Source organism: Beta vulgaris, chromosome 3 (genome assembly GCF_026745355.1).
Source record: "Beta vulgaris subsp. vulgaris cultivar EL10 chromosome 3, EL10.2, whole genome shotgun sequence".
NCBI classification, from domain to species: Eukaryota; Viridiplantae; Streptophyta; class Magnoliopsida; order Caryophyllales; family Amaranthaceae; genus Beta; species Beta vulgaris.
The window spans coordinates 11,585,742-11,729,920 of record NC_079204.1 but is presented as its reverse complement, the minus strand read 5'-3'; the positions used below and the strand labels follow the sequence as shown (position 1 = coordinate 11,729,920).

Sequence of the window (144,179 nt, the reverse complement as noted above, 5' to 3'; positions counted from 1 at the left end):
CCCACCTTTGTTTTTTATTTGTTTTTAGGTTTCCAATAATGATTTCTCCCTCGAAAGAAAGGGTTTTCAATCTCCTTCGTAAGAAAAGGTTTTTCGATCTCCTTCGAAAGACAAGGTTTTTCGACATCCTTCGAAAGACAGGGTTTTTCTCCTCTTTTAGAGGGGGAATTTCTACAGGTTACAATCCGGGATACTAGATCTAATGGATTGCCGTGAAATTATTTTGTTGGTGAAGAATTATGCGGGATCACAAAGGTTATCAATTTTTCGAATACGGTCAGATAAATCCGACGGAAATCATCCTCACGACTACAAGGGATCGTTAGATTGTCTCTCCAACAAGGCTGTATTTTCCAGCGATATAAGCGGGAGATGTTCCACATTGCAAGATTTGTTTGACGATCGTAGTTTTTATGAAGGAAATTTTTGTTTGATTCAACTTATGTATTTGTTTGATTCGATTGCTTATGTAGATGTCGTATGACTTTTTATTAATGAATTAATTTTACAATTCAAAAAAAAAAAACTTTAATATAACAAATCAAGTATAAATAATAATAAGAGTTTAACATTAAGTTTTACCCTTTTATATATATTTTAAAATAACTTTTTTTAAAAAATGGGTAAACAAATCTGGGTCTGAGTAACAATTTAAGACCCAGACCGGATCCGTTTTAAAAACTAGGTTTTGATCCAAATCATAATTTGAGGATCCAAATCCTACCATGATCCATCGAGTCCAAATTTTGTGAATTCAAATCCACAAAAAACATATCTGGATCCACAAATTATGGTGGAGTCCATTACCCGCTGACATTCCTAGGTGGAGGTGGTGGGGAACTCACCTTGTGACTTTGAAATTACAAGTTCGAACTCCATTACCTACCTATAATAGTAGGGATTTCTTTATATTTTCCTACTCTCAAGCATTGACTTGTATAATTGAGTTGACTGACTTTTGAGAGATGTTGGTCTAATGGAATTCTCTTTTTACTAAGGAATTTCCAATGTCACCAAAAAGAGATTAAGATCGTATTTCTATAGTATAGGGATTTGGATCAGAATTTTATTAGTAAATCAAGTTGGGCTTGAATTGAATTTGGATCTATTTAGCTTTTGATGCCTAAGTATAATGATTCATATGAGACACAAACGTAATACAAAATACAAAGAATAAATTAGAAGATTCAAACCTGTGAGCTGTGACCTATCATTCATAATATTTCAATCTCACAATCCTTCTGGGGTTCATAGTACTACACTAGTATATTGTCTCGCTGATTAGTCACGTGGTTTTCTGATAGCTGCAATTTTTATGGATGCTTCCAACGCTAAGTTGAAAAGGCATTTTGACTCATTTGAGACATGCCAGTCTTTAAGGCAGGACATTAGTGGAGCCATTTGCTGCTTAACTTCTGGGGTTCATCAGTTCTCTTTTTTCAGGGGAGGTGTTTACTGTTTACTGTTATTTGAATGTTAGCTTCTTTATTTATTTAATTGATGAATTAAATTAATAATAATAATAAGGATACTGGTAAATTAAGATATATTTAAGAGTACAATCGAAAGAGGGATCAGATTTTATAGTCAGAACTCAGAAGAATCTCTAGAGGAATAAAAAGGAGTTTTAAAATGAATTAAATACGTTGTCCTACTACTCCCTCTGTCTTTTTTTATTTGCTACAAGCACTTTTTCACAAAGACCAAGGAGGGAGTGGGGACCATTGACATAAATGGAATTAACAAAAAAGTAAATAGGTAAATTGTGGGACCTATGTATTATATATGGAAACATTTACAAAATCAAGAAGGAAGTGATGGCAAATTTGTAAATAAAGTGTGGGACCTATGTACTATATATGGAAATATTTGCAAATGTAGCAAATAAATTGAGACACCCCTAAATGGTAAAATGTAGCAAATAAAAAAAGACGGAGGGAGTACTTTATAATAATCAGATATATACCCCTCCCCACACATATTAAACTAGTCTTCTATTCATGCGATACGTACGTCGATTGTTTGAGTCTATTCTTAATAAATTTCATTAATATATAATTATAGAAGTGTGATTTATAATTATTGTTATACAAACTAATCTATAAAGTGTTTAGAAATTGAGATAAATATTTAGATGTAAAATTTTGTAGTCAAATTAAATTTGTAATTTCTTTTATTGAGTAATCATTTTTCTTATTATGTCAAGTTACTTTGTTAATGCTTATTTAGTTTATTATTGAAAATTTGACCCATTTTTAAATTAGGAAATGATATAATTGTACAAAATCTGAATATCCAATTAAGTATATAATTAGATAAGGACAAAAAAGATATTTCATGGGAGGACACCATAGCTCCCCGCTTGGCTTATATAATAGAGATAACTATATATGTGTTTTAAGATTTGAAAACATAACCTCTTATTTGAAATACAAATGTATTAATCAACTCATCTACAATATGATGTTAATCTTTGAGGGTAAAAAGTTGTCTAAAAATAATATATTATTTCTATTTTTGAAATAATAATACAAATATGTATATTGATACTAGGGGTGAAAGTTCGGTGTGCGGTTTGGATTAGGGCCTAATCCAATCCGATCCGAATAAAATTTGAATTTCAATTTTTCAATCCGAATCCAAATCAATTAGGGTTTGAATCCAATCCAATCCAATCCGAAATTTCATACTTTAAATTGGATCCGATCCGAAAATCCGATTTTTTTTTTAAACTCTAGTTTTTCGATGAAATAAATTAAGCACAACAGCAGCATAGTAAATTTAGGAAATTAGGAATTAAGTGCAGTTAGTGTTTTAGGGGAAAGATTGAAGTGCTATGTGTATTGGGCTATGGAGTAGGTTTTTTTATAATAAAAAATCAGTTAAGCACTTAAACCCAATCCAGATACATAATACAAGGCATATTACTATTCAGTTATATTGGATTTTTGGATCCAATTACCCTCAATCCAATCCGATCCGAAAATCCAATTTTTAAAAAATCTAAATCCGAATCCAATCCGAATACAGTTCGAATCCGATCCGAATTACTAATTCGGATTGGATTGGATTGGATTGGATTGAATTTTGGATTTTATCCGAATAACTTTCACCCCTAATTGATACTCATTAAGCTAATACTAATAATAGTGTGTTCTAAGTACCCTACAATACTCTTTATATAAAAAAAAAAACTCTTGAAATTTTCACAATCTTCGTAATTAACACCACAACACCGTAAAATCGTGTTGGTTATATTACACATCAACCTAAATTTCAAAAACAAGATTTATATCATATATTATTTATAAGTAATTATATATTTATATATACGTACTCTCTTAAAGCCGAAATTATTATTATTATATTATTATTATTATTATTATTATTATTATTATTATTATTCAATGAATAATTTATTTTATAATTTACTATGTAGAAAATTTAAAATAAATTGGAAAATCATTCCCAAAGAACAAAATTCTTTTTTTTCCTCTCAAGTGTTTGATTTAAGACTTGATATTTATGTTGGTGATTCGTGACATCGCTCGGGGAAACAACTAGTTAGACATTAAATGATTAAATCACCTTTTAAAAAATAGTATTTTGTGACTTTGTGTTCATTTCACAAATAATTTGTCTTAGAATTTGTGAGGAAGGGTTGCATTGTTATTTTTTTTTATCAAAGAAGTATTTTTAGAATGGATAATCTAAACAAATACTTCCTCTAAAATTCCTATACCACCCATTGTTGGTCTCCAGGGACGGAGGAGGCTAGATTAATCGAAATATAGGTTTACGGACGCAAGATTGTCTTGAAAGAGGTGGGACTTACTAATTGAAGGGCCTGTTCTCTTCGGCATAAAACAGCTGAATTGAACTGAATTTATTGGAGCTGAACTGAACTGAACTGAACTGAACTGAATTGCATTTAATTGAATTGAATTAAATTAAATTAAATTGAAATAAACTGAATGTAATAAATATATAAATAATATTTTAAACAAGAATAATATGAATAGTAAATAATAATTATAATGATAAGTAATAATAATGAATAATAATAGTATTTTGGATATTTTTAAATGATAGTTATAAATAAATAATATTAATAATCATAAATTAATAATAATAATAACTAATGATAATAATGATAATTAATAATAATTATTTTATATTATTTGTATTAATATATTAATACTTGATGATGATATATAATAACAATAGAAGTAAATTAATATTACTATTTTAATAATTAGTTTTAGTAATATAAAAATATTTAGTAATAAAAATAATGATTGGTTTGGACCGCAAAAATTACATCATAAATCGTATTGACGCGATTTGATTGGTTTATGGGCTAAAAAAAGTGGGTTTATTTGTGCTTTGACCTAAATCATGTTCCTCCTAATAATAATAGTAATAATAATGAGTAAAGCTATAATAAACAAAATAATATATAGAAACAACAACAACAATAATAATAATAATAATAATAATAATACATAATAGTAATGATATATATTTAAATAATAATAATAATCACAATAATAATAATAATGATAAGAGTAATTAGTAAAATAAATTATACCAACATAATAATAATATTTAACAAAATGGTTATAAAAGAATGGAGCTGAACTGAACTTAACTGAACTGAACTGAAATGATTGGAGCTGAACTGAACTGAACTGACTGATTGGAGCTGAATTGAAATGAAAATAAGATAGGGAGAACAGGCCCGAAATGTGTTTATTGGGCAAGATAATTTCATACATGACATTGTTTCTTCAATATTTAAAAATTTTTAAAATTGAAGAAGAAAATAAGAGAGGATAAGGTATATATCAAGGAGATGAATTTAAAAAGAGAGAAAGAGGAGGCGATAAAAATTGGAAAAATAAAAGTGCATAGATAAATGAAGACAAATTAGGGAAAATTAGGAAAATTATAGAAAGTATAAAGTAGTAAAAATAGATGGCTATATTTACAACGTTACACATTAAGGGTGCGTTTGGTTCATATGATTCTGGTATGAGGTATGAGTTTAGAATAAGCAAAACCCGTACCTAGTGTTTGTTTACAAAATTAATAGATTTAAAACCAATATCTCAAACCCATAAGGTATGACTCGTATGAGGTTTATAAATCCAAGGGGTAGGTAGGTATGGCTCATACCTATACCTCAAGGTATCAAATAGAAGAAAAAAATCCATTCCCAAATGAAACCAAACACATGGTATTAGGTATCAAGTTCAAATTTATACCACCTTGATTTCATTGATTCCAAACCCATACCACTATATGAATCAAACGCCCCTAACAGAAATTAGATACTAAAAAACAGTGAGGAAGGGCCTGTTCTCTTCGGCATAAAACAACTGAACTGAACTGAACTGAACTGATCTGAACTGATCTGAACTGAATTGAACTGAACTAAACTGAACTGAAATGAATAGTGATATGTGAGAGTAAAAGTATTGTCAAGAGCTGAACTGAACTGGTCTGAACTGAACTGAACTGAATTGAACTGAACTGAAAATAAGTTGGGGAGAACAGGCCCGAAGGGAGTATAAATTTTTGAGATTTCGTCAAAACAAATTAAAAAAAAATAACGATATGGAAAATGAGAAGTGGGAACATATCTTTATTTGATATCACTAACCCTTTTTAATTTTGTATCTCGTGGTTAAGTTAAATTAGAAAAAGTGTAAAATAGATCTTATATTTACATAGACTGGACAAGTTAATCATGACAACACTAAATTGAAAGAAATATATTTTCTAGCTTCCAGAATCTTTAATTACCCTCCTTAAAAATATCCTCATTTTGATTTCTTACCATTTAGTGTGTATTTCTAACAAAAAATATCATGATTTTGGATCTCACAGCCATAACCCAAATACTTTGGCTGCTTGGTCAAACTCGAAAATCGACAGATTTATAGGTAAGAGCAAAACCTTTTGTTGCCCATAAAATTTTACTCCACCATTGTGTACTTTCCCATTTCTTAAAACATTCCTCAAAAGTAAACATTACAAGAAAAAATAATAGAAAATCTAAAATAATAGACTGATTTAAAGAGGCATACTCATCTCAGTTTTAATGTATTCTTTCATTTGAACTAAATCATCTAAATTAAAAATTTGTCTGGTAGGAGACTTTCTACTTTTATATTAAAATTAGATAATGGTAAGTCTAATATTAAAAAGAGAATTATCCCAATAGTGACTAAGTTAATTTCTTTCGGTGACTAATTTAATCCATTTAGTGACTAGGTCTACTGTTATATTAAAATTAGAACGTTAATAATTTTAAACTATATTTAGACTTAGTTACACCTACAACTTATTTCATAAAATAAAAAACACACCTTTAAATATATGCGACGAATGACAAAATGATAAATTACCCTGAATAATTCATATTTTCTATTATTTCAGGATAATTCCAACTTTTGAAGAAACATTCTCAAAATCATCAAAATTATTAATTTTCTTGCCTATTTTTAATCCATTTTAGCTCTATAATATAGAGGTATTCATAAAAAATCAAAATCGAAAAATCGTACGGTAATACAGGAAATTCGATCTTAATGGGTGGTAATCGTACAAATGAAAAAAAGTTTTAATGGTACGTTTACCGAACCGACAAAAGTAACGGCTAAACGCCACAATTATGATTATGCTTAATGAGTAAACAGTTAATGGTTAACCAGAAACCGTATCGAAATAACGGTTAATCGCTAATGCGATAACCGATTTAAATGGGTACAACTCGCAAAAAGAGTGAACCAAAACTTTCGATTACTGAATCGAATTATTGCTTCGGGACAGTTAACTACCCATGAACATTGAACACCCCTACTATAATATATAGAAAATTTAATACTCCCTTCGTCCCATTTTGCAGTTCTCGTATTCTATTTTGGGTGTTCCAAAATATTGTTACTATTTCTCTTGTTTTCATTTTCAAACATCACTTTTTACTCTCTATCTCTCCACCTTTTCACATGGGTTTTTGACACCCTCATTTAATCTTTAATCAATTTCATTGGTTAAATATCAAAAAGATTATTTTTTTTACTCTTTTCACATGTTACCTATTTAATAATGTTTCTATTTTTTTAACAACAATAATTCCAAATAAACAACAACTTCTTATACTAGTACATCATAATCATATGCTTTCTCAATTCGCGTGCCAAATGAAACGAGAACTATAAAATAGGACGGAGGTAGTAGTTTACATTATTTTGAGATGAAATCCTATAAACTACTCTATAAAGCTGGTTTGTTTTAAAATAATATAAAATTAAGATTATTTTGAAAATGTAACAAAAGAAATTTTTTTCTTTAAAAAGATAGGTAAAAATTGAGATTTTTTATATCAATTTTTGTAAAAAGATAGGTAAAAGTTGAGATTTACAATGACGATTTATCGATGACAAAATCACACGTCAATCAGTATTATCAATCTTGATTCTCCTATAAATTAACCCTGAATTTATGGGTGGGGTGACTCGGAAAAATCAAATCCAAAATACACGCAATTCGTTTGTTTTGCATTCCTGCACTTCCTCTCTCTTCTTACTACAAACAAACAAAAAGGAGAGAGAAATAGACGTTGCATTGGAAACTTTTACACAGAAAAAACGAAGCCGTTTTCTTTCACCTTCCATTTTCCCTCGACTCCCCCCAAAAAAAACCAGCTACCTTTCTCTCTCTTAAACATGGTGGTATAAGTTTGTAGAGAGAAGAAGCTTAAAAACCCTTTTAGAGAGTGTGATAAGTAGTAAAAAGAACTCATTAATGGCGGCTTTTTTGAAGCTATTTTTGCTGTATTTTGTGTCAATTTGTTTCATCATTAGTCGATGTTTTGGTGGTGATCCTTATGTTAACTTTCAATTTGTTTACTCTTATAAAACCCTTTCTCCTTTGGGTGTTCCTCAACAGGTTTTTCTCTCTCTTCTCATGTTTATTTGCCTCTGTTTTTTCTGGGTTTTTTAGGTTTTTTGAAATGAATGTGGGTTATCTGGGTTTTATGTTTTTTTTTTTTTTTTCTTATTTCATGTTTTTATGCCCACGATATAATAGTTCGAAATGTATGTGTGAATGTATCGATTTATGTGATTCTCCTGGGATTTTGTTCTGTTTTTTGGGGTTTATATGCGCTTTATAGTTGATTATATTATGTTTTAGGATGAGGGTTTGATTTTACTGGGATTAATTACTCTGGAAATGTTTTCTGTTCTTTTTCTTCTTCATGAAGCACTTGGTTGGGTGGTCATGGAAATTGTTGAGCTTTAATCAATCAGTATTTCATTTGGTACTTTTTTTTTTAAAAAAATATGAAACTCTGAATGTGATGATAAACTCCGGGTTATGCTGATTAAATGTTTACTTGTTATGATCATATAATTTCAAGTGGTTCCGCTTTATGAATGGTCGACCATCGGAGATAAAATCTTGACTCATGTAGCCGATCTCATAATCCTATTGGGATTAAAGCTTTGGCATTGCTGCCGTTGTTGTACTTGAATTTGTGTGGACGACTATCGGAGATGAAATCTGTGTTCTTTTCTGTAAAGTTATTTTGTGTATTCTGTTGGTAAAACTTGAGTTGTGAATGCAGTTGATGACTGAGGGTATACCTATTTGTAATTGCAGGTTATAGTGGTCAATGATCAGTTTCCGGGACCTTTAGTTGAAGTTGTAACCAATTACAATGTTGTTGTTGATGTGAAAAACAAATTGGATGAAAATCTTCTGGTTAATTGGTATGTCTTGCCTAATGAGTTTTCAGTTCTGTTCATTTTTGTTGGCTGGTAATTATATATTCAGTCTAGAACATCGGATAGGAAGTGAAATTGTGAAATTATATAGAAGCTTGCTGGAAAGAATTACAATGCATTCACAAAGAAAGTAGTTTGAATTACCTCTTTGATAAATTAGTCTAGAAGGAAAGCTAGTAGTTCATGATATTAATGCTTACCAAAGGAATGACACTCAAGTGGAGGACAACCCTTAGCAACTTGCTGTCAGTGGAAGCCAAATTTTCATTCCTCCTAATGCAACTTTTACCTAACAGTTCCAATCATGGAACGAGATAAAATTTCACTCTTTCCGTTGCATCAACTATTATCTTGGAAAAAAAATACTCCCTCTGTCCTAAATTATAGGCCATGTTTTTGTATTGGGATAGTCTAACATAACAGGTGACTTTTTATATTTAGTTAGTCAAGCTTCCAAGTGTTCCTGTGACCTTGAATGATATTCATAACTAGGAACTCATGAAAGATTTTTTGGCATATACATCACTTATGTAGAGAAGGATACTTCTGCGCTTTCATTCAACTCTTTCTGAATGATCCCTTGATCAGAGTAGCCTGTCAAAAAGGGACAAAGTGAGTGTAATTTAATGTATTAGGAAAGAAGTTTGAGTTGCCCCTTGGATGAATTAGTTTACAAGTGAAAGCTAACAATTTTTGAGATTAATGCTTGCTCTAGGAATGGGATTCAAATGAGAGATGATCCTTGGCAAGATGGTGTACATGGTACAAATTGTGCCATTCCTCCCAAAGCGAATTTCACATATCGGTTCCAGGTCAAGGACCAGATTGGAAGCTTCTTTTACCACCCGTCGATCAACTTTCAAAGGGCTTCTGGTGGGTTTGGCCCCTTTATTATTGGCAACAGGAGCATAATTCCTCTACCTTTCCCTAAACCAGATGCAGATATTGTTCTCATGATTGGTGATTGGTATACCAGAGATCATAAGGTAATTAGAGCCTTGATCTGGCCTCTAAAAGTAGTATATACATATCCTGATGTATAGTGTCTCATTTGCATTAGGCGCTGAGGGCAGACTTGAGTGCTGGCAAGGATCTGGGGATGCCGGATGGGGTTCTTATTAATGGAAAGGGGCCTTACCAGTATAATACTACCCTTGTTCCTGATGGGATTGAGTATGAGAGCATTCAAGTTGAGCCAGGTATGGCTTAGTATCCCAAATTCTGTGTTGTTTCATATTTTGATATAGTTGTTGCCTTTTCTTCTTTCAGCATGTGACATGGTTGCATCTTTGGGGCTAAAAAATTTCATAAGTTATGCTGGCCTTTAACGTGGCTCTTGTAAACTTCTGTTGGGAATGAGCTTTTTGTGTGAGAAATGAGAACCACACACATTGCAGTGTATTTGGTTCTCTATTGATCTATTTCTCACCATTTTCAACATTAATAGTCAAACAACTATAAATCTAACCTCCAAAGCAGCCATGCATAATTGTACAACTCTATATTACATGAAATCTGCTGCTCTTGGAAAAATTTAAGATATGACTTAATTTGGCAATTGTAATTTGTCATTTCGAGTTACAGTGCTGATGGCGTTTTAATACTGACTATAATGCAGGCAAAACCTACCGATTTCGAGTACACCATATTGGAATCTCAACTAGTTTAAATTTCAGAATTCAAGATCACAATCTGAATCTGGTTGAAACTGAAGGATATTATACATCGCAGACAAATTACAGCAATTTCGATATTCATGTCGGGCAGTCGTATTCGTTTCTTGTGACAATGGATCAGAATGCTAGTAGTGACTATTACATTGTAGCAAGTGCTAGATTTCAGAATGAATCTCAATGGGAGCAAGTCACTGGTGTAGCAATCTTGCATTATTCCAATTCTCAGGGAAAGGCGGCTGGCCCTCTTCCTGATCCCCCTAATGATTTCTATGACAAGACTTGGTCTATGAATCAGGCTAGATCTGTCAGGTTAGTCCCATTTTTTGTGGTTGGCTTAAGTTAATGAAACCAAGACTTGATTGTTGTCGTAAGGGTATCTAAGCTCTCATCTAATTATAATTGTCCAAAAAGGACTTTTCTAGTTTCTAAATACTCCATCCGTCCCAAATTCTTCTTCACACTTGGGATTGGCACGGAGTTTATGATTAGTAGTTTATTGTAGAATACAGATTTGACAGTGAAAACATGTTGAGAAAAAAGAAAACATGTTGAGAAAGAGAAAATGATTGCTGTTATGGAGAGAGAAATGGTAAAATGATTGAAGATCTTGGATATCCCGCAATAGGAAGTATGAAGTGTAATTTGGGACAGTTGGGGTTACATACTTATTTTATATGGCCTGTAATTCTTTAGTTGTATATCTATCGTGATGATATGATTGTCAGGTGATCTGACCGCATAGGCTGGCTTGTAATTCATCTGCTTGGCTTGTAATTCATATGTGGTTTTTTCCTTAAATATATTTGCGGACTTACTTTCTTTGTAATTTAAATCTTTATTTGAACAGGCAAAATGGATCTGCAAGTGGAGCTCGTCCTAATCCACAAGGCTCCTTTCACTATGGGAACATCAATGTGACACAGACTTACATTTTCCAGACCTTGCCGCCTACGACAATCAGAGGGAAGCGTGGTGCAACTCTGAATGGCATCTCATTTGTGAACCCTGCTACTCCAATCCTGCTTGCTGACTGGAAGAATGTGAAGGGAGACTACAAGCTTGATTTTCCCAGCAAGCCACTGACAGGACATCCTCGGCTGGACTCCTCAATTATCGACGGTACATTTAAAGGATTTGCCGAAATCGTGTTTCAGAACAATGATACAGTGATGCAGACTTTTCACTTGGATGGATTTTCATTCTATGTTGTTGGGTATTGATTTATCCATTGCTTATCCCTTTTACAAGAATGGTGCAGCAAACTTCCATGGAAGACTGACTAATTGATTTATCCTTCAATGCAGGATGGATTATGGTGTATGGACAGAGGACAGGCGTGGTAGTTATAACAAATGGGATGCTATCTACCGCTGCACTGTACAGGTTTGCAGAGATCATTCATAAAATATCATATACTTCGACATTGTTTATTGTTTATCCAGTATCTGGCAAGCAAGTTTGATTGAGTTTAAATCTTGCTCTCACCCCCGTCCATCGTAAAACATACCACAGATAAGATAATTACTTGAATGCAAATATTTGAAATACACCATATGTACTCTTGTTCAATTGTGCCAGTGTATATCTGAACATATGAACTTGTATATATTTTAAATTTCCAAATGTAAGTCATTAGGGCTGTCTTTCGCTCAAAGGAAAAGATGTTGAACGCAATTGCTTTAAGTTGATATTGGGTTTCAAACTTCAATTTTAATTTCTGATAGAAAAGCTGGAAAGAAATGGAAATAGGGGAGAGAGGGGGCTGGAAGAAAGTATAGTAGGAGGCAGGTGAAGGATAGGGATGATTTGGATGAACATTTGGCATTCCTTCCTCACAAAAGGAAATCATTTGTACCCTTCGCATAATGCAACCTACTACTATGACACAACAAAGTAAAATCTTGTAAATCCTTTTCTTCCCCAGCTTATATACAAAGTGAAGAAGTTGGCAGGTTGTGATGTGCAGACCTTGTCTCTCCTTTCTGTAGAACCATCTTCAAATTTATTCACGTAGATACTTATTTTATTTTGGGTACAGGTCTTTCCTGGAGCTTGGACAGCCGTGCTTGTGTACCTCGACAACCCAGGGACATGGAATATCAGAACAGAAAACCTTGATAGGTGGTATCTGGGCCAAGAAACATACATAAAGCTTGTCAATCATGAAGATAAGGGCACCCAATATGCAGCCCCTGATAATGTTAGATTTTGTGGTGCTCTTGCCAACTTGCAGAAGTACATTCCCAACTTTTCGACATTTCCTCTTCATAAAGGCTAAATAGAGAACAAGTTTACTAGTGAACAAGAGAGAGGAATTGGTGTGGACCAAGTGAAGAGTGGATTTACCAAGTTACTCCCCTCTTGTTTTCCAGTGAACTGTTCTCCATCTAACCTCACTGCTACCTTAGCTTTTTTTTACATCTTTGCATAGTATATACTTCTATACTGATATATACGTATTAATGTCTTATTTTCAGAGAAAACAGTGCATCATCGATTAACAGGAACATGAAGCTGCTTGTGATACTGCTTAGTGTCGTCTTTATTGCTCTCGTTGATCTGCGTTGAAAGACCGTTAAATCTTTTTCTTATTTGTTATTTTTCGTCATCATACAACTTCTGGCTTCAGCATAAATAGTAGGGGCACATGAAGTCTGTTGAGCACAAATTTTTGATTGATGTGTTTAGTCTTGTTGATATTCAGAGGCGGAAAGCGAAATTTGTGTAGCTTCTTCAACTGTAAAAAAAAGTCGGGCATTTGCTAGGGGCTTAATCCCCTTAATTGTTGATTGATGTAGTTTGATAAAGACGAGCTAAGTTATTTTTAATTACATGATGGCTTTAATACAAAGTAGTTTTGTGTTGGAAAGAAATCTTTCTTCATCCTCCTTTCTTGAATGATTTTTTCTGGTATACATGCCTACATGGGGTGTGGCCGTGTGGTGATGATGAAAAACGCAATCTTATAGGCCATTGTTTGCTCATATACTCTTTCCATTGTTTTAAAATATTGTTTGGTGTAATAAATATCCACTTTCTTTACAAGAACTAAACAAATTTATAGAAGTAATTAATTATCTGCATTTTTGCTTCAATGATTAGATATATGGTTCACCTTTACAAATTATTGCAACATTATCTAAAAATATATTTTCTGGGATGAATCTATTATATTATCCCCTTTTCTGCTAATTATTAGTGGTACATATTCAATTTTAATGCCATACAATATATTAAAGCTTGCACACAATATCATAATATCATGCATTTGCTATCAACTATTGTGGCTTGGTGTTAGCTTGTAATCATCACTGTTCAGTATTCACTACAATTCTGCTGTCCTAAGTGTAGGCTCTCCGGTTACGTTAGGTGCATGAATTAATATTTTTTTGGTTCGTAATAATTATTTCTTGAGTTATTGTGTATTGTTATACAAGTAGTGCTTTATTGATTGTTATTTTACGGTTGTGGACCTGTGGTCCAAATTGAATTTTGGAACACATTATACAAACATTTTGGGCGGACTGAGTTCACATTATATTAGTTATATGATACAAAAACTAACTATATCAGAAGATTGACTATACAAAAGGTGATTATATTATACAAAAGAACCGACTATATCTAAAGAAAACCGATTATATCAAATGGAGACTGACTATAATATATGATTTTCGGTACATAATAAATTATTGTAAACCCAATACATTCAATTTTGTTTTTCACGCTAAAACCATGAGTCAGATGGAGATATACATCCAATTTAGAGGACAATAGATGTGGTAATTTAAAAATAGTCTAATGATGAAGGTAAGGGTTAAGATTATGGCACCTAAGGCCTAAGCACTAAGTTGGTCCATATGTTTATAACACAGAAGAGTCTCGATCCAAACCAGGCCTAGTTTGAATCCATGAGACTATTTTCGGAGTTTGTGGTTGAGACATTGATTTAATTAAGAGCTAACTTTGGTCCACATCTTATGTTAAAGTTGGTGCCTGGTGGTCAATCCATAAAAGAGTTACCTTAGACTTGGGCTATGTTTACCTGAAATTTTCTGATCTGAACTTATCTGATCTGATCTGAACTTATTTTTTCTGATCTGATCTGATCTGAACTTATTTTTTGTGATTACAAGATCTTATCTTTTAGATTTTTCTCAATATATAAGAAAAAATATAGTCATGTGGGGTCTTGTTTGATTCGTCTCAATGAGTACTTTATTAATATTCAATTATTATAATTTTTACTAATATGTAATGAAAGATATAATGATTTTTAAATATAAGCATAATTTGAACTGATCTGATCTGAACTTATTTTTTCTGATCTGATCTGATCTGATATGATCTGATTAAATCTGAAATAAGCAAAAATAAGGTGAACTGAACATAGCCTTAGTCATTTGGCTAGATTGGAGGCAAATTCAACATCTCAATGACAGTTATGCATCCTTAATCTTCAAATTAATGATTTATAAAGTCATTTGTTAGCCGCTATAGATTTGGTTATCAACTCCAGCCTTTTCTTTTCAGAAAGTAATATAATAAAACTGTATTTTGAAATAAGAATATATGATTTTGTTTGTACTATGCCAAACTAACTTTAAACTGTATTTCTTTTTTTAAGCCATTTTCATCTAGACTCCATTTGGTTGAGCGTAAAACATTTTCAGTGTAAAACAATTTTCATGGAAAATAATTTGCAATGGAAAATACAATTCCAATATTAGTTTTCCTTTATTTGGTTCTATGTAAGAAAATGATGACATGAAAGTAAAATGAAAGGGAAAGTAATGAGGATCCAAGAGTGTACTAGAGAGATAAGAAAAAGGAAGGAAAACAGTTTTCCCTTAAGAAAAATGGTTTTCCATCTTGGGAGAGCAATTTTACTACAAGGGGAAATTGTTTTACACTCCTTTGCAAACCAAACAATGTAAAATTGAAAATAGAGGAAAGCAATTTTCAAGAGAAAATATTTTACGCCTTACCAAACGGACCCTTAATTGTCTTTCACATCATATTTACTCACTTTTCTACCTCATTTGGCCCACCATCCCTTTTATTAACCCGCCATCCCACCTATCCTTCAATTTATCTCTCCTCCAAAACTTAATTTTTTTTTTATCTCTCCTCCAAAACTTAATTTTTTTTTTTTTTTTAACATTTTCCAAAAACATGAACTTTTGGTGCACTTTTCATCATGCTTTTTTGTATCGTATCTGAAGTTATCTTCGTTATCCCCCAAATGAAGTATAAGAATTTAGAGTACTCCGTATTAATAAAAATTGATAATTGCAATATAAATATTATTTATATTATAAGAAGCTAAATGCAAATAGAGTACATGATCCAAGTTGAATGCTTTAACAATTAAATATGAATAAAATTGAACTAAATCTTAATAGGAAAAATTCTAATCATAAATTCCAAATTAATTAGATGATGTCTTTCATATTAATTTCAAATTTGATTTTATTATGAATCAAAGTTTTGTAATACCTGATCTATTACCTGATTTATAAATAAATAAACCAAATTGGAAACTAGTGATGAAAGTATATGGGATGAATTATTACTTCCTTCATTCTTTTAAATCTATCATTTTTCTTTAATATATATGTCAATTCACTACTTTGAATATCTATATTTTTAGTTATGAGATATGCATAAATAAAAAGTATAAATCGCAACGAATCTGACTAGATTTACGTTCATTACATATAACAAGAAGTAATATAAATAACAATCTACAAAAATACTACTCATTAATTAAACACTTCTTTTCACAAAAAGATGACACATATCTTATTTTCTACAATTTTATTATTATCCCCCTTCTCACATTACCTCCAAAAAGGCACTTTATGTCTTAGACTAGGAGCAACCTCCTGGATAACTTTGGAGCGATCATGCGACAAGTTAGTACTAAGCCGCCAGTATGTTTAAGATAACTTTGAAATGACGGATGCCCGTACTAAATCAATGAATCAATATTTGATGTAGATCTACATAACCATATAGAGAGATAATAGATAAAGAGAGAAACCCTAGTGAGAGAAACCTTGGGAACCCATGGATAACAGTTCGCTCGCAAGAAACACCGCTCAAACCACTCACCCCTAGCTTCCAAAACCTGCTTTGTCAACCACCTCCCCTTACCCACCACCTCTTCCAAAATAGCAAGTATTTTCAGAACCCATAGATCCATCAATAACATATACATCCCTACAATCCGCCAAAATAGTACTCACAAATTTGCCTTCGTCCAATTCCAATTCCCACAATCGCTTCCATCGGCCATTCGTGATGAGAGCGCAAGGAAAGTTGGCCCTAACAGAGTCACCATTTATCCGGCTAAGTATGACAAACCCATCCACTCAATCCCAAATTCTCTCACTCAATACTCACCTACCTTCACCCCCACAAAAAAACTTACGAATCGGGAAAATGGCCCATCTGCCTCGCTCCCTTATATGGGCACCCAAGGATGGTAGAAGCCACCTCTCTATCCAATTCCCTGAATCAACCATTCCCATTCAAATAACAAAAACCACACCAACCCTAGTGAATAATCTAGAATCACTTCTCTAAAACCAATCCCCATCCTTAACTGAAAAGCTCATCAAACAAAAACCAAACTTATCTCTCCCGTAACCCACCTCACACAGAATATTGAGTTCTAATGTTCTAGGTGAAGATACACAAATGTCAGAGACTCACTTGGTGTCATTGATATGGATGGTGATTATGCTGCCGCAAGCAAAGGGGAAAAATGTGAGGAGAAATCAGAAGAGCTCCTTCGAAGTTTGTTAACCTAGCCGCTTCTTCTCAATCATCATAAATCCTTCTTGATCTGTCTTTCAATCAAATCCATGGAGGGAGTGCTCCAGCTCATTACTTTTGACTCTTTGGAAAGTAAAACTTCAATGTTGGAGAGTAAATGGTTAGATAGGTGGTTCCTTTTTATTGTGAACGTTAATAACCAGAGTTCATCCCTCTAGCGTGAAACATGGCTCAAAATATATGGGGTTCCTGTTATTGCATGAAGATACAATTTTTTTTCCCGATATTGGCTGCATTTTTGGCAGAGTCGTCTCCGTAAACTACAAAAATCTAGATTACGCATTTGCCATGATCTACACAGATTGTCTATTTGATATAAGCTGCAAAATCGCCCTAGAAATTGATGATTCAGTCTCCCCAGTTTTTGTCTTAGAATATAGAAGTCCAATCTAGGTGGATAAATATCCAATCCATGTTGTGAAAAAGGATTCTAGTAAAAAAGTTACGTCAAGCTCTGACATGCCACAACCCCTGCAAAAAACAAAACCTGACTACAGATCTCCCTTCACTGACGAGAAAACCAGTAATAAAAAATCCCCTTCTCCCTCTTCCATAATTGGTGACTGTCTACATTCCAATGACGAGAATCTTGGCATGACAATAATTAATGCCCTTGAAAAAGCTGCCCATCCCACACCCCAATACACCTTTTCACGGTTCCCTAATAATATGACCTCTGCACATCTACCCTCATTAAATGTCCAAAAAAACCCTCCTTCACCTCCTCGGATCTTTGCCCGTGTTCTGGGATTATCTTTCGATGGGACTGAATTAGAATTGAGACAAAGAATCCAAGGTATTCTCCACTGTCAGTTGCAAGTTTAGGTCCAACACCATCAGTAAGTTCTTTCCAGTCTCATTACATAAAAAGCAAACTCGATGATTATAATTTCCTTGAACATTATAGGACTAAATGCCAGAATTAAAAGAAGTTCACTCAGGAAGCTCATCAATTCCCATGACCCCTATTTCATTTTTATTCAAGAAATGAAAATGGTGGTTTTCAACCCAAAAATCATAAAGTCACTTTGGGACAGTGATGACTGGTCATATAGCCTTTCCATGGGAAATTCAGGGGGTTTAATCTCTTTATGGAGAACGTATTTTTTCACTATCGAATCTTTCGGGGTCGAACAAAACTAGATTTCTTGAAAAAGGTCACTTCCCCTCCTTATCCTTTAGTGGATGTCTAGTGAATGTGTATAACCCAACCAATACTGCAGCCTGCTTAGATGTATGGAACTCTCTGGGTGAATTGTGGTCTTTCATTCAATCCCCCTTCCTTCTTTTGGATGATTTCAATGAAATTCTAGATCCCCTTGAGAGAGGTAGCCAATTTTTCTCACATTCGAGAGTATTTGAAAATTAAATTTTTTTATCCAAACAACCCAATTAACCGAGACGATCCCTGCATCTAATGGGTGGTTTACTTGGTTCAAAGGCCAAGCCAAGTGTAAACTCGATCTTATGTTAGTGAATCCTGAATGGATCACTTTACTTCCTTCCCTACATGTCTCTATGCTAAACAGAAGCATCTCGGACCATTGTCCTTTGTTGGTTGAATCAAATGACCATAATTGGGGGCCGGAGCCATTCAAATTCCTGAATTGTTGGATGTCACATCCTGTATGTATGAGAGTAATCCGCGAAGTATGGGATAGTAAGCCAAATGCAAACTTTAGCGAAAAACTCAAACTAGTTCGCAAGGGCTTAAATCTTGGAATATGGAAGAATTTGGCCAAATTGAGCATTCCATAGCAGCTTTGGAGGAGAAATTTATGAAATAGACCTTTTCTCCAATGAGAGAATACTTACGGAAGAGGAGATCTCGAACCGTCGAACTGCCAATCAAGACTTATGGAGGTGTTTAAAAAGAAAAGATTCATTCTCGGCCCAAAAGTCTAGGGCCAAATGGTTGAAAGAAGGATACAAAAACATAAAGTATTTCCATGTGTTAGCCTCAATCCGAAAAATAAAAAATTCACTAAGCGCTGTTTTTGCTAACGATTCTTTGATTGAAAATCCTACGGGTATTCACAAAGAGGCAGTTGCATATTTCAAGGGGATTTTCAAAAAAAAAAATATTCTTCTCGGGCCTGAATTTTCGAGAACTCTCCGTGGATAAAAAAAATCTTTCTTATCCTCCCCTTTTAGTCGGGAGGAAATAGATGCAACAGTCCACTCATGCAGTGCGCTAAAGGCGCCAGTGCCTGACGACTTCAATTTTCTCTTCATCAAGGAATTTTGGAATGTGATTCGTGATGATGTCTATAAGATCTTCAAGGAATTCTGGTCATCCTGTGCTCTCCCAAGAGACTCGAATGTAGCCTTTACTGTTGATTGCCAAAATTGAATCCCCGTTTGGGTTCAAATTAAAAATTTGCGATTAATCAGTATGGTCGGATGCATTTATAAAATGATTGCCAAGCTGCTTGCTAGAAGACTCTAGAGCGTTATGGACTCCCTCATAGGCCCCTTTCAATCTTCATTTATTTCCGGTCGTCAAATTTTGGACGGGGATCTAGTGGCGGGTAAGTTAATTGACACATATACGTAGGCCAAAAAAGTTGAAAGCCATGATCTTAAAGCTCGACTTCCACAACGTTTTTGACCGGCATGGGATTATTTGGAATGGACTATGCAACAAATGGGCTTTCCTTCCCGTTGGATATGGATATCTTCTTGTGTGAGAAGTGCCGATGCATCTATAGTAATAAATGGCTTCCTTACCATCCCTTTCAAGCTACATCGGGGACTCTGTTAAGGGGATCCTTTATCCCCCTTCTTCTTTGATCTCTAATAGTGGAGACCCTTAGCCTAGTGATCCAAAAGGCGGAGAGAGCTTAGACCTTTGAGATTGTGTGGAAATTTCAAGAGGACTTAAAATTCCGCATCTCCAATATGCCGACGACACGATAATTTTTTGCCCGCTAAAAATCGAATTTCTTCTAAACATAAAAACCCTCATCCTTTTCCAACTCGCATCGGGGCTCCAGGTAAATTTTCACAAGAGCTCCCTCATGGGAATCCACCTAGATGATTCATGGTTGAAATTTGCGGTCGACTCCCATCTTTGCAAGGTTGGTGAACTCCCTTTCACCTACCTTGGTCTTCCAATCGGTGGTAATGAGAAGCGTCTTGAAACTTGGGACCCTATCATCTACCGTATTGAAAAAAGGCTTGCCACTTGGAAAGGAAAATTCCTCTCAATTGCGGATCGTATCACACTCATAAAAGCTTCAATCTTAAGCTTACCTCTCTATTAAATGTCCTTATTCCTGGCTCCTAGAAGGGTAGTTGATAAAATTAACAAGCTCCAACGCCAAATCCTGTGGAGTGGTGGCTCTGGACAGCATGCTATGACCCTTGTAGCATGCATAGGAAATAATTGAACTACCAAAACTGTTAGGTGGGCAGAATTGTGGGAATATCTTGCATCGAAATCTTGCTTTACTTTTTAAATGGGTATGTCACTTTTATTTTGAATGAACCAAAAGCCTCATGAAGAAATGTGGTCCGGATCAAATATGAGTATCCTAGCTCCTTGCAAGCCCATGATCTCACCATCCTAGGTAAGGTGGGCCTTGGCGCCAGATTTGTGCTTGCATCCTAAAAAATCCACTCACTTATGGTATGTTAGGAGGAAAATTGGGAATGGCCTTGATGCCTTATTCTGGCATAATATATGGGATGGCCCAAGGCCTTTAAAACTGATTTACTCGAGGCTCTTGTCAATTACCAAAAGTCCAAACGCGCATATTGTTGAATTTGGTTACTGGGCCGACAGCATGTGGTGTTGGGCTTTCTTTTGGAGCAGATCTTTCAGGCCCAGAGATGAAGACGAATGGAAAAAACATCTATGCTCGCCTAAATGAGGTATACCTCTCCATTGAAAATGATGACTCATACGTTTGGTTCCATTGTAAATCTGGAGATTTATTTCTCTATGAAGTCCCTCACTTTGGAACTTGCAAAGCAAAGAACCCTATCTCGCCTTGTTTCACCCCACCCAAAGCGTGTCTGGGCTGATTCAATTTCTCCGTGTGTAGAGGTTTTCACCTGGCTAGCCATTTTTGGCAAGATTAATTCCAGGGAAAAGTGTTGAAATTAAATATCATCTCTGGCTAAGATGCTATTATATGCTCCTTTTGTCACGCCTTCACGGAAAGCTCATACCATTTGTTATTGCTCTGCCCATTCTCATGGGGTATATGGAATTGGTGGCCTAATTCTTGATTTGGAAAGAGCGTAACTCTAGGTTCTTCAACAATTCCTCATGCTCACAGGTGCAAATCCAAGATCTCATCCTTACTCGCCTGAGCTGGTGGCTAAAAGGTTGGGGTATGCCCTTCCCATATATTGCAGATGAGATAATAAGGAACCCCGCATTCCTTGATTGGTCTACTTCGTCAAGTGTGATGGGTGTTAAGGATGCCCCGAACGAAGTCTCTCTATGGTGCTCTCCCTCTCATGGGGTGTGAAAATGGAACGTAGACGCCTCTATAAATCCCCTCCAACTTGTTTAATTTCAGCCATAGGTGGAGTTCTCCGAAATGATTCTAGATCTTTCATGTGTGTTTTCTCAAGTCCAGTTCCCTCGATTGAAATCAACTTGGGAAGATCCTAACAATCTTTAGAGTAGTTCAGATTTCAATGAACTTTGAGAAGGTTCAAACATCTTTTTTGGTGGTTGAGTCAGACTCCGCCAACACGGTCAGATGGTGAAATAGTGATAATGGTGGCCCATCGAGCCTAAGCTTTCAGTTGAATTACATTAGAAACGTCGGGAGAAGGTGGCTAAATCTATCCATCATCCACAAAAGTAGAGAATCAAAAGTAGAGAATCAAACGTCGGGATGCCGAATTTTTAGCTTGGATGTAAATTTTGGTTTTCCTTTCTTTGACTTGGTTTGGGTTGTATCCCTCTTAGAAGTATAGTTGTTGCTTGCTTCCCTCAATATATGAAATCCGAAACAAATTATAAAAAAAAGAGAGAGTAACATAATGTATATTGATGAGTTAAATTCTATTAGGAGTATTTATTTATATATACTAATACATAATTACTTAGTGATAGACAAAATTTAAACTTTTTAAAACATGGTTTATGGAACTTATAATTATATGAAAAAAGTAGTAAGGATCCTTGAGAAAATTAAATCATATTGAGGTGGCGAAATACTACTAACCAGACACATTACAAGCTACTATAAATCTAACCAAACGTCACATACAAATTAAAAAAGTATTAATCATCAAATATAACCTTTAAGCATTATACTCTATTATCAAATATTCAAATAATGCATTTGGTTTATACATATTGAAACACAATATGTATTCTCATCACGAGTTCATATTTTAAAAGTACTTCCTCTTTTCTTTTCCTTTGCTAAATACTAACCAAATACATTATAAGCATTTGAATTTGTAAATATTCAAAATCTAATTAAGTATAACCGAGCTTGTAATATACTTAATTAATTCCTCTCCCTCAAAAATCTTACTATAGGTATGCATGTTGGTGTGTGGATTAATTATAAATATGTTGTGCATGCCTTTAAGTCTTTAATTAACCCTATGTCCTGCCGTTAATTATAAATATGCACATCACATGCACATTCTAGTTGGCTAATACAGTAATACTATCAGGATTAACCGTAATTAGGGGATCAAATTAACAACAGTAAAAAAAAATTGAAGAAAAAAAAAGTGAAGTTAACATGATAACATTCACATGGAATTGCCTGAGTTGATGAATGATGTTATCTTAATAAACAAAACATCAATTTTTTGTCTTTATTTTAAGAAGAATGCATGCCCTAATTCACTCAAATCACCCATGTGGCTGTCTCCTTCTTCATTGTCATGCGTATAAGGCACCCTTTGACTTAAATATAGCCAAAAAATAGTACTCCCCATATATAAAGTAATAATTAGAAGGCTCCATGAACTTTTTTAAGGAACAACTTTTAGGGCACAAACTTCTTGGATTCCACGTACTAATCATGCTCAAAACAACAGCATGCTGCATTACAATAGCATGCACAATAAGTATGTCACAACCCCAAATATTTTTGACCCAATTCTTGTTCTGATCTCTTCACTTCACTTCTGCAAAAATCTTTATGCTTTCTATATAAAGTTCTTTAGCTCCTTCATATCTACTTAAGTCTCTTTCCTTAGTCTCTTCTTCTTTCTTCATCTTCCCTCTATCTACCCGGCCTGTTTATTATATAGATGCTTGCATGCTCAACTATATGGTTATTCACCTTCTCGATCATGTGGGTCGTCGTATTTTTTTAAGGTAAGATGAAACCCTAATAGGTTGCATGGGCATCAGAAGAGAAACCAACTTGCCAAGAGTGAGGCTCGATCCGAGCATTGATAGGATTGGAGCTTGGTGATGCTCAGTAATGTCCACTCTACTAGAGCCATAATCTTTCTTGAGTTATTGATATATGAAGTCTTGTTAGAAACTTTGTTTTTTGTAGGGGTTGATGTTGGGAGTAAGTCTACGTTGGCGTCTAAGTACACCTAGATTTTCCGGAGATGTTCGTGTTGTTATTTAGTACTTCTTTCGTTCCAAATTTAGTTACCACAAGTACTTTAGGTACAAGTTTTAATGAGAATAGAGAAAGTATTAGGGGGTTGAAGTTCATTGTCTAACTTTAGAACCAAAAGAGATATGTTACGACTATATTAAGACATGCAAAAAGGAATTTATTTGTGGCAACTAATTTGGAATTTGGGGAGTAATACAATTCATCCTCTAGGAATTTGTGGTATTGTGTGCATGGAATGAATCTGCTTGTCTTGTTGGAAATGGTTTGACGATATGTTTGGTTTATTGCATATGTATGCACCTTGTCCCCTTTCATTGTTGTCTTAGATATTACTAACCTTATATGACGCGATGCATGCGTTAATTTAAAATAGTGTCTTATATCCACTTAAAATTGAAAAGGATTCTTAAATTGTTTTCTTTTGTAATTTTTTTATTCCATTAGTATCATGAAGGGTAATTTAGTATTTTTAAACGGGGACATCATCTTCATCCCCCTTTCCTTATATAATAGAGATTAATCAATCTCTAATTCTAATTTTTGTGACTAGATGATATTTTTGGATAAGATAAAGAAAATCCGATATTTATTTTCTTATAGTTACATTTTTTCAATCTAAAGGAGCACTTTGAGCTTCATTCATTTAGCCAGCTTCATTTATATGATTCCTGTGGATATATATTGGACACTATCTAATTATTTGGGCAGTGATGTTCACTATTTTCAGTAATTGCTAATTTAATCAACTTATGTATATGCTATCATTCACTTTCTTCCATTCTTGCTTAATATTGCTCCACTTTTCCAATTTCTCCATGTAGGACCATTAAAAAGTTGTTAGACTTTCTTATGATTGCACCTATGTCGTTATTGCTTGCCTTCAAAACTATGCGTTCTTTTAGATTATGGGAGACTTTACAAAATAAAATGGTTTTTTTGGCCTAGCAGTGCCGCTGATCATTATTGGCAGAAGTGTTTTATACATCATGATATAAAGTTTGGTTCTTCAAAATTCATTCTTATTTTATCCTACATGAATTTATTGAAAAAAAAAACACAAATATAAAAGGCCGTGATAGTATAAATATGACTAATATTAAGTCCATTTGATTCAACTTATCTCATCTTAATGCATCTTAACTAGTCTAAACTTATTGGAACTTATCTAGAAGATTGCTTTTCTAGAACACTAGCTCTTGTTTAAACTTATCTTTCCGAGTTGTCATCAATTGTATGCAAATTAAGAGTGAAGAGTGAAGACACATACAATCAGTTTTCTTCATTCCTTAAAAAGCACTTCTAAGTGCTTGTTTACGACATGCCTTCCCCAATCCTCTTCACAAATTACTTCATACATTCTCCAGCTCATGGCTTGTTTGCTACTGTTGTGAATTTTAACTTTTCAGTTTAAGTTAAAACAATAAACAAATTTCTGGATGTCGAATAAAGTCGTTTTATATGAAGCATTCATACATGGACTAACGAAGAAATAATCAACTTCATGATGTTATACAATATCATTAAAATTCATATTAATTAAGATCATTCACCTCAAGTATTTATATAATACATTTTGAGACCAATTTCAGCAAACATCGCTTAGTGGATGCATAATATCACTAAATATCATAGCTAATTAAGCTATACAATGGAGAACATGCTCATCTGTTACCTCCATGTATGAATGGGAACAACTATAGTAGACTCAGCCAAAAACTATCTTTCCATTAGTTTTTGTTATGTACAATACAAACTGAGCCCTAGTCTTCCTTTCCCTTTATACTTCAACTTCACTCTCTTATAATCTATATGCATGTTCTTTCATTTCCACACATCGATTGGGCTGGTTGAGGTGGGTGTAGAAGCTTTATCTGGTAATGGCTCGGCCTCCTTATTCGTGTGATCAGATCCCGGAGCAGAAGGGAATAATTCAGATGCAATACCACTTGATGAATTGTTGTTGTTGTTGTTGTTGTTGTTGTTGTTGTTGTTGTTGTGCTCATTGTTGTTGTTATTGTTTTCTTTGGCAACATCTTCATGGCTAAGTTGTGATGCAACAAACTTGTCAAGAACCCTCCAGTCAGTCAGTTGATCTAAAACATCTTGATCATTGTTGTTGCTGTTCATCATTACTGTTGCATTAGTGTGGTTAACATTGTCCATTTGTTGCATAGTAGCCGAGTTTGAGTGAAGACTCATATCTAATCCATAAGGGATTAGGTTAGCATTGTTGTAGTTCCCGGTCACTTGAGGTGGTGGGAGAAGCATCTTGGAGTTTTCAAAGAGAGGAAGGTGGATGAGATGTTCTTGAGGAATTTGGAAAGGTAGATGATTATGATGATTATGATTATGATTATGATGATTATGATGATGATGATGATTGAGTTCTTTTTTGCAAATGTATGAGGAATAGTTGATTGTGTTGTTTGATTGTGAGGGTTGTTGTGGAGAATCCAACTCCGACATCAATGAGATCTGATCATCGTACCAACATGGAGATTCATGCTCACTCATTCTCCTCATGGTTGTGGGAGATCTCTTTTTGAACACTCTACACACTGCCCACCCTTCTTCCTGTGAAAAATGACACGACATAATCTCTTCATTAGTTACCTAGTGTTGGGAGTCTTCTAAAACAAACCTAAAAAAAGGCTAAATCAATGTATACATGTTTCAAAATCATCTCTAGTACAAACACTAAAATTTTGCTAGGTGTCTCTTGTAGGTCTAGGTTATTTTTTATGAATATGGAAGAACTTAAAGGTAGTTGATATATATTTCTATGGTTGTGTGGTTGTAATTTGCTGTCGGGCTTACCAATCCAGAAAGACATGGAATTTTTAGGGAGTCTTATCGCTAAAAACGCTTAGTTTTATCCGACATAAGGGAGGACAGTTCTAATGGTGTAATAATAAAGGTACATACAAAACCCTACATGGTGTAGAAGAACAAGACCTCTGTGTAAGTGATTGAGCTATAAGGTTCAAGGCTTCTTATGGTTGTTAACCATTTAGTTACCTTCATGTTTAAAGATCAATCAGAACTCCAAAAAGTCATATGTTTCTGACACTGTCTTATCACATTGATAATTGCCCTAGAATACTACAGCACGCGGAACCATTTTTTAATAGAGTTGCTGCATCTTCTACTACATGAAAAACAATGTCATATTAATTTGTTCCTCCATTATCAAGAACAAAGCAAGACACTCCCTAGTTAAAAATAATAGTCAGATTTCAATTATAAAGTATCTCGGAAAAGTTGTCATATATCCTAAAACAATTATAGATATGTTCAGATCTCCAAAACATACCTCCACTTAATGTAAAAGTTATATTGTATTGAAAATATGGTGATTCCTACATTTCTAGGTGCCGTAACAATATAATTATTAATTCTAAACAGATAGGATATTACCTATTTTTCATGGATAGATGCAACACAGAAGAAATTATCATAAAATATATCTTATCTCTAGAACACCAAAAAAAACAAACCTGAGGAGCTCCATTTTCATCAGTTTCAAGTCTATACTCATGCATGATCCAATCTGATTTCTGTCCATTAGGGGCTCTCCCTTTATAAAACACCAAAGTTTTCCTCATTCCTATCAAATCATGCTTACAGTATATAGCCTTGTCTCTTCCTGTTGCCTTCCAAAATCCTGCTGCAGTTGCTCTATTTGTTCGAGTTCCGGTTGGATATTTCTTATCCTTGTGGCTGAAGAAATACCATTCATTTTGATCTTCATCTCCTGTTTTGCATAATTCTGCCCCCACCCAAAAAATAAATTAGAATCAAAAATAGAATTTCATGAACTATTAGTATGATAAATAATGCAGTAAGGAGATAATTAATCAAAAAATTTGAACCCCATCCATTTACTGATCTTTACCTTGTAGATCCCAAGGTTCAATTTTGTATAGATCAACTTCTTTGATGATATCTACATCAATTCTTCTTGAGTTAACCTTTCGCCTAAGGTAGTAGTCTACGAGTTCTTCTTCAGTTGGATGGAAGCGAAATCCTGGAGGAACTTGTGCAGATGTATTCATATTTTCCTCACCTTAAAAACCTATTAGCAAAAGATAATTTGATTCGTACAAGTTAGCTTCAACTAAAAGGACCTTAAATAAATTGAAGACTTCATCAAATGCAAATACTCAGAATTACCATGTTAGATTACACTATCAACATGATAGTTAAATTTCCAATGGAGGGAGTACTTGAATGCTATGCTAGGACAATCTCAGTTGTATGCATGAGCATGTCAGTAAAGTACTCTAAGAAAATATGGTAATTATGAATAGGCAAAATGATTTCTCATCAGAAAACTGCAAGGACCAATTGAGGTAATTCATAATTAAATTCAATAAGTTAAAAGCATAAAATTCATGTAACAATGGAGTTACTTCATGCAAGTCTTACTTTTTCAATGTGAAATGAACTCCATATTTGCTTATTTACTAGAATTAACTTTAATATTTGCTTATCACTAATTGATTAACTTTAATATTCTCTTCAACACTGATCCCAATATATAGTCTAGACTAGTTGGTTTGCATACTAAGCAAAGCTATTAAAATTCAAGCAAATAAAGAAAAGGTAATGACAAATTAAAGATCTATGGATGTAAACAGAACATGATTAATGAAGGTTCGTTTAAGTACATAAACAAATAGAAGCAGGGTGACGATCAATGACATGAAATGAAGATCGCGGTGGAAACTATGGGTATACATAAACCACTTATATTTAAATACACCAAAAACCATATGAGTTTGAGGAGAGGATCTATCCAATGTCTAAAGTACAACCAATACTTGATCTTTAGGGCTTTTGCCCTACTTTTACATATTAGATATCATACTAGCACCAAAAAACATGCTATGCAAGCATTACAAAAACTGACAGACAAGTAACATAAGGAATAAAAGGAACCATACATCTACCACTAGCCAAGTAGACATGTAGGTAAATGTAATTATAGTTCTCTTATACCAAGCAATGATGAACTAACATTGGTAATTTATTGGTATGAAACCACTCTTATTGGTAGAATTATATATGTCTCCTTTATTGATATATCAAGGTATGTTATGTGGTTTAAGGTAGTGACACCAGTCACACTACTACAAACATTGATAATTTTGCCAGCTTTTCTTTTTTAAAATTATTTCTACTACTCTTTTTTTCTTTGAAATCAAAACCCTACTTGAGAGAGAAACTTGATTTCATGATGGAAGTTTCTAGCTAGCAATCATGAACCTAGAATGTTTCAAAGTAGCAATTCTAAGGTTCAATCTTCACTTAAACAATATGACTCCATAATATTGTTCAAGAAAAAAGTTTGTCAATCAAACAAGAAAACAAACAATATATAGTAATATAGTCTATACTCTATAGTACTCTATATATCATCATATGTAAAGGTGTATTAGCTTTTATCAAATTAACAAGAAGACTAATCGTAAATCTCTAATTATCTTGCCATAGGTTAGGTACCTTGGTCCTTGGTTTAGGCTAAATCAAAAAGTTCCAAAGTACAACTTTGAAAACTTGGAAAACCAGAAAAAACAAGATCCCAAAATGACCTACATATAAATAAACAGTAAACCTAAGAAAATCATTGATGAAAAGACCACACAACTGTACTTGTTCAAAGCAAACCTAATTATTCAAAGTTACTCTAATGCTACCTAATTACCTTCATGTTAATTTTCATATTGATAGTCTTTTCTGCATGGTAAGCATAGAAAATTAAAGGACAACCTGAAATATCCTTTCGGATGAATAAGATCTAAAAATTTGAATTCTAGCTCGAAGATGATTTGGCGAATAAAGTTTTAAACTGTAATTGAACTAGTAACATACGGAGTAATATGACAACTAAATCAAGATAGAGTTGATACGAGCCACATATAGGGTTTTTCGATATTGGTATGAAAAACACTAAAAAAACTAATCTAAAAACATGCACCAAGAGAGAAAAATAGAGAACTTACCTAAGTAAGTAAGCTTAGGTTCTGACTTGAGAGACCTGAGATTGATCCACAGATCTGGAGCTGAAAGAAATGTTGCACTGCTTAGTTAAAAAGCTAAAAGTGAGATATTTTTTCAGGGATTGCTACAACTTAGAAAAGATGCACTTTACTAGTAGTGGGATTATTTCATTCAACAACAACAAAAAGAAGATGTTTTTCTCAAACCCCAAGCTTGCAGAAGAAGCCCCCAAAAAGTAGAGGCAAAAAAGAGACAAAGGAGAGAATAAGGAACATTCTCCTCCTTGGGAATTGTGCACAACAGATGTTTGTAAAAATGTCCCAGAGAAACAAAAAGAAAAAAAAAATCTTTTTTTTTTTGTTTTTTCTTTTTAACCCTTTTCTTCAAAGTACTCCACCTTGCTGCAGAGTACAAGAAGCCTGGATAAGAAGGTTGTTAGATGAATGTCGGCCCAGATCCCAATACACCCAAAAAAGAAGAAAAAAAAGACAAAAAACTAAAAAAGATCAAATTTTTCTCACAACCCTTTACTCGAATGCAAGAATGAAGAAAAACCCAGAAGTTAAATGAAGAAAAAAATGAAGAATAATCGTTGTCGAAGAAGCTAGATTGGTGGGAAAGGATGATGTTGAGTTTGAAGGTTTAGAGTGAGAAAAAAATGGCGGAAATCATGTAGGAGAGAGAGTGTGAGAAGGGTTTGTTCTTAATACTTAAAATTTTATTATTATTATTTGGTTAGCTGAATCTACCAGCCATTGATGTGGACTTGAAGAAAAAGGAATGTTTTTTTGCTCGTCACTGTCGAAGAGTAGAGAGAGAGAGAGGAGAGAGAAAGAGAAGGAAACGGGGATGAGTTGAGAGGTAACGGAACGGACCAATCACACTACTTTAAAGGGAGTTGAGACTTGAGAGTTCTACCTCTCTCATTCAAAATATGAAAAAGAGATAGAAATGAGCTATAGTTTTTTTTTGGTTCTTTCTTTGTTGGAAGTTTTATGATGTACTTTTAAGATGGCCTTTTGCTCTTCAATGGAGAGTAAAAAAGCATGGTTTCTTTGATTGAAAAAGAACACAAAAAAAAAAGAAAAAAGATGTAGGTTAAATTTTCTGGTACGATTGTTATGTTATGTGGAAAAGTAGGATTTTTTTAGGAAATTTATGAAAAAATTCAAAATATTTTAATTGGTTGAAAATAATTTGATTCTACCACATAACTAAGATTTACAACCATTGTGTAGATTTTATAGAATATTTAGGGGTTCATATGAAATCTAATGATTTTTACAACCTCGAAAGAAATGTATTTTTAGGATAAGAGTGTGTGCAACTATCGTGAGAACAATATCTTTAATTAATGTAGGTTTTAGTAGTTTAGAGGTTGTAATTAGTATTTTTGGCCCGGACGATATCCCAGCAGTTACAATTATCGAATATATTATTATTCATAAGTTTCATAATTGATTTTATTAACTTTTTTTAAATTTCTTTCTAGTGGAAAATTCAAAAATGAACATTATGGCATGATAAGCTAATAAGTTGTTTTAACCAAATTTCCAATGCAACGGGAATAAAAATAAGAATGTTAATGGAACTGGGATGAGAGAATGTTATTACCTTAATAAAAGTGGTAAAGATCAAAAAGCTCGTCTATATCTTTACAATTACATATAATTATAAGACTTTATTATATTTTACTTTGAAACATTGAACATTTAAATTATAGTGAATTGGTGGTTAAACTCTCACATTTCATTTCAAAGGTCATGTGTTTGATTCCTAGTAGCTACGCATTGCTAATATTTTTTAAATAAGATCATAAAACATGTGTATTAGAAGAGTTTAAAAAGAGTACCACGTGACCTTTTAATATATATGTACTAGCATTTTTTGCACGCTATGCGTGCGTATAATATTAACTTTTTTTTTCTCAATTAGTAATTCATCATTGTTACAAAAAATTTGATTCAAACATACATTTATATAATTATTTTTACTTTTTTGATATATTTTTCTTAAATCAATGTTTCGTTGATTTTTTAGTTAGTCACTAGTACAGAAAAGGCAATTTGCGTCGGATGTGAGGCGCCTATTTGCGTCGGACTTTGGTGCGACGCCAAAGCCCTCGACGCAAATGACTCAGAACGATCTGCGTCGTATGCGGAAACGACGCAGATAGTTCACCTATTTGCGTCGCACCTGTATACGGTGCGACGCAAATCACCTGTTGCCAGCCTAATTCACCAAGCTCAAAGGGTAATGTGCGTCGCACATCGCCTAGGGTGCGACGCAGATGAATGATTTGCGTCGCACCTTGGGCCACGTGCGATGCAAATTGCAATTTTTTTAAAAAAAAATTTTTTTTTTTTGTTAAAAAAAAACTAAAAAGCATAAAAAGTGGAGTTGGTAGTGGTAGAGAAACAGCAAAACCCAGAAGTTACATGGTGTGCCAGAAGATGAGTAGAAAACGCAAATTGCAATTTAAAAGGAAATGAAGAACATCACCATTACCAGAAATTACATGAGTAGAAAAACTAAAAAAAATACTAAAACTACAAAACTCAAATGCTAACCAGAAGATGAGTAGAAGTTACATGGTTTTATATAATTTTAATTGAAAAAAATACAAGAAAAAAATATCACCATTACCACTAACATCAGATCTAAAACTAAAACGAACAATCAAGTTACTAAATCAAAAACAAAAAAAAGAAATTCTAACCCTAACCAGAAGATGAAGGGGAGATAAAATTAAAAATAAAAATACAAAACTCAAACGCAATCTTCATAGCAATCCAGTCGAAATTTCAGATCTTCGAGAATTATGTAATTTCACAGCAATCCAAATCTTCACCTCAAACGCAACTACAAGACTTCGAGAAGAACCAGATCTGAAAACGAGAAAAGGTCAAAATAAACAAAAAAAATCAGACATAAAGAAAAAAAAAAAGAAAGAATACCTTCACAAAACGAATTCGTCGACTTGTATGCCGAAAAAGAAGAATACCTTCACAAAACGAAAACACGAAGAATAAGAATTCGTCGACCATCTGGATCTGAAATGAAATACCTTCACAAAATGAATTCGTCGACTTGTATGCCGAAAACACGAAAAGGTCTTTCAATCATCTGGATCTGAAATGAAAAGCCTCCCCGTCAAAAAAAAAAAAAAAAGAAAAGAAAAGCCTCGCCAACGAGAGAGATGCGAAGCCGCCGAATTCGCCAACGAGAGAGATGCGAAGCTGCCGAATTCGCCAACGAGAGAGATGCGTAAGAGAGATGACAGGTGAAGGTGAGAAAATGAGAGAGATAGCAGAAGGAGAGATAGCAGAAGGAGAGATAGCAGAAGGAGGTTTGAATGAGAGTGAGAGAGATGAAGGAGAGTGAGGGTTTGGAAAACGGCTGAAATGTATGGGTTGTAAGGTAAACCCTAAAATCCGCCTCTTTTAAATATGGGTAACCCATGATCTGCGTCGTGTGATATGGCCCATACGACGCAAATCATAGCCCAAATTTATTTAATTCCAATATGCGTCGCACACACACGATAATCCGACGCACATTGTACCCATGTTGTGCGTCGCACCCTACTCTCATGCGACGCAAATTAGCAATGTGCGTCGCATGCGAGGAGGGTGCGACGCACATAACGCGCACCTGTTTGAGATATTGTTGTGATTTGCGTCGCACAGCTTCCCAAATTCGATGCAAATCCAAACTGTGCGTCGTTTCCGTGTCTGTGCGACGCAAATGGGGGGACGCAAATCGTCCTTTTTCTACTAGTGAGTTATTTGTTCCTCTATTGAAAGATGGAAATATTGTCAGTATAATTATTAATATGAAATTCAAGTTTTATTTTTCCTTCTGATTGTGTCAAGGAAGTTATATTGTCAATTTAATTTTTTATCAGAGTTTTACAAACTTATCTAAGAAGAGGAAATCATTCTCTTTAATTTAATATTAAATTGAAATTTCAAATTTAATTTCATTATTAACTTGTTCAATATATATGGCAAGAAGAAAAAATAATTTAATATATATAGCAATTTAAATTCATTAAAGGTATTAGCAGACTTTTTATAAGGGGACACCATCTTCCTCCCCTCTTCACTTATATAGTAGAGATTATTATTATGTTAGTTGTTATACTAATTGTTAATTAGCTAATTGATTAATGATATATGTAAGAATTAGTTCTGGAATGAAAGAGTTGCTGAATTAAATAAAGGTAAATATTTCCGCCTCTAAATACAATCAATTTTATAATTATAGAGAACGTTACATTATCTTTAACACTGAATTTGGAAAATTTTGCAAATTTGTAATAATATGGACTTGCCTTATACGCACGCGATACATGCGAAAAGATGTAGAAATTTTTATTAATTGATAATTACATTTAATTATCAAGAATTTTAAATTTTTTAATCAATTTATCACACTAAATCGGGAATTTTTTAATTTTTAAAAAATTTAGTTAAGAGGTAAGTAAATGATTGTTTTGTAAATTTTCAGTGATTTTTTTTGTTGTGCCTTTTTATCTTTTTATTTTATTCATTAATTAGGAAGTTCTATCTTTTTTTCCTCTATCTGTCCTTTTTCTATTTTTTCTTGTCCTATCCTTGTTGTCATGTATAATAATTAACTAATTTTGCAGTCCTGGTCTATGCTTATAGTTTTCATTTTTTTACTTTAAAATGATATCACCATATGTAATTTGATTTAGGATTTTTGTATGTAAACTTGAAATCATGGGATCAAATCCTATACAATGCATTTACTGATTTTTTGTTGTATATGGATCACACGTAGTAATATACCCCAAGAGAGAGTGTCACGTGTCACTGTTCCTTGGTTAAGAACACCTTTTAATATATTACTATGGATAAGAGATGAAGTTGATCATATTTTCTATTGGATATAGGATATGCAAAGAAAATATTAATATATTACTCACTTTGCAGATTTTTATTAGAAATGCAATGCAAAGAAAGTTACAAAAAGATAGTGATATAGACATGATCCGATCTCCGATCCTAAGCATTAGTTTTAAATTTAAAACTTTACAATCTGATAAAAACCACAGGTTAATACTCTCTATGTTTCTTTGAAAAAGTTCTTAATAGATAATATATAGATCATGTTTGACAATTAACGAATAATTGTTAATTAGCTGATTGTATTAGCCTATTTAACTAAGTGATTTTGAAAACTAACTTCTTGCTCACAGAGTTTCAAATTAGAGAACGGTAGAGTTCCAAATGAATTAATTAATAAATGAAATATCATCTTAGGCTCCGTTTGGTAGGGCGTAAAATATTTTCAGTGTAAAATGATTTTCATGGAAAACAATTTACAATGGAAAACACAATTCCAAAATTAGTTTTCCGTTGTTTGGTTCGACTGTAAAAAAAAATGATGAAATGAAAGGAAAATGAAAGGGAAAGTAAGGAGGTAGTGAGAGGAGTGTACAAGAGAGAGAAGAAAAATAGTTTTCCTTCATTTTGAAAGGAAAATGGTTTTCCATCCTTGGGAGAGTAATTTTACCCTAAGGGAAAATGGTTTTACACTCTTTTGCCAACCAAACAATGTAAAACTGAAAATAGAGGAAAACAGTTTTCCGGAAAAACGTTTTACGCCCTACCAAACGGAGCCTTAAGTTTACTATGAGTATTTTTATCCAAGTGTACAAAAATAAATTGTTTTTGAAACAAAAAGGAGACGCATTTCTCTTAATTACGTTTGCCCTTCTCTTAAAATTGGATTTTGTGACGTAATATGATTTTTTCTTTCATGTGTTATATAGTAACTAAAATATAAATGACTGAACGTGTGAATGTGGCCCCTAAAAGTTGTAGCAATTGATCTTGTTGACCCTACTTATATCCCTTGCGCTCTCTAGTCTTAACTTCAATAATGTCAAGTGTCAACCTCTAATCACACTTATAATTTCACATCTAATGGTTAATGGGGCCATTCTCAATATTCAGTTTAGATCTTTCTTCATCACCAAATTCCTGTATATAACAAGACTGTCTTTAGTTAAAATCAATTTCACACTTTTTGCCTTCTTTAATCTTGTCTTTACCTTCATAATTGCGCATTTAATTCTACTCTTTTTATTTGTTTCTATTCAATTTACTCCAACAATCTAATTATACTGGCTTTTAGTACTTTGCTTTAATCAAATCCCACTACACCCATATGATTTTACGTGACTTAATATTGTTTACCTACCTTTAATTTTATAGTAAAATAAAAACAATGAGTGAATAGTAAAAGATGAATTATCCTATAGCCTGAAATCAATGGCACACAATTATCATACTTTAACCATCAGTTAAATTAATGAGAAAAGGAAGTGTAACTTTCTGTGAGTAATCACAAATCCACATGAAGTGAAAAATATGACAATTCTTATTATACATTTGGTTGCATGGTGTGTATGATAACAGTTAAAATATTTCTGAAACTTATCTGAAGAAAAGATAAAAAGTTTTAGGAAAAGCAAATAATTAAAAGAAAATACCTTTAGTAGATGTATTACCATGGATGCGTCATGAATGCATCGTAAAAAAGCAATAGGACAAGATCGACTTAACAAGTCATAAGTTTAACCGAGAATTTCCCCTCAAAAAAAAAAGTTTAATCGAGAATCTATTTTTATGCTATTGAGGCGGTCATGTTCTTTTAAACTTATTTTTAATAGCTTATTTACTCTTTACAATTCAGTTTCTCCCGATTTAGTTTAATTCAATTTAATTTCAGTTCAATTCAATTTAATTTAATTTGGTTCATTTCAGTTTCTCCTAGTCAAAAGAACGAAGCCTGAGTTGGCAAGAATTGTGGCACTAGATAGGCTACTATAACAACTTGTTCAATATGTTAAGATTTCTGAAATTCCAACCCAAATCATATTTTTTTTTTTAGAATGGAGCGACTCAAGCAATTCGAATATTACGTATCATAAACGTGAATTGACACAACAAATTTCACTTGATTGATCAAATTGATAAGTTTTGTTTATGCTGTAATTTAAAATTGAAAGTAAAAGTTATTATATGCTGCAAAATAACCGTAATTAAGTTTATATGCAGTGTTTCCAAATATCAATCGGAGAGAGAAAAAAAATTCTCCCTTTATTGCAACTAGAAATTTTTACAAAGTAATAATGCGTGTAATTAATCTCAAATGATGCTGTAAATTCTACATAAAAGTCAATGTATACGAACGCTCCGATCTTCTAATTTAAGGCCAATGTCTCATTGTGATTTCATGTCATAAATTATATAATTTATGTCAGTATTATTGAATTTTATGTCATTAATACATTATACATATTACACATGTTATTTAATTCCCAAGACACACTCTTTATACAATGTCTAATGTATAATTTTGATTATTAATATATGCAATCACGTATTATCCATCTATCTATACAAATATATTAAAAGGCGTTCCTATCAAAAGAACAGTGCCATGTGACACTCTTCTCAAACTTCTAATACACATATTTATAATCTCAATCAAAAATATTAACAATGTATATTTACTAGGATTCGAACACATGACCTTTGAAGTGAAATGTAAGAGTTTAACCACTCATCCATTACAATTTTAATGCTTAATGTTTTAAAGTAAAACATAATAAAGTCTTATAATTTTATGTAATTATAAAAACATGTAGACAAGATTTTTGATCCCTAACTCTTTTATTAAGTTATAACTTTCTCTTACTCAAATTCTATTGAAATTATTATTTTTATCCCCAATTCCTTAGAAGTTTTTTTAAAACAACTCAATTATCATGCCATAACGTCTATTTTTCCAATTTCGCATTGACAAAATATTACGAAAAGCTAATACAATCAATTATGAAACTTATGAATAATAATATATTTGATAATTGTAACTAACTCGCGGCATCGCCCGGGCCAAAATACTATTTATAAATTATTAAGAGTTATAATTTTAATAAGGCAAAAGCTAACAGACGCCCCAGGGGCGCTAGATAAGAAATATATTATTCTACTTAATTACTCATATTTATATAAAATAATATAATAATGTATAATTCCAATGCAATGTATTTAAATGCTTTGCATTGGAATTAAATGTTTTTTCCTTTCCTTTTGAAAAACATTAAATGTTTTGTATTAAAATTATATATTATTCTATTATTTTGTATAAATATGAGTGATTAAATACAACAATATATTTCTTATCTAGCGCCCCAGGACGTTCGTTAGCGGGATCCAATTAATAATACACATTTGTGATGAATCTAACAATAACTTACATATTTTTATTTGATATATGTATAAATTACAAATCATAGTTAAATTTTTATAACTTGACATATGAATAGTAACTGAGTAGCATATCTTTAAAAAAACAGAGGGAGTAAAATCTAAGGTAAAGTTTTAATGAGTTAAAATGAAGGTTAGTCAAATCCAATTCATAACTTTGATGAATATGGATAATTTAGCTCCAATAAGCTTTATAAGTGTATATCATGCATATTGCATGATTCAGTAATATGAATTGCCATATCAAATTGAAACCTCGCACATAGGGGTGAAAGTTATTCGGATAAAATCCAAAATCCAATCCAATCCAATCCAAATTAGTAATTCGGATCGGATTCGAACTGTGTTCGGATTGGATTCGGATTGATAATTTTTGAAAAATTGGATTTCCGGATCGGATTGGATTGAGGGTAATTAATTGGATCCAAAAATCCAATATAACCGAATAGTAATATGCCTTGTATTATGTATCTGGATCGGGCTTAAGTGCTTAACTGATTTTTTATTATAAAAAAACCTAGTCCATGGTCCAATACACATAACACTTCAATCCTTCTCCTAAAACACTAACTGCACTTAATTCCTCATTTTCTAAATCTACTAGGCTGCTGTTGTGCTTAATTTATTTCATCGAAAAATTAAAGTTTAAAAAAATCGGATTTTCGGATCGGATCCAATCTAGAGTATGAAATTTCGGATTGGATTGGATCGGATTCAAACCCTAATTGGTTTGGATTCGGATTGAAAAATTAAAATCCAATTTTATTCGGATCGGATTGGATTAGGCCCTAATCCAAACCGCACACCGAACTTTCACCCCTACTCGCACATGTCAACTCGACACAGGTTAACGGGTTAGACATTTTAGTGAAAATTGAACCCTCAGATCCTAACCTCGAGGATAGAAGATATAATGTCAATCATTAGACCAAATTTAACTTATCCTAACCAAATTGAACCCTCAGATCCTATCCTCAATTATCTGATCTGATCTGAACTTATTTTTTCTGATCTGATCTGATCTGAACTTATTTTTTCTGATCTGATCTGATCTGAACTTATTTTTTCTGATCTGATCTGAAATAAGCAAAAATAAGGTGAACTGAATATAGCCTTAGTTGTGTATGATTTTATTAATAATGTGAATTACACAAAATTTGGGACTTGGGAACTAGGTTTAGAGGTTTGGTACCAACCTTATAAAAGGTTGAAGATCTAGTATTTATAATTAAGTTTTGGAATGTGGAGGTAGCTAAGCAAAGCCCGTCACTTATACGCCACCCCCTTTGAGTCACTACCGACCGTAATCATTATATAGGAACAGGATTGCCATCCCACTACCATTACTATTTCTTTTAAATTTTAATTCAAAAAATAAAAAACGTTACTGTACTCTTTAACTTTGACGGTTACGGAAAGTCAAACCCCGTTCCCTAACATTGACAGTTGACCCCGTTGGTAAGACTGACGCCGTTCCGTCCCGTTTTGACGTCATTGCAGCTGGCAAAAGTTTATTGGACTTTGGCGTAGAAGGAAGGGGACCCGCCCACTTACCCCACAACTACTAAACCCCCCTTCCCCCTTCCATGGCGTGGGCTTTAAACTAGGTCCCTCTCCATCATTACTCTTTTTACAACTATCCCTTTATTTATCTCCCTAAATATTGAATGTTGTATTTGCATACACTTAAAAGTCCTAACCAAATATTAAAGCATACTCCTCACTTTCTTTTTAGTCTATCGGTTAGTTTTGTAAGAGACCATCTACATTTAATTTAAAAGTAGGTGTGGCCTAAGTCTAATATTAAGAAGAGAATGGACTATCTTTCTTAATATAATGACTACTTTAATTTATTTAGTGACCATTTTAATATATTTAGTGACCAGGTTAATATATTCAGTAATAAGATTCTTTAATTTAATTAGTGACTGATTTAATTCATTTAGTAACTAATTTAATCCATTTCGTAAAACTATCAGACTATTTTTAAAAATTGTTTATTGAAATTCGAGATTCAAAGGATAACAAAAGAAGGAGAAGCAAATGGACGATAAGGATTGTGCAAGATACCTAAAAATGGTGTTGGATTAGAGAAAAATGGAATGGGCTTGTGAAGAGAATGTAGGCTTTGGTTGTGTAATTTTATATTAAAACTGGATCGTATATTATAATAATTTGTGTTAGTCTATACATTTTTCTTTTTGGTTCGTTTCTTATTAATCTACACATTGTTGTTTTTTTCATTTATTGGCAACATGTCCTATCTACTTTCTCCTCTTTTTCCATCTATGTCAATCTCTTTTTAATATTTTAACCCATTTTATAGTTTATGTATCTATATTTTTCAATTTCTCTCTCATACTTTTGGGCTTTCTCCTTGATTCTCCAACAAAGTGAAGTGAATAAACTAAAAAAAAATAGAGAGAGTAGTACACAAGACAATTTAGCTAAGGTATTACTCCCTCCGTCCCAAAATATAGTTCCCATTTCCCTTTTTCCACGGTAATTTATGCAAGAAGAATATAAGAGAGATAGTAAAGATTTTTTGTTTATTTAAATAAATGTTGTATGGGAAAAGATGATTTTAGGAGAGAGAATGGAGAATAATTGGTGAAAGAACATTAATTCTAACATTTTGGTTGAATTAACAAAGGAAAAAATAAATTTCAAGAAGCAAATAAATGATGGGACACGGTTTTTCTAGACAAATTACGGGAAAATGTAAAACTAAATATGGAAATGGGAACTATATTTTGCGACACCCAAAATGGAAATGGGAACTATATTTTAGGACGGGGGAGTATAATTCTGAACTATTTTTAAAGGAATATGATAGCTTTGAACAACTCTTTTTTATTAGGTGTTTATGTTGAATGTTTGACTATTAGCAGTTATATAAATGTTTGGTAATACTAGTAATACTAGTGGTTGGTGTTGACTGTTTAATGCAAAAATGAATACAAAAGCCAAAGCCAAATAGAAGAATCTACTAAAACAAGGTTTGATTTAAGCAAAACCTCGCTTCTTAAATACCAAAAAAGGTGTATCAAGCACTTTCTATAACTATTTGGCCGCATAAAGTGAAAATCTAATGGAAAAAGTCATGTAATATACATTTACCAAAATCCGCCAATATTTATTGTCTTATATAACGTCAGTTGTCACAAAATATTATCTAAACAGATCGTGTCACTTAAAATGTCATCTTACATAAATGCGAGAGTTTGAAATTAGCAAAATACTCCTCAAAAGATAACTTCTTACTTATTAAATAATAATAAATAAAAGTATTAAGAAATACTAATATCATATATATACTTGGCAAGATTTAAACCCAAAATTTCTATGATTTAAGATAGGAGTGTTATCAAATAATCAAGAACTAGTATTAGGTTTTTGGAAAAGGTCATTTGTCAACCACGTGATTTCATTTTCCTCACTCTAACCTTGAGCGTATGTGTTGTCAACGGCATTGGGTATTATTATTGGGCCATTTTATTGCCGGGCACACGCAGGTACAATCCAGTTGAAAATGGAATTGGGCATTAGTGGCATCAATTATTATGTCTTCAGTTTTTCTATACTTTGTCATTTTTCTGAAGATGGAAATTCCAGATTCCTACCTACGGTTAAAATCATGACATTAGGTGATATAGTATATGATCAAGTGATGGTTTTGATGGTTTATATGCTATCATCTTAATAATGCCACTAATGATGACTATAATAATGCAAGCCCTCCATTACCCCACCCAAAATATATATAAGTAAGATTAATTTGATCCAACCAAAAATTATAAATAATATGATGGGTATTGGTTGAAATTATGAAAATTTATAATTAACTAATGGATAACATGTCTAAATATGATTCAAAATCCAATTGAATATTCCATCAATTAATATGACCTTTAAGTCAACTCAAATCAAGGTCAATTTGTATACCAACTAACTACATTAGATATATGTCAACTAATTAGAGCTGGTAAACGAATCGTGTCGTGTCAAGTTCGTGTCTGGTCATTGGTAAATGAGTTGAACACCCTCAATCCTAAGTTATTTCTACCCCGACCCATTAATTAAACGGGTCAACAACACTCAACTCTAATCCGAATCGTTTATCAAATGGGTTATCCAACTCATTTATCAAACGTGTGAATGTACATAAACTAAACAAATGTACATCATATATTTCTTAACCTACGTCATATGTACTAATATCTTATTTAAATAAACCAAATTGAACAACCAGAGAATAAATCTTATATATTTATGGAAAATATACAAATTATATCAAGCTCAACTAATAATATTAATAGTAGAACAATAGTAGTTAAATGGGTTGTTGTGTTAGATTCGGGTTAAAATGTTCAACCCCTAACCCAACCCGTTTAATAAATAGGTCATGTTGGGTCAACTCGCTTACTTAAATGAGTGAAAACCTTGATCTAAACCCGCTAATGTTGTGTCGGACTCTAGTCGAGTTAGCATGTCGTGTTAATTTTTACCACCTCTAGCTAGTTAAAGTCTTAGCAGGTGACAATCAAGATCTAGGATCAATCTCGTCTACATCAATTGTCCTTACTCTCTCTACGCAAAATAAAAACTATAGATATATTATCACATACGTTATTCTTCATTATTGGAGTATATGATCAATATATATATACACACACTTTTTTTCTTTGGAATTTACATTGGTAAAATAAACTATGTACCCAACACTATATACACCAAAAGAAATAACTTCAACATTAAAAGTAAGCTCATTAAGCTAGTCAAGACATAATTTTTACAATCAATTTCATGTATACCTAAAAATTTGGTTTGACTAGGTATTCTTTATATGAAAAATATCAAAAGTTAAGCAAATTACACAAAGGTCACTTTCTTTATTTATTATCTAACAACGTTTTACATGGTACTTAGCTTTTGATTTTTTCTCTTTTTATTGCTAGTTAAATGTCAAGCCATACATATGATACAAGAATATATATGCTAAATTAAACTTAAATTCCACTACTGAAAGGAACTCCAGCAGCTGGTAACCAAGATTGACCTCCAATAAAATTTGCCACTGAAAACTGAGAAACTTGAGCAACACTAGTAAAAATCTTGTATCCACCCCAATTCACTCTTTCACTTGTTGAAGATCCAGGCCCATAATTTTTATATTCACCATAAAATAATGTATTAGGTGCAAATTTACTACCATCCCATTTTAACCAACCAGATGGATTTATAAAGCTATCAAGAAAATTCTCCATAAATATGGTACGTGAATATTTCTTCCATGGTCGTCCTAAGTAGGTTGGGAATGATGATATAACAGGTTTAAGGTCCGATGATGGCGCGATGCGCGATTTTTGTATAATAATGCCTGTATTTTGATTAGGATCAGTTCTTCCTTGGGCTGTGACAACATTTTTTTGTGAAGAAAGAGGTTTCCTAACAAATATGTTGCAATTTTGAAATATTGATGCTGCATTACCAAAGATAAAATCAATAGTGCCATAAATGTTACATTCTCTGTAAAATTGTCTTTGTGAATGTGCATAAAGTGTGTCTTGGTATCCTTCAAAACCACATTTGTAGAAGACTGAGAGGTCAGAGCCTACACGAAGTGCAACTGCTTGGTTATTCTGTGGCCCGGCAGTGTTGCGAAAGGTTATATCACGAGCTATGAATCCATCACTCGTTACAGCTGAAAGTTAAAATCAAGTTTAGTTCGTTGATGAAATTAATTCACATGTGTTATTGCTTTTGTAAGTAAAAGAATAACTAACGTCTTTTAATAAAAGATAACAAAAACCAACTTAATTGATTATGAAACATGTTCAATGTGTTGATAATATCAAATATGTGTGTCATATGTAAAGCTATGTTTAGTTCATCTGAAATTTTCTCATCTGAACTTATCTGATCTGATCTGAACTTATTTTTTCTAATCTGATCTGATCTGATCTGAACTGATCTGATTACAAGATCTTATTTTTTAGATTTTTCTCAATATATAAGAAAAAATATAGTCATGTGGGGTCTTGTTTGATTCGTCTCAATGAGTACTTTATTAATATTCAATTATTATAATTTTTACTAATATGTTATGAAAGATATAATGATTTTTAAATATAAGCAAAATCTGAACTGATCTGATCTGAACTTATTTTTTCTGATCTGATCTGGTTAGATCTGAAATAAGCAAAAATAAGGTGAACTGAACATAGCCTAAGTCATGCCACCTAAAGTTAGACTGATCTGTACGTATTACACCTAGATTTTTAGATTATATGAAAATGGGCTCAGGTGACTCAATAAGGAGGAGGAGAATTTAGCCCACTTATAAGTTAGGAGGTTCATCCTAAAATCAATTGGTGATAAGAGGAGTAACTCCTAATCTTATAAAGTGGTTTATTCTCTCCCCTTTCTCTAATGTGGGACACTCACAAGTGGGCATTTAATGAGTTTCAACACACTCCCTCACTTGTGAGTGTCCTTAGAAATTCAGAGCTAACTAGAAAGGTCAGAGCAATAATCCTCTTAGGGGTTGGACATCCTATCGAGGTAAATCCTTATCTAGTAGCAATCAAATACCTAGTTTAGACGAGACCCGCAACCCGGGCTCTGATACCATGTTAATTTTTTAGATTATATGTAAATGTGCCTGGGTGACCCAATAAGGAGGAGGAGAGTTTAGCCCACTTACAAGCTAGGAGGTTCCATCCTAAAACCAATTGGTGATAGGAGGAGTAACTCCTAATCTTATAATTAAAGTGGTTTATTCTCTTCCCTTTCTCCAATATGACACACTTACAAGTGGGCATTTAATGGATTTCAACAGTATATGAAGAATTATATGGCAACACTCTTTTAGGGGAAGTTTTGTATAAAAAGAAACCTTTTAGGTAGATATATATAAGTCAGCCATTTTTATAGCTGTAATAGTTTTTTTTTTTTTTTTGGGGTGGGGTGGGGTGGGGGGTTTTGGTTAGAAAACTATGAATATGTGATAATATAATTAACAATATGTAATATTTTCTGGCTAACTATGACACTTATATTTTTTATAGGTAGGCCGTAGGTAAGATGAATAATAATCCTACTGCATGAACTAATATCTTGCTCTGGTTTAACTAATCAGGTTTGCAGGTCATATTTTTTGGGAGAGAGGGGATACGGTAAGGGAAACCTCACCCCCTAAAGAGCTTCTAGTGGGGTTTGATTACATGACCTTGAATAATGAGGCCAAACCTATACCACTAGGCCAAGCAGTGCTTATTAGCTATGATATGACACACATATATATATATGGGTAATTTTCTTACATAACTAGTATCTATCTATCTATACAAATATATTAAAACGCGTGCATACACTAAAGTGTTAACCACTAGACTAAGTTGTATTTGGTATAATTATCACAAAATATTATATTAATAAATAAATTTTTTCATTTCTTACCTGGGGCATAGCCCGAGCCTAATAACTAGTTGTACTTAATAAGGTGGACAAGTATAGAGAATCATGAATTTCTTACCAACAGTTGCGGAGGTAAAAATAGTGAAACCTCCTCCCTTGCTTCTATTGCCAGTAATAATTGTACTTTCCATACCATCACCTACTAGCATAATATTCTTCAAATCTGTACCAATACGAAGGTATTCTGCATACACACCACTCTTAATGTGGATTACAAATCTTCCACTACTTCTCGTCCTCTTTGCTGCGGCATCAAGGGCCTCGCGAATAGTCTTAAAATTTCCTGATCCATCTTTAGCCACCACTAGGTTCGCAGCTTTTGTAGAAGACGATTGTAATAGCTTCCTATCGCGTCTAGTGACCCATGTAGGAAACCCTAGTTTGTATGTTTGTGTTTGAGGGATAGCCAATTTGTTGTGCATGGCTAAGCCATTGCTAATCAACTCAGACACATTGTTGTAAATATGTGGTGGAATAAAATCAAGGACGTGACCTAGCTGATCAAATAACTCGGATTTACATGTTTCAAGGTTTGTTAAAGCAGTGCTTAGCCATGTTTGTTTATCAAACTCGGTACGATATTTTTTGGTAGGGTTTAAGGTTTTGTTTAGTTCAGAGATTGTGTTCTCATAAAGGGTTAAACAATCGGCCCATGCGACCTTGTCATGCTCATTATTTTTAAGCTTATGTATGAGCTCTTTTGTTTGGTTGTGTGAGAAACGAGTGCGGTCTAAAGCGATTTGGATCATCATTTTTTTGAAATCGGCTTTGTGTTTGGGTTTGAGGTCATGGCTCATAAAATATTTGCATGGGTTAGGATTTGGGGTTTGGTTGCACCACCAATTTATGCCATTATTGGCGAAGGTTGATGATGTTGCTAGAGATAATGAAGATATGAAAAGAAAATGCACCACAAAATTTGAGGCCATTTTTCTTTAGAACTTTGAGCTAAATAGTTTATAAGGTTTTGCTTAATATGCATACGAAAAGATGATTTTTGTGATATATGGGATGTGAATCTTATGTTGCTAGAGGACTGTTTTTATAACCTGGCCTCTACCTAGGAGGAATTGCTGATTGAGGTAGTAGTTTTCGACTTTCTAACATGCATATGGTCTTTTGGGAAAAAGTTACGTGAAGATATATATATTAGTGTTTAATTTTGATTCATGCACTTTTATCTTTCATGTAAGATTACGAAACTTGTAGAAACAAACGACCTATATGTCTTCTTAATTTCTATTTGGGATTACTACAGTTTTCATGTACTTGACCAAGAACAAGAAATTAATTAATATGATGATATGAAATAATATCTTACTAATATTTGTGAAGTGCTACGAGAAATACAAAATCTTAATTAGTCAGTGAATGTTATAATTGTCAAATGCACATCATTTGTTTAAGAGCATGGTATTAGTTTTGATTAAATTCTTATGTACAAATTCTTATATGCAATGTAGGACACAAAAGTTAATAGTACGTACGATGTGGTTCACTTGTTTAAGGTTGTAATTGAAAAAAACTATCAAGGTTACAATTAACGGTATTTTTCCTAGCTAATTCACACATGAAAGTAGTCATAACACCATCATAGATGTGTACCCGTGAAGCTAGCGCATCACGTAAATTACAGGTTGATTTCCATAACTATTATACATATACATATATTTATTCTATCACAGGCCCAGCCATAAGGGTGTGCAACCAGCCCGATGGCACAGGACCTTGAAATTTTGGGGGCCCAAAGTTTGGAGCTCAACTTTTTAAAAAAAAAATAATCAACTGAGTTTCTTTAGCAAAACTTTCTGTAAATGACAGGAAGCAAGGATTGCAAATCTTCATTACTTCCATCTTTAATTCTTTCTCAATCTATCATATATATCAACTAACATGATATGTCTTGAATGTACTGTTTAACAAGTTGTTGTTAGCATGCTCATCACTTAACTTGTTTCACCAACTGATGATATTGGCGTTTGTATTTGTTAGCTGTTTGTATTGATTGTTTGAGTTAGTTATAATAGTTTGTTTATCAATAGTTTATGCAAAAAAAAGTACAATTCTTAGGCCAATCAAAAGTCAAAGGAAAAAGCTACTTAAAGTAGGTAGTTTTTCTAGCTGGACAATGAACTATTAATCAAACACAATATTTGGATGTTTGGCTACATTAAAAGACAAAATTTTAATTAGATGAGTGTGTTTTGAGTGTAACATATCACACCATAACTTATTTTGTAACATGCATAATGACGTAGAATCAACCTAACAAAAACTTATTGAATCACTAGTTGATGATGTAGTATGTAATGGGGTTTTCTTATACAATTAAGAAAGTATTACCCCGCTAATAGGTATGCAAGCAAGATAACCTTAATGTAACGAACCAAAGTCATTTTCCAAAGTATGGTATACGGTTAGAATTCTAACTAATCATATCTTATCCAGACTACTAGAACTTTTTGATTTGAAGTTTATATGTTGGTAACTTCGTATGGCACGGTATGCTCTAACCAGCCATAAGGCGTCGCTGACTCTGATCCTCTCTTTATCACTTTGGCGAGTTACAACTTTCAAGTGAAAAAAACTGTTGACACCTCTCAATCAAATATAATTACTTCTTCTATCACATTATCCATATTTCTTGTTAATACAACGCAATCATATACACATACATTTTTTTTTTTTTTTTTTGTGTTCTCAAATGAGTTATATCTTTAATTGCATATTAGAAAAAATTACTAAAAGTTATTATCTTATACATGGTGAAATAATTCAAATAAAATTAAATATACGTTATAATAATTTCTCTGTGTAGGAATTTTTTTTGAAAAATTATGATTTGCCCACTGTGATAAACAACTTCATGAAATACTGAGAAATAACTGAACATTTATTGATTCTCTCTCTACCAATTTATTTAGGCAAAATTAGACTCAACACCACAAATTATGACGCGAGTGCACTAAACACCGACAACTTTGAGGCTCTGTTATGTTCAATTTATTTCAAATTATTTCAGAATAAATAATATAAGATAGAAAAAGATCAGATAAGATAAGATAAGATCAGATAAGACAAGTTCATATCAGATCAGATAAGATAAATGTTCATTTATCTTCACTCATTTTAGAAAAAATAAGATAAGATAAGATAAAATAAGTTCAGATAAGATAATATAAAATCAGACAAAATAAGTTGAATCAAACATACCTTGACTAGTAGCCAAAACACCACAACATATATTGGCTTTGGTGTAGTGAATGTCATAAATGATGCTGGAGCTAACATTTTTTGCAGGCGACCGGGAATCCATACTACATATTTTTTCATTTTCCCCTTTTTCTTTCTTCCATATATCTTATATTTTTATTAAATGAAAGCCTAAGTCATGTGAGCATGTATTGAGAAAACTTAGATCCGGCATCATTTATGACACTCGCTGCACCTAGGCCAATAGTTTATCGTGTTTTGGCTACTAGACAAAGGGCCTATTTGGCAACAACTTTTGCACTAGCTTTTAGCGTTTTGACTATATCAAAACACTAATTAAGTGTTTGGCATAGTAGAGGTTGGAGTAGCTGTTGGAATTTCGGGCCTGTTCTCTTCGGCATAAAACAACTGAACTGAACTGAACTGAACTGAACTGGATTGAACTGAACTGAATTGAACTGAACTGAAATAAATAGTGATATGTGAGAGTAAAAGTATTGTCAAGAGCTGAACTGAACTGGTCTGAACTGATCTGAACTGAACTGAACTGAACTGATCTGAACTGAACTGAACTGAACTGAAAATAAGCTAGGGAGAACAAGCCCTTCAAGTAGCTTTTGGATAGCTTTCCCCAAATGTTATATTTTATAGTATTTAGTTTCTGTAAGTAGCATTCTACTTTTTTTATATTTTTTTTAAAGAAAAAAATTCTCACTTTTTAAGGATAAAAATTTGGGATTAACATAATATCATATATTCAGGAGCTATTACTTCTCCTTTGCAGCTATATTTGATTTATTTGGAGAGCTATACAACATTATTGAATTATTGGAAATAATTTTAATTTTTCATATTTTATTCCTTACAGGATGGTTTTAGTTTTTATAAAGTGTATACATTTGAATATATATCATATTAAGAGTCGCAAAATCCAACTAAAATTTATCAGTTATGACAAGAAAATATTGCATTGTGTTCATAATATAAACATTTGATTTAACCATATAGTAAATAATCATATAATTATAATGAATATTATAATTAAAAAATATGTTATTTTTATCATATATAAGCATAACAACTACTTTTACCGAACACTTATATTGTAAACAGTTAATTTCACAGTTAAGAGCTAACAACTACTAGCCGACAGCTAACAGCTACCCAAAGAGCTGACAGCTATTCCAATAGCCAACAACTACTTTTGCCGAACATGCCCAAAGTTGGTGACGATGGGTGCACTCGTGCCATAATTTGTTGTGTTAAGACCAATTTTTTTTCATTTATTTAATGGGTTATTATAAGTGAGGAAGCCCTTTATAAATTTTTATTATGGTGCTATCTGACGGTTAGTGAGAAAAGTATTTACTGTAAACGTGATCAAATTTTGACTTTTTATAAGATATTATATATATATTTATATATATATATATATATTATATAATATATATATATATATATATATATATATATATATAATTATATATATATAGGGGCAAGATCACATGAGAATGCTCCTTACATGAGAAATGAGAATGAATCTCAACCACACGATTGGATTAGAGTTACAACACTTGTTCATTAGAGTTATATCCCTCTTAAAAAATTTGAATTCAAAAAAAAAATTGTTTTTTTTGATTTTTTTTTTTCAAATATTTTGTTTTTGGAGTTACATCATTTTTTCATTAGAATTACATCACTTATTCACAAGAGTTATAGCGTGTAAAATTCATTCTCATTTCTCATATAAGTATGCATTCTCATATGAACTCACTTCTATATATCTATATATATATATAATATTATAATATTATTATAATAATATATATATATATATATATATTTTAATATGTATTTTTTAAGTGTTAACATTGTATAACGTAAATTAATTCATGATTGAAGATATTAAGAGTAAAAATTGTGAATTAAAAATGATTGTGATAAAGAAATTGGGTAAAAATATTGTGAAATAAAAAGAATATGCAATATTTAACTATTTCTCTAAATTTATGGAATAGTTAGTGGCTCTGTTTAACATTACTAGCTGAAAATAAACTAAAACTGATAAGATAAAGCTGAAACTGATTAGTTAATTGTTTGGCAAAATTAGTTTATTAAGTTGATAAATTATTTTGCCAAAATCAGTTGTCAAAATTTTGGAAAGATTTTCCAAAATTTCAGTCACCTGATTTGAAAAGGTAAATTTTTTAACTTATCGTTTAAGTCATTTTAGCCACCTAAAATTTAATTTTAGATACTCCCCAAACAATACTAATCATTTTAGCGCCTAAAATATGTTAACACCTCATCATTTAAGATAGCTAAAATATTTTTCCAAACAGAGCCGTATATAAGTAGCACTTGTAAGTTATAACCCAATGAGCATGGGCTGATATGCTACAACAATTTCATCTAAACTAACGTGTTCTATTGCATAACGATATTATCATGCACATGATATAATGTACATAAAGTTTATGCATATCAAATACGATAATAAACTTAGATGGCCATGCAGGACATGACTCATGGATTCACGGTGCAACGTTCTAATAAGTCACGATTGTTTAAAAATTATACTCCCTCAAAAAAAAAAAATTGTACTCCCTCGTTATTAAGCCACAGTTTTGTTTTAAGATGATTTAAACTAATAACTACTTTTTGTTTTGAGGGGAAAATATAATAACAACTTTATACTACTAGATTTGGTTTTTTATGTGTTGAAGTTTCTCATATAACCTCTTATAAAAAGATAAGTTTTTCATATTACACATTTACCCTGAACAATAAATCATAACAGATCATTTAAAAGGTGATAGTGAACAGTGAACTACAGTTGTTAAATCCCATTTGTAATTTTGTTACACTTTTTGTCTGGTATTTATCAACCTACTGATTTTGTGTGTTTGAACTAATTATAAAGCACTGACTTTATAGGAAGAAATTAGGCAAAAACAAAAGGTAGTAAAACCGGGGAGGATATTAAGGGATTGCCCATAAATATTGTAACAGTCAAAACGATAGTTAAGTTTATTCCCCATGGCCCTGGCCCGGGCGGGCGACGCACGCGTGTGTGATAGCAAGCCCAAACCCATACATGATATCCAACCACAAAAACATCTCAAGTACCAACTCAATAAGAATAGGAAGAAGGGAATATATAAAGTAAGGGACTATTCCCTCCCACAAGCAATGTGAGACTTTTATTGAGAAGGAGGCAAGACCTTTTCCAGCGTTAAATCCAACAAAAGATATTATATAACAAGAGTCCAAAATGCAAAAAAAAATAGTTTTCCTTTCTCTTACTCTAATCTAATTAATCATTACTTTATATCATTTATCATCCAATCTTTATAGCAGTTGGATCAGCCCAAAACTCCAGGAGCTCACACGCTTTTATATTAGCTTTTAGTGTTTTGACACAGTCAAAACTGAGTCAAAAATAACTGAGTCAAACTAATTAAGAAAAATAATGGTGTTCAGCTAGGTAGTGTTTTGACAGTATAAGATTATTTCTCTCATCAAGGCTCCAACTTTCATCCATTCTTCAGGTGTTTATCTTACATTCTTTGTAAAAAACTATCACGACCCTCAAGCCTGGACAACAGTCCATAATATATACTACATGACACAAAAGCCTAAGAGGATTAATTACAACCAATCATTTACTAGCATCTAGCAGACAAAATACTTTTAGAATTTTACTAGCAGGCAAAACATATAGTTGCCGAGGATAAAATAGATGAGTTGGGCCTAAAAGAGCCTTAATAAGCCTGCTTCCTTCAATAATAATCCCCCTCAAGATGAGAGTGAGGAGAGTTTATGAACTCCCATCTTGTGTAACATTGTCTGGTGCTGATTGACAGGAAGTGGCTTGGTAAATACATCAGCAAGCTGTTGAGAGGTAGGAACATATGAGGGAGATATGATGCCTTTAATATCTTGTCTATGATGAAATGGAAATCAATATCGACATGTTTGATCTTCTCATGATGCATTGGGTTTGTAGCTATAATAACCAGAGATGTTGATCATCACAGTAGATAAAAATACTGGTAGTTTACTTGATCCCTAGATTTTTGATGAGTTGTCTGAGCCACATGACTTCACAAAATGGTCAGAGCCATTGACATGTACTCATCTTCTGACACTGCTTCCGACAATAACAAATTATCTTTTTTCTTTCCAAGATATAGGAAAACCTCCCAAAAGAATACAGAATCCTGATGTGGACCTTCTAGTGACTAGACATCCTACCTAGTCACAGTAAGCACTGAGATGAGTCTGAGATTGATTGGTGAGGAGAATTCCTTAACCAGAGGTGCCTGAAAGATACTTGAGCATTCTTATAACAGCTTGAAGAGGCACAAATTTAGGTTTGTGCATAAATTGACTCAAGACATGGACATTATATGCTTTGTCGGGTATTGTAATTGTCAAGTAGATGAGATTACCAATAAGTTGTTGGTACACCAATGGGTTGCTTAACACATCTCCACAGTCATTGGTGGAGTTTGATGTGAGAGTCCATGGGAAGCTTGAGAGCTCTAAAGTTGTGAAGTTTGTAGTCTTTGAGAAGATCTTCAATGTATTTTCTCTAGGAGAGAAACATGTCATTTTGAGTTCTATACACCTCTATACCAAGGAAATATCTCAATTTCCCATGTCTTTCATGGTAAAATGAGAGCAGAGAAAGTCTTTAGGTGTTGAATGTCTGTGAGATCAGTGTCTGGTCATCAACATACACTAAGATTGTTAGTCTTCCTTTAGTGACCTTTGTAAATTGGGAATAGTCACACTTATACTGAGTGAAGCCATGATGTGTGAGGGCTGAACATAGCTTGAAGAACCACTGCCTTGGTCCCTGTATGTTTTAAACCATACAGAGATTCGATCAATTTACACACTTTTTGAGTTCTCATTGGTATTTCAAAGTGATCCCCTTAGGCAGAACTTGAATTTTATCAACTTTGTAACTTTATCCACGTGGTAATTTCATATAAACATTTTCTTCTAAGTCGGCATGAAGAAAAGCACTCATGGCAGTCATTTATAGATGCTACAACAAGATTACAAGAGATCTTGTTGTGGTCATTTTTGCCACAAGGGAAAATGTCTCAGCATAATCCTCTCCAAATTCCTATTTATTTCCTAAGATAAATAGCCTTGACTTATGTTTTTCAATGCTGCCATCAAGACTATACTTGATTATGTACAACCATTTACAACCAATGAGTGTTTTTCCTTCGATAAGGTATGTGATTTCCCATGTATTGTTCAGTTCAAGTATACTCAATTCTTCATTCATTTGACTCTCTAATATCTTCTTTAAGTGATCTTGGTTCAGTGTATTTCTCAAGTTGTGACATAAAGCATGTGTAATGAGGTGTGACAGAGGTGTCAATGCTAGCCTTTTTCGACATGATCACGCAAAAAGTGATATCTTAATTCTATGTGTTTGGTGCGTGAATGTTGAACAGGATTTTTTGAGATGTTTATAGCACTTGTATTATCACACATAATTGGCACATTATCAATCATAACTCCGAAATCTCGAAATTGTTGTCTTACTGCGCACAACATGAGACAGTTGCAACTTTTGGGATGATCAAGGTAAATATCCAAGCACAACAACATCGTTACAAATCTAATACTGACCACAACAAGTCGGCAACTAATAATTATCACAATTTACTTATACACACACACCTAGCATAAAAAAAGAAGAAGAGCTCCCTCAATAACAATATGCTTGTGAAATATTGTGGAAATATAATATGCTCCAATTACCCTTGGTAGTTGGCAGTAAACATCATTTTTATTTTCAATAATAATATTTTTCACTATAAAAGTTAGATATAAATAGCAATAATTTAACTTCATAAACTACTTCGCACGCGTGCTAAGGCTAATTTAACTAATTAAAGGGTATCACTCAGAATTTGTAACTTTTGTTAATAAATCCAGCATATGACCTAAATTTTGAATAGTTAAAAGTAAGATATTCGCATATGACTCTCTAATTTGTGCTTACATTTACATGCCCTTTTTCTATTGATTAAGACTTCTAAAATGTTTATCATCTCAAATTCGTTTCACATTATAAAATTTAAGACTCCATTATTTATCGTTATGATATATGATACTTTTAATTTCACCAATATCTTTATATATTTAGGATCCATCTACTTGAGCCTCATACAAAAATATCTCAAATCTTTTATTATGTTTTAAATCGCCTATATTGCCGAACTCTCCTATAAATTGAATGAAGTTATGAACCATTTTCACGAATTTTCATCATCCCAACACTAAAACTTAAAAGTCACAAAGAAATTAAAATCATACATTATGATGAAAAGATTATATTCTCCAACACATTGTATTGCATTCTTCAGCATGCTTTGCATTACATCACAAATCAGCCCAATCTTAGCAACACAACGTCCAACAACAATCACTCCAACATACACAGATTTCTTAAAAACATCATGCAAGGCAACACTTTACCCTGAGCTATGCTATAATTCCCTTTCAACCTACACAAATGTCATTCAAACAAGCCCTGAAAAACTGGCTAATGCCGCCCTCTCGGTAACCTTAACCACCACGAGGACCACCACAGACATGATTTCTCGGATGTCGAATGGCCCCGGGATACGACCATCCGAAGCAGGTGCCTTAAGGGACTGTTTGGAAGAGCTAAATGATGCTATATATGAACTTCAAGAATCCATCATGGAGATGTTTCATATTAAAGGTAGCAAGAAACTTGGTCTCAAAATCAATAACATACAAACTTGGGTTAGTGCTGCATTGACTGATGAAGACACTTGTATGGATGGATCTAGTGGAGGAGAGGCCATGGATGGAAAGTTAAAGAGTGTTGTAAGAGGGAGAATTGTCAATATTTGTCATCTTACTAGCAACTCCTTGGCTTTGATCAATGATTATGCTTCATCCATGCTCAATTAGCTAGAATTAAATTGCACAACTAGTTTGGTGTGATTGTTGATGAACTTTTTCTAGTTAATTTTTTCAGCAGCATTTATTAGTTGAATATAGATTATCAAAAGTTTCAAATGTGAAAGTAACATCTTGTTTTTTTGTCAATAATTGAATATAGACTATCAAAAGTCTTTATGCAAATATGTGGTAGTTTGAAAATTGGTGATATTTAGTTGAGGAAAGATGTTATGGACTTATGGGAAGTATATTCTAATTTCACTAACTACTTTTAGCGATTGCTTGTAGGCAGAGTTGGCATGACTCAACTAATTCGCGTAATCGCGTCATATTATAATGTTGAGTTATAGAAACATGCCACATGTATTTTGGATTATAAGTGATGTAATAAAATATATATCTAATCAAGAGTGAGGGATAGCCTAGTGATTAGAGCTTTCTTTTCGGTTTCAGAAGGTCCTGAGCCCAAGCTTAATTTCTCTTCTATGTAAATGCGTACATTGTTAGAGGATTTTATCCATAATAACCTCTAATATAAATGGATGCACAAATTTTAGACTCTTCCCCAATAAAATGGGTATATAAGTTGCACCATATACTACAAATTTACAGAGTTATTTCCTTTGATAAGGAGTATCATTAAACTTGGTCTTGCACAAGTACGATGCAAACGCATATGCGATAAAAAGACCTTATTTGCTGTATCATAAACATAGATGATATTCATAATGCTAGGTTTCTATACTACTTTTGGTTAGGAAGCCATGGCAAAGCACCAGCCTGATCTTATCATAAGCCAGAAGCAATCAGGCATTGCCATTACTATTAGTCGGTTATGAGAGGTCTAAAGGAAAATATTTAATCTGTGATTCGTATATTCACCCATGCACGCTTGTTCGAGTTTACACAGAAAGCAACCATGGATCATTTCAAGGAAGATGCGTTATCTGTTGAGTTGTTGGCATCTCAGATGCCCATTATTGCAAGGAATGTACTCAACAGAAGGATAGAAACAGATGCCCCAGATTTATCGATCCAAGAAGTGCGAAAACAGAACTATTTTAAGAACGGAAGAAATATGATATCAATCAATTTAGAGGCGGATCTTTTCAGGGGCAGGACTGGGCCTGGCCCCTGAAAGATCTTGGGGAAAAAATTAAACAGTCTCATGCGTTCACATAATATTTAGCCCAATAAGCAAAAAGCCCAATGCACATAACTTGAGACAGTAGTGCGGAACTACCCAAAAGGTTCAGCCAGAACAAGAAACTCCACGTCATGCACGTTTCCCAAAGAATTACCTGTTTACTTCTGCTCATAGTCATTTTTAAACTCTCACATGTCTGCCGCATGACCACAATTACTTGGAGAAGTTTTGAAGTTTTTTTTGACAGCACATCAATGATTTATTAAAGGTATTGCTTTTGCTTTATTGAATTGATTATAGCATTATTTTAATTTTTTTCAATTGATAAACTATCAATTAAACTTAGATTTTGTTTATTTTATTTTCAATTACTAAGTTATTGCGGCCACTTCGATAAATAATGTAAACTTAATTTAATTGATCATGTGCTCCTTCTAAATATTTATTAAAACAATAAGTACTATATATGAATAGTTTATTCACTTTATAAAAAAAAGTAACATTAATATTGCAAAAATATCAGTTTGATTACTCAGACGATTTTTTGCGAAAAACTACCTTATAAGTTCAGTTTTTTGCGAAAAACTACCTAATAAAAAAAATGTTGTGAAAAACTACCTAATAAAAAATTTTTGTTGTAAAAGACTACCTTATACCGAAATTGGGGAGTTGACTCAAATTTCCGATGTTGACCAAGTCACATGAGTTGCACATGTACTTTTAAAGAACCCCTAATTTAACATTTTCCTCAAATTTCCCCAATTTTAATCCCCTCTCTCACCTACTTCTCAGCGGGTCTTCCATTATTTTGACATTACTTCCTTGAAAAATTTCTTTGATTCATAATTGAAATCTAAGGTCTGTAAACTTGTCTTTTCCTCTTTCTCTTTCATCTAAAATGGTATCAAATTTCATGTCTTTCTATTTCATCTTCGTTCTTTTTCTTAATTTTTGCTTCATCATTTTCGAATTGTTGTGCAGGCTCTTCATTCACTTTCCATTTTCCTTTCTCCATCATCTAGCTTCTCCATTGCTTCTAAAAAAAACTGGTTCAACGAAAAAATTGTTGGTCTTGTGATTTTTTTAGATCTTACAAAAAATTAGTTAAAGGCAAAGAAGAAGATGCGCCATCATCGTGAATCTGATTGTGGAGTATGTAAGTAGCAGTTTATTTCTTAGCCTTATTTCGTACGAAAATAAAATTTTAATTTCAGCTGATAATCAACCCATCTCATGCAGGGTGATCGCTGCAATTTGAACCCTGTACCTGGATGCACATATCCAAGTTCACCTATGTATGAGTGTATGACCCATTCGCCAATGTAGATGACGGGTCCCCCGTATTTAGCTAAGATTGCTCTTGTAATGGGAGATTTAATGTACTAGTCTAATCTTCATCTTTTATGAGAAATGTAAGTGTTAATTTTTTGTCAAATTGAGCTATGTATTGCATTACTTTCTTGTGTTTAATTAGTACTTCAATGCAATACTAAGGAAATTCAACATCATCAAAAACTAATTGTTTCAGAGATTACATCAACAAAAAAAACTTCCTTTTGAACCATACATGAGGATATTCGTACTTGTAATAACGTAAGAGTTAATAGAAAGCTAGGAAAAAACTAAGTTACTAACTGCCAGTAATACTTATTTGGAAAATGCATGAAGGATTAATAGAAGTGCTTGCTTGGCTTGAGATGTTGCTGTAGGTTGTTAGTTGTACTTGATTGGGTGTTTGTACTACTACTGGTTGTTATACAATAGAGGCAGTTGAAGTACTGCTTGTCAGAAGACTGCTTCACCTATGTATGTCTTTGTTTCTTTGGCCTCCCGCCCTTTATAGTTGGATCAGTTGATGGTGGCTTTGTTGGATTTTTGCATGTCCTCTTGTTGTGGCCTAATCCACCACAATTGGTACATTTATTTTGCTTCTTGATCCTGATCACCAATTGGCTCTCCTCTCCCTCACCTGGTTCTTTGATTCTTTTTTTTAGCTTAGGCCTACCTGGCATCTTTCTATAAGGTGGGGGTAAAGGTTTTGGGAGGTAGGTTTTAGGCCATTGATCCTGTCCTGGCATAGGGTGAAAAGAAGGACCATAAGTCTTAGAGTAAGTTGACACATGATATGCCTCATGCACAAAATCTTCTATATTAAGCCTCTGCCTCACTATGCATGCTAAAGCATGGTAGCAAGGGATGCCTTGCAAATCCCACTTGTAACAACCACACGTCTTCTTAATTAAATTCACCACATATGTCTCTCCAGTTGACAAATGATCCACCTCAAATTCAAGTACATCAGCTTGAGCAACATCACAATTTCTCACTTGCTCACTGGCCTTATCTATCATTTTCACAACGGAAGGCATAATTATACCCTCAAATTTCTTTAAACCATTTCTCTTTGCATTACACCTCTTCATAACATACCTTCTTATCCATTCCATCATGGATAAGATAGGTTTTGTTCTAGCCTCCCTCAGTACACCATTAAAACTCTCACATGCATTATTAAGCAACATACCAGACTTGGACTTAGTTGCAAAAGCATGCCTACTCCAATGACAAGCTGGAATATTAGTAAGATATTTGTATGCTTCAGGTGACAACATCTTGATAGACTCCATTTGAGAATCAAAATGCCACTGATATAAAATTAAACACATGTTTCAGTAACATATACAATACTCGCTACATTAACAATCAATACATCAAAAATCATATATGTACCTTAGTTGATGCTCTTGCTGCTTTCCAGAAAGATTGTCTATATAACTCTCCAGGGAAGGATCTTTTGAAGTTGGCCCATATGTGCCTACAACAAAATCTCACCTCTGCATTTGGGACAACTGCACTAAAGGCATCCAATAAACCCTGGAAAAAAACTACGGTAATTGAGTTATGTATAAAAATCAGGCAAAATTAAACAACATTAAACATTTGGTAGGAAGTTACAATTTACCTTTTGTCTGTCAGACATGTAAGTGATATCTGAGGGATTGCCTTCCCTAACCCAAGTCACGGAATCTGCTACACTTTGAATATCCTTCACGAGAAGATCCAAGAACCATGCCCAAGTTTCACCATTTTCTACTTCAACGATGGCCCAAGCAACTGGAAAAATGTTGTTATTTCCATCCTTAGCCACTGCAGTGAGGCATATTCCAGGATGTGGCCCTCTCAAATGGCAACCATCAACCCCAATTATGGGTCTACAACCTGCCAAGAAGCCTTCCTTACAAGGTTGCATGCATATGTACATTCTTTGGAAACAAGGAAATGGGGTTTCAGTGTCTACTATCTTCACCACAGCTGTAGAACCAGGGTTATACTTTCTTATTGCCTCAGCATAGTCCCATACCCTCTCATATTGTTCACTTGCATCTCCATGAATCATCTTCATTGCAATTTGCCTAGCATAATAGCACTTATAATATCCAATTTCAACACCAGTTACCCTCCTTGCTCTTTGCATAAAGTCAACTAGCTTCCAAGATGGTGTATCTCTCCATTCATCCAAAAATCTCTCAGCCAAATATTCTGAAGTAACTTTGTTGTTTTGGTGTTGCCTGCCACAATTGTGTTCTAACCTCAGACTTTTGATTTGGAACGTAGCCTCGCCTTTAACCTTTGTGCAATGAACCTTGAACCTACATTTTTTCTTTTCTTTACAAGTGCATTTAACCCTTTTATTTTTCTTCCACTCACAACCACACCTATTCACACAATAAACACTCACTCTCTTGCTACCATTGTGCAAAAAGTAGTAGTTGTATTGGTTGTCAATGGCATGGTACCTCAATGCCTTCTTGAATATTGCACTAGATGGAAATTTCAAACCTAAATACAACTTGATCTTACCTTTGAAGTCTACTGTAGGGTTAAAAACTAGATAATGTACCCCTTGCTCATCATCAGAATCAGGCAAGCTGCATACTTCATCATCAGATTCATTCAACTCCTCATCACTGGCCAACTCAATGTTTATTTCTTCTTCTTCAACATGATCAATTGTCTTTTGTTGACCACTATTTCCACCCAAGTTCCTAGTTACACTTTCATATATGTCCTCATCCACATTCTCAGCAAATATATCATCATCACTCTCATCCTCATAATCCCCATCACTTAATACTAAATCACTATCATCCTTATCAAAACCATCAACTGACCCAATATCACCATTTGTTGACCCACCCTTTGTTGATCCACCCTCACCTTCTACAAATGGATACTCATTAGCAAACTTCTTCCATTTAGCAGATCTAGGGGTTATATTTGACCTACTATAAGGTTGTTTTTTTGACAGTTTTGAGCTAGGAACATATGAAGGTGGAGGTTTATGTGAGTTTATGTGGTTGGTATTTTTAGAACTAGGGTTATGAGAGGGTATATGGCTGGAATCTACTTTATTAAGTGGACCTTTTGCTAACTGACCCTCAAAAATGTGCTCCATTAACCCACTTTCTGATCCCCCAACCTGACCATCACCATCCACACTTTCCCCATCTTCATAGTGAGTCACATATAAATGGTATCGTCCACTTTTTTCAGGAGCTTCTAGAAATTCAGGGATATCAGCATCACCCTTTATTTCCTTCCTACCATTAAATAGTGTGCATCCTTTCTTTTTAAACCAAATTTTTCCAACATTCTTGAATTTTAATCCATTTTTAATCCAATCTGCAAACTCAAAGTAACAAACTTCTTCAACATTAGGGTGCAAACTAATGCCATAGTAACTTCCAGACCCTGGTACATAAGAAGTTGTTTTTTTCTTTGAGTTTGTCACAAATTTTCCACCATAATACAGATTTATGTTAATAGGAGACATTAATCTATACCATGGATAATCTATGGTTGTTCCACCATTAAACCTGATGCAAAACAAACAAGAATTACACGCCTAAGAAACTGCAACTTACCTAGGTTTTTAAAATTGCAATAATAATTTAAAATTAATAAAGCAATAAAATAATCAAACACTTAATCTAATTTATTGCAATTACCAGGGCCTTGTGACTATTTGGAACTTGCTAACGCTTGGTTCCTTTCCAACTCTAAAGCCACCTTTACCCATTGAAAAAGACAAAAAAAATCACAAAAAACGAAAAGAAGAAGAAAACACAAACAAATTTGTTGGTAAAAGAGAAAAAGACAAACTTACAATCTTAATTAATAATCCCCATTCAATGATTCAAAGATTTCCTTCAAGCGAGTAATGACGAAGTAATGGAAGAGCAGCAAAGAAGTAGGTGAGAAAGGGATTAAAATTGGGAAAATTAAATTTGGGAAAAATATTAAATTAGGGTTTTTTAAAATACATGTGCAACTCATGTGACTTGGTCAACACCGGAAATTTGAGTCAACTCCCCAATTTCGGTGTAAGGTAGTCTTTTACAACAAAAAATTTTATTAGGTAGTTTTTCACAACATTTTTTTTATTAGGTAGTTTTTCGCAAAAAACTGAACTTATAAGGTAGTTTTTTACAAAAAATCCACGAAAAATTGACAATTGTAAGTGATTAGTATATTATTCAAGGAAAGCGTAAATATTATGAAATCACTTACAACTAACCTATTAGGTATGTATTTTTTCTTAAATCAGTTTATAATTTAGTTTGTAACATACTTCTTTGTATTCGTTGAGTTGGGCTACACTCATTGATTGAAGTGGATGAATTATCATTAACCAATCTAAATAAAAAGAATGTATATATTATCATTAACCAACCTAATTAACCAACATACTATATATTTACTATGATATTTGGTGTAATCTAAATTTAATTGTTTACATTGACTTTGGAAATAAAATTCGTATATTTTATATTTTTATATGTTCATATATGTTATTGTAGAAAATTTTTGGCCCCCGGTAGCTAATGTCCCAAGATCCGCCACTCATATCAAGACCAGATGATATAGTATCAGTTGCTTTTGTACTTAATAAGCTTGCTGTATAGGACAGTAGAAGTACATTATAAATCTATGAGGGAGAATTGTGAATAATGTGTTTCTTTTTAAACTTTGCCTTTAGTGATATTATGATTACTGTCACTTTCACAAATAACAAATCAAAACATTAATGGTACAAACATATCATTTCACTTCTGAGCAATGTAGTATACAAAATGACAAGGTTTTGGAGCTCTAGGTGAGATCCTTAAACCTAGTTGAAGGGAACTAAAAATTCTGAGAATCAGAAAGATTCTATAGAGAAAAATCCATTAGTAAAACATGGAGGCTCAAGATGATCTTTTGGGAGGAGACATGTTATGAATTAGAGATAATGTTGTAGTTGCAGCGAAAATCTTCACGAACATTTCTGTAACATTTAGGTCATAGACAAATCATCAATGATTAGACATACTTGTCAATGTAAAGTAGTGAAAGGCAAAAAAGTAAAGAGGAAGTTACCAAGGAAAACATGAAAAGCTTCAACGAGCAGACCCCTTTGTTTTTCCCAGCAATTAACAACCCGACATTGAATAACCTTAAGATCACACAAACATAAGAATTTTAACAGTCGGGGAGAGGAAAAGCAACAACTTTTACTAGTTCACCGAGAAAAATGAGCAGATTGGTAAGAAATGAAGACTTTATACAGAAGGTTTCATGTCATTTTATTTCGTTTCTCCTTGAATACCAGCACCGCATACTCCAAACTCTAGCATAGATGTGTTCAGGTTGTTAAACCATGATGATTCATCAATGCACACAATTTAAAGCATGGTGTACAAGAGAGACCTTTACCACTAGGGAAAAAACAGAAAATAAGGACAATGGTTTGCTTAAAGATTCTACCTCCTCCGTCCCAAAATAAACTTCATATTCTGTTTTTACCTTATTTTAACATAAACTTTGTCTCTTATTAGGGTAAAGTTTATTATTCACGTATTTCCTCTTTTTCCTCTCCATCCTATCAACCTCTTTCTCTATCCATCTGAATAACTGGTTCTCTAACTAACCACAAGCAATTGTTTCTTCTACTTTTAACAACTATCTTGATCTCCATTCCCAAATCGATAAAGTTTATGTTGGGTCGAAGACAGTATGCATTAGTTTTTTTAGAAAGAAAGTTTTCATCTGAAGTTCTTCTTTCATATATATGAATAAATGATCGCGCATTCAAAAAGATGGATTTGTGGGATCTTCCACCTCTCTGCATTGAAGTGGATAGGATACAATGGTTTTTACAACAACGAAGTGAAGTTTGGTAAAAATAAGCAAAGCTCCTTGATGGAGGCATGAGTAGTAAAGCAAGCCATAGAAGTTCAACTCTTTGAGCAAGGTCAATGACAAATAATCTTCCAAAACAGTCCAACAAAAGCTTCTTGCTGCTCTTCTAAGCATCTCCGACAAAGAACTCTATGAGGCCCTAATACTTACAACACTAACATGTATATCTATTGTGACAGCTCACACAAAGCATAGCGCAATATTATTTTCCAATCTATCATTCGGAAAGCTCAACGTTATGAGCCCTAGTATAATTCAGTTCTACATTTTACAGTGAATGCTACAGCAATAACCCGTCACTAAGGCTGCAGGAGGAGAAGGGGTAAAATTAAAGTCTTTCCACAAAGGATGTTTACCTAGTTGCCATAGTTTTGCCTAATCGTTCAGTCAAAAGCATTTTTATGCCATTCACACAGGTAAAGTTACTCAATAAAGACGTAATATATTGTTGATATAAACAGCAACTGCCCCAGTCGATAGCATTGTCCATATTGATTTTCTAGAAGATCAAAGACTAAAATGTCTTACTGCCACAATGTATATTATGGAATAAGGTGATAGTCAGTGTCCGCAAAGACCAAAATAAGACAACCCAAAACAGGATGTGAAAAAAAGAGAGAGATTTTTCCCAATCAGGTACACCTGGTCATTTTGCAGGATATATGAGCTGTTTGTCAACTCCCTTGATGGCAAAGATATCAAACTCTGCTAGCAATGCCAAAAATACCAACTATTCACCATTGCCATATCTTCCAATACTGGCTTAGAAGTTATGCCTACTGCTCCCAACAAATCCAATTTAGTAGAACAGAAAAGAGATACCATTTAGATACCATTAATAAGACATAAGGTTAAAAGAACAAATATTCTTGTTCCTGAAAACCAGATATAGGTGTCTAAACAAGTGTTTCAAGCTTGCTGCTTATAGGAAATACTATTCTGACAATGAAAAGTATAAATCGGCACTAGAAGCCCTTGGAACCCAGACAATCAGAGTTCACTGATCCTAATACTCTATATTACTTTACGTAAGTAAGCCCTATGAGTTGCGAAACTATCCATAATAAAAGTCACTAAAACTGAATCATCAAACTCCTTAATCTCTCTCCGACGCGTGTCTTACACCCTGTTCATTCTAGAGTAATGGAGTTAAACATAGCTACCCAACAGCTACTTCACTTAATTTTCCATCCGACACAAAATCAAACCAACAACATTTGTTGGCATGAAATTCGTTAGCTGACACCATATCCTCATTTACCAGCTGTATTTTATTGATATAGTCAATTGTTAAAAAAAAATATAGTCTTAACTCTATCTCTATCGTAGTTAAAAGTTAGGTACAAGAAAGGCGCACAGGAAACAAAATGAACAAAAATTGACACAAAGCTAAAAAGAATGTCTTCCTGAGGAGTTTATATTGATAGGTGCATCCTTAATAAAAGAGCCCGCTTCACTTCATCAACCCTTGAACTAGAGAATATTGACAATTAGCATTGATTCACACAAAAATTGCCTCCTCATTTACAGTTATTTCTTGGAACAAGAAAAAAAATAGCCTTCATAATCTATGTATTTCTTATTTGCTATTTTTTGCATGTTGACTGTTGAGATTCTATTAATGTTGCTACTAAAGGCATTCTACTAACAGTAATGTTGATGACTTGATGTACAAGCTGCTTTAAAAAATTACTGTGTAAAAAGAGATTGTTCAATTCTGGAATTCAGGATCTGCAAAATTATCTGATTTATGTTCTTTATAAACAAAGGGCCATTACCTCCAATAGGAGATTGCTCTTCATTGCACAAGCTACTGAGAGAAACATTGCAACAAATGACATGATCAAGTAAATCTTCAATAACGTTGATCGGCTTTGTCTACGGCCTTCAGAACATAAGTAATCGATAAGATTCAAATAAGTTCACGAACCAAAGTACGTATACACTTGATATGAAACACATCAATGCACAATAAGAAATAAATATACTGACCTAATTCACCAATGACAAGAGACAGAAAACTGAGAATAACTGATGAAAGGCCAAGCACATTGGGATCTTCTCCTTTTACCATCGGTAACAATATTAGAAAGACACCAGCTAATAAAACAAGTCCCTGCAAGACCAAATCAAAATTTGAGTCACAAAAAGGACCAAATTACCTACCTAACAGAGAAATCAAATAAAATTTGGCAATGACCGTAAGGGCATTAGACTACTCCTGGCAGATACGCAACTGAAACTTCACAAGCATATCACTCCATCAGTCCATCTTACTAGCTGATGTTGCAAATATAACTTTAACCCCCAAAAGCTTGGACAACTAAAGAAACCAATGGAAGTGCAAATCTTTCATACGGTTCACTGAAAGGGAAGATAAAGAGATCCCTGCAATTATCCTCCCTTTGCTCTCCCATTATATGTCCAACAAAAGGCAAACCTCCCCCCCCCCCCCCAACTACCCCATTCCTCCAAATCCTCCGATCTAAACGAAGTGTAAACGTTCGGACACTAACAAGCGATCGTAATTCCCCTACTCCACCAATATGCCTTCAGGAATCCGCATATTCCACCAGTATGTATATCTAAAAGCATCAATAGCTTAAATAATCCTACAAAAAAAAGAGCTAAAAGCTTTAAGTTTTAACCAGTATGTATATCTAAATGGGCAATAAGTAAAATTCACATATAACTCACACTAAATTTCACATGTTCCCAAACGTTCTCCAATTCAAATTCCTATGACATACTTAACTAAACACATAAGCAGGACATATCCAGATACAAATTCCACACCAACTCAATAACCCAACAAAATTATAGCATAACCATAATCAAAGTTCCCAATTATTTAAGTATATACCACTTCATCTTATTCTAAATTCTAACTACTGAATTCAAAACCAAGTTTTAACAACTGAAGAAAGATGATGAATGATACCTGAATTAGGAGGAAAATAGAGAGACGAGACTTCCCTTTAGCCACTTTTGTGTACCCTTTTGATCAAATTTCAACAATAACACAAAAAAAAAATCAGAGAAAAAAAGGTCAAATTTTGCATATATATGGAAGAAAATTGGAATGGTAAAGAAAAGTGCAATGAAAGAATGTAGGAGAGAGAGGAGGGGCATACTGGAATCAACGACCATGCGAAAGGAAAAGTCGGAGCCATCAGTTCCCGACGGCCTTCCGGCGGCAGATCTTCTCTGCTGCATCCCCTCTTTTTCTCTCTTTTTGGGTTTAGACTTTAGAGTTTAGATGTTTAACTCCAACAACAAACCATGTTCTCCCATGTTTACTCTTTAACTAGTTGTTGCCCAAGCCGAAGCCCAGGATCATTGCGTATAATTTGTTTGGTATTTTTTTTAATGAAATTAGTTGAATTATATCAGCATATATATTTAGACAGGCGATGAACGTTTGATGCTTCATAACTTTCAATTAGTATTGATTACCGGATTTTAATAAATTAATTTTGATATCATTCACTTTTTACAAAATGGGTCACTCTTTTAAGTCAAAATAAGTCATTTTTAAACAAAGAATAGTTGTTTATTGAGTCATTTGTATATGAGTAAAAATGACCCATTTAGAACAAAAGGTTTTCCTGGTCTAAAGAGTATTTTTTTCTATTAAAAAGATCACTCCTATTAGTCTTATATAAGTTTATAATTAAGTGTCTATATATTTACGACAAATAGTTACCCATGCAAAGTCATATCATATTGGATGGGCCCTTCAAATTAGTTGATTCGACACGATAAAGTTTGTAATATCATTTTTCAAGTCATAAAGACATGTTCCATTTATGTTCCTACCCATGATTAATTGAAATTAACTACAATATATTTTTCTCAAATTCTTTAATATAGGTAATATTGTGTTTTTTATTATGTAAAAGGCTAAGCATAACATAATGTTTAGTGGACCCGTTTAAAGATTTTTATAATGCAGCAAAGTTGATTTGATGTTTTACTGTCACTATTATGGTAAACGAAAACTTGATAGGTAATATAACTTGTAAAATGATGATATATTAATATATTACTCATTTACTCATTCACTTGATAAATCAATTAATGTAGGAGTCGAAATTCTGTGTCAACTTAAAAAGCATAATTACTTCTTCTTACAACAAAAAAAATCAATATGATCTTGTAGATTACTTGGTTAATTAGTGTATTTGTATCTCAAAGGAAAGGTTATGGGTTCGAGTCTTAACACACGCATTTTTATTGTTTAACTAGTTATTAGGCCCGGGTTATTCCCCGGGTAAGAAAAAATTTCATTTATTAATATAATATTTATAACACTAAATACAACTTAGCCTAGTGGTTAAAACTTTAATATATGTACTTGAGGTCTCGTGATCAAATCATATACTATGCAATTTCTTAATTTTTTTACTGTACATGAATTACATGAACTAAAAACTCAGTTATTAGGCTCGGGCTATGCCCCAGGTAAGGAAAAATCTCATTTATTAATATAATACTTTATGATAATAACACTAAATATAATTTAGCCTTGTGGTTAAAACTTTAGTATATGTATTTGAGGTCTTGGGATCAAACCCTATAGTATGCAATTTCTTAATTTTTTTATTCTACATGGATTACATGAACTAAAAAACCATAGGGAGAGCACCACATGACACATTTTCTTATTTTCGCAGGCCTTTTAATATATTTGTATAGATTATATAGATATTGATATAGATTTGTATTTTTTTCTCTTGAGCTTTTTTTAGTTTATCATGTATAAGGGAGACTTTCTTGTTTTGGTGGGAAAAAGATTGGTGCTTCTACTAATTCGCGGATAGAGAGTTTATTAAGATATAAGGAGTCACTTTCTTGTTGATGATATTAATTTTGAAAAATTCAGAAGAATGTAGTCTAGAGAAGACAATGGAAATATCTAGTAGGAGGAAATCTAGAAGCATGTACCTAGAACTATCTAGTTCATAGAAGTAGGAAGAGTATGTTGGTTTAGCATGCTAATATGCTATAAATACAAGTGATGTAATTAAGAAGTCGGTGGTAAAGTTCAAGCTCAACATCTCAATCTAGATCAACAAAGCACAAAACAACTGCCATCTTTCTGCCATTCCTTCCTAGATATTGTATAGCAAGAGAAAGCTCATTGGAAACAAACAACTGCCATCTTTCTGCCATTCCTTCCTAGATCTTCACTCTTTCTCTTTCTCTTTCTCTCTCCTCTATTTCCCCTAAATTTTTAGGGTTTGTTTCTTTATCACCGACTTCTTAATCTTGTTATTAGATAATATAACAACTGACCGCGATCTGCTAGATCGTATGTGAAAAAAGTTGAGGGGTTGGAAGGAAAAACTATTGTCGCGAGCAAGGAAGGAAGTGTTGATCAAAGCTGTTATTCAAGCCTTTCCTACATACCTTATGGGAGTATATAAATTCCCTGTTGCCATCATTCATGAGTTTAAATCTGCCATGGCCCGTTTCTGGTGGGGTGGTAGTGGAGATGAGAGGAAGATGCATTGGTTGAGTTGGGATAAATTGTGCAAACCCAAGTGCTTGGGTGGTATGGGCTTCAAGGATTTGGAGGTCTTTAATGATGCTCTCTTGGGGAGACAAGTGTGGAGGCTAGTTCAGCATAAAGCCTCCCTTCTTAGTTGGGTTTTTAGTGCGAAATATTACTCCCATGGGAATGTGTTGGAAGCACGCTTAGGGCACTCGAATAGCTTTTCCTGGAGAAGTATCTGGAGTGCGAAAAGTTTGGTGAAGGAAGGTCTAATGTGTAGAGTGGGAAATGGGCAGAATATTGACATATGGCAGGATCCTTGGGTGGGTGATGATAGGGGGAGGTTTATTGAAAGTGATAGGTGTGAGAATCTGAAGGTGGTAGGGGACCTCATTGATTATGAAAGGATGGAATGGCGCTGTGATGTGATCGAACAACATTTTACTGAGAGGGACCAAAATTGTATATTTTCGATTCCCCTTAGCAGTAGGTGTGGTAGTGATGGCTTTATGTGGGCGTATTCGAAGGACGGTCGATATACTGTTAAAACAGCCTACATGTTGGGTAAGGGTGGTAACTTAGATGATTTTCACTTGGCATGGGTGAATTTGTGGAAGCTTGAGATTTCTCCAAAGGCTAGACATTTCATGTGGCGATTGTGTACCAATTCCTTACCTGTACGTGCTGCTCTTAAAGCTCGCCATATCATTGAGGAGGCGCCTTGTCCTTGGTGCCGCAGTAGTGATGAAACTGTGTTTCATGCATTGATGGGCTGTGTGCGGTTTAGACAAATCTGGGTGGAGTGTGGATGTGCAGCGTTGTTGGGTGATGGAGAGGACACTGATTTCTATGAGCTTCTGGTTAGTTGGGGCGAGATGGACGCAAAAATGGTGCAGCGTGGTTGCTTCCTCGCGTGGAACTTATGGAGTGAAAGAAACAAGTTCGTTTTCGAGAATGTTCGCACACCTCTCGAAGTGATTGCTCAGCGAGTTGCTCGACAAGTTGAGGAATATGCCTCCTATGCAAACCGTATCTACGCAGGCTCTCGAAAGCAAGTCACGCCTAGTCCTAACAAATGGGGCGCTCCTCCAGGCGGGTTGGTGAAGGTAAATGCGGATATTCTTATACAATGTTGGTTTGGGGGCGGTGGCCCGTGATAATAAGGGGGACGTTATTTTTTCGGCTGTTCGCAGAACCAGGGCGTGGTGGCCACCCGATGTAGCTGAGGCCAAAGCAATATTCATGGCGGTTCTTTGGGCGAAGCATCATGGCTTGAAGGAGGTGATTATTGAATCAGATGCCCAGGTGCTTGTATCTCGCTTATCCTCGGCAGCTTTGTTTCACTCGGATTTGGATGCTATTCTTGGTGATATTGTTAGTCTTTGTTCGTGGTTTAATGTTATTAGTTTTTCGCATGTAAGGCGGGATGGGAATGCTGTAGCTCATCACCTTGCCAAAGGGCCTGCTCTCCCCAACTTATCTTCAGTTCAGTTCAGTTCAACTCTCTTCAGTTCAGTTCAGTTCAGTTCAGCTCTCTTCAGTTCAGTTCAGTTCAGCTTCATTCTTTTATAACCATTTTGTTAAATATTATTATTATTTTTATTATTATTATTATTATCATTATTATTATTTAAATATATATCATTACTGTTAAGTATTATTATTATTATTATTATTATTATTATTATTATTATTATTATTATTATTATTATTATTATTATTGTTGTTGTTGTTGTTGTTGTTGTTGTTGTTGTTGTTTCTATATATTATTTTGTTTATTATAGATTTACTCATTATTATTACTATTATTATTAGGAGGAACATGATTTAGGTCAAATCACAAATAAACCCACTTATTTTAGCCCATAAACCAATCAAATCGCGTCAAGACGGTTTATGATGTACTTTTTGCGGTCCAACCCAATCATTATTTTTATTACTAAATATTTTTATATTATTAAATCTAATTATTAAAATAGTAATATTAATTTACTTCTTAGATATTATTGTTATTATATATCATCATCAAGTATTAATATATTAATACAAATAATATAAAATAATAATTATTAATTATCATTATTATCATTAATTATTATGATTATTAATATTATTAAGTTTCTGCCATTCCTTCCTAGTTCCTAGATCTTCACTCACTCTCTTTCTTTTTCTCTCTATTTCCCCTAAATTTTTAGGGTTGGTTTGTTTATCGAATTCGAACAACGATGCCTCAAAGTGTTAAACTTATGCCAAATTTAGATCAACAAATCACAAAACATATCAATCTCACTGTTCTTCAACGATTTGATCCTTGCATTCAAGATATTGTTCTCACTGCTGCTCATGTCGCCTTGTACGAGTTTAGCATGGGTCAAAATCAATGGAGTCGCAAGGATGTTGAGGGATCACTCTTTGTTGTTAAGAGGAATAAAGATCCTTGGCATCAGTTCATTGTGATGAATCAAAGAAATACAGAAAATCTTGTGGAGAATCTCTGTGGGAATTTCGAATTTGACGTTCAAGTTCCTTATCTGTTATACAAAAATGTTGACCAAGAAGTTAATGGCATATGGTTTTATAATACACCTGAATGCGAGGTGGTTGCTGATCTCTTTAACAGGATAATTATACAAGAAGTTGTTCAGAGTCAGTAGTATCTAACAAAAGTGAGTTCAATACATGAATCGTCATAAGCTTCCGTTAATGGATCTGGTGTTACTGAGATCAGTTCTATCTCAAACTTTTTCAATATTTTTAATTCAGGACAGCCAGTGCAAGCATATCATCCTTTCGATCGGTGAGCTATTGGCACTGATAGGCAGTTCCAGTCTGATACCTGCTCCTTCTGTGGCCGCATCAGCTCCTCCTGTTCATTTAATTCATCATCATGAAGTTCCTGATTCAACTTACAGAAGCAATACCTGCTATCTTTCACAATCCCCATTCTTCTTCACCTGCAGTTTCACATCCACCTGTTTCGTCGTCCATGCCACCCAGTGCACTGCAGCCTTCATTGAATCTCCAACGCCCATACGGTGCCCCATTCCTCCAACCTTACCCTCCGCCTGCACTGTTATGTCCTAAAAATTCTACCTAAGCTGAATTGTGCAGGTTCGTTGGCTGGCGTGACTACCTGGAGTTCAGCGTGTTTGGATCCTCTAGAGTTGTAAAATAACTCTACAAAGTAGAGTTTGAGCAATATCAACCATCAGATAAAAAATCAATGGCTCATATATTCTCTTTTCAAAATTCCCCCTATTTTATCTCATCAAAATCCACCCCTAAATCTTTTTCTTCCACCAATATGAGCCCTTGATTTTAAAATGTATGGCTCAGATACAACTCCACCTTGTAGAGTTTTCCTAAAACTCTAGAGGATCCGGACTCGAGTTCAGCTATAAAGCATCAGTTAGCAGCTTCAGCAAACTTACCATAAATCCGAAGACAAATTCATCAAGGGATAATCAAGACCAAGTCAAATAAACGTTTTTGTGCCTAAGAAGTAGGGCGGAAGTGGTTGTTGAATAGAAGAGAAGATACTCGATGATATTAGGAGGTCGTGGCATTTTATTAGGAGTTAGTTGTGTAACGTTTACATAGAAGGCAACGTTCTAATAAATGTAGGGATATAAATAGAAGCAAAAGTATTGGGAAAGGGCAGTTCATTCATATCAATTACATTCAAACACTCTTTTTGCTTTACATATTCCCAAGTGTACTTAGCACAAGCTGTAAGCTGTAATCTTCATACATAGTGGATTGGTAGTCTCATTGCTACCCGCGGTTTTTACCCTTTTCTTGGGGTTTTCCGCGTCACCATTTCTTGGTGTCTTGTCTTTGTCTTGCAATTGTTTATTTTAGTAGCTAGCATTCATTATTGTTTCTTGCTACATCTTCATTAGCTGTAGATCCTCAGCTAAGTTCTGCCTGATCAGAATTTGGCATAAACAGTTTGGCGCCCACCGTGGGAAACTACAGCTAAACTCTCATTGAAATCTCAAAAGAAAACACCTTCATTTCATTCTAAAACATGGCTGACGATTCTGCCGAAGCGATGAAAGCTGCCTTGCTGAAGGCTCAGGAAGATCTTCGCCGCACCCAGTCTGAAACTCAGCAGACTATTGACAACCTCAGGAAGGAGCTAGAATCTGTCAAGAGCAGCAAGTCACCTAAGCTGACTATCACATAAATATGTTTCTGATTTACTTCGTAAATTCCATCTGCATACTGTTAAACCAGTTACCACTCTTGTTGTCTCTAGAGTAACATTGTCTCTGCTTGATGGAGAACTTCTTGCTGATCCCACAGATTATCGTAGTATGGTTGGTGCATTGCAGTACTTAACTATGACTCGTCCTGATATTGCTTATGCTGTTAATATGGTGTCCCAGTTTATGCATGCTCCTCGTACTACTCACCTTCATGCTGTGAAAAGAATTTTCAGATATCTGCAGGGCACTCTAGATTATGGACTTTATTTATATAGCAGCAGTTCTCCTACTGTTGTTATTGCCTATTCTGATGCAGATTGGGCCGGATGTCCTGACACACGACGTTCTACTACTGGTTATGCTGTTTTTCTTGGGAAGAATATTATTTCCTGGCGTTCTAAAAAGCAACCTACTGTCTCCAAATCCTCCACTGAAGCTGAATATAGGGCAGTTGCCTACACAGCTGCAGAAACTATTTGGCTCAAGCAACTTCTAGCTGACATTGGCCACTTTCTCCGTCGTCCTGTGATTGTCTATTGCGACAATGTCTCTGCTACTTATCTCACTGCTAATCCAGTTCATCATGATCGTAGCAAACATATCGATGTTGACTATCACTTTGTTCGAGAAATGGTTGCCAAGGGAGATCTTATTGTTCGACATGTTCCTACACAATCTCATGTTGCAGACATTTTTACTAAAGGTCTATCTACTGATTTGTTTACTAAACATCGTACCAATCTATCCGTTGTTTCACCTCGTAAAGATTGAGGGGTGTATTGGATAATATTATATGTAAAGGGGTAATATTATATTGTAAATGGTAGAATGATACTTTCATTGTTATAGGTCTGTATTGTAAACACTATATATATTGAATGTCAGGTTAACCTATAACAGGTTAACACACAATTATTCCGACACTTGTACACTTGTTGATGCTTAATGGTTACATGTGAAATCACATTATGTAGTAAATTCTACTACATTATAAAAACATGTGAGCTAAAAGGTTACAAATTTGAATTGAAAAAATAAAAAGTTAATCAAGGAATCAAATATATACAAATAATATGACTATACCAACATATCAAGAGGAATTAGTGTGTGTTATAAAAAGCCAAAAGCCCTACAAGAGGTGCATTGATGTATGTAGCTGGTTCTGAGTGAGGAAAATCAGCTCGACTATCAGAATATTTGTCATTAATGCCTGGTCCTCCAACAATAGCACCTACCAAAACATTAGGATTAGGGTTACTACTGAAGAAATAGGACGTTCCTCCTTGGCATTCAATGTTTTCAGGATGCACATCAATAGAAGGCAAAGATGAGGCTCTATGATGTATTCTTTGAGGGTATTTTCTGCCAAATCCCACCATGTATGACATATTTAGTGGATTGTCTCCAAGTATGTAGTCCACCTGCATTAGACTTTGTTCTATTAGGTAAATTCTGACTTTAAATTCAATTATTCGACTACAGGTTAGTTTGGCATGTGTCTTATAAAGATTGTTATTTCCAATGATTACTTGTTTGTTGTCTTCAGTATACTTCTTTCGTTTTAATTTAGTTGTGGTACTTTTAAAATCACGGATTTTTAGGCAATTTTTGGAGAGGAGAGAGATAGACAAAGAAAAGAAAGGAGTCTCATGCGATACGAGAGAGATAAAAAGATGTTATTACCTAAAATGAAAGTGTAACAACTAAACTGAAATCTTTTTAAAATAGAAAGTGTCACAACTAGATTGAAACAAAGGAAGTATAAACATTTTTGTGAAAATTAATTTTAATCGATAAAGATTTAGCTTTAACCACCTGACGTTTTGCAAGTTGGGCAAGTCTCGAGGGTTTTGCAATAACATTTCCACAACGGATTGTCCTTTTTATAGTACTAGTATAACGGGCATAAACCAAAAGTAAAAATGAAAGAGTTGTAGAGTGTTGCATGTTACTTCCACCATCTTTGAACAAAAGTCCACCTAAAAATTTACAATAAAAAGTAAAAAGAACATCAACATAGAAGTACGTTAAAATACAATATACGAGGCATTACAATAACACTTTGTGTGATGTGTATACTATTTCACACTTTCATAAATAAATAAAACAAGTATTTTATGAATGGATAATATTTGTAAGGTTTGATAAAGGGAGTAATTTGGTATGAAGTTTTTACACAAGTATATAGATGCAACATACCTGGGCTATATGAAACAAATTTGGTTGGAGATTCGGGCAACACTGAGCATACAAATTTGTCAGCATTAGTTAGGAATGGATTAGGCTGAAGATGGTTAGCAAATCCTAACTGCGCACCATAACAAAACCAAAGCAAAAGATTAAGTGTCATACATATATAATTATTGTACAAAAAGACACTCTTTAGGTAAACTGAGATATATGTGCAACTTGTGTAGTTTGTGGCGAGAACTATATGATAATGGTAATGAATTACATGAAATTTTGTAAACAAAATCATATATCAATGTCTATAATAATATTATTTCATCCTCAAACGTGTCTTTTAATTTTCTTCATAATTATCTATGATTTCGATACCTCCCACTAAAGTAGTAATATGTATACTAATTTTATGACCATGGACATTGACCAAATACTTGCTAAATAACTTATAATTAGAGATGGTCAACAGTGCGGGCCAATTCAACCCAGCCCACCTCGTGGGCTATGTGGGTCGGGCTAGCAAAAAGTCCGGTCCAGCCCACCTTGAACCGTGAAATTGGTGGGTGAACTGTGGGCCAGATTTCGTGAGCCCGGCCCACTAAAGCCCACTTTGGGCCAGATTTCGTGAGCCCTGCCCACTAAAGCCCACAACTAAAACCGTTCAGTCCGGACCATGAAATCGGTCCAACCCGACCCATGAACCAGACCAGCCCAATCCAAGTAAATATTGAACCAAATTGTGTATATTTTAATCAAATTGTATATATTTTAATCAATTTGCATATATTATAATTCAATCAAATTTAAAAATAATGAAATTATTCATTAATATTATTGTATATATTTTTAATTCATTGTAAAGATTTTATGTAACAATAATGAATAATTTCAATGATTAAATAATTTTGAAAAAAAAATCTCATGCTGACCCGTCAGTCCGATCCAGCCCACCAGATCCACGAACCGTGAAAATCGGTAACAGACCGGTGTGGGCCAAGATTTTTCAGCCCGCGCACCAGCCCGCACAACCCATGAATTTCACGGTCCGGTCCTGGGTCGTGAAATCTCAACCCAGCCCACTACGGCCCACGGTTCTGCCCGCCCACCTCGCACCAGTGGCCATCACTACTTATAATATTAGTCCTACTAGAATTTTTTGCACGCGATGCGTGCTTGAATTTTTTTGAACAGAAACTCAATTTTCTTCGGTATAAGAGTCAAAATTTGAACATTAGACATACGAAGTATAATTATTATTAGTTGCAAAATTTGATTGGTTTAGTTTCTGTCACTTAAGTCTCTCACCATTTTTTTTTTTTTTTTTTTTTTTACTTTTCAAAGTTAAATTCTCTGAATAAAATAGAAATTTTTTTGAATTTATTTATGATTTCTAATATTATAATTTTTTAGTTGATTTTTGAATTAAGTACAGTACTTCATAAATTGTAAAGAAAGTAGACAATTTGATTTCAAGTCAATTTTTTCGGTTTGTAGTTTGTAAGTGAATTTTTAATTTTTGTAAAGTTTTCTCATTTTAGTGATTTGCATAACGTAAATTATGCAATTTTATGATTTTATTGACTTGTGAGTGATATTATAATTATATTTTTGATATTTTTGTTTGAACCCCTTTGATTTGTAAGTGAATTTGTAATTTAGAATGGGAAGGGGTAAGATAGTCTCTTCATTCGGGACACCATAGTTCCCCCTTCCCTTATATAATAGAGATATGTTGTACTTTAATTCTTGAATGATATTTTATATAAACCTTTTTACCTTGATAATTATCGCTATTATATAATAGAAAAAAATACGTCCAAATATATGTAAAAGTTTCATTATATATAGGAAACAGTATAAAAAAGTAAATAATTTTTTTCCTTGTCTAATTTCTAAATTCTGATTTCACTACAAATACACCTCTATTTTTTATCATGACCCACCATTAATTGTGAATGGTTCTTGAGAATAGTGATTTGTAAGTAAATTTTTGTAAATGTTTTTGTATGTATTGACGTTCTAGTTATTAGTTTTAGTTTGTATATTAATTTTAAGTTTTAATAAAGTTTCCTGATTATTTGAGTGATTTGCGTGATTTTTATAACATGATTTTCTCAATTGTATGGGTGATTTTAAAGTTTCTTCTTTTAAGTGATTTGTGAGTGAGTGTTGTAAATTTATTTTCTTGGTATTTTGATTTTGACATTCCTTTTGTAATTTAGAAAGAGAAGGGGGGGCAAAATAGGCGTTTCAAAAAAGGACACCGTTGCTCCCCCTTCCCTTATATAATAGAGATATTCACAATTTATTATTGTCTACTAGATAGGTGAGTATTTTTTTTTTTTTAAGATAAGGAGAATTCCCTTGCAAGGAAGGGGGGAAATTGATACAAGAGGTGAAAATCGAACCTCTGTCACACGGGTGGGAGGAGGGCCTTACAACCACTAAGCTAATCTAGGCGAGTGGATAGTTAGACATAAAATGGTTAAAATAATACAAGTACTTGCCTTGGAAACAAGTACGTTAATGCCAGCATGCTTAGTATCCCATCCAAATTCTGCAAAGCTACCTCCGTTATAAGGTGGATCTAGTTTGTACAAGTTATCTAGGACATAACTTGAGTAATATGGTAATTTTGATGCCCTGAATATCCAAGCTGCTGCCCAGATTAATTCATCCTGCCGTAATTAATCATCCATCCATCATTAAAATCTTCATGGTGATTATGGACTACTATATATTATATAATTATATTAGTAGAGAACTTTTGTTTTCAGATTACCTGATAACCACTGAAAGAGCAGTAAAAGGAACAGACCCAAGGTCCAAGACTGTCATTGTAAGAGCCTTGGTATGTATTTGCAAAATTAAACACCTGATACATACAATTTTTAAAAGGCATTATAACACCATTTTCAATAATATTAATACTACAAGTATAGAAATTGGAATTTCTCTATTGTATTATGTCAATAAGACGTGCCAAAATAGTATACACGAAGATAATTATGAGTCAAGTGAAGTTTATAACACAAGTACATCAAGTTTGTCGTACTTAAAACTAGTTCAAATTAAACTATAAGGTCGTGTTCACTTCACCTTATTATTATTGCCTGAAATTAATTGAACATTGACTATCGAAACTGATTTTTACTGATACAAACTGATTTTTGTTTATTTTCTAGTGTTGTTCAAAGTGATTGTTCAAAGTGAGTTTAGCTGATCAATGATAATTTCTTTTTAAGTTGATTGAAATGAACATGGCCTAAACAAAGTGTTGAGATAGAGTGATAGAGCATACCGTTTTGGCGCGGCTAAGAAGACGTGCGGCATAAGTACGATTAGAAGACCTTAAGACGATGGAAGAAGCAGCCAATGCAGCAGCAATTTCAGCAGAAAGTTCAGAGCCTGGATACTTTCTGCTAACAGCAAAGGGGGTTCGAGGGGTGTCCATATCTTCTGGCCTCTCCCAACAATTGTGATCTGCAAAACCATCTCCTACTTGAGCAACCACGAAACCTGGAACACTGGTGCATTTCAACAAGTAGTCCGTGGCCCATTGGATCGCGTCGAGGGCGTGCGGGAGTTCAGAGCCAAAGAAGGGCTTGAAATCTGCCACACTCCAAGCTAGCATGGTTGTGGTGAATGCCATAGGGAAGTTGAATTTTACATTGTCACCAGCATCATAATACCCTCCTACTAAGTCTACCTGTTTTATAATGCCAATTTTGGGATGTTGAATCTGAAGTATGATATCAAGATCATGTAAGGAGTACGAGAGAATTGAAGTTCTAGTAAAAAAAACATGTGAACAAACCATTTCATCCTAGCTAAGCTAAAATGATTGTCTTGTATTTCCTCAAAAAATAAACATCAAGATGTGTACCTAATAGAATAAATTATTCTCTCATCGAAAAAATAAATATACCCATAGCCTTTCTCGCTCTCATTATATATATTTTTCTATATTATCACTTCTCTCGAGTTCATACACCGCCTTGACTAATAAACATATGAAACTAGACTTTTAAAGAATTTATAGGACTTTTTCCTTTATTTTAATATTACATTGTAAACTAGACTTTTAAAGAATTTTAGGACTTTTTCCTTTATTTTCATTAGTAAAACTGACCGAGCATTACTCGGGTATCAACATGCTCATATTCGTTGTAGAGTAAAATTATGACATGTTTTTAAAAGGTGTTAACATAGCTAGGTGTAGCTAAGTAATACGAGAAAAATTAATTATTAAATAAAAGGGTATTATGTAAGTTTTTTCATCTTCCATCCACATGTTACAGGCTCAATTCTCATTATATTATATTAAGGGGGAGTAGGGGAATTTAGAGTAGGCTATAATTTAGGTGTCTTCGGTGAAAGTATTGTTATTATCACCCAAAAAAATTCAAATATATAAATAAAAAACTAAGTAGACAAACTATCAAAATATTATGAAAACGACTAGATATTGGGAAAACTCCTTATTGGCAAATAAAAATTTATAAAAGACTATAAGGAGTCATAAAGACCAAAAACTGAAAACTGATAGTAATATCGAAAGACTTTTAAATGTTCCATGTAAAAAGGATTTACTCACACCCATTTGAATTCCATCGCGAAGAGCAGAATCTTTGCGCCAAGTCATTCGTTGAGAAGGTGGCAACTTCCCTGATCTTTGTCCTTCAAAGAACAATATGCTCTTTGATAGTGCATCTCCATAATTAGGGCGCGATGCTGCTTCTGAGTTTGCTGCCATCTCAGCCAACATTATTCCCATTAAAACTAACGCCATCCAAGCATTCCAACTAGCCATTTTCGTCGTCGTCGTTGTTATTTGTTCTCGAATATAATGATCCTTTTTATAAGTAATGTATTAATCTTTTGTACCAATGTATTAATTTGCAGCATTTATAGATATAGAGATTGTTTTCTTAGAAATTAAGCGTAAAAAAGTGGGGAGATAGAGAGAGTGAAGAGAAAGGGATAGAAATGACGAAAACGAACAAGTTGGGGTAGAAGAGAATTGGAGTTAGGCGTGGGAGGCGCGCTAATTGTGCGACTTGCAAAGGTTGTGTGATAAAGCTAAGGCAGCGGTGCATGCATGTTCATATGTTAATTGGCTGAATTTAATTCTAAGTTTTTTATGGGATAACTTTGGAAGATATCAATGTAAGTACAAAGTCGTAATAGTGGGCTTTAGAACGCAAAGATTTTCTTGGTTTTTTGTGTTGATAAGTAGTTTTGATGTCTAAACCCGTTATTGAAATTAAAGTGTCCGAAATATATCCCATGTCATGTACCATATACCATTGCATTGTATTGCTTGCTTGAGGAATACGTCAAAGCTTTTAGGAATATTGTTCTCCAATTAAAACGGGTGACGGGTGACGGGTTTGAACTCTTTTAGGAGACATAGTCTGTGTACTATTTTTTATCCGATCTTCTTTATCATTTTGATTCCGCTTGTAATTTATGAATTGCGCGTGTAATTTCTGGAGTAAATAAATATAGTAGTTGTACTCTATTGGCATGAATCGTGATTGATTGGTTGATTGTTGATGTAGTGATTGATGTTTCAAGAATATGACAAAAGGACCTGAAAAGACTACTATCAATGTGCTAATTTGGTTCAATATATTTTTGTTTAATTTTTTACATCTTTCTTTGTTCTTTTCACTTTTTCAGTTTCCTTTTTTTTTTTTTTAGCTTTTTTAACTTGTAACTATGTAACTCTTTATGACTTACTGATAAAAAGGTCACCACAACAAAATTCAATCGGTCTAAGTTAAGCATCATTGATAAATCAAATTAATTATACCCAGTTACATGTATATGCTACAAGCAACTGATGTTATACTGTACTATTACATTTATAGTGTTGAAGATATGCAAGCAGATTGTAAGCATCAGTAAAGCATCAGCAGCTTGCAAATATCAGCAAAGCATCAGCAGCACTGAAGCAACAACCTTCAGCTCTAACAGACTAAGCCAGCTCAGCAATTCTGTTATATGTAATAACAAACTTGTACAGCTCATCAAGAGTTAGTTACTACTGTTTCTCTTTTTCATTTAGTTGTATATATATATATATATATAGCTGAGGTTGTAATAATTGTAGTTAATGAATTACAATACAATTTTCCTCTCTCTAAAATTCAGAGAGTTGTATTCTCTCAAAATCTCTTGTTATATTCTTTGAAGCATGTCAATGCAATATTCAATGTTCTTCTATTGAATTTCATAGAGTTAGATGAACAATTTCATCATATAGGCAATTTGGAATGCTCTTGTTCAGCAATGCATCAGGGCATTCTTGTGGCTCGTCTGCCATGATAGAGTACTTGCAACTTAACATAGATTTCGAAGTCGAATGACAGATGACCTGAAGTATTTTTTTTAAAGTGGCGGAATCAGTACGGGGACATGGAACATATGTTTCCCCACTTTTAAAAAATAACTAGTTATTAGACCCGGGCTATACCCCGGGTAAGAAAAAATTTCATTTATTAATATTGTATTTTGATATGATAACACTAAATACAACTTGGACTAGTGGTTAAAACTTTAGTACATGAACTTGAGGTCACGGGATCAAAACCTATACTATGCAATTTCTATTTTTTTTTATTGTACATGGATTACATGAACTAAAACTCCTTAGGGAGAGCGCCACGTGGCCCCGTTCCTGGTTTTTTTTTTTTGAAAGAAAGAAAAGGGATTTCATTAATATTTCGCCAAACGGCACTTACAAGTCATTTCTGAAAAACACAAAATTCTAATAGAAATACATATCACCCTATAAATGTAAACATCGCAGATTTGACTTAATTTTGCCTTAATAAAAATCTTCATCTGAAACAATGCAATCTGTGAGTTCGCTCTTGTTCGGCATACGATCTGCAGATGTGGAAATTTTGGGATGAACGTACTCCAATAGTCTTCCATAATTTTACAGAAGTTGTGAAATCCTAATTCTTCAGGTTGAATCTCGAACTTAAACCAATGAGAATAATTTCTCATACCTAAAAACAAAAGAGCCATACTCACAACTCCCATAGGGGAGAAGGAGATTTCCAAAACATAAACTAAAAACCCCATAAAAGGGTTTGAGAAAATCTAAAGAGATATTAATTTATTGAACAAACAAGAAATGAACTAAAAACTGAAAAAAAAGGGAAAAAGGGGCTTACCATGGATGAAAACATCCATGGCAGCCCCCTAATTGATGAAGAAGGGGTAAGGGAGGCTAGGGTTTTAGAGCCCGTTCCTGGTTTATGCACGCCTTTTAATAGGTTAGTACTAGCAATTTATGCACGCGATGCGTGCCTCACTTTTTTATATTATAATTTATAACTTTTTTTGGGCATAAACAAAGGTAAAATTTGAACATTGGACATGTTTTTTGGGCTAGCTAATTTTGTTGATTAAGCTTATATCACTTAACCAAACCGTTTTTATTATTTATTTTATTATACTTTCTTTAAGATCTTTAAAATTAAAATTGATGAGCGATAAAAGAATGTTACGCAGATTTGTTAAGGATTTCTTATATTTTTATCAACAAAGTATTTTGTTTAAATTAAATAATTTCACTTTGTTAATTGATTGTATCTTCCTTTTTGATTTACTACTTGATTGTGTGTTGATTGATCAAATATTTGATTGATATAATTTTCTTTGTTAATTTTTTATGCTATATTTGAGATTGATTATATCTTTCATCTTTTTTTGTTAGAGTAGTTGATTTACTAAGGGGTAATTAAGTAAATTTATTGAGGAGCGATCTTCTGTAGTTGATCATTAGACAAAGTAATTTTTTTATTACCTTTAGTGACGATCACGAACTCTTTAAGTAAATGTTTTTTTTGGTAGAGTTTCAGTTCACCTTTAATTTTGGCGCGTCGACGATCTTATGTAGTTATATACAAATGGACATGTTTTTTTTAATCTAAAATTATTTTGATAGTGATCTAAATTATAAGGTTCTTTGTAGATGTTATTATCTTTTTAAATTAAAAGTGAATGATTTTTAACTGTACAATACCGTCACTGTAAAATTTGGTCGATGATTTAATAATTTTCTTTTCAGAGACTTTAGTATAATTCTTTAACAATTATAAATGTTAATAAACCATATTGTTTGAACTTTGTAAATATGAAATATTATGTTATCACGATATGTTGGCAATTATGCTAAACTTTTTTTGGTTGAAGATTCTAATTGATTTCGTGAATTGATTGTGTCAATCTAGTTTTTGAAGTTATTAATGGTATTGTTTGACCTACTCATATAGCAAGTTTCCATTGATTCTCATTTTTCAATTTTTTATATAAAGAAAAATATTATTTAAATTAAAAGGGTATTTTAGTCACTTCAAAAGAGGACACCATACCTCCTCCTTTGGCTTATAATACTCAGAGATAGATTTCTAAAAAAAAAAAAAAAAAAAAGCACGTTGGGAAGACGCGTGAAGGTGAGGAAGATAAAAAGATTTTGAAAAAAAAAACACGCTGAAAGGAAGAGAGAGACTGTGGAAGACAGAAACTGAAAAACAAAGCCCTTAACTCGACGGCAGACTGGCGGAGGAACGACAACGGTCAACCGCACATTCGCATTCGCCGGAGCCGACGACGACAAGCGGTAAAGAAGAGGAACGAAGTTACGAACTTCGAACGAAGGAGTCACGAGAGTAGACGAAGCCACGAAGCGACGCCGCCACCCTGCCACCCCCACCGCCCACGTCCATTTGTCATCGCCGACCTCCCGAGACGCCCAACACTCACTGATTGTCACTTCAATCAGTCAGTAAGTTTTCTAAACCCTAAGTTTTAGTTTTAGTTTTTTTTTTTTTAAGGTAATATTTACATTGTTTGGTTGTGAATTATGATACTTGTGAAATTTGAATTTATGATTGTGGATTTATGGTTGTTGATTGATTTGTTGTTGGTTTGGAATTGGTCATGAACTCATGATTTAGGAAATTGTTAGTTTGCAATTTCGAATTTGTAATTAGGAAATTGTGAATATGAGTTGATTTATAATTGAAATATTGAATAGTTTGGTTTGATTACTTTGATATGTTATTGATTAATGTTTATCAATTTAATAGGAAATGTCAAGTGATTTACATTCACCTAATTCTAATAAGTCCAAGGCTAAGGGAAAACAACCCGATCTTCAACAATTTATCTTTAAAAGAATGAAATCCCAAGCAACTTCTTCACTCACTCATAGTGAAATACCTCAAAATGAATCTCCTTCATTTAGCTCTCCCCAAACTCATGATGTTGATATGAATGTTGGTGGTTCAAATACTAGTAATGTACCATTATAGGAGGAAGAAGAATTAGTATATGATGTTGAATTACTTCTTCATGATCCGGGAAAAATAATGAACATAATGAGTTATCCCTCAAATCAAAGAAATGTGGTGAGGAGAGCTTATATTTTTAAAAAACCGTGTCAACCAAAAACTCATGCCTTTCCTCAAAGATCGGTGTCTGGTTTACGCTGTTTTAGTGTTAATTTTGAATGTAAAATATTAAGTTTATGCATGAAATTGGGGTTGATTAGGTGACTAGAGATTGTTTGTGGAAACTTTAAATATAATATATTTGTTGGGGTATTTAAGTAAATTCCAAAGGGCATATCATTGCTCCCCTTGGCTTATATAATAGAGATATATTTGTATTATTGTATAGGTATCTATTGCAATATTTTCTCATTTGGTAACAAAAATTATCCAATTAAACTGCATTGCCATTTATTAAGTCTATCTAAATCCATCATTAGATATCCATCAACTTAGTACATTGATTCTTTTTACCAAACTCCGCTACCTTTATAGAAGTAATCATTTTCTTAGTGGTTATTTGGTCATAAGTAGGAAGTATAACCTCCTAGGAAATCCTAATGTCCATGAAAATATATTTTTTAGGAAATGCCAAAATTTATTTGGTTGGATACGGGAACTTCTAATTTTCATGGGAATTTTCACTTATCTAGGATGGGGGTAGGTAATTTTTTTATGAGGTAAGTTATTTCCTCTATTTTGTAGGAAGTTAATTCCCATGGGAATTTGTACTTCTTACATTATTGTTAACAAACAAATGCACATGAATATACGTTCTAGTTCCTAGAAAATACAACTTCCCATTAATTTATATGGCAACCAAACAATGTCTTAAAACGTAGCCCAAATCTTATGGTGCAACTTGCAATAGAGCTTTTGTTTAGATATAACCTAGGTTTTCTTTCATACTTTTTCAAAATATATAAGGAACATATTACTAATACTAATACAAGTATACAACATCATTGAAGTCAATCCTTTTAATCACTAAGGCAGTTTGGTGAATCCACCTAAACCCTATTCTTCTAAATTGAAATCCGAAGTGAACTAAATAAAATGAGTGGTTTCAATAAAAATACATAAGAAAAAGTTGAAAAAAATAAACCATTGAAATGGGATGTACCGGAGCAGCGAGCGGCCATTCTTTTCTCTTGTTCACTAGTAAACATAGTTGTTTTGTCTATTCAAGCCGATCTTTAACAGTGGCGGAACTAATGTGGGGCATGGGAGTGGACGTGCGCCCGAAATAATTTTTTTTTGAAGTTTTTTCGTTTAAAAAAAAATCAAACGTTTACTCCACTGTACTGTACTACCGTTTGGCAGGAAAAATAAAAATCACAAAAAAATGAAGCCTTGTTCTTTTGAACTTGTTTTGGCTAAACTGAAATGCGCTAAATTGAACTTAGCTGAACTAAACTGAATTGTATTAACATAATATTATCAATATTTATTATTATAATTATTGATAATAATTAATAAATATTAACATAATATTATCAATACTTATTATTATTATTTTTTCGGATTTTTCACCATATACCCTCGATGTTTTCAAAATTCACCGTATACCCCTTAATTTCTTGATAATTCACCATGTCCCCTTAATGATTAAAGATTATCAATTCTTTAACGACTTTTTCACCAGGTACCCCAATAATTTCACAAAATGCACCAAGTACCCTCGGTGTTTTGGAAATGCACCACATGCCCTTTGTCATTTGCATAAAATGCATCAAATACCCTTAATGACTAACGGTATTAAGTTTCCGTTAACTTTATTTATCATTTTGCCATTATTAACCCTAACCCTAATCTAACCCCTAAACCCTAACCCTAACCCTAACCCTAAACCCTCAACCCTAAAACCTAAACATTAATCATAACTCCTTAACCTTCCCCCACCACCCTAGCAGCCCCTCTCTTCCCCCACCCCCGCCCGCAACCCACCCTCTCACAACTCCCCTACCCTCCTGCATCTTCCCCACCCCCGTTGACCCTCCCGTAGCTCCCCCACCCTCGTGGAATCCCCCACCCTTGTCGAATCCCTCTTTCCCCCGACCCATTAGCAATACTCACAACACAGTTCACGAATTCGGATATTAGAGATATCCATGAATCTCGAAAAATGGGTGGGTAGAGGTGTAGTCCATGAAAATGGGAAGAAAAAATTGAAACTTTGTGGGTTTTTTTCTTCGGTTATTTTGATGATCCATAAACTAAGATTGTTGGTAATTCAAGATTAGGGGTTTGGGAAGGAGAGAGAAAAAGAATTGAATGTTTTACAGAGGAAAATGCCATGGGAGTGGAGAGAGAGAGCGGAATTGAGGGGCGAGAATTCGACGGGGTGGGGGAGGGAGGGGGGATTCGACAAGGGTGGGGGAGAGGTGCACGAGGGTCGATGGTGGGGTGCTGAGGTTGGGAGAGGGGGCTGCTGAGGGTGGTGGGGGTGGGGAAATTGACATGGGAGGGGGGATGCGTGGGGGAGGGGGAGGGGAGGGGAGGGGGAGGGGGAGGGGAGGTGGTTGGGTGGTGGGGTTAGAGTTTGAAGTTAGAGGGTTAAGGTTAGGTTAGGGTTTGAAGTTATGGGGTTAGTTTTAGGGCAGGGTTAGAAGTTAGGGTTTAGTTAGTTAATTAGGGCTTAATAAGGGATAATTAGGGTACATTAGACAAAATTGCACTAAACTGAACTTATTTTAGCTGAATTGAACTGAACCGGCCTAAAACATCCTAAATTTCTAAATCTCTCACAAAATTTTATGTGTTGCAGTGAAAGACTGACGAAGAGAGAATACTCACGCAGCCACCGAGCCACGGCCCACTCGCTGCCCATCGCCCACACACCCGGCGACCACCGCTAATTTATTGTATATTTAAAATTCTCCCTCCGCGGCGCGGCGTCAGGTATTAAAAGAATTTAATTCTTTTTACATTATTAATTTCCTATATTGTATATTTAAAATTCTATATGGTTGATGTTAATTGTGAAATTCATGTAATTGTGTGAATTTGCGAATTTGTGATTGATGTACTTCGTTGTTAAGTTCTAAAATTGAAATAAGAGTATGAAATTAGGTGTTGGTTAATTTATCAAATTAATTATATGATGGTAATTGAAATGAAATTATAAAATCAGATATTGTTAATTAATTTATACGATGATTTAGTTTCTTTATTAGTTTTCTAGTGTATTTATATGATGATGGTAATTTACTGGTTGATTTTCATATAGATAATTCATGTGTTATTGTGTGTTGAACAATGAAGACTCATGAAATGCACTTGTAATATTTATTTATTAGTTATGTAAGTTTTTTCTTAGTTTATTTTTAATATTGAATATCTTTTATCCTTGTTGTGCACCCCCAAATTTGAAATCTTGGCTCCGCCACTGGTTTTATACACCGTGTTCGAGTCTGCTAAGCCCTCCTTAAACCTTCCTTCATCAAGCTCGTTTTGTGCACCTAATTCTCTCTCTTTCTCAAGATAAACAGCAGAAATGTTCTTCCTGAGTCAATTAGAGCACAGATTGAGGTTACCACCACACTTGCTTAATCTCCCTTTAGAAGATTCCATTAAGGGTCAGCTTCAATCTATCTTCTTAGACAAGGTATAAGTATAACGCTTCTATTTCTTCTTCTTTTCCTTCTATCTTTTACTCTCATAAATGATAAATTCACTCTCTTTTCAATTGATTTTGAATTTATATTGGTCATGAAGGTGATTGCGAAATTGGGTCTTTGTGTATCAATTTATGATATTAAATCAATTAATGGCGGCTTTGTCTTGCCTGTTGAAGGTGCTCCCACTTACACGGTTCGTCTTTTTTTTTCTTTTATTTGTTCCAGCTTTCATTGATTACTGCGATGTTTGCATTTCATGTTGAGTAATTTGCAATAAGTTGATGATTTTGTTGCCGTATAAGAAGAAATTGTTGTTGTTGTTGTTAATCTCATCAACACCCGATTTTGGTAACTAAATTACTCGACCCCAATTGTCACTAATTTGTGCTATAATGTAGTGAGTTTTCTTCTTTTTTAAAATATAATTATGATTCCATACAATAGATTTGTGACTATTACTTATGTAATTATGTGATTATATCCTGGTGGAAGTCATTAGCTTTTTGTTTGAGGTAGTGAACTGGGGTTTCTCTGTATAATATGATGTTCCTCTGTCAATTGGTTGATGTGCTAAAGTTATCATGTGTCTGGTGAAATGTAGGGATCCACTTCTCTCAAGTTCAAGCCTTTTCGCTCGAGTTTTTTTTTTTCAATTATTTTGACTGTAATTTGATCTCTCTTTTGTACTTGGGATATGAGAAGTATAAAGATTTATCTCCGGTTACCTCTTCGACAAGTTACTAAGAGTGTGCTTGATGGTGTGATGTAAATGCACCTTTCTGATTCAAGTGTTAGATTTGAGGTTGTGCTAGAGAGGTATTTGGAGACGTGGAGTTCTATTTATGACAGGATGCTTAAATGTAGGTTGGAATCTGGAATGTGTTGAAATTGTTGATTTCAGATCTGTACATAGGTAGGTTCATGTAATGCATGAGAAGAAAGTAGTTGCTTAATGTAATGCATGAGAAAGTTTTAGTTGCTTGGAATGTTATGATGACAGGGTGCACAGGAGCACATGACTGCTAGTATGTCCTTAAGCTTTCAGCTTCTGAGTTCCTTATTGTCTTCTTGGTCATTCCCCACAAATGGTTCATCCGTTCTATATTTGTACCTTGTCTTTTTTCTTCCTTTTTAAGGGATAAGCTTTTTCTTACTTGTATTTTATATTAATTTTTAGCAATTAGTATTTGATAGGGTGGGGGGGGGGGGGGTTGGTTGGTATAACATTGTTCTTCCTCTTGACATAAGTACATATGTTCCCTTTGTTCTCTTGTTAGCTAGAGAAGGCTATCTTCTTTTGTCTACTCCCTTTTATCATTTCTTTGATTCTTTCTATAACTTAAATTAGGTCTTTGATCCGCATCTATAGAGGCATTGGTAGATATAGAGTACTGTTCTTTGATCAGCTTTTACAGAGGAATTGATAGATGTACAACTTATCAGGATAAATAAATGTGATCTCTTTGTTCTCTTCGTAGCTGGAGAAGGCTGTCTCCTTTCCTATTCCCTTTTATCGTTTCTTTCTCTCATAGAACTTAGATTAGATCTTTGATCCGCGTATATAAAAGTGACTGGATTCAATGATTTTTTTTGCAAAGGGTATATGAGTTGAACTTGCAATTTACAAAACTAAACAATTATATTAAGAATAATGGTTTTGCCTAGAATAGGTTCATTGGTAAGCATTTTAGACTGAAAAAAGCAAACCCATTCTAATTGAATCTTGTACTGAATGATGAGAAATAGTTTTTTAAGATAACTATTCAGAATAATACCATGCATATCTGAAATTTGGCAAACCTTGGCCGCATGAAATCAATTTGGGTAGTGGTTTTTGTGGTTATTTGAAACTGCTTTCTTTGTCTCTGTCCAGTTCATTCCTTTACTTAGCTGTCCATCTTAGTTTTTGTTTTGTCTATATTGCTATCATTGTTGTAAAATAAAGAAAATGTGCTTGTGTTCTCCAAAGATTTCTTACATGGACTAAGAAAAAGGGTTTAATAAGGGTGAAAAGGAGTAGAAAGTTGCTTTTTACATAAACAACATTAGAGTTTATATTTACCCCTTTTCTTTAACATTTGGCGATGTGGACACCTATATATGGCTCATGACTAGCTGCAACATGATAGTTGATCACATGATCCTCACTTTTCGTGATGGAAGGTGGATGTGGTGCCTGGATCTCGAATTTGTAGATCCACACTCTTTTATGCTGATATATATTTGCCAACTTTTGGCCAGGAGTAGTAGTTGTGAAAATAAAGCAGTATTCAGATTAGATGTACACACAACAGGACCCCATTCCCTAATATACACACATGCGCGATGACGCGAAGAGCACCAGAGAGATGAAGGAACAGAGTAGAGAGCTTAATATAAAAGGACATTTCAGGTTTTCTCTTGATACCGCTTCCCGATCTCTCTGTTCTTTGAAGTACGGTTATTTTAACCTATTATGGAAAGCTACTTGATTCTATTTGTAAAAATTATTATTGTTATGTGATCTAGACCAGATTTCTATACCATTCTTGTGACTGTTTCTTGGTTTTACATAGAGAAATGTTAGTATAACTCTTCTAATGATGCTCAAAAACTCTGATCTATTAATTGCTTGATTGGCATTGGGGTGAATTGGCTTCAAATATAGTTTAATTTTTTTTTGCCATCGTTTTAATTACACTCAGATAAAAATGAGTCTTCTTGTTTGATCCCTTGATCTATGTTACGGAAGTTACCCCCCCTTGGCTGTAAGCTCATCTAATTCCTGTTTCTTTGTTTGAGACCAATAATGTTGTTACTGTTGCTGCTTCATTTATATTTATATATTTTTTTGTTTAGATTCATGTACTAATATTAGCCCGAATGAAGCACTAATATGTTGTTTTTACTTCCTTGGACAATGCAACATTATTATATACAGGTGGTTTTTCGTATGATCATGTTCCGGCCTTATGTTGGTGAAGTTATTGCGGCAAAACTTAAAGATTCAAACTCTAAGGGATTACAGTGTATGCATTGTTTGCTTGACTCTTCATTATCTTACATGTGAGCTTATGGCACTACATCATTAAGTTCTCTGCAGTCTTGCATCGCCATTTCCTTCTCTATATACTTGTATGTTAAATTCTTCAAATATAGAAGCATAAAGCGAAAAGTTCCCTTGCATCACACTTGGAATTATTAGTTTAGTTGTGTTTTTTAATCATATGCATGATTATTTTCTGTTTGTTGGGTCGATTTCATCGATCTTGTTAATTAGTAATCAACAGCTATTTATAATGGTAGGGACACATAATTTCGCCAGGGGAAGGGGGAGGGGAAAGGCTCAATGAGGGAAGACCGGACGATTGCATTATTGTTAATATTTGATGGATTTGAGATTTTTTTGTGTGGAGCACCGAGTATAATTTCCTAGAATCTTGTTTCAACAAGGTTTTGTGTTGCAAGTTCACTCTGAATTTGAAAAATCTATTATCAAGTAGAGTAAAATAAGATGAAGGGTAAATAGCTCTTGACCTAATTATGCTATGAAGTAGCGCTTGACCCACTTATGCAATTAATTGGCTCTTGACCTAGCTAAGGTGCAAGAGCTTTTTCTTTCATAGAATCCCTAACTGAAGACTGGACCCTTTTTTTCTTCATCTGGAAGTGTGAGATTTGTATTGAGAATTATTTAATCAGACTTTTGGGCTGCCAAGTTTTCTTACTTTTCCTCGCTTTCTTTCTATTCTCTTGTTTTGCTTTTGGAGCCTTTTTCCCGTGGGCTGCTATTGAGTGAATAACACAAGATCCTATCATGTCTTGTAAACTGAATATTACCGTTCAATCACATCACCCGAAAATATCGTGGATTAGGTGACATGAAACTCATGTCAACTTTAAATTTCTCGATATATCTGGCACTTAACACCTTATGTGCTTCCTTCCATGCATCATGATGCACCATGGAGAAGCCTAGAGGTCTAGGATCAAAAATGCTGGATGGATAGTAGTATTTACAATAGAATCAACCTTGCTTACACTTGGCAATTGGCTTAATGGTACTATTTGAGAACTGTCTTGCTGGCTACTAAGTAGTAAGTACAATTTTTGTGCTTGCTATTGGGTCAAACCTTTTAGTTATATAATTTCTTAGTCGTACATCTTTTGTACCATGGACTAATTGTATCTTGATTGATGTTGTACCTATGTTAAACAGTGTCTCTTGGATTTTTTGACGATGTATACGTACCTTTCTATGCTTTGCCTGTTCCATCACATTCTGAGCCTGGTGATAATCCGTAAGATCTATCATCTACATTTGTCTCTATTCACATTTCTAGTTCAAAGAAACTAAGAAATTAGTCTTATGAAGTTTTCCCCATTAGTGACATAACGATTTCTTTTTTCTGGGGAACTGCAGCAAGCAAGTGAAATGGGTGTGGAGGTTTAATGATGAAGACTATCCTATTGATGAAGAAAGTGAGGTCAGAAAGCCTTTCCTATTTCTGTTGTTGTTCACGTCACTATTATTGTCATTGGTAATAGGTTGGTTAGTTTGTTTTCTCATCTGCAGATACGGTTTCGAGTTACTCGTGTTGATTATCCTCCAATTCCTTTAGAACAAGAGGAAGGTTCAAAGCCCTTTGCTCCGATGCTTGTTACTGTGAGTTCTCTCTCGTCTGACTTCATATAAGCATTATTCTTTTCACCTTACAAATATAAGTTCAGTTAAAATCAAATAAAGTAATATTTAACTTTAGTTTAGTTCAGCTATAAGAGCCAATAAGCTCATGTAAGGTCTATCAAAGCTCTAATTTACAACTAAAAATAAGAAGAAAATTAGTGACCAAGAACGCTAAACTCAGATAAGGGTTTTTAGATGAAAGTAACAAAGACATAGCGCTGTAATAGGTTTTTCCCTAGAAATGAGAAGTAAAGAGAAGGGAAAAAAAAAGATAATCTCAGTCAGAACATTTTATACTCGCGTCGTATTTTTTTTCACCCCTCTTTTACCTTTGTGGTCACAGTTTTCTAAATCTTACCATAAATAACCACCAATATATAAGGAAAAACATGGTCATGTATGACCTTGCTAGATTCGTGCTGATGTGTACTTTTCATAATTTTTACTAATGTATAACCAGAGATATTCATGGTCAAAGTTGTGCATTGGAGATCTCGCAAACAAAAAAGATAACGAAGGGAGTAGTGCTATAAGATCTATCTAGACACTTTATCACTCTTCGTTTTAGATAAACTCTATTTGTATAAACTTTAGTCAGTTTGATAAGAGATAGGATGATCGTGAATTCCACGTCTAGTTAAGTTACATAAATGCCCCCCCAGACTAGTAAGAAAAAAATGTAGCTAACTAATATTTAACCAAGTAGCCACTCTTTTCTTTTACTCGTTTGTATTGCTGTTATGCACGTTCATTATCTTTAAGTTGGCCAAACTGCTGTATAAGATATTATATTGTGCTAGAGATCACTTAACCCTTTGTGTTCTTGTGTTAGGGATCACTTGACTCTGATGGTTTAGGTCCCATTGCATGGTGGGTATGATTAGCGGCTGCTGGAGTTAGGAGCAGATATACCATGGAGTGGGTAGGGGTGCGTTCCTGAAAATTTTGTTTAGCCATTAATTATAGAACTTTAATTGTCAAAAATATGCATATAAACTATAGCACAGTGGTTGAGTACATACTATGTTCTGAAGTCTGAACAAGAGACTATAGGTTTAGATCTTGGTCCCTCCCATCTTTTTTTTGTCCAAAATCCGTCACTAATGGAAATTGATGTGGTTGTTGACGGGTATAATTCGTTGGTTGAAGCTGATCACGAGAAACAGGTCGCAACCATGTCGGCTAGTGTTTGACGTCTCTCTAACAGTTAACATAGTAGAAATCCATGGCCAAGCTGCCTAACTTGGTTCTTGGTGCAATGCGTAACTTGGTTACTTGTTAGTTGTTACTACTAGCTTTTTTTCTGGGGTCATGTAATGACAATCTATGTATCTTCCTTGTATTATACTCCTTTTTTGCCAGGGAAGTTTCCTTTTGTTGAGAGACATAACTTTGAATCAATTTTTGCCCCATCGGCTATCATTATTGTTCCGCTTTTTTAATCTACAACAATATAAGATGCATTTTTTTATTTAAAAGAAAAATGATGCAACCTCATATACTACATTTGATTTTAAATGTATCAGGTTTGGGCTTTATTTGCTGATGTACCATTAAAACTATTATATCTATAGTCATCTATTATTAAATGTTATGTAAAGCTGATATTTTGAAAAACAAAAATATCGTATCTATTAGTAACATTATGAAAATAGTTAAATTTATTAAGAAATTTGTTGATAGCTACCTAATTTATGTCACTATTTTTGCTAAAAAAAACTAGACACAATGTTATGCCGATCTTTGTAAAATGAAAAAGATCTATCTATCTATTGGGTTTTATTAAGCGCTACTATTTTTTTGGAAAAAAATCAAACAGAGAATTTTGTTTAAAGAGTTCTCAAAGAACAATTGAAAAGATGAGAGTGGAAGATTATTTGTGTTTTTTGACAATAAATAATGATATTTTATAAAAGATTATGGACTAATGTCACTAATCGATAGTAATTTCAATAAAAAAAAACTTTTCTGAGCAATTTTTCTCAAAATGTAATAATTTCAATAATAAGCGACACCTACTAATAATTTTCCAGTTTACCACAGGGCTATGTAGTTTTTAGACATCTTTCTTTTTATACACCGTGTGTAGTAGAGTTAGAAATATCTCTATTATACCATATTTCATACTATTTCCATTTCGTTTTAAATGCAACAAATAATTTTTTTTATATCTCACAAATAATACTCATTTGTTGCATTTAAAACCAAATGCAGGAAGTACTTCATATCCATGCATAAAACTTTACAAATTGAAACGTTTCAAAAACATACCTTTATATTATTGAAAAAACGTATGGTATACTTGATAACTAGGAGTGGTTTTCGGCTTATGATCTAGATGCATATGACTTATCTAATTTACATAAATAATTCGTTTTGATTTCATATTGTAATTATAGGATTAATAGAATTATAACATGGGTGTCTGTGTTTGACAATCGATAACCACAATCGAGAGTCTAGAGTCTAGAATATAAGCCAGTTGGTGCATTGAATGAGCACGGACATGGCACGTGATTCAAGCCGTCTGTCTTGGGTTCCCTCTTAATTGCATATTATTACACTCATAAAATATAAATTGTAATAAGGAATGAAGACTAGTTACCTTCACTAAATTTTAGCTGAAACATCCCCTTAAACAATCTTTTCTCACCGTCGTTTTTCTTATTTTTCCTGCTGGTTCGTACATGATTGCTTTTTTTGGAAGCCTGGACATGATTATAGTAATCTCTCCGTCTCACAATATAATGCTCATATTTTTTTTGGGTGTCCCAAAATATTGTGCTTGTTTTTTTTTTGGAAGGATTGGACATTATTATAGTAGTACATTAACAAAAAAAACTTCTACCCAGTTGGTAAATTACTCACGAGAGATGGACAATAATGGTCTAACTAAGCAACAATAAGGGCATGTTCTCTTCGGCATAAAACAGCTGAACTGAACTGAACTTATTGGAGCTGAACTGAACTTAACTTAACTTATTGGAGCCGAGCTGAACTGAACTGAATTGAACTGAACTGAACTGAACTGAACTGAACTAAACTGAATTGAATTGAATTGAATTGAATTGAATTGAATTAAACTAAATTGAATTAAATTGAATGTAATAAATATATAAATAATATTTTAAACAATAATAATATGAATATCAAATAATAATTATAATGATAAGTAATAATAATGAATAATAATAATAATAGTATTTTGAATATTTTAAAATAATAGTTATAAATAAATAATATTAATAATCATAAATTAATAATAATAATAATAATAATTAATGATAATGATGATAATTGATAATAATTATTTTATATTATTTGTATTAATATATTAATACTTGATGATGATATATAATAACAATAATATCTAAGAAGTAAATTAATATTACTATTTTAATAATTAGATTTACTAATATAAAAATATTTAGTAATAGAAACAATGATTGGGTTGGACCGCGAAAATTACATCATAAAACGTCTTGACGTAATTTGATTGGTTTATGGGCTAAAAAAAGTGGGTTTATTTGTGCTTTGACCTAAACTATGTTCCTCCTAATAATAATAGTAATAATAATGAGTAAAGCTATATTAAAAAAAAATAATATATAGAAACAATAATAATAATACTTAATAGTAATGATATATATTTAAATAATAATAATAATAATGATAATAATAATAATAATAATAATAATAATAATAATAAGTAAAATAAATTATACCAACATAATAATAATATTTAACAAAATGGTTATAAAAGAATAGAGCTGAACTGAACTGAACTGAATTGAACTGAACTTATTGGAGCTGAACTGAACTGAACTTATTAGAGCTAAATTGAACTGAAAATAAGTTGGGGAGAACATGCCCTAAGTAAATTTTTTTAATAATCTACTTGTAGCGGTGGATTGTCACTGATATGTAACAAGTTCGTATGAATCGTTCGGCTTACCTAATGTGCTGAAATTAGGGCCATGTAAACAAATTTGGTCAAAAATTACTAGTTAAGTAAATGAATAAGCTAAGTGCAAACTAGAATTTTAAGCTCTTTAGTAAATGAGCCAAACTTGAATACTTGTTCACTAAATTTTGCGAACAATAACTTACTAAGTAGTGGGATCTAATTTTTTCATATCATGCTATGGTTTCTTTTACTTTTTAGTTTTAGTACTTCTAATTCATTAACTCTATATACCTATTATACCTTGCTTATTATGTGCTGGTTGGTAGTTTTAAAGTTGAAACTTGGACTTTTGGTAGTTGGTCTATTTAATTCATTATATGGATTGCTTAATTTTGAACTCTTAGCTACTCATGTTAGTTTATTACAATCGTCGCTTCAATCTTTTTTAAAGATTTAATTTGTCAAGCTTGTTTGTCGAACTAATCTCATTTACAACTCGTTTAAACTCAAAATGTAAGACATTAGGCTGTGCTCGAACCAGAAATTTCAGAGCTCACTCAACCTTGAGCGCATACTTGAACACTTATAATGGATGCTTATCAAGCTGCTAAACTAGAATATATGAATACTCAACTCATTTGTACACTGTCAAATTCCGATATAAAATTTGTCATTAAGATCTAATTAAGGCTCATTGGTCTTTATGAAGATATCTAGTCATGGTGTTACAAAAATCTCAATCTAGCACTCCCCTTTTGAAGACAAACTAAGTAACTGAAAACCATGTTTTGACAAAGGATATTGCGCGACATAAGTAGAAGAAAAGGTCTTATGTTCATTTATCATTCACACAACACATTTCTAAGACATGGTTGTTTTATTAAATTTCACTCCTAAATATTTTGTTCTTGAAGGTTAAGCTAACTAATATAGATTTTCGTGCAAATTCATGTAACTATGTAAGAGCACATGGCTCAGCCTGTTATTAAGGATATATCGACAGCTATGGGTTGAAATTTGAATTCCTTACAATTCGTACTTAATAAAAGTCAAAATTGTTACATGCATGATGCATCCAAGAAATCTGAAAATGTTGTTCTTGTTGAGTTGTTGGCGTGTTACTCCTTTAACTTATAAGCATGCATATGCGATCGAGTCAACCGTGTGTGGCCTTACACGAAGTGACGTTGCAATGTTGCATGCCAGCGTGGGAGCAAATTTCTACTTCGTTCTACTAGATACGAATAGGGGTGAAAGTTATTCGGATAAAATCCAAAATCCAATCCAATCCAATCCGAATTAGTAATTCGGATCGGATTTGAACTGTATTCAGATTGGATTCGGATTGAGATTTTTTGAAAAATTGGATTTTTGGATCGGATTGGATTGGGGGTAATCAGATCCAAAAATCCAATATAACCAAATAGTAATATGCCTTGTATTATGTATCTGGATTGGGATTAAGTGCTTAACTGATTTTTTTTTTTTTATAAAAAAAACTACTCCATAGCCCAATACACATAGCACTTCGACCCTTCCCTGAAACACTAAGTGCACTTAATTTCTCATTTCCTAAATCTACTAAGTTGTTGTTGTGCTTAATTCATTTAATCGAAAAACTAGAGTTTTAAAAAAAAATCAGATTTTCGGATCGGATCCAATCTAGAGTATGAAAATTCGGATTGGATTGGATCGGATTCAAACCCTAATTGGTTTGGATTCGGATTGAAAAATTGAAATCCAGATTTTATTTGGATTGGATTGGATTAGGCCCTAATCCAAACCGCACACCGAACTTTCACCCCTAGATACGAACGTACAAAGTACAAAGTACAAAGTACAAAATTGGAGGGGTTAATAGTAATTCGAAAAGCTTAAAACTAAGGATTTGGACGTTATTGTCACGATTGCAAAATTTCATGTAAGGTTACATATAATTCTTTGTTATGTTAGAGAGAAAGAAATAAAGAAGATGATTAAAAAAAACATAAGGATCTACGTGGAAATTAAGAGTTTTTTAACTTTAATAATGGAACCAAAAACTGCCGATCCGGCTCAATTTCGAGGCAATTTCATGCATGTTTGGGCCAATTTCCAAAATTTGATGTTGTAGCTTCCTCAACTTGTCGCGCCTGGGCACGTATTTAACACCCAAAAGCAAATTTCTCTTAGGATTAGCATAAATTATAACATTTTTCATACGATAACTTGGAACATCTCCTAGGCTCATAAAACTAGTTGTATGAAGAATATGATAAAAAAGAAAAACTGTGATGTACGTATGACAATAAGATCACGTAAAATGGCTAATCCCAAGGAGATACAAATGCGAAACCTAATGCCTGACCCAACAGTTTGCTTGAAATATTTGTTCATTTGCTTAAATTTGAAGATTATGACATGAAAAACATTCATCATTAGTTGAAAAAGTTATGCACATTTCTATGGTAACAATCCATGGCGCTTTGACATAAATCCTTATTTTTTTTTTGTTGAACTACTCTTCAAGTATAAGGCTTTGAGTTGCACTTGTCATGTTCAAGCAATCTACATGTGCCCAAAAAAAAAAACCTTCTTATTATTTGTTGTCATTGTTCAGTTGTTTGTATTCTAATCAGTGCCTTACAGATGTTCAATAGCATACAAAATTAATATCTCCATAGATGTCATTAATTCATTATTGCAACTCTTGAATATTTTCCTTAACCAACTTCCTTTGATATTAGTCTATAGAAGGAAAAAAATAGAAGTGATTTCGTTATAAAAATTCAGATAAATCATATAATAGTATCTTTTTCAGTTGTTTATATAATGAAAATTTGACTTACCAAGCTTGTTTGGTGGAGGTGGTGGGGAACTTACCTTGTGACCTAAATTCGAACCTCACTACCTACTTGTGCTTGGAAATACGGATTCTTTTATATCCCACATACTCTTAAGCGTTAACCTGTGTAGCTGGGTTGACTGACCTGAGCGATGTGCTAGTCCACTAGGATTCTTCTTCTTACCAAGGGGTCCCCAGTGAGGGTCAAAAAAAAATTATGAAATTTGACAAAGAACATACCGTATATTGATATAGTAATATTTTACCTATTATCTGCTTCATTTTTATATTTACTTTGAAATATTCAAATTTGTATTCATGCATAAGTAAAATTATTAATGTCAAAAAATATGTCTTAAAGATTGTAAGAGAGGAAATGTGTAAAGTATTAAAGGACAAGCGAAACATTTTTCTTCTTCCAAATGATTAAGCTAATTATCCCTTTTTTTCCCTTGTGCTGGACTCTTTGTGCATGAGTAAATGGAGTACATTACGTAAAGAAGTACGTCTTCCATCACATAAAATAAGCGAAAACATGAGTTGTTTCTGACATTTTCATTTCTCCATAAAAACCGTACCACTAATCCAAATCAAAGAGATCTACTCTTGAAAGCAAAATTTAAATCACTTTAAATTTGTTCAATACATCAAAATCCCTTTCATACTATACTTATATATATATATATAACCAAACCATCTTTCCTAGAGATCTGAGTAAAAAATCTATACCCACCAGTACAAGAAATGGCATCACTAAACCTTGTATTCTTCTCCTTAATCCTTTTTACTTCTATAGCTTGTACCTTGTCCGAGTCCCAAGAGTATGATGAAGAGGCTCCCCCCGACGATATAAGCAAATGGTGTGATGGTGTTCCACACCCAAAGGCATGTAAATACTTCATGGCTCGAACACCAGGTGTGTTCGAGCCAAAGGAAAAAGCTGATTTTAGAAGAATGTTAGTCGAAGTGGCCTTGGATCGCGCTATGGCGGCCCAAGGCCACTTATGGATGTGGGGACAAAAGTGTGAAACACATAGTGAGAGGGCTGCATGGGCTGATTGCATTAGGCTCTATAGTCACACTATAATCCAACTTAATTACACCCTTTATGGTTTGACTAGTAACTCAAGTTTTACTGACTTTGATGCTCAAACTTGGCTTAGTTCTTCTCTTACAAACCTTGAGACTTGCATGAGTGGGTCCCAAGACATGAATGTCACATCGTTCATATGGCCTCATGTTGCATACAATGTGTCCGACCTAATATCTAATGGGTTAGCCGTTAATGAGGGCTTAATTGAAGAGTTTATTAACTCTACTAGTCTTAATACAACAAAGTATCCTAGTTGGGTGAGCCATGATGAAAGGAAGTTATTGCAAGTTTCTAGAAAATTGGCGGCGTCAAGGGCGGCGTTCGTGGTGGCTAAGGATGGTTCTAGCCCTTATAGAACGGTGCAATCCGCCATTGACGCCGCGGCTAGGAGCCGTATTAGGGGGAGGAAAGTGATACATGTTAGAAGAGGTGTTTATAGGGAGAATATTTATGTTGGTCCATACAATAATGATATTATGTTGGTTGGTGATGGAATGAGGTATACTATTGTTACTAGTAGCAGGAGTGCTCGATCTGGTTATACCACCTATAGTTCTGCCACCGCAGGTACATTATTCATCACAAATTCTTCCTCTTTTAAGCTACATTATTACTTGCATTATAGTACATACATCAATATATATGATTGGTAGTATATTAGCTATGTCTTCTTGTTTTTATTTTGGTAGTGTATTAGCTATGTCTTCTTGCTTCTCATTGATTAATACTATATTACAAGAATTAGATGAAACCTGAACATACTTCATCTGTTTCGCAATACTTTACCATTTTACTTTGTCAAAGTTAAAATTCATCATCTATAGTTATTTCACTATTATTATATAAGAAATAGAATTTTTTTTTTATTAGATCCTGTTATGGATACATTTGAATGTGTATTTACAAGTTAGTCATTTATTATAATTTTTATCAACACCTAATTCAAAGATATTAATTATAATTTTAACTAATACATAAGGTATGAATCTTGGGTTAGACCCCTTGTTTAAGTAAGTACTATGGAGTACCTATTTTCATTTCAATTCCTAACGAGTTTATGTCATAAGTTTCAATCCTTATTAGCATGCGCGGAAGAAGATTCTCTTTTATCGCAATATCCTATTTCAAATCTGTTTCATTATGATAAATTAGCATGATATGTGCTTTCATGTCCTTTGAACATAACTATATGTCTAAATTTTACTTTAAACAAAATGTGAATAGTGAGAAATGTAACTAAAGTTTTTTTCCGAGGAAATATATAACAAAAAATAGTAGCCAATTTTCTTTTAAAACTGAACTCTAACTAATCTAAAGAGATATAATAAGATATACGTAATGCTTGAAGTATTCGTGGACTTAAGTAAGACGACCAAGACAACTTACTTTTTTTTTTTTTAATGAGAATAGTTGAATTGAGAAAATTATAATTAATAAAATGTTATGTAGCATTTACAATAATAATAATCCTTACGCAAAAAGAAAACTTACTTATAGGAGGTGTTAAGAATTAATATTAGTAGTTTTACAAATTAAATCTGTAATGGTATTGTTGATTAACATTTTAAGGAAGACCAAATTAGTATCTAATTATCTAAATTTGATAACAAGTCAATCATGCCCATATAAGATATCGTCGGCATTTGTAACAACTCTTGACGATTTTAATCATGGAAAAGAGTCAGAATAGAAGATCTAGATCTTATTTTTCTTACACTACTACTACTTTTATATTGTTTGGTATTTAATGCAGCATCAATCATTGACCACACTTTCAGTGACTTGAAGCAACATATTGCTAAGGCTGACTTTTGATATGTGTACTTAATTACACTTCCTAATCATTTCTATTTGATTATTTCTAAAGTCAGTACTTCTTTGACCCATTAGGCACGGTGGCCCTTGTGCCAAGCAACAATTCATGTTTAACATTTAAGAGTTCATGTTACTACATTTTTTCTGTTTCGTTTTGTCCCATATTATATCATAAGCTGAAAAACAGCATCTTAAGTACTAATCATAATAGATGAAGTGGACACTTTTACCCGTAGTTAAGTTATTCTTTTCTTTTTAGTTCATATCAATCAACTAGTCTAACATCTCTTATTTATATAGTCTATCGATGCATCTAGCATAATAGATCTTAGTTGTAGATCTTTCAAAAGCAAAGTTTGAGACTTCTTAAACCGGAACCAACCATTACGTACGATGATGACAAAAAGATATACTTTATCTATTTTAAAATAAGTGAAACACTTTTCTTATTTATGGGAGAGTTTTTTGAGAGAAGTGTTTAACTTCTTTCATAACGGAAGAAGTACAAATATTACTAATAATCAATGTCGAAAAAAGATCAAAAATTCTTTATATTTATGGTTTTTCCCCTTTTAATTTGTTGCAGGTATTGATGGGCTTCGATTCATGGCTCGTGACATAACATTTCAGAATGCGGCTGGGGCACAAATGGGTCAGGCCGTGGCACTTCGTTCAAGCTCAGATCTCTCAGTTTTCTACCGGTGTGCATTCCTAGGATACCAAGACACCCTCTTTGTACACTCACAAAGACAATTTTACAAAATGTGCTACATTTTTGGCACTATAGACATTATATTTGGCAACGCGGCCGTTGTGTTCCAAAACTGCATGATCTATGCAAGGTTACCAGTTTTTGGCCAAGCTAATGTCATCACAGCCCAAGGCCGGGTTGACCCGAACCAAAACACCGGGATTGTGATGCATGGTTGTCGGATTATGGCCGATCACGACCTCTCAAGAAAAATTCGAACTGTTCAGACTTACTTGGGCCGGCCATGGCAACGATATTCTCGCACCATTATCATGAGATCATATATGGGTCCATTAGTAAACCCTGCGGGCTGGATGCCCTGGAAGAGTAGTGGGTTTTTAAGCACCTTATATTATGCAGAGTATGGAAATTTCGGGCCCGGAGCAAGACTTCACAGACGTGTTAGGTGGCCCGGCTACCATATTATCACCAGGCCCAACGCAGTATCACAATTCAGCGTTGAACGCTTCATTGCGGGCCGGAAATGGCTGCCTGCAACTGGTGTGCCATTCAGTCCTGGTGTTTAAATCAGTAATTAGCAAATTAAATTATTTTGGTTGGTGATTAATTTCTCATTGATCATATTAGTGGTGAAACTACTACCCAGGGATAATTTTTTATTCCCTTTGTTGTTTGAGTAATTATTTAAGATTGGTCAGGTAGTTATTCTCAAATTATTTTCTGGAACATGTTGATTTATACATATTAAATTCATGTAAAAACGAGGTATTGGAGGAGAGATATTTAGGGTAACATCTCATTTCCCTTCTCATTTCTTCAGTATTTCTAATTCTATGTTAAGCATGATTAAGTATTGTTCATGGTTTTAGAGCAACTTCTTGTACATTTATTGGCAAATTATGGACATCACCAAGTCTCTCTCTCTCTTCTTTATCCTGGTCAGTTGCTAATCTAAATTAGGTCCAAGTTTAGGTAATTTTTTTTCAACAAGATTTCAAGTGTAAGAACAAAAAGATACACTAGGAGCAATATCTTAATTTCTGCTCCATCTTTTGCTGTAATACAAATAACTCTGCACCTACATAGCCTACAACTAGAGATGGCAATGTGACGGGTCTGGATCGGTGCACCTAGACCCAGACTCGTTTATTTTTCACAGACCCAGACCTGCCCCAGTCCGTTGGGTCTAGATTTTTCAGATCCATACCCAAATCTGTTGGATCTAACGGGTCCACGGATTCTAAATGGGTCCTTAATTTTAACTTTTCATCACATTTTTTAATATATGTAATTAAAAAATTTCACCCTAATATATATAGGTTTTTGTATCCATGGTTAAAACATTCTCTAAACAAAATTTTAAGAATTAACTCATAAAATATTAGAATGTTACAAATCTTAGATAGAGTTACAACACTAACGAGTTCACAAAATCACCACTCACAAAACCTTAAAGTTTAGGTAAAAAAAAAATTCTAATATGTAAATGGGTCCGCGTGGCTGGTCAAGGTCTAGCATATGTGGACTTGGACCCAGACCAGACCCATGCTCTTTGAGACCCAGACCCGACCCGAACCCATTGGGGCTAAAATTTATGGACACGGACCCAGACCCGATCCGAACCCATTGGGGGCTAAAATTTCTGGACCCGGACCCACTGGGTCTAAAATTTATGGACCCGGACCCTTATAGATGGATCGGGTCCTAGCGGGTCTAGGTTGGGTCCAGGAACCATTGCTATCTCTACCTACAACACTAGACCGCAAGGATGCATCATGCATTAGGATTCAACCTTCATCATATATCTAAAAATAAAAAATTTCAACTACAGGAGAAATATAATCATGAATCAATGATGGAAATTAACACAAGGATTTACACGGTTGCCACAGGGAAAACACTAATCAGCGGAAGAGCCTCGAAACTGATTTCTTGGGTACTTTGCCTTCAAGCTTCAGCCTTCTATACGATTCTCTTATGTGGCATGGTCTGATAGGTCCAGAGTCCTTTCTTTCGGCCATAACTAATTTGGCTGCAAAAATGTGAATTGATCATGAATCAATTAATCATGATTCATGAATACAAAATGATCAAACTGATTACCAACTGATACATGAACTGCATGTAAAAGTAATACTACCTTCTCCCATATTTAAGTATTTAGTAGATTTTTTTTCTCTTGATCATTTCTCAAGAATTGAGTCCCAACCCACCAACCACTTTTTTCTCTCTACTTTTTTCACTCTTCTTAATATAAACGCAATTTGCCAATGTATACTTAACTAAGGGACGGAAGGAGAACATATCTCTAGGACTCACCAAATCCACATTGCAATTATCATGTTTAGCAAATCAGAAAGCATACCTGTCTCAATAAGCTCCCCCACAAACATTTTTGCGATTCCAGACACCACAATGGTCATAGGTATAGATATCTTCTGACTGCCTGTAAGGCTTACTAGTAACTGCATTGAGAGCAATTTGAAATAAGTTTCAATGCAAAAGTTTACTTTGAGAAGTTATTAACAGAGTGAGCTTCCCTCTCCGTTTCATGTCTTCACTCATTCAGAGGGTCTAACATTATCACTACCACATGAATTCAGGGTCCCTAACGTATATCAAGCTCGAGATATTGAAAATGAGAAAGAGGTATACCCTTTTCATGTTGGATTTCTGGAAACCAGACCTCCGAAAAGATTCATATCTGCTCATTTGTTCCTCCGTAAACTGAGATAAGATGGTCCTGAAAGTAAGTTAATAGAACGTAGTCACTTATGAGAGCACTAAACAAGAATTTTTACATCCAAAGTGCATCATGTTTCCAGAACATCAGCAAGTCTCTGATCCTGTCAATAAACTAATTTTCAGTCATGTCAAGGAGACAGAGAATGAGATGGAAACATACACTCTAATTATAATTTGTTATTTAAGATGAAGTATCTAAAAGGGAAAACAAGAAAATGAATATTCTCAGAGACAATTAATTTTAGGTTTAGGTTCACATGATAAACAAAAAAACTCCACTTTAGTTGTTAAATTATCTGCCTTCCATTTCGTACTTACGATTAATTATGTCTATTTGACATCAATTTAGCATTAAATGGGTGGTAAAATTCACACACCTCTCCAAGAGGTTGAAGGTTCAAGTCTCTGAAGGCAATACATTACAAGAGCAAGTAATACTGGTATTGGTTTTATCATTTATTTGCAGAAGGAAAAGAATAAAGGTACCACCATAACGGTATTGTAATAAAAACAGACCATGAAGGTTACAATTCTTCTTCCCTTTAAAGATGAAGGTAAATGAAAAAGAAAACATAATTCGAACTCTTCACAACATTTATCCAGATTTAAGATGTCTCCCCAGGACAGATCAAACTAACAATGACTACCATAAAATACAAAGTGGGAAAGTGTGAATTCGACTAAGATAAAATTCGTTCATAAACAAAAAATTCCACTGTCCATAAGAGGCTCTACTTAACCCACTTAACATCATAAGTAACACTAATATCAGAAGCTTGTGTAGTTATATTGTCAATACTATGTATCATGATAAGTTAAAACATTTATCAGCAGCTCATATTTTCAAATTGTCAAAATTACTGTAAAAAGATACTCCAAATTGAAGATGCTAAAACATGCATATAATACTAAAGAGGCAATAAGTAGTAGAACATTGAAAATCACATACTGCATAATGGCCATTTTATCAGGATCACCACTAGATGACAACTTCCCAAGCTCAACATCCATGTTATCTTCCTCCTCTTCGTCGTCTTCATCTTTATTCTTGTTATTGAGCTGAGTGGTCCTAGCAGAAGTAAGAGGAGCAGCTGAAGTTGACACTACATTAGGATGAGCTACAACATCAAGACCCATCTCGTCCTCAGGTTGATTAGTGTCGTTTACAGACGCATCAGCATTTCGATTTTCGACATCGTTAGCTGCAACTGGAGACTCCGGTGGCGATTCCTCTTGCTCTACAAATGCTGCTTCAAACGGATCTTGTGACTGCTTCATTGTATGCTCTACATAAAAAAATTCAAAATTCCGCTATAACAACCTATTATTAAACTATACTTCAACCAAGCCCGTCCCTGAGCCAGGGCACCGGAAAAATAAGGTTATTCATTCCTGATTTCCAGCCACAACACTTGAAAATTTGATCTCGTGAAATTAAACAAGAACAAGTGAGATATGCGCATCTACAAATTGTAACCTAAATTTTCTTATCATTTAGTTCCACGAAACAAAGATGAATTAACAAGTTATGCCAGAAATTCGAATCATAAGTTTATAACATGTAAATTATCCCTAAAAACATGAAATAACATATATGAGATAAAGAAAAAAAAAGTTGAATTCAGGAAACAAACAATAACAACCGCATAAAACCAATCGCATGAATAATCACATGAAGTAGATCTTAAAAATCGCAATTCCACACCAAAATCGCAACAAAACAAGTAAGTTCATCTAAGGAACAAAACAAGAACCTGGAACGAGCTTCTGCAATTCGAGCTTTGGAATTTGCGTATGACTGACGAATTTGCGTATGAGAGGTTCGAGAGGTTCGAGAGGTTCTAAAGGAATTGAATTTGCTTATGAGTTGGGCACCGTCACCGTGAGCGTTTTTGGAGTGTTACTATACGGCTATACCTATGGCTATGTAGTTTAAGATTTTTTCCTATGCAAGAGATCCGAAGATGTAACACTTTAAAAGATTTTTTTTTTAAAAAAAATTTGGATTGACGAGTTTATAATAACTTATTGCGCACCGAAAATCTGTTAGGACTCTAAATATTATGATATAGATAAGATTATTATTCCTAGCATGTTCTCTCGATCTTATTTTCAATTCAGTTACAATAAGTTGAATTCAGGCTCTGTTTGGTAGGGTGTAAATGTTTTCCATGAAAATTAGTTTTCTTTTTCCTCTCATTTTTCGTTGTTTAAGGGGGTGTAACACAAGTTTTCCATCAAGATACCCGAGTTTTCAAAAAATTCACCAAGTACTCCCATGGTTTCAAATTCACAAGGTACCCCTCAGTTTAATGTAAATATACTTGAATACCCTAAATGACTAACGACGTTAACCTCCGTTAGTCATCAACCATAAGTTTCTTTTTTAAGCCCTAATTAACCCCTAATTCTAACCCTAACCCCTAAACCTAACAACCGGGCTCCTACTAAACCTAAACCTAAATCCTAATCCTAACCCTTAACCTTCCCACCACCCCCTCCCCCACCCTCCCACCACCCCTGCAGCCCCCACCCCATGCAGCCCCTCCTTCTCCCCTCTCAGCCTCTATCGCTAAGCCCAAAACCCAACCCTCATCGTGAGCCCAGAACCCTAACCCTTCCCCCACCCCGTTGAAGTCCCCCCTCACCGACCTCGCCGCGAGCTCAAAACCCCACCCCATCGAATTCTCTTCTCTTTTGGATTTTCTCTTCTTTGATTTTCATCGCCCTCTACACAGTCTCTGGTTCAAATGAAGGTTGGAGCAGTGAGATGAGTGTCATAAGCTCTAGTTCGATATGATGCAAGCTAGAAGAGGACAACATGAATTCGACTAGGGTAGGGGTTGGGAGGGGGGAATTCGAACGGGGTGGGGGATGGGTGGGGTTTTGGTCTCGCGGGGGGTGGGGTTTTGGGCTCGCGACTGGGGCTGCGGAGGGTGGTGGGAGGGGGTTCGGGTTATGTTAGAAGTTAGAGGTTAATTTTAGTTAGGAGTTAGATTTTAGGGTTTAAGTAGGTTAATTAAGATTTAATTAGGTTAATTAGTATTTAATTAAAGGTTAATTACGCGTAAGACTAACGGCGATTAACGGCGTTAGTCATTAAAGGTATTTGGGTATATTTACATAAAACTGAGGGGTACCTTGTGAATTTTGAAAACATGTAGGGCACCTGGTGATTTTTTTTTAAAACTCGAAAGTACTTAGTGAAAAACCATTTAAAAATTAACAACATTCAATAACACGAAAACTAGTCCTAGTTCATTTGTCCAAACACTTTACAATCGAATTCATTTTTTTAAGATATTCAAATTACAAGCATATAAAGTTGAGAAAATTTTCCCTTTCTACAAGGGAAAGTGTTACAATTCTTTTGACTACATATTTTACTGTACACATATTGTTCCATACCAAACAAAACTCAAAATAAGAGAAAGAGCACAAGCTAAGAAAAAGAAGTTTTCTTCTTTTATTCCTCCAAAATTTTCTTACCCCATTGTATATATATATTTGGGTACCTCACAGAATTATAAATATGATCATACATTTTTGGGAGAGTACTTGCTAGCAAACTGATTAACCAAAGCAAGGGCATTACTAGTACACTGCATAACACTCTCTAATTGGGCCTTAATTGCATTTTGGGTCCTCCCATTTATGCCCGGGCCTTCAAACCCATCAACACAAGTATTCTCATCAGTGAGAGCAGCACTAGCCCAAGTCTGTACATTACTCATATGCCATAAAAAATCCCTAGATTGGGCCTGGACCGCGGTATGGAATTCATGGACTGATTTACTAAGCCTATCTACAGTGTCTCCAATAACCTCCAAACAGTCTTGGACTGACCCAACTTCTCTGGGCCTGAGCCCATCATAGCGGGCCAAGTGAGCTACATAGGCCTTTGCATAACGAGCCTTGGCCAGGCTCACTATGAGAGCAGTTTGGGCTAGTTGACGTGGGCTTTTTCGGATTTTGGTGGCAAAGGTGGACAAAGATTGAACACAAACTTTTGGGTAGGCTGTGGAGCTGCATTTTGTTTGTATGAAGTTGTTGGTGGAGGTGGTTGCAGCCGTGGCGTCGAAGGCGGTGAGAGCGAGGAGAGAGAAAATAATCAAGGGAAGAGTAAGTATAGCCATGAATATGATAGAACAAACTTTTCTCTTAAATGTAAGATCTAGTTGAAGGTATGTGTATTTATATAGTGTGGAGGTAGGGAAGAAAAAAGAGTTTTGGTAATAAATTGTAGGGGAAGGTGTTCACATGTCTCGGTTTCTTTTCCACTTATAGAAGGACCCATTTTGAGCTGGATTTGTATGTGTTAAATTCCAGAAGTAGTGCTAGTATAACTAACAAATTCCTTGGGTTTTAGTTTTTACTGCTCCATTAATTAGTTTATTATCAAGTTTCAAGTTGGGTTTCCTTGACTAAATATGAAAGAGCCGAGCATCGAGTAACGGGCTCCAATTCGTAGATAACACGAACATAATGAGAGAGTTTTAAATGAGCAAATGAGCGTAAGTATAATAATTACAATTTTCATTACTACTATTATGTTGAAGACTGAAGTGCCAAACAAGGCTGCGCAAGTGTTTGAAAAGATGGTTTCTCTATATGTGAACTTGGACAAAATAATCAACTGCTTTTGCAGTAAAAAGAACCATTCATGTATGGGAAAATCAATGATTAATTCTACAATGTGAACAACAATTTTCTGTCTGCTATTGGTTCTTGGAATGAGAACCCTGATGAATGAGGATAATTTAGTTAAAAAAATGATCATGTGACAACTACATATTGTTTGTCTTGGGAGTAATACATATATTGGCTGGAAATGCTATTCCCTTATATTGAATTTCAAGCTTTATTTCAAATAAAATTAAAATATCTAGCATTAATTTTTAGTCCCTTAGAGCAGTTCCAACGAACAATAATAAGTTCTAACTTGCAAATATCAAAGAGTTGGAACTACTAGCTTTGTTGTTAGAGTGAAAGGAAACTTGTTGCTTTCGAAAGCCAAGTAGCTCCACAAAACTAATTGCTTTATTCACTCTTTGTAGACTCCACTTCCACTTTTCACTTTCAACTTTTACTTTTCATTTCACAATAGTTGTAGTTTTCCATTGGGAGAGGTTGTAGTTTGGGAATGTTGTAATTTGAAAATCTGATGTGACACACAAAGCTACACGTGGTTGTAGCTTGCCATCGTAGACTCGTAGTTGCTCTTAATGGTATAATTATACATATAGCATAATGCATTTGATATATACATGGCTACCAATTGCCATATATGTGCTTGACTTTCTGGTGCTTGATACAAACATAGACCAAACCTTCTTCCAAGTTTCACGCTCAATTTTCAAAAGTAGATTCCTAACCTTCTTTTTGATCGTATTGCAATGATGCAATTTGACAGTTGAATATTGACAAAAGCTATTCAACTTCCTCTTGACAATCACATCTTAGTAGAATAGACTCTCTAACAACTTTCCAATTATGTACAGAGGTTACAAGCAGTCAAGCAATGACATAGTAGTACTAAAGAGGAAAACTACTACTTCCAAGGTAAGCAAGATTTGCGTAAGCATGTTACGAAAGCATACCTCGTGTCTCACGAGACGAGATGATAGGTTAGTCACAGAGATTTGTAATTAGTATCAAATCCCAGTATCATATCGAGTAAGTTTCCGAACTTGATAGGGGTTAGGGAAAGGAGTGACTTAAGGGCTTTTTATGGGATATATGGAGGTGTGATGTGCATTAGTCACAATATCTTGGTGATTAATGTAGTACTTCCTGCATACGAAAGTCCTGCACAGTCCAATATTTGTGTCATCTTTTAATCTAAACCTCTGTCTTCCATCATCTTTCTTACTCTTTCTGAATCTTCTGGTCTACCCAAATTGTCATATATTCGTATTAGCAATTCAAAATTACGCTCATTATCTGGTTCCAACTCAAAAAGCTGCTGAGCAGCAAGCTCACCTATCTCTGCATTGGAGTGTAGGAAACAAGCATATAGCAATGCTCCCCATACTGTTGGACCAGCCTCAAACTCCATTGTACTTGCTATAATGTCATAAGCTTCATAAATCAGCCCTGCCCTTCCATAAAGATTTACCAAACAGGCATAATGCTCCATGATCGGGGTAATTGCATACTCGTTTATCATCAATGAGAAGACAGACTCTCCTTCCTTTACCAAACCTAGATGTGCACACGCCGATAGCAGAGATACAAATGTGATGGCATCAGGTGTTACACCAGTGTTTTCCATCTGCTCAAAGTATGTCAACACTTGATGGTCATTTCGATGTGCAGAAATGATCGAATTCCACGAGATTATATCCTTTTCCGGTATGTGGGAAAACAACCAGCGGCATTGATCCAAAAGCCCATGGTTTGAGTAGAAAACAATAAAAGAATTTGTGATAGGCAAGCTCCATTCTAGACCTCGACGAAGAACCCATCCATGAATTTGAGTTCCAATTCTTAAAGACGAAATCTTAGAGACAACTTTTGATATAGTAACATGATCAGGCTCAAAACCAGCTTTAAGCATGTCATGAAAAATCTCAATTGCCTTGGCTAAAAGTTCATGGTGAATATAGCCTAGTATCATCGAATTCCACGAAACCAAATCCTTACAAGCAATTTTATCAAACACTTTCCTTGATTTCACAATGTCACCACATTTAGCATACATGTCTACAAGAGCATTCAGCACAAACACATCACTGTAAAACCCACAACGAACTACATGTCGATGGAGCTCCTCCCCAACACAAATCGACCCGATTCCACTACAAGCCATCAAGGCGCGAGGAAAAGTATGCCTATCAGGCTCAACACCCTCTTCTTCCATCTGAAAGTAAAGTGCAAGTGCATCTTCAAACATACCCAACTCAGCATACCCAGATATAAGAGAATTCCAAGCAAAAGCAGACTCATTTCTCTTAGGCATTTCATCAAACAGTTGGTGTGCTTCCTCAACTCGCCCATTTGCAGCATACAATCTAAGCAATTTTGATACAACCCCAACATTTTGGCTTAAAATCTTTCGTGGAATCAAACGGTGAATTCGAACACCATGATCAACCGCCTTCAATCTGAAGCAAGTTTCAAGAAGAGAAGAAAAGGTCTGAGTTTCAACAATGACACCATTTTTGAGGAATGCTTCTTCAAGATCATTAACAACTGCATCAAGAGCTACAATTTGAGTTTGATTTTCTGGGAGTTGCTTGATCTGGAGAACTGGGTTTGAAGATGAAGCTGGAAATGAAAGATTGTTGCCTTTATTTGGATGAATTAGATGTGGGTTTTTGTGTTTTCGATTCTTAAGTTTTCTGGGTTTCTTAATTTTGTCAGGTAGAGAAGAAGTGATAGTTAAAGAACAGAAATTGATGGGCGTTGAAGCTGGTGAAGTTGCCAGCATTTTTGTGGGAGAAACCAACACAAAACTCACCCTTTGTCTTATCTTACTTCTTTTTTTGTGAGAGGTAAAAATGGAGATTTTATAGTTCTGATGACAAATTCTCAACCACGCAATTATTGTTTGAGCCCTGAACATTTTAGTTTTCTAATCAGTTATCTGATTTTTCTAAACTTTTGACATATATGTAATTATGTAAATACCAGAAAATATGTACTTATTGGAATTATGTTGTGAATCTTCAATTTTATAATAACTAAAATATAAAAAAGTGATGGTAGATAGTAATTAGCTTTAAAAAGAGGTGATTTTCAAGAGAAACTAGAAATCGGATCGTGTCTGCATTATTACCCGTTGTTGCTCCTTATATGATATGTAGCGAGTAGAACTCTTATACTACTCCCTCCGTCCCAAAATATAGTTCCCATTTTCCTTTTTTCATGGTAATTTATGCAAGTAGAATATAAGAGAGATAGTAAAGATTTTTTGTTTATTTAAATAAATGTTGGATAGGAAAAGATGATTTTAGGAGAGAAAATGGACAATAATTGGTAAAAGAGCATTAATTGTAACATTTTGGTTGAATAAACAAAGGAAAAAAACAAATTTCAAGAAGCAAATAAATGATGAGACACGGATTTTCTAGACAAATTACGGAAAAATATGAAACTAAATATAGAAATGGGAACTATATTTTGGGACACCCAAAATGGAAATGGGAACTATATTTTGGGACGGAGGAAGTAATATGTATTGAACAGGAATATTGGGAGTGCATCATGGCATCAGTGTATGGGATATGTTAATATATGCTAACCAAAATTATTGTTTCGATCCGAACCTAAGAAAAGGGTAGAGACACAAGCTTTGCAACTGAAACATTATCAGCAAAAGCATCAAATCTAGCCAGCATGTCAATGAAACTTGGTTTCAATTTGCTTTGCATTTTACCACAGTTACAGAAAAATCTTCATGGAACTTCAAGATTTGCACATAATATGGGCCTGTATAAATGCAAAAAAAAAGAGAAGGCACTAGAGATGAAATTGGACAATCTTCCATGCCCAAGGATACTATGGAAACTGGAAAGTACATGTTAAAATTATGGTTCATTCTGTTTCCAACTTGTATTGGGAGTTGATGATTTTATCTACTCCCAAGATTATATTTATCTACCCTCATGTCGTCGAGGGGATGTGATTTTATCTTGCAAGTTATATATGACACCTGCTTATCACTCAAAATTTCGCGGTCGACCTTCACAAGAGTCGGGTCGGGGTAGCATTCATCAGGCAAAAAGGATGCAAAAACCTGGATCTCCTTCCTTTCTCCATCAATCCATCATCTAATTATTGGCTGACATAGAAAAAACCACCAATATTAGGAAGATATAAACCTCAGAGAAGTAAAAAAAAAAATACATAGTAACAGTGGAAAATGGCAAGCAATTCCTTTATAATGAGAATGGACTCATCAACTACAAGCACATGATAATATAATATACCTCGTATGCAGAAAATACGGTACGAACTTGCTTGAATATCTCATCTTCTGTTCCAACTGCATTGATCTGCATATACAGATCTTTTCCGGTTAGTACTACCATTAACCACACTATTATTAAGAAATAAACAATCTGGTATTAATGTCACAGCATATACTGGCTCGTTAGTAATAGGATCTGGAGGAATGTCTACTGCTAAAAGACAAAAGAAAAGAAAAGAAATCATTGAACTCCTATATGCCAAGTGAATTACCGTGTGAAGTATTCCTTTCTCGGAGTAGTAATTGACGACAGGAAGACTTAATTCCTTGAACACTTGCAGACGAGTTTTTACTGTTTCATCGTTATCATCAATCCTTCCCTGAAGAAGATATTGTATTCAATTCATACATAAGTTTCCAAGTACAAGGCAAAATATTATAATTCTTAACCTAGTCATGAACCTAATCTGTTACAAAATCAACGTTTCTAACAGAATAGGAACCACTACCAACCTAAAGTTTCGACCTAAAAATCAAAAGCACCTGATTACGGTTTTGGATTCTTTTCACCATCACTTCTTCAGGGCAATCAAAGAAAAGCACAAGGTCTGGTTCTGCTCCTACCTGCATCCACAGAGGAGATATCCAATAATGAGAAAAAGCTCTGTTTCTTACCCGGAGGAATTCATCAAGCATCAGACAAGAATTACCATGATTCCAAGTTCCAACAACATGGTTACCTGTGCCCAAATGATTTTTGGAATTGTGACTTCATAATTTAAAATGATCTAGCTTTAACATTCAATCTCTTTTTTCTTTGTTCAAACCACCCAGCCTCTAGGCTGTCCACAAAAACTTTTTAAAAGTTATAAAATATTACTTTTTGAGGAGTGATACCTCCTTGTGATATCTTTAACTATCATAGTCAGTTCCACACTGAGTATTTGTTGTTTACCCCACCTACGTCTTCATGATCTAAAAGCACCCTTAGGCCATATATTAGCGCAACATTTTTAAAACACAAAATAGCTTTAAAAAATGTCACAAGGAGAGAAATGGTCTACTATTGCACATAAGCTAGCTGCTAGCCTATATGGAGAGCAATTGAAACTCACGATCCGTTCATATGCCAACCGATTCTCTTCAGTTCGTGGGAATCCATCAATTAGGAACTTGTGATTATCCGTAGAGCTAATAGCCTTCTGGATCAGATTAACTGTAACTTCTGAAGGAACAATTTTCCCCACTTTGATGATTTCGAGAATCATAGAACTGAAATGGAAGTTTTGCATACAACTTAGTCTCACAAGGTTAAAAAAAGAGAGCAAATAAACAGAAAATGAAAGATATAATGATTATCATTTATTACCCATTTTCACTCATGGAAGATATCTCATTTCGTAATAGGTCTCCTGCACTCAAATGTGTAAGTCCATATGTCTCCACAATCTTTGCACACTGCGTACCCTTCCCACTTCCAGGGCCACCTATGAAAACAACAATTAGTCAGTCAATATTGTAGATCTCATTATCATCTAACATTTCAGTTTGTCGATTGTCTTGCTTGGCTCCCTCTAGCATCAAGAAAATATTATCATAAGTGCAAAGAGAGAAAACCATGAGTACTACCCAGGACAAAAGCAACAAATCGTGACTTCTCCTCGGACAACTTTCCATCTTCCACCTGCAGCAGATAAGAGGCAGCATAAACCCGACAAATTTATAAATTAGAGCTTATAGATACACACTAAGAAAAGTTTAAAATGGGACACCTATATGCTAAAATCACAGCCTCTCAAAAATTAGCCAATGGTAAAGCAATTTTTAAGCAAATAGTCCGAGATTTTGCTCGTGAGACAAAAGTAAAGCAGTCTAAGCTCTACAAAAATCTGGTAAAAAGCTAAATGCATTATCAACTTATTTTTAATAACTTTAAATTAGCCACCCTCCTCAAGCAATATCCATCAGACTTTTTCTGTATAGTTATGAGTTCATCAACATCAATCACAAAACATTAATGGTTTATGTTAAATCATAAATTATTATCAATTTTTTAGTACGCCTCAAAAAAGCAAAAGATAGATATACATTATTAAGATAAATTACCTGAGATGCAGTATGCGTACTAAATTCTTCCATAATCCTCAAGCAGTGAGAAGCCTGTATTTCATGAAACAGAAGGTCAAGTAGATCCACAAAAGAAAACTGAATTTTATTTGATAAATTCATAAAGCGATAACCAAAAAATAACACAGGAAGACATCCTGAAGACCTGAACAAGAAATCTAATGTATCTCACCCAGCCCATCCCCCGCAAATCTCTGAAGTGAGAAGTAAGAACCCACATCATATCTCGCCACATTCATGTTAGAATATTCACAAAACATGCAATATAAATACAACAGTCAATAGTCATAATTACTGCACACTTCTAAAATGACTTAATAATGTAATTGCTAGATGTACCAGAGCCTCTATGTGCTGTCTTGACCCATTTATCCTGCTGAGAGTTTGAGACTTTTCTCAACCCCCCCCCCCCCCCCCCTCCCCCACAAAGCACCCCCATCACTCAGGTTGATGACAACAATGAAGGGCTATTTATAAACAAGGTATACCGAGTTCACCAAGAAAAAGAGCTAAAACTGAAGCATAAGAAAACTCCTAAGGACCAAAGTCAATAGGCGTTAAAGGAAGATTAAGAATTTTATATATTCAGGCCCACATTGAAGCATCCACAACCCAAAGACACTTGGTTAGTACTTCCTGATAACCCTCATTAGAGTAACGACATCAAACTAAGCATGGAACAATATATTTTCCTCAAGTACCACAAGCCAAACTTTGAACTATTATCACCTATTTAACATTAAAGGAAAAAGGAATGTCACCATACGTAAAAATCAAATGATTGGTAAAGCTTCTATGATATACCAATGATTGCTGAGATCTCCAACCAACTGGAAACATTTACCCAAGAAGCAATCTTACTACTTAATCAATTTAGAATTTTCTTTTTACATATCCTTTTCAAGGCTAAATTCAATATCCAACTCCACAACATGGAGCCATTGCTTCCTTAAATTCCACATAATCCTAGTTAAAAGTTCTTAAAACCTATTAAATCTTCTTTGTCTACTGGAATACTCACTAAAGTTGCAGTGTAACAATCAGACGGCCAATTCCATCATCCACGACAAAGATTGAAAACACTGTAGCATCTCTGCTAGCAACAAATTAAAGAAAAATGCTTCTTTAACAATCATCTTTTCTTGTGCATGCTCCCTTCCTTAAAGCTATAAGTGATACCTCTTAGAAAATGTCAAATACCAATCAAGTTATTACTAACATAGTATCTAAAATGCTAAAGTGCAAACTTTCCATTCACCAAAAACAACATATCTCGGCTTAGCATCTTGATTCTAATACCAATAAGAACTTCGTCCCACGCTATATCTTAGCACTTAGCTTTCAATAACCCTCTTCTTGTACATAGTCCTATAAGCCTACCACAAATTAAAAAGAAAAGATCTTCAATTGGAAAACAATGCTAGCAAAACTAAGCTACCTCAGCATTTACATATAGCAAAACTTCGGAAACCGAAAACAATTCCTAGCCTATTATCTACATGATTCCAGATTAATCACATTACACAGAGAGGTCAATAGAGCAGCACACTAGATTTCAAAAACAATTGTCAGGTCATACACTCAATTATAACCATTTAGTATCATAATTATAATATTACCTCAAAAAGAGGAAATTAATTCCTAATAATACAATTGACCTCCATATTAGAAAAATAAACCCACAACAGATAAGCAAAAGTAGCTCTCAAAAAAGCCAGTACCCAGATCAAAAATTCCCCCCACGAAAGAATTGTCACAACTATACTAACTACCTTTGACTTTTTACGTCCAATAAAAGTCAATATGAAACTTCTAAAATCAATCATTAGCCAATAAAGACTTTTTTTTTTCTTACGACATTCTTCTTAATGTGTCTCCAAAATAAATACCCAGAAAGGCAAAACATTCAAGCTATTAGAATTATTTCATGATTAGATGAATAATGGAAAATCATTAATAGTAATGAAAACCCAGAAAAATTAAAATGGAGGAGAGAGAAAGAAGATGAGAATCTATATTATACCTGATTGAGATAGAAAGGAAGAGATGAACGTTGAGTTTGAAAAAGAGGAGAGAGATGGGAGGAAATGCGTCTCAACATCAGGTTTTTCATTCGATGCAATAAAAATGACTGACGGTTTTGTCATATGTTTTGGCTTTACCGGTTTCATTGAATCATCCTCCGAAATTATGGAGATACAACATAACAAAAAGGCCCATTAGCTCAGTTGGTTAGAGCGTCGTGCTAATAACGCGAAGGTCGCAGGTTCGAAACCTGCATGGGCCATTAGTTTTCACACTTTATTTTAGAGAGGTATTTAACCATTTAGACGTTTTTAATAATTTATAGAAACGTCATTTCCAAGATAAATGCATAGAAATGCCTACTAAATTTCCAAGATAAGAAAGAAGGTAGTACAAAATTCAATATATATTTATTTTAGAGAGATATTTAAGGAGGAAATTCTCATGGAAAGTCTAATTCCAATTGTATATTAGATTTTTTCAGCATTTAGACGTTTTTAATAATTTATAGAAACGTCATTTCCAAAATAAATGCATAGAAAAGCCTACTAAATTTCCAAGATAAGAAGGTAGTACAAAATTCAATATATATGTAGTCATGGAAAGTCTAATTTCAATTGTATATTAGATTTTTTTTCAGCATTTAGACGTTTTTAATAATTTATAGAGACGTCATTTTCAAGATAAATGCATAGAAATGCCTATTAAATTTTGCCTTAAAAATAGTGATCTTACAAGTTTATGAGTACGTGTTGAGCTTGCAATGTGATATTCAAGTGAACAACGAACAAAATTTTCATATATCCAATAGGTTCATATATATATATATACAAGGGGGGATCATACTTGGTCGATAGGGAGTTAATCCACATTTATGGTACCAAGAAGTCCCCGTTTCCTAAAAACTACAACTCAATACTAATACAAGGAGACTACAACCATGGCACCTCCAAAATGGACGGAAAAAACCCGATCCAGGGGTGACTAATCCAAACAAAGAGCTCCTGAACCCAAGTAGACCAATGCTGTCTGCATCTTCGACTGCCAGAGTCTCTTCTTCTGACCTCTGATGTCTGAAAATGCAGCTTCTTTTTACTCAAGTATCAGCATGAAGTCTAACAAGAATTGACGGATTTGTAACTCTGACAAGTTGCAGATGACTAAAAAAATATCTCTCAAGCTAGTCATTGCATGTTAGACTCAGATTGTTCTTGTTCATCTCTAATGCTCTTCACTACCAGATCATAGTTGATAGACGCCAGGTTTGAGAGGTTCTGTATATATCAACAAATAATAAGTCCACATATATACGAACAAATAATCTCACAATTAACGGGATGTGATTGCTAATTATGTGTTTAAGTTTGAATTAAGGTTTATGAAGGCTCAAAAATAACGAGACATGGTGACAGCCCACTGAATTCGTGCAAAGCAGCACATCACAACAGTGGTAATCACACCAGGAGAGACTAGTGACATGTATACGTATATCTTATGGGAGCGAAGCATCTAGAAAATCTGACCTTGAACGAAAAGTTGCTGAAGGAGTACTTCACAGTGAGTTCCCTATTACCAAAATCTACCAAATTACCGCATTCATCTCTCTGATTCACAAAGAAAAGATAAGGAAATAAGTGAAATACAAGAATGCAATCTGGTTGTAATTAGTTAATGATCACAAAATAGTCAAACACGGACTGTGTTTGCTGCTTAAACTGGTTATGACTCGAATAAGTTTGAGCTTACTTCTTCATCTGCTGCATTGCTCAAGGATCCACTGCTAAGAGTATCACTGCAACTCTCAGACATGTAATCAAAGTCGCTAGCTCCAAATACATGGTCTTCCTCTGGATTCCATACATAGCGGCTCATAAAGTAGCCAGTATCGAAAGCACCTTCAGTTGAAGGTACAAACATGGCCTACAAAGTACTTCTTTAGTAGACGAACAATGAAGCACATGATATTTTTATCCTGAGAAGAGAACATACAAACTGTACCTTTTGTCTTGCAAGGGTGTCCCAGTTAACATTCTTGAAGAATTGATGTAATTTTACCTGTAATTGAAGTTGCTTATTTTTACACATTCAAAAGAATTTTCCATTTAACCTAAACAGAAGTTTTACTCTTTTACCTCCGTGGCCCCAGTGGCTCCTAGTCGTTGAACAGGATTTTCTATCAATAATCTGTTACAACAAAAAAGAGACAGTTAAAGCATGATTGTTTCTATCCGCCTTTTACATCAGCAAGGACATTCGAGAGATGAGAAGGTTGCTGGACTATGATGCCCAGACACCACTTAGCTATACATCAACTTGTGTCTTAAGCTGGAGACTTTCTGTAAGAGTGGCCAATTTAAAAAGAAAATACTTCTAATCTATTGGTATCCAGATGTAAATAAATTGTGTAGATTTCTTGTCGAATTATAGTATTACTCAAAAGTTAAAGCATCTTGGTCATCAACATATCAAGTACTCCTACAAGATGTTCTCAAATGCTGCTATGGCGTGGGAACCTTAAGGCACTGGTTGTCTGCAGTAGTGCAGTGTCACCATCTATCATATGATTCATAAAAAATGTCGGCATTGTCAGCAGGCTAATGGATCTGTAGTACTCCCTCCGTATCATTTTAATCTACACACTTACACTTTTCACGCATGCCAATGCAAAACTTTGAGTACATATATCTTTAGTTTTGTATTTGTAAAAATTATAAAAAGTATATATTAATAAAATACATGTTATGATGAATCTAACAAGATCCCACATGACTATATTTTCATCCGCGTATAAATCACAAATGATGGTCAAAGTGAAATTTGTGAATAGTGTAAAATATCAAAGTATAACAACTAAAATGAAACGGAGGGAGTAGTTCTTACTGAATATAATTTAAAGAAGATTCATAATTCAGGATATGCATAGCATTAGCGCAGCATATAAGCATATAGAGAAAATCAACCAGTCTAACATTAGTGCAATGCTGAAGCAAAATTATACGGAAACAATCAGTCTAAGTCATAACTTACTTGTTAATAAAGTCGTATGCTTCATAACTCATCTCCTCAGGTACCTTGGGCCATGGGATGTCATGGTTCATAATGTTATCAAAAATTTTCTGTAATAAGTAAAAAGAGACATATATTACAACATGCAACAAACTAGAATCATGATGATGGCCAGATTCATTGAGGAGACACAGCCAAAATAAGAACTCATTGCAACAGTCCAGTCTCAACAATAGGCAAAGAAGGATAATATCGATCCCAGCCCAAGCTTATCCTAGTACAATGGTGCCAAAAAAATATATTAGAACAGATGCACGAACCCTATTGAACCTAGTAAAGGCTAGCATCATTAATTGCTAGGCTATCAGTAACAGTTTGATGAATTAAACTATGAAGCTCCCTTTCTTATGAAATACATTAAATTATTAAAAGCACATCAAATTTACCCATTACTAACCTCTTATGAATATAGTACATGGACAAATCGTTACCCAAATCATGAGCATACAAGTGCTAATATTATAGTCTGAAATTTCCTAATGTAACCCTGCATTTTATGCCATCTCCTGACGTAACCCTCAATACATATGCACCCTACGTCCTGATGACCCCTTCGAAAACCTCTTTGAATTGGAAGAAAACCTACCAATGGTAAAATTATTAATTTTTTGTCTTTAAAATCATTGAATTGTATCAAAAGATTATAAGGAAAAAACAAAAACCCTGGTTATAGCTTCTCCAGATTATTATGATTTTTTTCTTTTCTGCTTTAGTTTTCTATCTGGTTTTGTATAATAAACAATATAAATTATTGCTAACTAAACGCTGGTAGCTTCCCATCCAATTTATGAGTTTTACAAAGTTAAGGTTTAGTACAGGGGGGTGAAAACGTGAGGTAAGATTAGGTAATGGCTACAAATATGGAGTTACACCAGGAAATTTCCCTATTATAATTTATCTCACAATAGAACAAGAACGACCATCTCCTGAATTTGAAAAAACAATCCCCTGACTAACCCAAATTTACTACATCATCACTTACGGACATCAGAGAAAATTTTAAATATTACATCTTTACTGTATATCATTCTCAAAGTCTAGAGCTATCCTCTCTGGAGTATGAGAGCAGAATTCCAAGTGTGATGGAATGTTGAAGTTTTAACATGACTAATTTTCAAAACTTACTGATCCAAGATCAATTGGCATTGTGATAATATTATTTGGGACAAGCAAACATGACAAAACTGTAGAATGCCTTGGGAGTGAAAGTTAACACAACTATTTTCCAAAACCTAACTACAAGCAAGCTAGGGTAAATTCAGAGCCAAAAGTATAACTGATAGGCTGCGACTTCAGATTACAGCTCCGTTTGGTAAGGCGTAAAGCATTTTCCTGGAAAACTATTTTCATCAATTTTCAATCTTACATTGTTCGGTTTGCAAAGGAGTGTAAAACCATTTTTCCTATGAATAAAATTGCTTTCCCATTGATGGAAAACCATTTTCCCTTCAAAATGAAGGGAAAACTATTTTCCTTCCTTTTCTTTATCTCTCTTGCACACTTCCCTCACTAGCTCCTTACTTTTCCTTTTATTTTCCTTTCGTTTCATCATTTTTCTTACTTGGAACCAAACAACGGAAAACTAATTGTGTTTTCCATTGTAAATTGTTTTCCATGAAAATCATTTTACACCGAAAATGTTTTACACCCAACCAAACGGAGCCTACATGCAAAGTTCTCTTTTCTTAGAATTCTCTACATGGGACAGCTCTCAAACACATTGACGGAACGTCCAACAATCTCCCATTCTCATGTTTGTTCTTCTAGATTCCTTGCAATCATGCTACTTTTCTCTAAGTCACAACATTTTTTGCGCCCTTTAAAGAACCATGCAGCTTTCATGGAAGCACAGTCATAGCACCCTCCCTCACGGCCCAAACACATTTTACGTAAGCACAAGCATCACTTCCTATATTGTAAATAGCTACTTCCTCTGTCTCATCATAATCTTCTCCACCCTTTTCTCTAAAGTTGGGTGCTACCCCCGCCCACTTTTTTTCAATCTGCTTTCAAACTCTCCTTACTCTCCATGCAAATCCCAAATGTCTAGAACTATAGATTTATATGGGTTGGAGGTAATAACAGTTTCTTACTCTAATTGCGAGACATCTTCAATTGATATTTTCTGGCTCTCTGTTTCCAGTACTACGTCTAAAGCTATTGTGGAAGACTACTCTCTTTGAAGAAGGCCAGCCCTGAACATTTCAGGACACAGGGGAACCTCTAATCAGTATAATAGGGTGCCAGGAGTGAGAATGAGGTCATCCTGTTTATATTCCTCGTTTCTATCCTTTTTCTCTCGCCGCCTCTGGCTCCTTTCTCTTTGGTAGATGCAAGTTTTATAAAGATAGAGACTTACATTCCCATACACAATCTTATAACACGAATTAGGAAACACTGGTAAAATTCATCATTATAAATAACAAGTCTGCCATGTTCAAATAGAGCTTTTTGCTTGAAAGGTTGGGTTAACTTATTTAGTCTACAAATTTGTCCATGTGCATACCGTGTGATACAAAATTCACTGCCTACTCACCTGAGGATTTTCTGCATTAAATGGTGGGATTCCTACAAGCAGCTCAAAGAGAATAACACCTACAGACCACCAATCAGCAGTTGCACCTGGATAAAATTGTAAAGTGTGATTTAGGAAACAATCCGTAAAAGAAAAGGGTGAATTACATTATGGCATATATAGGCCAGAAAGAGAAGTATCAGACCGTGTGCCATGCCAAGAAGTATTTCTGGAGCCAAATAATCAGGTGTCCCAACAACAGCGTGTTTCTGGCGTTGTTCCCTTGGAGATTGGTTCAACGAAGAACCAGATTTCTCATCACCCAGAAAACCAGAGCTGCTAACTGATGGACCTGATAAGTCATCAGTACTGTTGATAAGACCAACTTTAGATAGCCCAAAATCTGTCAACTGTTACAGTAAGCATTAGAGATTTGTGAGATTTGACAAACAAATTTTATTGACATCATCAAGCACAAAAATACTGAATTCTAACAGCCAAAATATGGATGTACATACATTCTACATGACAAAAATACTGTGACAGTTGCATTGAAATGGGAAGAGATACACAGAGAAGCAACCAAGAAGAAAGCTGGTGGCAAGCAAGCACAGTAAAATGAATTAATTTAGTTGTCAGTCAAATAACTTTCCTTGTAATAGTTTGTGGAACAGAACTAAGCACAATAACATCTAACCATTACTTTGTTTCTACATGAGAAAGCAATAACGAGAAGGTAGAGGCATGATCGATTTTAGTTATTATCTGTAGAACGGTCGGCAGGACCGCAGGACATGACTTAACCCTATCGTTGACACTTATTAAGTAAAGGGTCTCAACTAAACCAGTTATGACTTCTCTTGCAACATTTCTTATTTCAAGAACCTACTTAGACATTCTTACCTGGTGTGGTAGGCTGGTAGCTCAGTTAGGCAAAAGGACAGGGTTAATCTTCCTTTCTGTATATCAGGTTTTATTTTGGCTACCTATCTCACTAAGGAAATGCAAAAACGAAGGAACTGTCCTTACAGAACATGGACAGATTAGGGAAGCATTACAATTTGCAGTTCTATTGAGAAGAATATTGAGAAGTGAAACTGATAACTCAATCAAACATAGAAGGTTCTTTTCATTAGCATGCTATCCACAAAGCCACTGTGTAATATTGGAGGATACAGAAAATCTAAACTGAACCCCCCTATTTATGGACAATGATATGCTAACCCTCAAGCATAGTATAGTATCAGGAGTTGAGAGCACATTTTAGAATAGCAAGGCCTCCACTCTCAATACTGCTATACGGCTATACCTCAATGTGTATTCTATTATAAATGTTGTACATCCAATATAGAACCTAAAAGCAGCAACACCACCACAGAATAAACATCTGAGGGATAAATTATTTGACACCTATATAGTAAGGCCGAGGGACAGAGAGCAGATTAGTCGAGATACACATGCTCAAGTTCACATATGCACAGAAAAAGAGAGCGAGAGATCTTAGAACAATGCGTAGTGTCCTTCCTGAGTTGAGTAATTGTAGCCCAAGCTCGTCCAACTTAGGCATGAATTCTTGCACAGCCCATATAGTGCCTATTTGGCGCCATCTCCCAGTACCAAAAAAAGATGCAAATGTCTAAAAGAGGAAACCATATGTCACCAAGCCAATTTCGAGCCTTCATCATAGGGAGGTATGTGTTGTTCATTGCACCAATTCACTTCTTAAACCATATTAGAACATCTAATATATGATTCAGATCCTTAACAAAAATACAGCACAAGACGTGGCCCAAGCTTGATCCACTCTTCACCCTGTGATATCTAAAATTCAACAAGAGACGGAAGGAAGACAATCTTTAGAAAATTTCCACACATCCTGGAAACAATGTTTGCTATATTCCTTTTTCACTTTTTTGTGTGTCCGGACATTAATCATCATATATAAAAAGATACAAGGGGGGAAAACTGTTAGCTGTTATTTTCCGAAACAACCTATGCATATCAGCTTTTGTACACTATCATATATCTCCAATCAGCAATAAACAACAAGAATCAAATCATCAAATAAGTTATATTCGATGTAAGATATTGACCTTGATGTGACCATCAGGGCCAATCAACAAGTTGTCAGGCTTTAAATCTCTGTGGATAACGTTTAGCTTATGCAAGTACTCCAATGCAAGAACCTGGAATGAAGGGACCCAAGGGAGAGGAGGAAAGAAAGTTCAGCTAGGAAATATACAACACTTGTCCAATAAAATCTAAAAAATTGAATAAGACAGACCCAAGCAAAGATGATGACAGAGAAGGACTTGATAAATACTTACAACTTCAGCCATATAAACACGAGCCATATCTTCATCTAAGCATCCAAGATTTCTTAGCAAAGAATAAAGGTCACCTCCATTTAAATATTCCATCACCAGGTAAAGATTTTCTTTGCAAGTGAAAGAGTAGTAGAATCTGACCTGCTCACCATCAGATAAGGAGCATGAATTAGAGAAGTTATTTACATCCAGCTTCATTAAAAGTGCAAACTCCCTGCTTACCACAAAAGGATTTCGAGCTGAAATTAGGATATTACGCTCGGCCAGTATGCTTTCTACTGCATTCTTACGGATCATATCAGCCTTCTTCAAGACCTGGGAGAATTATCATGACACCCATGTAACTTATTCATGCTCTAGAAGTAAAAACGGTTGAAGATAACAAGAACAAAAACAAATTTAAATGGAACCCACACACAGGACTTCATAACAAATGAACACTTATTCTGCCAGTGAGTGTTACCTAATTCGCCTAAGCTGGGCCAAAAATAAGCCAAAGCCGCCATAATTTATTTGTCTCAATTCGCAATTAGTAGGGGCATTAGCGAATTAGGTAGCACTATTGACAGCCAATCAGAGGGAATGGAGAGAGGATAACAATGATCCAAATTCAAAGTATGAGCGCAATATATTTCATCGGACAATATACTAGCTAATCAGATATGCAACCGCCCCAAAGAGAAGTTGACTTTTTCCTATCTTAATTCGTACTTGCATTGACATGACTAATGCAATCGATTGCAGACTTCCAGTAGGCACCAGTACACAAGGCTTCTGAATTCATACAGTTTATAGAGTCCAAATATTATAGAAGCCATTGGAGATCTCCACTGAAGCTCTTGGTGCATAGTTTTCACATATGCTTTACATAGAATTTTAGGGGATGACAAGCTAGATTCTCATAGGTACTTTATGTGAAAGACTGTATCTTATGCTATTGTGTGTGTGTTTACTCCTAAATGTTTCAACATATTAAAGGAAGATTTCTCATACAGGAACAATATTAGACAGTTCAAAGAAAGAGAGAGATACTGATATGAGAATCATTGCTGAACATACCATCATTCAATCTGAGCTACTGTACGTAGACTAAAATTTTCTAATGTATCTTTTTTGTTTTCAGCTTTCATATAGCTGGAGACTCATACAAAATGAATTGATAAAACCATACAGATGCCAAAAAATGCTACAAGAATGCTTCATTTAGTATTTACCTAGTTGGAATCACAAGTGTAGGTATGTGGTGGCCAAATAAGAACAAGAAGACATGGGTAACACAGCCAACTGGAAAAGTATTAAAAATTAACTATCCTAACACAATTAACAAAATTTCTAAGAGCATCCTCAACACTAAATTGTCAGAAATTTCACTAATAGTTCAATATGATTTTTATATATTTTTTGCAGGACATAAGAATCTTCCTTGTCCAATCCTGAGAATCAAAAAAAGAACCTTCAGAAGATGAATGAAAAAAACTGACCCACTCCCCCCTTGCCACTCCACCCCACCTGCCCAAATGAGTAAAAACTTTCATGTCAAACGGCTAAACATCTAAACCCATAAACTGAACAAAGAATTTCCTCTAACATTAAAACCTAAAAAGAGTAGTGGCAGATCAGATTAAGGAATAAATCTCAGCATATTCTAAGAATATCAAGCACAACCACAAAACAAATGTTTCACCTAATTTTTTCAAATCTAAATTCTCATAAGTACGACTTCTCACTTTTATAGCAAATAAGTCACCGGTTGCTCTTTTCCTAGCAAGGAAAACGCGTCCATATGCTCCTCTGCTAATTGGTTTAATAATTTCAAAATCTTCTATTGATGTCCGGTCCTTGGTACTTGGATTAATTGGACTTGCTCGTACACTTCGTATTGTATCATCATCCACTGGACTTTCTTCATCTGCCAATGTCTGAGATGGGTGAACTTTTTCATCTTCTATTTGGGCATATAGTTGGACATATTTCTCCCTACAAATGCATACAAACAAATTAGGAAAAAAGAATAGATTGAAAGCTTAAATATTAAGATTAAAGCTACTTATATCTTTAAAATGTCGATGTGTTCAGTCAAGACGGTGTCTTGCAGAACTATAAAAATTATAATTAAGTTGTTGAACTCACTGCAGAAGCTTCTCAATGCGCCTCCCAAATGTCTCAACAACAAGAGCATCCACCTTTCTATCCTGAATGGAATACTTAAGGTCTTCAAGACGATCAATCATATACTCCAATGTGCTGTAATCATGCTTGTTCACCCTAGCAATAGAACGAGCAATATCCAGTAGCTTCTTTATCTGCATATTTGTGGTCTCATCAATAAATCTGATCCATAATATAATTGGTTCCAGAAATTTTATATAATACTCCATGTTATATTTGCGTTGTTATAGCTAAGCAGTATTTAATATTCTATTGATATTATAAAATGGCATGTAGTATTATATTGTGAAATGACATTTAATATTGCCATTGTATTGTAAATACGACTTAAATTTTGGATCCGAAGGAATCAGCTAGATTGACGTATATTTTCGATTGGAAGGAGTAGCAGATTCCAAGCATTAATCTTCCAAGTTCCAACATTAAATGCCATTAAAATCTACAGAGAAGAGGCATATCCATAAACCATATTGCATGAAATGCGCACATGTTGGTTACATAGGACAAGCAAAATCGGTTGCAACACCTATAGAAACCCAATTAAGAAACACACATACAAAACCAACACTCGGAGGATGGCTCAAGTTCATCTGAAACACTCCAGAATCTTCTGTCCATGTGATGCACCAACTGAAGAGGCCCAATTTAATTACATACAAGAGATGTGGCAACAGAGGGATAATTCAGTAATTTTGGGGAATAGGGGACAGAAGGAATATGATGTGGCATTGATGGCAGATAGTTTGTTATTTTTGCTGAGTGCTTGTACAGAGGGATTTCTAGAAGAATAAAATGGGAATGGAGGCAATGTGTCAGGTAGCTGATCGATGCAAGGAAATTGGGATTGGGAGAGTGGGAGCCTCTCGAAAGCTCACCAACTTGTAGTGCCTTAACCATCAATTCCATTATCACCTTCGTCTCACTTATCTTCTTCTTCTTACTGTTCTTATTTTCTGTTTTACTGCCACTTTATTTGCTCTGGTGTTCTCTGTGATTCTGGTGGTTGTGTGAGTCTTGTGTGGTTTGTGAGTGTTAAACGGAGTTCATCACAGTCCACTCTTCCCTGGATTTGACCAAGAGAAGCTCAGATAGTTCTCATGTCTACACTTCTGCACCACACTACTGATCTCAAAACTACTAGTTTTTCTGATAGACAGAAGAATTTAGGAGTCATCAGACCAATAACCGAACTAACATAATTTCTAGGGTTTCTAGGGCAATTCCAGGAAGATATTCATTTAAGACATCTTTAAAAGAAGAAAAAAGTTCTGAATAGATCTTGCACCTGTTGATTATTTTCATGCTCAGATATTGTTCTTCTCTTGTGCAGTAGCAATTCTATCTGGTTTGTACGAGGTGTTAATGGCGATCTTGGTGTCGAGCTTCCCGCTGATGACGTCTTCTTATTGACATCAGCAGAGCAATGTGTATCGCATGAAATGCCTGGCGAAACATTCAGATCATCCATGGTGAAACAATTATCAGCTTCAGGAATGCCATCAAGCATCTCATCAGATAGTCTGTGGGATAAGTCATTTTTCCTTGGTGACAAGCCATCCAACTCTTCTGGCATACTGGAGGTGGATACTCTCGTAATATCAGGGCTTGTGCTTTTTGGAGTCCAGGATTCCAGTATCTTCTCAAGAGTTTCTGCAACTCTCTCCAACCGATCATTTACTGTTAATCCTTTCAGGTCACATCGATCAGCAATTGTACAGATTCTTGAGTGCTCCTCCACAAACACGGTTGGTATTTCAACCTCACAAATGCGGCAGACTATAAAATTTTCATAACTAATATGTTGTTGGTCGCCCCAGACACCCCAAGAAACTTTTCCTACCAGCGATGTATCTGTATTTCCTGCATGAGACACAGGAGTTTCTATTGGTTCATCTTTATGTTGAAAGGCCCCTGACTGGTCCTTAGATGGTGTGCTAACAGAATCAGGGTCTCTCCTGTTTTTTTCAGCAGCAGATGGAAACTTCTTCCAAGAAGACATCCTATAGCCACTTGACGTTGAATCTTGACTTCTAGCCGTTCCAACCTCTGTCCCATCAGCGCTACTAATATAGAGATGGTCCTGTTTCAGTGTCAGACTGTGTTGTTGTCTGTCTGATTTCTTCCTCAGCTGCTCATTCTCATCCTGCTCCACGATTGTAGTACCAGAGTCAATATTTTCTAACCCAAGGATTTGCTCTGGATAGACTCCTAGATCACTCAACTTGTGAAGATTCAAAATGTGCTCTTCTACATAACCACTCTCTTTCTGAAATTGGACGAGACGAGTGCAACGAGTCAAGATAAAAAGAAGGCGAGAATGAGCTCGCTTAAGCGTTCCCATTGGTAGTTCTTGCCGTCGATCATCCAGATCCTGAACAATGGTTTCACACTTAAACCAAAAATCCTCCGCGGACATGGTTGCACACTGACGAGCTATAAGTAACAGATCCTCCAGACCTTCTCTCCAGTTTGGATGGCACTCTGTGCTTTTTTCAATTATACAAATTAAATCCGCAGCAAATACACCCAAGTCCACATTGACTTCCTCCTTCAGCTTATCAAACTTTGCCCTGATCATTACCAAAACCTCCTCCATATGACCGAATGCCCGGGACTTCAGAAAGGGATATGGACGAACTCCCTTAGAGTTAAGCTCATGCGAAAAGCTTTTAACATCTGGTGTTTTCTTCTTACGACCACTGGTAACACGAAGAACAGCCTGGAAACGTGGAGACTGCATCTCCTTGATCAGTGAAGCATTTCCCTGAAATAGCATTAATGACATGAAATTATACCGACTACATAAGAAGAAACAAGCAAGAGAAAAAAAGATGTTAAATTGATCACATAAAGTAAAAAAAACAAACTATTGTGAGAATGCTTTCATTACCTCAAAATTGAGGGAGGATGAAAACTTAAGTGACTTTGATTGACTCCAAGTAACCTTTTTCCCTAGGAACAAACACATTTGCCAAGTCAGCAGTAATTACCATGTCATATACTTACTCCTCAATATTTAGATTATGTTTGAGTTTGACTATAGCCTTTTGTAGATCTTAGGCTTTTTTGAGAGTGGCTAATCTGAAGGAAGAAAACAATCACAAACCCCCACTTAAGGTAACACACTTTCAGTATATCAACCTAGAAGTCAGTATTTGGATGCTGAATACAAGAAGACATCACAAATTCTCACATTCTGAAAAGGACAGTATCTTGTCAACCACCTAACTTGAAATCTTGAATCTAAACCAAAGTATCATTGTACAACTCTTAATTTATGGAGCTTAGGCAGTTCAATTTTGACCAACAACAAATGAAACTCCCTGAAAATAACCAAAACATGGCATTAGAAAGTCGAAACTCAGATCTATACACCATACCTTTACGCCTATACCCCATTGTTCTCCCCATTAACGGTAACATAATCTACCACTATAAAACAAGTTAAGTTTACAAAAATTCAATCTACTTTCGTTCAGTCCACGAGGTGGTGCAAAACCTCAAGAGGGTCTTGATTTAAACTTAGGTCCTTACTATAAGGTCCCAAATCCATTACCAGCTAAACTAAGTGTCATCCACAAACATTTAACCAGCTTGACATCATCATACCATAAAAAAATGTCAATTACTAACTTTTTCGAGTACTAGTAACCCAACCAGCACAACTTAACCTGTAATCTAAGTTAGATCTTATAAACCTCCATCTCCTTCCACATCAATAGGGGAAATTTGAAACAATTCCATTAAACCGAACATTTTTCAATCTCAACAACAATATTCAAATTCAACCAATCTAAATTCAAAAAACACACATTCTTCAAATCGTTGCGAAATAGAATTTCGAAACGTGAAAAGATTCAACAAACCTATAATTTCAGTGGAAGAAAGGCTATTATCAGGAACAACAAATTTCTTCCTCCCAGCAACAGCAGCATTCTCTCTCTTCTCCCCACTCCCACCCTTGCCTTCATCCTTTGGCGCTTCTTCAGGCACCGTGGTAAGAGTATTATTCGGAGGCGAACCAACTAACGTCGGAATTCGAAGATTAGTAGGAACAGATCGAGTGCGTATACTATTCAATCCAAGCATAGAGGCAGCAATTGGAGACGCTTCATCATCTCCATCGCAAAAATCATCATCGTCAGAATTTGAAACCCTAATTTCTTCGTTTTGTTCGGTTGAATTTTCGCATGTGGAATGATGATGAATTTGAGGGAATTTCTTGAGTTTGGCTTTCATCTCCGTTGATGGCGTCGATGCGGTGGTTGATGGCGGAGAATCGGTCATTTGACGGTGACGAAATTTGAGGAAAATGAGAGAATTGTTGTTGTGGTTCGTTTTTAATTGATCGACATTGTTGTGGTTTGAGTGGACTGAGACAGAGGAATGAGAGAGAGAGAGAGAAAGAGAGACCGTTAGGAGGGAGAGAGGAGAGAGAATTTCGCGGGAATTGGAAGGGTAGAGGGACACACGTATGTTTTCAAGTAACGTGCTTGCCACTATGGTTCATCATTTGATGGAGTAAATATTCTTAGTCATATTTATAATAAATTTATTTAAATAGAAGGAAAAATAATATTTGTAAGAAAATTAATTTCACAATTTTAAAGTTAAAGTGGGATTTTTTTTAGAGATGATAATTTTTTTAATAACACCTTGTTTAGTTGTTCTCTCTTGATTCTAATTTAAGTTTTTATAGTGATACTTATTTTAAAAAAAAATCTAAAGCAATAATTTTTCACAATCGAAAAGCACATAGTTGCAATGAAAAAGCTTCATGTACATCCAATAAATATAAATTATAGGATAATATTATGGATGTAAATTGTGTCAATGCATGATAATTAAGTCATTTTGTAGTTTTATTGATGGATTTTTTGAAATTATCATTATTTAAGGGCCTAAAAATTTATTAATTTTCATACCATAAGGAAATGCCAAATATGAGTTATGTAACTAGCTTTGAGGAAGGTTTGAGTTATTCAGATAACTCCAAAGATCAATCTACATGTGAGGATGATTCAACTACTTTTCCTTGAATACGAGTAGATTGCTCAAAACCTACCGTGGTTGGTGATTCCCCTCGCCCCTTCCCCCAACCCAAGATAAAAACAAAACTTTTATATTTTCAGTTGATTACCATTATTCAAGATATATATAAAGTTTTATGTCATACTTAAAAGCTAGTTAGGGAAATCAGTTTTATGTCATACCATCATTCAAGATCTTTCACATAATTTGCTATTCCTTGAGTTTTTGTTGTGTTGTTGGATAGACAAGGACATACAACGATGTACCCTATACACTAATGTGCTTTTGGTTTATCATATTGTTTTACCTTTTTCCTTGATCATGGATGCATCAAATAATATGTTGTAAGAGTTTTCTCAACTTTTATTGCAGGCAACTTTAACTGTTTGAATAATGCAAAGTGTCTAGATGCAACCAAATAATGTTAGTCAAACGGATCCCCTTTCACTATAAACTAGGGTTGCACTTCAAAGGTTTTTACAACTTCGGGTGTGTTGTACAACCAATTGAACGATTGAATGATTTAGTTGGAAAATAATATTAGATTTTCCAATGGAGGCGTCATCCCTGATATAAGAGTAGTATCTAAACATATGAAGCTACTTTGAATTGTGAGGGGAGGGTGAGGACACGCTTTCGGTATTTGGAGATGTTTCTTCTTCCATGAGATCAAGGGTGAATGACCATTCTTTCAGAAGCTACCATGTGTGTTGGGCCCAATATTATTTGCGTTTTGGCGGTAGTACAACTTTATTTGAATTTGGAAGATAAGGCAGTTGGGCCATCAAGAAGTGTTACCAAGTCAAGGAGAAGCCTATATTTGTTTTGGATGTTGAGAAAGAAGTGGGGGATTTCTACGTATCTAGCTGACTTGGTCCGATAAAAAGGAAGAAAGAAAACGACTACAAGGAAGATTCTTTAGTATATATACAAATCTAATGTAAACCTAGGTTTCTCTCTCTTTTTTAGCTATTATTGACTCCCATATTCACTAAGTCCTTTACTCTCTCATTACTGCTTGCTGCTATGAAGAGAAGGAAAACATTGCCATTGTAATTCTTCAATTGTACTGACGGCGTTGGCCTAATAGTGGATTGGTGATCAAGAGTATCACCCGCCAGTTTTCCAGTCATTCGGGTTTTCCGCGTCAACAATTTGTTTGTCTCTTTAGTATTTCGATTTCGTTACTTTTTTATATTCGTTTAACTTTACAAACTGTTTAAGTATAAGAATCTTGTTGTTGGCTCCCTTTTCCTTTTAAGTACTTAGTACAAAATCGGCATAAACAATTTGGCGCCCACCGTGGAGCCACAACAAGATTTCTATACATCTCGCAATCCTTGTTTCACGTTATTTTGCATACACAGTTCCTCGTTTCCTCCCCTTTTGTGTTTTCAATGGCAGGCCAATGGATCACCACTCAAGAGGTCATCAACGAACTCAATCGCGTCAAAGCAGAGATGGCTACATTGAAAGAGAGCTACGTCGCGTCCTGTATGGAGAACCAAATTCTCAAATCAACCCAATAGCATTCGAAAGGGCCGAAATCCCGCGGCACAGATGGCGTCCCCAAAATGCTCAATTTGCACGCCGACAGGTTCGAGACTCCATTGAATCATGTTGTCAATGAAGATGGCGACGAGTCAGACAAAGAAGATGGTGATGATGATGATGGCGGTGGCGTCGACCCCCCAAAGAAGCCGTCCCAGGCGCAGCCTGTTGGATTATGCTCCAAAATTAGACAAATAGTTTTCCTAATAGTTAGGATTAGTTGCTAATAATTAGTTAGGGGGTTAACAAATAGTGGTCTAGATAATGGTCTAGTTAGTGGAATAGCAAGTAGTGGGCTACATAGTGGACATGTTATTAGTAATGCTTTGTATGCCTATTTAAAGGTTGTTTTATTTATTCATTAAGTGTGTACATGAAAAATATATAAAAATGTAGTCTTTCTAATTCTCTCAAGTTTCTCTTTTCTCCTCTAAAAATTCTACATGGTATCAAGAGCTCCAGGTTAGAACCGAAAAATGAAAAGAGATGAAGCAAAAAAAAAGAGAGAGAGAGAGAGAGAGAGAGATAGAGGGAGAAAGAGAGTATTAAAAAATTGAATAAAAAGAAACAAGCAACGCAGCTTGATTTCATTGTTTGTGAGCAATTTTTTTGTCTAAGTGAAATTTTTTGTGTTTAACCATGAAAGTAATGGTTGGGTGTGAGTGTTGTTGGGTTCCCTTTTAGCCCATGAAAATGGATTTTAATCCAGTGAAAAAGAGGGCATAAAAAATTGTTGAGTTGAAGATCGAGTAATCTTTACGAGTGTGTGGAAGTCGTACTCAACGCAGAGACGGTATCCGAAATTAAAGTCGTGGACTTAGTCAATTTGCAAGGCAACGTCAATTTGAATTTATGGAGAGAAGTGCTTCATTGAGTGAAGGTTGGTGATAATGTGCATCAACAAATTAAAATATGGTGTTGGTGCTAATGTGTATCAATGTAATATCCCGAAAATTTAAACTTTCTTAAATTATATAATAATAATTAGTGACTAAATTTTTCCTTTAATCATAAGTTACGATCGAGATTTTGTTACTCTATATCCACGTAATGATAATTAATTCGTTAAATAAATATATGTTGTAAATAATAACAAGTTATGTTAGATTAAATAATAACATTAGTGATATTAAGAAAACAAAATAATAAACCAATGAATTACTAGAAGTACTTCTAAGTTCTAATCAAATATTTAGTATTAACGAATAAAAAGAGAAAAGAAAAGAAGAAAAAGAAAACAAAAAGGAAAAGAAATAAAAAAGAAAAAGGGAAATCAAAAACAGATGCTACTGTTCAACCCCATTTTTTTTCTCTCTTCAACCCGACAATGGAGTTTTAATCCATCCATGATTTATTTTGCACAAACAAACTCAACCTCCATTAAAAACCACAATTCAATCTAAACCCATCCAGAAATCTAATATTATCAAATGAAACCCGCCCAAATTTCAGTTTCCTTTCTCAAATCAATCCACCAAACTCATGAAATTCAACCCCCAACAAGGCTATAAATAGCCATGATTTCTCCACCATTATCACTCACTCACAACTCCAATTAAATCCTCGCCGGAAAACCACTACCTTCGCCGGAAAAACGCCCCCAAAAAAACACCTCTCAAAGCTTCCATATTTTCGCACCACACAACTCTCTCTCTCCTCTGTTTTCGGGTCAGCCACCCCACCCCCACCGCAGCGCCGCTGCACTGCCGCGTACTTCTGCCACCACACACAACCACCACACCGTCACCCACCCGCACGGTATTCTCCTTCGTTCGCCCAACCTTTCTCTCGCCCAACTCTCTTTCGCTCTCGCGTTCCCCTTTCCTTTTCCTCGTGCGCTGACGAGCCACGTCCAGCAACTGGTGCACCGGAGCACCGTGCTCTACGAACAGCGCCGAACCACCTTCACGCAGCTTCCTCGCCTCGCCTCGCCTCGCCGGAGCTCCGACTCCTTCGTAGCAGCACCTCTGTCGTGCTTCTCTGGTTTGAAGCAGTGGTATACCTCCTCCTTTATAAGCTTAGTTAAATGTTTTGGGCTTTGATTTAATGATTTGATAATATTAATTGGGCTAGCTTTATAAAGTAGTAAATGGAATGACTTATTAACTGAATTCACATATTTAACTTGTTGGGTTTAGAAATTATGTTGTGTTTTACTAATTGGATTGATTTTTATAAACAAGTAAATAAAATGAACTATGTGAAACTCTTTAACTCACTTGGATATTAATATTGATGTTTGGGTAAATTAATAAAACTCAAAATATATATATATTTATGTATATAATCCTTGTAATTTGATTATTATGAGACTAGATTATGGCTAATAAGTGATCAACTGACAATGTAGTATGTGATAACCTTAATATCATATTTCATATAATTATAATATATCAACTAAAGAGTAATAGTAAATAAGTATAGATTACTTGTTAAATTTTTGTATTTTAAGGTAGCAGATAAGTATACTAATTAAACTACAAGAACAAAAGAGTCTATTACGAGTTTTATAATAAGAAATTATTAACCATTAGATTAATGGCCAATGTTTTAGAATTATAAAATGACGAATATGTTTAAAAAGGGACCCTATGACTAGTGGAGAAGTTTCGAACTAAGGTTAACAAGAGTATAACATGATCTTAATGTTCAATTTATAAAATACGAAATGGTTATAACAAGACGTTCATGCTCACAAATAATGAATTACGACTTAGACGCTTATAAGTTGTTAAGTGAAAAGGGAGCCTACGACTTTATATCAACCACCAAAGAAGTTAATATATAAAACTCCTACACACCTCCTAAATTGGACACATGATGGAAACGGATCAAGAAACTCAAATTTAGAATAAAATATTAACAAGTGATCTTTTTATTAATCCCTTAATTGATTAGATTAACGAAAGGATATTACAGCCTCCCCGGCTTTCAAGGATTAAGCAGGAATCCAGGTAACATCTATTGCTAACACCCACGATTCCTTTTGAAATGTGTTTGTGAAATGATATTTATAAATGTTAAGAATTTTATGATGTGATTCTTATATGGATTGTGGGATTAATTGTCTTTGAATGATTTTCGTAAATGATGTCTTATGAGTTATTGATGTCAAGTATGATTGATGAAAGATTATGGCTTATGCCGATGAATGCTAAACGAACGAAACATGATAAATAAAAGTGAAAGAGGTTCTGGCAGTATAATGTTACGCTTATCTACTTTATGGTCGTGCACGTACCTTCGCACCCGCCGTACACCCGAAAAGGGAGCTGGGCTCCTTGAGGGGTACCGCATGCTATTTTGGTGCGAGCGGTGTATCCAAAAAGGGAGCGGGGCTCCTTGAGGATCATCGCATGGTGTGTATCCAAAAAGGGAGCTGGGCTCCTTGAGGATCATCACATGGTGGTGTACCCAAAAAGGGAGCTGGGCTCCTTGAGGGTCATCACATGTCTATACTCGCCAGTTACCAAGCTAAAAGATGAAAAGATAATGGGAACTTATGAAGTATCAAGATGCTATTCATAAATGTTTACTTTGCTATTATTTCATAACGAATTTGAAATTTATTTTACTATATTCTCTTCTCCCTGTTTGCAAATAAAATAAATTGAAATGAATTTACGCTGTTAGGGTAGTATGTTACTGAGCTTCGGCTCATGATGTTTTGTTTTCTGTTTTAGGTATGAGCATAGCCATTGCAAGTGCGCTGTTAATAAGGAACATGTTCAAGGGAAAGTAGCGGATCTGGTGTTGGAGAAATTATTATTATTATTTGGTCGAGTATTTATGTATAGATATCAAGGACTATTTAAGGTTGCATTGTATTAGTGGGCCATATCCCACATGCTTAAGTTCCATTTCCGCTGCAAGTATGTGCAATTGTGTTTAATTAAGGTTATGAATTTTCGGGGCGTTACAATCAATAAAAGATGATGTTTGTGAGAAGTGCATCAATAAATATTTGGTGATGAGAAGTGCATCACATTAGGAAGAGAAAAGTGCTCATGGTTAATGGAGAGAAGTGTTCCATGAAGATAAAAAAAAATGAAGGTCATTAGCGGAAGAATTACGAACAAAGCAAGATTGTGACACAATGTTAATGTTGGCCTTAGAAACTTTGGAGCAAGGGGTTGTGTTGGATTATGCTCCAAAAAATTAGTTGAGTTTCCTAATAGTTAGGATTGATAGTTGCTAATAATAGTTAGTGGGTTAACAATAGTGGTCTAGATAATGGTCTAGTTAGTGGGAAGCAAGTAGTGGGCTACATAGTGATAACATATTAGTATGCTTTGTAATGCCTATTTAAAGGTTGTTTTATTTATTCATTAAGTGAGTACATGAAAAATATATAAAAATGTAGTCTTTCTAATTCTCTCAAGTTTCTCTTTTCTCCTCTAAAAATTCTACACAGTCGCCTCGATGATCTCGTCCATCAGCGTCTCCAGCAGTTGGAGGACATGATCGCTCGTATCCCGGGCATCCCTCGGCCTATGGAAAAGGCGACACCGAATAGCTATGCAGATGCCCTTTGCTGATCCCATTGCATTGATCGAGGTGCCCAAGCGATTTTTTTGTCCCAACCATGAAGCTCTATGACGGCACCACTAATCCTAATGACCATGTCGCTCAATATAAGCAGAGGATGATCACCATCTCTATCCCATAAAAGATGCGAGAAGCATGCATGTGCAAAGGCTTTAGTAACATAAGATAGGAAACAATCTTCCTAAACGATATAGGACCATAACCATAAATTATTCACTAAATAGTATTTTAACATAAATAAACCTAAATATATTATTCTTTAATAATATCAATATGAAAAATATATCATACATATATTTTCCGATACTAATTATATCTCGTATCTCTAACATACATATATTTTCCGATACTAATTATATCTCATATCTCTAACATACATATATTTTCCGATACTAATTATATCTCGTATCTCTAACAATATGAAATCTTTTGTACATCCAAAACTACATCTATATATAATGGTATTTGCATCTCACATCCATTGGTTTTTCTATACATCAAAATAATATATTTGCACATCCCTAATATTATTGTTGAACATCTAAAAATAAATGTTTGTACATCTAAAGATGCCAAAAAGATAATTAACGAAATTTTCAAAAAAAAAAAAAACTGGGTAACCATGATCGTTTTTTTCTTTTGAATATGTGGGTCAAACTTCTTTGTTCACAAGCGAAATGTTTGCTATTTAGGGGTCGTTTGGTTCACAATTTTTAGGTTTCAAGAAACGGAATCAATTACTGATTCCCTTTCTTCTTGTTTGGTTCAAGTCCTCATCAGTCCCTTACCATTACTTGATGATAATGGATTCTCCCAATTCGTTACCTTCCCTCCCACTCAAGTAACAAAATCCATTACTTGAAGTTAATGGTTACCCTTCATTTACATTTCTTGGCTTGAACCAAATACTCAAGAAAGGTAACCATTTTTGTTCCCATTTTCCTCCTTTATTTGTATCCATTCCCTTTTCATTCCATATCTTGAACCAAACGACCCCTTAGTGTTTTTCAAAATACAATTACTAATATATGAATTAACAAGAAGATAGAGCGGAGTGGAGCCAACATCAAATGAATTTTTACTAAATTTTATACTCTCATGTACCTAAAGCCAAATTGTTCGAGAAAGTATTGGCGACTTTTTGACATCTCACAAAATTTTTGATACCAAGACTAAGTCAAAGTAGTATCAAAATAGAGTACTTTGATACCAGCCAGATTGTGATACCATACCAAGGTTATATTTTGGTGTCAAATGACTCTATTTTGATACTACTTTGACTTAGTTCTGGTACCAAACTTTTTATGAGAAGTCATTTTGACATTTCAATATGAGACACTTATCACACCTAAAATTGTTCTCCATTCAACCTCGTTGATTAATTACTTTAATGGGATATATGAGATGTTAGAGAACATACATAATGAAAACAGACCAAATGACATCAATAACATTCTCTAACGATATAAAACAAGAAAGGTGGTTTAGCTGTTGTTTTACAGCGTTGTGGAATCTTTTAATCCCTCATTGTTTAATTCATTAGTAATCTAATTTATTACTTCTCACGTATCCAAATTTCTTACTTGTTCCTTATACACTATTTTCCATTGGTTCTGTTAATCGTCATGTTAAGGTAAAGCCAAGCACTTCAAGCTACAATATCATATTAACTAAGCTTATATTTTGTCCTCTTTATTTCATGAAGTTTCATAAGTTAATTCTTGTTTCAGCTATCATTTATTTGTATGATCCAACGTTAATTTGTGTGGGGTCACTTACTACCTCACTAATTAACAACTTCATCTTTCAGTTGATGTAGTTGTGAAATCTTTCTTCCTGTGAGCAGCTCAAAGTTAAATATCTTACTCAAATTGACTTGTCTTCAGTCATATTGTTGACACGATTAGGCCACTAACTTTTTTGTATTTTTGTTTACATTCAAGTCCTTTTTATATTAAGTTTAAGATTTTTTTCCATACATATAGATTTCCCGTGTACTTGTAACTTTTTTTAACTTCTACTCTTTTTTTTCTATTGAGCTAATAGCGATTTGACTAGTCTGTAATTCTAATACAATAAAATTGCATTTTTACTAAGATGGAACTGTCAAAATGTTTGTACCCATGTCTAAGTGTTGATGACAATACGATCATGTACTTGTACTAAATTAAAATTTCCGAATCGTGAGACATTCAACTTAACATTGCTATGTATATGATTTTCAGGTCTGTTAATGATAGAAATCTAGCTCAAGAAAGTGAGGAAACTCTCAAAAGACTAAAGCAAACAAAATGATATGTAGAAAGAAAAAGGAAGTTTTCACAAGATCATCTTTCACTTAGAATTTTGCAGCAATAAGGGGAAATGGAATAGTTGATCCATCTGGAGTTTTTGCACATAGATGGAACAAAGTATTTATAACAGCAAGTATAGTTTCACTTTTCATTGACCCACTTTTCTTGATGGTACATGTAGTGAAGGCAGAGTTATGTATAGATAAAGAGTTACCACTTCAAGTGAATTTAACAGTGATCAAATCAGTAATTGATCTGTTTTACTTGATCAAGATATTTACTGCGTATGTAGCGCCTTCTTCTCGTGTATTAGGCCGAGGAGAGCTACTTAAGATCAAGCTTTTGGGTTGATATAGTAGTTGTTCTACCCCTTCCTCAGGTAAAAGAAAGAAAAGTTTGTTTGTCTTTCTTCTAAATACTTGAGATCAGATTCTTGTTTTCAGTATTGGGTAGTTTGGCAGGAGCTTGCCAGTATGGTTATTGGTTAGCTCATTTGTGCCATTGACCTGCTGCAAGGAACTGTGCTAATGATCTATGAAGCGTGAAATCTCTCTATGATTCCCTGTTTATCAAACACCTATGCTACTATGGTTCTAGAGTTTCCTGATTATGTTGCAGTAATGAACACAATGACTTGATGATGATGTATAGAATGCAAGCACTTAATACTGTTTGTATGCCCCAAGTCTAATTGTTAACAAATTTCTATAATTTCAGGTGTATTTCTGGGAGTTCATACCCAGAAT

General features: G+C 34.3%; 13 protein-coding genes, 1 non-coding gene and 2 pseudogenes across 16 annotated transcripts; 7 read left to right on the top strand and 9 right to left on the bottom strand.

Annotated features, from left to right (window-relative positions):
* Positions 1 to 7,512: 7,512 nt before the first annotated feature.
* On the top strand, positions 7,513 to 13,344 carry LOC104888687 (monocopper oxidase-like protein SKS1). Its single transcript, XM_010673722.3, has 9 exons — positions 7,513 to 7,956; positions 8,671 to 8,780; positions 9,511 to 9,781; positions 9,856 to 9,994; positions 10,414 to 10,780; positions 11,319 to 11,684; positions 11,776 to 11,854; positions 12,510 to 12,706; positions 12,949 to 13,344. Exons 1-9 carry the CDS (start codon positions 7,813 to 7,815, stop codon positions 13,037 to 13,039), a joined length of 1,764 nt encoding a protein of 587 aa, XP_010672024.2. The 5' UTR covers positions 7,513 to 7,812; the 3' UTR covers positions 13,040 to 13,344.
* A 12,043-nt stretch (positions 13,345 to 25,387) lies between these two features.
* Positions 25,388 to 30,868, bottom strand: LOC104888686 (NAC domain-containing protein 7). Its single transcript, XM_010673721.4, has 4 exons — positions 29,886 to 30,868; positions 27,776 to 27,955; positions 27,378 to 27,649; positions 25,388 to 26,454 (listed from the first exon to the last, which is right to left on the bottom strand). Exons 2-4 carry the CDS (start codon positions 27,933 to 27,935, stop codon positions 25,702 to 25,704), a joined length of 1,185 nt encoding a protein of 394 aa, XP_010672023.2. The 5' UTR covers positions 27,936 to 27,955; positions 29,886 to 30,868; the 3' UTR covers positions 25,388 to 25,701.
* Positions 30,869 to 43,016: 12,148 nt separating this feature from the next.
* LOC104888685 (pectinesterase) lies at positions 43,017 to 46,637 on the bottom strand. The gene is made up of 2 exons (XM_010673720.3): positions 45,730 to 46,637; positions 43,017 to 43,896 (listed from the first exon to the last, which is right to left on the bottom strand). Exons 1-2 carry the CDS (start codon positions 46,598 to 46,600, stop codon positions 43,202 to 43,204), a joined length of 1,566 nt encoding a protein of 521 aa, XP_010672022.1. The 5' UTR covers positions 46,601 to 46,637; the 3' UTR covers positions 43,017 to 43,201.
* An 8,522-nt stretch (positions 46,638 to 55,159) lies between these two features.
* LOC104888684 (21 kDa protein) lies at positions 55,160 to 55,925 on the top strand. Its single transcript, XM_010673717.4, has one exon. The coding sequence runs from the start codon at positions 55,236 to 55,238 to the stop codon at positions 55,857 to 55,859; it is 624 nt and encodes a 207-aa protein (XP_010672019.3). The 5' UTR covers positions 55,160 to 55,235; the 3' UTR covers positions 55,860 to 55,925.
* A 689-nt stretch (positions 55,926 to 56,614) lies between these two features.
* On the top strand, positions 56,615 to 57,032 carry LOC104888702 (PHD finger-like domain-containing protein 5A; annotated as a pseudogene).
* Positions 57,033 to 58,471: 1,439 nt separating this feature from the next.
* On the bottom strand, positions 58,472 to 68,328 carry LOC104888683 (hypothetical protein). The gene is made up of 9 exons (XM_010673716.4): positions 67,374 to 68,328; positions 67,181 to 67,236; positions 66,232 to 66,355; positions 66,018 to 66,124; positions 63,418 to 63,493; positions 62,007 to 63,325; positions 59,960 to 61,874; positions 59,728 to 59,871; positions 58,472 to 59,642 (listed from the first exon to the last, which is right to left on the bottom strand). The coding sequence occupies exons 6-9, from the start codon at positions 62,075 to 62,077 to the stop codon at positions 58,800 to 58,802; spliced, it is 2,973 nt and encodes a 990-aa protein (XP_010672018.2). The 5' UTR covers positions 62,078 to 63,325; positions 63,418 to 63,493; positions 66,018 to 66,124; positions 66,232 to 66,355; positions 67,181 to 67,236; positions 67,374 to 68,328; the 3' UTR covers positions 58,472 to 58,799.
* Positions 68,329 to 71,880: 3,552 nt separating this feature from the next.
* Positions 71,881 to 72,881, top strand: LOC130590696 (mRNA-decapping enzyme-like protein; annotated as a pseudogene).
* Positions 72,882 to 74,873: 1,992 nt separating this feature from the next.
* Positions 74,874 to 80,987, bottom strand: LOC104888682 (endoglucanase 8). The gene is made up of 7 exons (XM_057393579.1): positions 80,729 to 80,987; positions 79,433 to 79,873; positions 78,914 to 79,006; positions 78,639 to 78,809; positions 76,147 to 76,255; positions 75,763 to 75,926; positions 74,874 to 75,368 (listed from the first exon to the last, which is right to left on the bottom strand). The coding sequence occupies exons 1-7, from the start codon at positions 80,942 to 80,944 to the stop codon at positions 75,048 to 75,050; spliced, it is 1,515 nt and encodes a 504-aa protein (XP_057249562.1). The 5' UTR covers positions 80,945 to 80,987; the 3' UTR covers positions 74,874 to 75,047.
* Positions 80,988 to 84,598: 3,611 nt separating this feature from the next.
* Positions 84,599 to 95,171, top strand: LOC104888681 (uncharacterized). The gene is made up of 9 exons (XM_010673713.4): positions 84,599 to 84,937; positions 88,252 to 88,385; positions 88,968 to 89,091; positions 89,202 to 89,297; positions 92,025 to 92,112; positions 93,303 to 93,384; positions 93,507 to 93,570; positions 93,660 to 93,749; positions 94,603 to 95,171. Exons 3-9 carry the CDS (start codon positions 88,981 to 88,983, stop codon positions 94,648 to 94,650), a joined length of 579 nt encoding a protein of 192 aa, XP_010672015.1. The 5' UTR covers positions 84,599 to 84,937; positions 88,252 to 88,385; positions 88,968 to 88,980; the 3' UTR covers positions 94,651 to 95,171.
* Positions 95,172 to 101,031: 5,860 nt separating this feature from the next.
* On the top strand, positions 101,032 to 105,050 carry LOC104888680 (probable pectinesterase/pectinesterase inhibitor 59). The gene is made up of 2 exons (XM_010673712.4): positions 101,032 to 102,161; positions 103,996 to 105,050. Exons 1-2 carry the CDS (start codon positions 101,246 to 101,248, stop codon positions 104,685 to 104,687), a joined length of 1,608 nt encoding a protein of 535 aa, XP_010672014.1. The 5' UTR covers positions 101,032 to 101,245; the 3' UTR covers positions 104,688 to 105,050.
* An 847-nt stretch (positions 105,051 to 105,897) lies between these two features.
* Positions 105,898 to 108,758, bottom strand: LOC104888679 (transcription initiation factor TFIID subunit 11). Its single transcript, XM_048641052.2, has 5 exons — positions 108,621 to 108,758; positions 107,816 to 108,152; positions 106,777 to 106,864; positions 106,487 to 106,586; positions 105,898 to 106,153 (listed from the first exon to the last, which is right to left on the bottom strand). The coding sequence occupies exons 2-5, from the start codon at positions 108,142 to 108,144 to the stop codon at positions 106,026 to 106,028; spliced, it is 645 nt and encodes a 214-aa protein (XP_048497009.1). The 5' UTR covers positions 108,145 to 108,152; positions 108,621 to 108,758; the 3' UTR covers positions 105,898 to 106,025.
* Positions 108,759 to 110,309: 1,551 nt separating this feature from the next.
* Positions 110,310 to 111,118, bottom strand: LOC104888678 (21 kDa protein). The gene has a single exon (XM_010673709.3). It carries the CDS (start codon positions 111,000 to 111,002, stop codon positions 110,403 to 110,405), a length of 600 nt encoding a protein of 199 aa, XP_010672011.2. The 5' UTR covers positions 111,003 to 111,118; the 3' UTR covers positions 110,310 to 110,402.
* A 977-nt stretch (positions 111,119 to 112,095) lies between these two features.
* Positions 112,096 to 114,471, bottom strand: LOC109134614 (pentatricopeptide repeat-containing protein At4g25270, chloroplastic). Its single transcript, XM_019248580.3, has one exon. It carries the CDS (start codon positions 114,431 to 114,433, stop codon positions 112,703 to 112,705), a length of 1,731 nt encoding a protein of 576 aa, XP_019104125.2. The 5' UTR covers positions 114,434 to 114,471; the 3' UTR covers positions 112,096 to 112,702.
* Positions 114,472 to 115,209: 738 nt separating this feature from the next.
* LOC104888677 (probable UMP-CMP kinase 2) lies at positions 115,210 to 120,080 on the bottom strand. Its single transcript, XM_019248578.2, has 9 exons — positions 119,931 to 120,080; positions 117,887 to 117,940; positions 117,410 to 117,464; positions 117,150 to 117,267; positions 116,896 to 117,052; positions 116,324 to 116,404; positions 116,053 to 116,160; positions 115,800 to 115,865; positions 115,210 to 115,651 (listed from the first exon to the last, which is right to left on the bottom strand). The coding sequence occupies exons 1-9, from the start codon at positions 120,018 to 120,020 to the stop codon at positions 115,637 to 115,639; spliced, it is 744 nt and encodes a 247-aa protein (XP_019104123.2). The 5' UTR covers positions 120,021 to 120,080; the 3' UTR covers positions 115,210 to 115,636.
* A 40-nt stretch (positions 120,081 to 120,120) lies between these two features.
* On the top strand, positions 120,121 to 120,194 carry TRNAI-AAU (transfer RNA isoleucine (anticodon AAU)). The gene has a single exon. It is a non-coding gene; the product is annotated as a tRNA-Ile (tRNA).
* A 349-nt stretch (positions 120,195 to 120,543) lies between these two features.
* On the bottom strand, positions 120,544 to 134,699 carry LOC104888675 (probable serine/threonine protein kinase IRE). 3 transcript variants are annotated; one of them, XM_010673706.4, is made up of 16 exons: positions 133,876 to 134,698; positions 132,900 to 132,961; positions 131,295 to 132,773; positions 129,971 to 130,143; positions 129,568 to 129,817; positions 128,063 to 128,155; positions 127,841 to 127,981; positions 127,607 to 127,699; positions 125,719 to 125,923; positions 125,535 to 125,620; positions 122,960 to 123,048; positions 122,065 to 122,116; positions 121,931 to 121,987; positions 121,679 to 121,852; positions 121,456 to 121,536; positions 120,544 to 121,206 (listed from the first exon to the last, which is right to left on the bottom strand). In XM_010673706.4, exons 1-16 carry the CDS (start codon positions 134,294 to 134,296, stop codon positions 121,117 to 121,119), a joined length of 3,546 nt encoding a protein of 1,181 aa, XP_010672008.2. In that variant the 5' UTR covers positions 134,297 to 134,698; the 3' UTR covers positions 120,544 to 121,116. The 3 variants fall into 3 exon arrangements, with proteins under 3 accessions (XP_010672008.2, XP_048497006.1, XP_010672009.2); XM_048641049.2 differs by lacking the exon at positions 127,607 to 127,699 and having other exon boundaries at positions 133,876 to 134,699; XM_010673707.4 differs by lacking the exon at positions 132,900 to 132,961 and having other exon boundaries at positions 133,876 to 133,970.
* Between the last annotated feature and the right edge of the window lie 9,480 nt (positions 134,700 to 144,179).

Coding starts and splice junctions, on each gene's coding strand:
- LOC104888687 (XM_010673722.3), top strand. CDS start 7,813: ATGGCGGCTTTTTTGAAGCTATTTTTGCTGTATTTTGTGTCAATTTGT. Junction 7,957..8,670: donor CTTTGGGTGTTCCTCAACAG/GTTTTTCTCTCT, acceptor TTGTAATTGCAG/GTTATAGTGGTCAATGATCA. Junction 10,781..11,318: donor AATCAGGCTAGATCTGTCAG/GTTAGTCCCATT, acceptor TTATTTGAACAG/GCAAAATGGATCTGCAAGTG.
- LOC104888686 (XM_010673721.4), bottom strand. CDS start 27,935: ATGAATACATCTGCACAAGTTCCTCCAGGATTTCGCTTCCATCCAACT. Junction 27,650..27,775: donor TGAACCTTGGGATCTACAAG/GTAAAGATCAGT, acceptor GGGTGGGGGCAG/AATTATGCAAAACAGGAGAT. Junction 26,455..27,377: donor ATGAAAATGGAGCTCCTCAG/GTTTGTTTTTTT, acceptor CATTTTTCACAG/GAAGAAGGGTGGGCAGTGTG.
- LOC104888685 (XM_010673720.3), bottom strand. CDS start 46,600: ATGGCCTCAAATTTTGTGGTGCATTTTCTTTTCATATCTTCATTATCT. Junction 43,897..45,729: donor TTTTACCTCCGCAACTGTTG/GTAAGAAATTCA, acceptor TTTAACTTTCAG/CTGTAACGAGTGATGGATTC.
- LOC104888684 (XM_010673717.4), top strand. CDS start 55,236: ATGATGAAAAGATTATATTCTCCAACACATTGTATTGCATTCTTCAGC.
- LOC104888683 (XM_010673716.4), bottom strand. CDS start 62,077: ATGGGTAAAGGTGGCTTTAGAGTTGGAAAGGAACCAAGCGTTAGCAAG. Junction 61,875..62,006: donor CAAATAGTCACAAGGCCCTG/GTAATTGCAATA, acceptor GTTTTGCATCAG/GTTTAATGGTGGAACAACCA. Junction 59,643..59,727: donor CAGCAAGAGCATCAACTAAG/GTACATATATGA, acceptor ATTTTATATCAG/TGGCATTTTGATTCTCAAAT.
- LOC104888682 (XM_057393579.1), bottom strand. CDS start 80,944: ATGGCTAGTTGGAATGCTTGGATGGCGTTAGTTTTAATGGGAATAATG. Junction 79,874..80,728: donor GCGATGGAATTCAAATGGGT/GTGAGTAAATCC, acceptor ATCATACTTCAG/ATTCAACATCCCAAAATTGG. Junction 78,810..78,913: donor GCTCTTTCAGTGGTTATCAG/GTAATCTGAAAA, acceptor TAATTACGGCAG/GATGAATTAATCTGGGCAGC.
- LOC104888681 (XM_010673713.4), top strand. CDS start 88,981: ATGTTCTTCCTGAGTCAATTAGAGCACAGATTGAGGTTACCACCACAC. Junction 93,385..93,506: donor TCTGAGCCTGGTGATAATCC/GTAAGATCTATC, acceptor GGGGAACTGCAG/CAAGCAAGTGAAATGGGTGT. Junction 93,750..94,602: donor TTGCTCCGATGCTTGTTACT/GTGAGTTCTCTC, acceptor TTCTTGTGTTAG/GGATCACTTGACTCTGATGG.
- LOC104888680 (XM_010673712.4), top strand. CDS start 101,246: ATGGCATCACTAAACCTTGTATTCTTCTCCTTAATCCTTTTTACTTCT. Junction 102,162..103,995: donor CTATAGTTCTGCCACCGCAG/GTACATTATTCA, acceptor AATTTGTTGCAG/GTATTGATGGGCTTCGATTC.
- LOC104888679 (XM_048641052.2), bottom strand. CDS start 108,144: ATGAAGCAGTCACAAGATCCGTTTGAAGCAGCATTTGTAGAGCAAGAG. Junction 106,865..107,815: donor GATAAAATGGCCATTATGCA/GTATGTGATTTT, acceptor ACTTACTTTCAG/GACCATCTTATCTCAGTTTA. Junction 106,587..106,776: donor AGAAATCCAACATGAAAAGG/GTATACCTCTTT, acceptor CTCTCAATGCAG/TTACTAGTAAGCCTTACAGG.
- LOC104888678 (XM_010673709.3), bottom strand. CDS start 111,002: ATGGCTATACTTACTCTTCCCTTGATTATTTTCTCTCTCCTCGCTCTC.
- LOC109134614 (XM_019248580.3), bottom strand. CDS start 114,433: ATGTTCAGGGCTCAAACAATAATTGCGTGGTTGAGAATTTGTCATCAG.
- LOC104888677 (XM_019248578.2), bottom strand. CDS start 120,020: ATGAAAAACCTGATGTTGAGACGCATTTCCTCCCATCTCTCTCCTCTT. Junction 117,465..117,886: donor GTACGCATACTGCATCTCAG/GTAATTTATCTT, acceptor TATCTGCTGCAG/GTGGAAGATGGAAAGTTGTC. Junction 117,053..117,149: donor TCTTCCATGAGTGAAAATGG/GTAATAAATGAT, acceptor CTTCCATTTCAG/TTCTATGATTCTCGAAATCA.
- LOC104888675 (XM_010673706.4), bottom strand. CDS start 134,296: ATGACCGATTCTCCGCCATCAACCACCGCATCGACGCCATCAACGGAG. Junction 125,924..127,606: donor GCCCTGATGGTCACATCAAG/GTCAATATCTTA, acceptor TTACTGTAACAG/TTGACAGATTTTGGGCTATC. Junction 121,207..121,455: donor TCAGCAACTTTTCGTTCAAG/GTCAGATTTTCT, acceptor TGATATATACAG/AACCTCTCAAACCTGGCGTC.